The sequence below is a fragment of the Cupressus sempervirens genome, chromosome 9 (genome assembly GCF_028749045.1).
Source record: "Cupressus sempervirens isolate cs-2001-9-10 chromosome 9, ASM2874904v1, whole genome shotgun sequence".
In the NCBI taxonomy this organism is placed as follows: domain Eukaryota; kingdom Viridiplantae; phylum Streptophyta; class Pinopsida; order Cupressales; family Cupressaceae; genus Cupressus; species Cupressus sempervirens.
This window is the reverse complement of record NC_143126.1, coordinates 56,173,849-56,318,027: the sequence shown is the minus strand read 5'-3', so window position 1 is coordinate 56,318,027 and position 144,179 is coordinate 56,173,849. Positions and strand designations below refer to the sequence as shown.

Below are 144,179 nucleotides of genomic sequence, written 5' to 3'. Positions count from 1 at the left end.
ACAATATTCCCTACATCGAGATATCATATATATCCTATCACTTTGTGAATCAGGCATTAGTGTTCATAAAAACCCTCATACTCATGAAATATCCTTCTCGTGTACCTTGCAACCTTGTCAAGATAAGTAAGCAATTACTTGACTCTTTGTTCCAATAGTAAACCTAACAAGACATACAACTTTAAGGGGTTGTAAACGAGTTTAAGTTATTTGTTTCGAAACCAAAAAAAATATTGTAGAAAATAGAGATAGGAGACAAGATTCAGAATGAAACTAAGAAGTTTTTTATTCCTTTTATTCATTTCTTCAAAACAATACATTCAAGATGCATGTAAATAACTAAGAAACATCTCAATAGATCATAAGTTCACATAAAACTCCATTAAATGTTAGGCATGAATGGTGGGATCACAATTAGAGCTCTGCTCAAAAGTTGGGACAAACAACTAACTATCAACCCTTGAGAAAGAAAGATATAGGAGAGGAAAGAAATCCTAGATTTGATTTGGAAGTGACACATGTCCACTTGAATCTCCATCCCCTTTTGTTGTAAAGCTTCTCTCTTTCTCTACAACCAAAATTTGAATGGAATCTCATCATTGAGCTTCAACAAACTCAAAATATCTCCTCCAACTAAAGAGAAACCCTCATTTTGATAAAACATTATGTATGCATCTACAATACTGATAAATCCTTCACTAAATTGGTTTGGAGGTAAATAAACATCACCAACTACATCTCCCCTAACTTTGGCACACACCCAATTCATCATTTCACTAGGAAACAAGTCTAAACTGTCATACCAGAATATAGTTGAAAAATAAGAAACTCAAACAAAACCTTGAATGTCTCAAACATACTACTTCTTGTGCAAAAATAAATGACAAATCTGGAAAGTTCATTTCGAGTGCTTCCGTTGATATATGATAGTCCTATATCCTCTTAACAGAGATGCCTAAGAGACCCATTTGAGAATCAAGTTCAAATATGCATGACATGACTGCATTTGTTTTGTAAGTCTTCATCTTTTCCCTAAGGTCAAAACTTTATATTATAATCATTTTTAATTTAAATGACCTTTCTACATTTTGAATCAAAGAAAATAATAAAAATTTACTTTTCTACAATCTAAGAATTTTCCCTCCAATTCTGCATCTAGGTCAAACCTAGTCAACCCTCCTGTGATACATGTTGCCATTTGATTCGTCTGTCTCTACACTGTTACTACCACATGGTCACCATGTGGTACACTCTTATTAGTCTACAAACTACCACCTATCATTTGACGCATCGCCATGTAGCAACGTCCCATTAGGTCTCTTATGTATCATCACCTTGCCACTCTATCATCTTACTCGGTGCCTCACTACGTCATTGCCACATGGCATCACCTAATTTGTCAAAACTGTCACACCACCACCGAGGCTCATTGTCATGTATCAACATGTCATTGTGTCACTTTCATTAACTTTCCTGCATCTTCCTTTTGTGACATAGTGACAACCATCGATTTCACGACATGTTGCAATCCTGTGCATCTGATCTTGAAACTTAAACCTCAACCTGCTTGCCACATGGTGGCATGTCACTTTTTTGCTATCCTAGTTAACAATTGCCATGTCACTAGCGACATAATAATGTCATGACACATGTCCCATGCTGCCACATCATCACCTTGGGAAGCATGTGATGCCTAGAAGCATTTGCCACATGTCACTACAACTCATTGCCTAGTTGCCAGATGTCATTTTCTGGTTGGTCCACCTATTTTCCATGTCACCTTTTCAATTTGCATATCAGTTCAAAATTTCCTTAGCTTTCCTCCAACTCGGCCGTCTGGGCCCACTTGTGAGCTTACCTTTTGTGCATAAAGCATGTCTCTTAAGACAATTACATATAAGGCGTTAATGTATTTGAAAAGCTAAAAACAAGTCTACAGGAAGAATGTGGGACAAATGAAACATCACTTCTTCTTTTTTCTTTTGGTGACTAGATGTTCCCAAATAGACTCCAAAAACATGTTGGTCTCAAGAGAAAAACTCCCCTTGCAAAGGAGAAAATGAATCCTTCACTGGTTACAAGTCATATTTGATGAGTGCAGCTAATCTCAAAGGGAAAAAATCATGGTGTTGATTGCTCCCAAAGGTTTTTTATGGTTTGACATGCTCTGAAAATTCCATCCATGGAATTCTCTTCCTGTTGATTTGGAACAAGCCCTATGATTTAGACTTTCAAAAGGCTTGTCTACTCGATGAATGATTCAATTTTTATTTACATGGCAAATAGACTCCTTTCGTTTTCAATCTAGTGTTTGGCAAGAAGAACTAGAAATAGACATGATAGTGAGGGCTTTATCATCTAGTTAGCATCGTAAGGTACCCCCAATCTTATCCCATCTGGTATTGTCATTCCATCTCCAAGGTAACCTTTACTTCATGCAGCTTGACTGGGCCATTCCAAATAACACTTACTCCTCTGCTATATTGCGTCGTGCATTCCTATTGTTGTTGTTATCTATGTAGTAGGCAACAAGACCCATTTCAAGTTGATAGTAGGTTTCGTCCACTTTGAATGCTAGTCTCCTCTGACTTGGGCAATCTCTGTTACAAGTTGAGTCGCCTTATCTGCTTGGAGTAAGGGAATTCAAACAAATATAGTAATGCCTACGGGCAATGGAGTAATTCATTAAATTAGCCTGATCACTCTCCTCCATGTGATCCCCTAGAATCCAATCCCTTTTCTTTCTAATCACTCCTCAAATTGTCCTTCTGCATGTGCATCTTGGGGAGAAAGTATCTGCAAAGATGGACACATCCAATAACCACTTCATACTTGTATTGATTGCCCCTTCATTGTGTAGGTATTTCATGAGGGTGAATTCATTTCTACACATCTCACAACTTGGGCAAGGTATTCAACATCTTATCATAATCAAGCAAATTAACTCCAACACCACACAATCCTTATACCATACCCTGCAAAAATGTGAAGATTCTTCCTACCTGCTTCATTTGGCACCATAGGGGCTTCTTACAAGAGATGTTGATGACATGTGGAGCTACAATGCAGGATCTCCCCAATCAGATATAGTGCCATTTCCTTTTCCATGTATGCATGAACACTAGTAGGAGAGAGGATGATCTTATTCTTAAAATTTCTTGAGTACTTGTTCCTTGAGCACATCCATGGAGCTTTGTGGTTAGAAGTATAACAACCATCAAATGGGAAGATTAATTGGTTGGCCACTAAGAGAAATCCAATAAGACACTTCTTTGACTATTTCATACAGTGTAGGGGCATCCAATTCCAACATAAACATATCAAACTCCTGTAGCTGCCTAATGCACATAAGTCAAATTTAATAGAGGTGTCTTGGCAATACAATGAACTAACCTTGAAAATTTCCATTTTATTTGATTATGGTGACATATCCTCTTTATTTCATCCAATGGCATTATCTTATCAACATCCATACCTCATAGTATTATATTGATCAAAATAATCATAACCCTTGTGAGACTCTCAATTTTCGTGGTATCTTGCCATTTTGACGAAGATAGTCGAGCCCCAAAGTAGGTATGGCTAAACAAAAATTCAAATTGAAACACCTGACCCTTTAGACTGATTATTTAATCACCTGACATTGATTAAATTCAAATTCAACCACAGTTGCATCATTTAAAAACTCATTTTATCCTTTCTTGTAAATTGTGATTTTCTAACTACGAGGCCCGAAAGTCAGCTTTAAAAATTGTCATAATCACTTGACTGAGCCTTGAAACCTTTGCATACTTACTCTTTGTTCTACATTCCAATACCTTGTCAAATTTCATGTTATGATGACATCTAGGTCAAAAGAGATTGATTGTCAAAATTGCCTTCATGAAACTGCCTACAACCAAACATACAAAAAACAATAAAGTGTGTTCAGTTTTGGATGTGGAAACAAGTCAAATGGACACTTGAGGGCTCAAAAACTGGGGCACTAGTTTATTATCATGAGGAGAGTATGAAACTATGATTTGGTCTCATGGCTCATGACACATAACTGGGCACATGTGGCAAACATGCAAAGTGTGGTACTTAGAATTGCAGAAATAGGAACACTAGCAGAACAATGATTTTCACAAACGGAATGGGCCTAGGAAAGTATGCAAACAGATTCATCAAGACTTGAAAATTGACATACTTAAAAGTATTTTTAGAGTAGAACATAGTGGTATAATCCACTTGGTCTCATCTATTATGAATTTAGAGTTATAACATCCCAAACATGGCTATTGATTAATCTTCACCTTTAGACACTAGTAAAACTTTATAAATTCATTTGCAATCACGTTTGAAAACTAGTCAAATAGATTCTTCATAGGCTCAAATCTAAAACATATCAAGTGTCTAACCTCTAGAATACAATGCAAAATAAATTTTCTCATTTCAGTCAACTGGATCTAAGTTATAACTAGTCAAATAGGACTTCCCAAAATTCTGAGAAATATGCATTAGCATGACAACAGTAAAAAACCAACTTTGAGGGATTCAAGGCCTTGTTAAAAAATATTGAAATAACTTGAAAACTAAAACATGGGTTCTTTGATATGCATGCTAAATACTCCCAAATTGGTCAGTCATGAAACATAACCAGGTGCAAGATATTCAATTGTAAACTAAGCTTCCTATCATTGTTTGACACTTAGCAAAATGCAGATCTGAAGAATGCCTAAAATGATGGTTGACAAAATGATTTAGAATAAAAAATTATCATTATAGAATGGATGCACATATTGAATGCAAGGTGTTAGAAACATAAAATACTTCATAGGCCTCAAAATGACAGTCAGGTACACATGCACAAAAAGTGCTTATAGGGGCTCAATTTTACTCAAAATTTAGAATGGTACTCAAAATTAGGGCTTCAATTTTGAGTCCCAACCCATAGATAACTCCAAAAAACCAAGGAAGTAAGAACTAATAGGATAACCACCCTAATGTAGAAAAGGATGAGGTGACAGGAAACTGAAAAAGTGGACCAATAAGAACTACATGTCAAGGAACCATGATCAAGATGCATAGAAAAATACATAATAGTGTGATGGGGTGATCAATCTCAAACATGTCATGAGGCTAATGTCATGGAAGGAATAATCACTAACAAAGGTAGATGGATCACAAAGGTAAACATCAGCCTTCCCATAATACTTAATCATAGTAGTGCATGTATAATAATGCACAACATATGTTAGATCCCAGGAATAGAGTAATTTGTACGAGTGTCCTCTAATGACATTGCTTGAATCATAAAGTAAAACAAGACAAACAAATAAAGAAAAAATATAGATGAAAAAATGGCACTTTATCTCATTGTGTTTTCATAAACATGCTACAAATGATGTCAACAAAGATAGAAAAACTACATAAGGCTGCTACCATAGAAAGCATAGCCCAAGACAACCCATTGCATAGAACAAAAATGATCCTCAATTCTGATACCATGTTAAGGAAAGCTCAATCCACAGATCCTAAGAATCACTTACATTCAAACACCTATCACTGGAAGAGAGAATCATAGACATGGAGAGTTGAATTCAAATATTTATCGATGAGACTTTGTTTCATGTCTTACCAACTAAATTACAATTGTCACTAAACTATATTGTTTGGCCAATATCACTTGAAAGAGTGGGAAGGAAAAAGTCTCCACTCCCAAGCTCTCTATATATTGAGTCTCAATCAAGAAAGAATAGGAAGATTTGGATGAGAAGGTGATTGATTTATAACAAGGCGGGCCAAAACTTCATCATTTTTCTCTGTATCTTGTTCAAGCAATGGATCCCTTGAACTAGGTTGGCAAAAATATCTTAGGATGGAACCGGGGGGTACAAGGAAAGAAAATAAAAAACATAAAAGATCCTAGAGATTTAGAAATCTAATCTACCTATAGTCTACTTATACACTATTATTATCAACAATACATGCTCGAATGGTAGAATATCGTAGATAGCTGCTTGATCGATCAATCTAAGATATACAAGTATAACAAATGAAACTAGTACCAATGTAAACAAAACCATTTTATTTTATCCAAGCCAAGGAAGATAATAGAAATATCTCACTATTTTCAAAGGTAGATGAATCCCATAGCAAGCACTCCAAGATTCTTCTACTCAAAACACAACTTATAAATACTAGCATGCAATGGGTGAAATAAAGAGAACTTCCAGGAATCCATATTGTATTAATTCTCTCAAAATAGTGCTACAATCGGTATGGTTTTTAGTCAAATCATTGGTTTTGCCTTCTAGTCTTCATTGTTGCATTTCTTTGGCAACCATACACATTGTAGTACCATTTTGAGAGATTTAATACAAGTCCGGTGATAATATTGGCCAAACATTCTAGTCCAACAAAAATTATTACTCTATTGGTAGGATGCAAAACAGAGTCCCATCAAGTGATAAACTACACTATAAGGAGGGATTTTAAACCTTCAAATAGTTTTTTGATGCCTAGAGGTGAGTTCTACTGTTGTATATCCCTGCACAGTGTAAAAACTAGGGTGAGAAGGTTCACATTCACTAGCACAACCACATCTTTTGTTCCAAAAATTGGGACCCTAGTTAGTATGTACCTTGATGGGGTTACAGTGATTATCTTAGTATCATACTCTATGTTGACTAGGCTCCAGTCATATGATGCACTCTTCGAGGTCACCCTTGTTTGTTGAATCGAAAAAGTCTATTTTGAAATTATGGTAAAATGGTCCTAGCCTTCTAGTTCTAACCTACAACTATCATTCAAGAGAATCACCTACTTTATCAGATCATAAAGATCTCTAGGGATGATACCTACAATCTCAGTTTGCTAATTGGAGATCCTATCCCATTACCCATCAACATATAGTTTCTTAAACACTACATTGAATAAGGAGATGGGATAAGAGTGTCCATTTCCCTTTCGTTGTACCATATGTACAATTTCTTGTCAATATTGCTTTGGTGCACCTCTAGTTTCACCATGTAAATTCCTCTTTTGTTTCCTTGTTGACCCTTGTAAATAGTTTTGTTAGGTCTTTGTTTCCCATTTTGGTCTTGGTTTTGGGTCTTTTTTTTACTTGACACTTTTTAACTTAATGGGATTTCTCTCCAGTTATTCAAGTAATCCTTTTCCCATCTTGTGAATCCCCTTTCAACTTGTTATTGTAAGTTAAAAACTACAAGTATGAACTTAGGAAATGACCAACCTTCATGAAATTTGAAAGCTCTACTCTAGTCTTAGGCTAACTCAATGACTAACTAAGTTGGTTAAAAAAAGGGAAGAGAAGAATCAAAACAAGAACGAAATGAATAGATTGACCCTACGCAAATTTGATGGGATTAAAGACTAAGTGGAATCTCGAGAAGTGGGTGTCTTTTTCCTTCAAAAATTAAAAAATGTGCAAGGATGGGATGGTGAAATAAGTACCCCTGCATGAACAAATTAAATTTTTTGTTCAGGAAAAGAGGTACTGCCTCCCATGCCTTGAAAATGCAATAAAGAATAATGAAGGAGATCCCTGATTCCCAAATAATGTACAATAGTTGATAAAAAGCCAAAAATGAAAGTCTTGAATGAGCTTGGTCTCTCTATTCTCTTTGGGAACTAAATGATATATCCCCTTTTCAAATAACACACTTCACTGTTGGACATTGGCAAAGTTCATGGATTATGGTGAGTTAGGATGTTTGGGCCCATAGTTTTCGCTTAAAGGGATTTGCTTTGCAATAATAAGGCACTAGTGATTTAAACAACTAAGTCATGGAGTTCTCAATTGTAAGAAAGCTACCTAGTCAAGATTCCATTTTTTATTTCTTGCATACCCATCCCTACTTTTTGTTGAGAAAATTTTTGGGTCCTCTCTTTTTGCCTTTTTGGTTACCTCTTTTGAGGCCCCTTTTGCTTGTCTTTGGGTTTTGGTTTTTAGGGTTCCTCTTCCCTTGTCTGGGAAGTGATCCCCTCTTGTGTTGTTTCTAGTGAAGAAGTTTGTCTCAGCTACTCGTGCGAAGGATAAATTAAAAGATAAATTAAAGAAGGTTGGACTTAGGAATCTGCAATTTTCTCTTTCCTCATGTTTCTCAACATGGTGGTAGGAATTTCTAGGGTTCCTTAAGAGGGAATGTGCCAAAACCTCACCCAAAAAGGTAAAGAGTAATTAATACACCATAAATGCAATAATTATTGGGATTTTAATATGGTAAAACAACTCAGTTTACTTTTACCTTGCGATTAATTGTGTTATGCAAGCAACTCTCAATGTATTTCATGTTCTCAGGATATTCTGATATCTTTGTTCGTCTGGTTCATTTTCTTTGGTTGAGAAAGCATTGTGGGTGGTGTTAGTGTTCTCACTACATGCTGATAATTGATGTTTCTTTCTTTCAGGTTGGTGGTCTTTTCCACTCTTTTTTGGTCTTTTCCATTTTCTGTCTGTGCACCTTTCATCTATTGCATTTGTGTTGGTTTGCGTCTCTTGGGTGTCATTTGTTTGTCATCTTGTTAAAGCTTGGATTTCCTTTTTTCCTTACATTTTTTTTGTAGGAAGGTGGGTAAAATTACCCCTTTTTAGACATTTATTGGGTGCTACTTTAAGGCTCTTTTCAACGTAAATCATGATCGTGGTTACATGTTTGTAACAATTAATTTCTCTTACCTCGTGCATTGTTTCTTTTTGCTCTATCACGGGGTGGCTTGCGCCAAGCTTTGGCTTGTTCCATTTTTCTTTGATGTAGGTGTGTTTTCATACACCCCTATTGGTCTATTGGTTTTTTTGGCTCTCCTTTGGACAAAGTGTAAGAAACTAAGTCTTTTACCCCTTATATGATGCTTGAAATTGTAAGCATGATCACTATGTATCTTTTGGGTATGGTTTTATCGCCTTAAGAGTTACATTATGTTAGAATTGGGAAATTATTTTGAATTCCCTTTATGTGGGCCTCATCTCTAGTGGAGAAGTAATGGTCTAGCGGTCTTGCATCGGCGACATCTCCTAAATGAATTTTATGGTATTGACAATGAGTGGAGTTTCTTTTTCCATTCTAGTAGTTGTAGAAATTGCTCTATCTCTGGCGGAGTATCTCATGACAACACTTTGAAGATGTTTCTCATTTGAATTTAAGTGTTTTCACATCATGTCTTTTTGATGAGCTCACACATATTGTGTCATAGTCTTACATGTAACACATGCATGCATTAAATGCTTATATTTATGTGTTGATTGTACATAATGAAATTATGATTTGTACCATTGGGTTTTCTTTTCTGGCTGTTTGTGGTTGGGATTATGATTAAAGGAAGGTTTAAAAAAGGGTAGGATTCATCTTCTAATGGTTTATTAAAATGTTAGAGGCTCTCAAATTTGTGCAAACTACTTCTTTTTCCCATTCACAAGAGGTAATTTTCATATAAAGTATAACTTTCTGGATCCCATATCTTACTAGATTTTGTAAGCACTATTTTGGATCTTGGGTTCAATACCTTCCTTATAATTATCAATGAATAAATGGGAAAGGCTAGCCCTGGAACTCAGAGAAAGGAAAATCATGATTAATTTAGTTAATTTTTATATTTATTGGGTTACTTTTAAATGAGTTATGAAGTCATGTCTATTGTTTGCAAGGAAAATAATGCTTCCATCATCCACTGAGTCTATGGGTATTTAGGAGACAAGTTTTTCCTCTTCCAAAAGGACCAAGGGAGACCAAGAATTTGAAAAGCTAATGGTTGTTCTCAATTATCGAGATGACATGAGTTTGCATCTCACCAAGGTAGACACTTCTCTAAAATATATCATAGATGAAAATGTCGAGAAGTATAAATATTTCCAGATGCTCCATGATGACCTACTAGATAAGAAGAGATGGGGAGAACCACTAGCCATTATGATTATTGCTACCAGTTTTGTATAGGTCAGGTTCTTCCCTTATGTGGTCCAATGCCCATAAATGATGATAGTGTATGCACAATGATATGATCAATGAAGGAACATGGTTACGTAGGTCTTGGGTGCCTTTCATAGTAGTTGATAAGGTAGCAATGATCTACTGCTTCCAATGTGTAGATCACCCCAACACCCAAACCCCCAATAATGATGAACCAATGAAGTAGTTCATGACTCTTGAGAGCAAGGTCTGAGCACTGATTAATGGGAGTTTGCTAAAGAAGCTCAAGAAGGAAAGTAGACAGATGTCCCTCTCCCTCCTTCGACTAATTTTATTTAGCCAATATAGTTGTGCATTTGTTACCTATGCAGGATTATGCCCCTGACTTTATCTCTTAGATGATTTCATTTCTTGCATTACTACTAATGTCATTTAGTTCAACTGCACTAAACTTATTTTGCGCACCATCAGGGGCAATCTTAGGACATTGCATGAATATTTGGCTCATCCTGAAGATCAACAGAAAGGGGAGAAAATGTTCATGACACCCTCTTACTTGCTATGGTACCACTCGATAGACACCAGAGGTTCTGGGTTTGATCAAGGATGGAATGATGATAATAACTCTATGATAATAACTCTAAGTGTGGATACTCAATCTCTATGTGGGTGTAATCTATAATTACCTTTTGATGAATGATTTAAGCATTATTCCTAGATAAATGATTGTTTCATTGTGAACAAGACCCTCTTACTATCAGAGGATGTCAGATGCTACATCTAAGATGTTTTTGAGATATGAGTAGAGGAATGAGGCACCTATTTTACTTAGTACTAAAAATTCATGTATATCTGAGTGTCACAGTTTAGTGGGCAAACATTTATGCTTCCCTGAGTTTGTACTAACTAGGTAATTTTGTTAGAGTTCCACAATGCCTGTGTATTGAAGAAAGCAATGGATATCTCTTTTCTTGTATGATGTGGTAAGTATTCTTGCACCTTAGCCCAAACTAGGGGGGCCGAGAAAGAATTGGTGACCTATGGTTCTAGAAAAATTTCCTCGCGGAGGTAGGATGTTAATTCCTCTGGCTAGGCAGGACATTTGAATGTGGGTAAGAAGTTTCACAGGGCACATCTAGAGGACTAATGGGAAAACCTCTTGACTAGTTTTGATGTGTGAATGAACAAATATAGTTGGATGATTGCCAAGCAGATGGACAATTATAGGCTCCACACATTTTCCATAAATTTTAAAGATCCTAGGGATCCATTTGAGATATACAAACAATTGGGAGTGGACTTTATTTCCCTCCCACTCATGGTATAGGATGTGGATGATCCTATATCATTGGAAGAAATAATGTTGGATGGGATTGATAAGAGTCACAAGCATTTTGGCAGGGCATGTCCTTAAAGTGTCACTCTTATTTAAGAGTGTGAGGAATTGCAGTCCCTATCCCCTCATCCGCAAGGCTAGGACAAAGGAAAAAAAAAGGTTGATGAGCCTCAAGTTCAACTGGAGATGCATCACATATCCATCACCAAGAGTTCCAAACAAGTAAAGAAAATATTGGAGGAATCTAGAAGATTGGGGGTGGTTGTACAAGTAGGGGTAGTAATAATTTTTTTTCTCAGTAGCACTCTTGCACTTGCCCATGAGACCCCAAGGATGAAGCTCATTCGAGAAGATCTTAATGAAGAGCCAATGAAAGATGAGGGACCTCATTTGATCACTAGAAGGAAGAAGCATAAGATTAAGGGCTTGAAGGGTAGTGTTGCTACTCTTTCAACAGAGGATAGTTCCAAATAGTTGGTGGAGATTGAAGTAGATTCTCCTACCACAAGACATCTTGACATCATAGACTTGGAGGACTGGTCACAAACAAACATCTAAGATGTGTTCATGGAGAAAACGTCCAACCCTTTCAAAGAGGCTAACCCTATATAAGGAATTGATAAAGCAAACTAAGGGCCTACAGTAGCACAAACTCCCTTGGAAGAAGAAAAGAAAAGGGAGGCTGACATGCATCTCGAGGATGAAGAAAACACAAGGGAAGTTGAATTGTGCCTCTAGAAGAGAAAAAAAAGAATAGAGGAAGAGAAAGAGATGTTGAGTTATGCCTCCAAAGGCAAAGGGAGTAGGAGAAGGAATACCTATTACAATACTTGGAAGGAGAACATCATTGTATGGAGGAACAACTTAGGCAGGTAGGAGAAGAATACCATGAGGCCCAGTTGAACGTTGCAGAAGAGGCTAGCCTATTGGTCACAAAGGAAAGTAAGACATAGGTTGAAGAGGTGTTCATAGTCCCAAAAGACCCAAAAATGAAAGAGGTGCTCTTGGGAAGTTATTGCAATAGAGAGCAATCAACCTGAAGAAACAAGGGAAACTATCATAAAAGAAGCCCCACCTAAGGCAGTAACAAGTAAAAGGGAGACTTTTCAAGAAGCACCTGTGACCCAGGGAGAATCAAGTGCTAAGAAACCACTAGCTAGTGCACTAAGAATTTCCAGGCCATAACCTCCAGATTGGCCAGTGGAAGAGCGACTTAGTAAGAAACAAGCAAGCCCATCACCCATTGTATCATTAAAAATGTGGTGGATGCAATGTACATCAAGGAGAGTAAACCAAAGAAGAAGGCTTGGAATTTGTACAAAATAAAGGATGAGCCCAAAGAGGAGGTGTCGACTATCTAGGTTGTCTGACGAGAGAGTTGTAACAAAGAAGATGTCCTAGCTGAGAAATATAGACTGGCAAGTATACCCTTGGGACACCAGACCCCGACTACTGAGTTATTTGATCTTAAGTGCATCAAAGTCAATTTATAGGATAGCTACAATAAATTTGGCAAAAAAGAAGAAGATATGAAGATGGAGATTGAAAGTTCCAAAGGATTGTTGGTTAAGTTAGCTTTGCTAATTGCAATCGCACCTCCAACTTCCTCTTCTTCACAAACCCATGTTCTAATTCCACCTAAGGAGCTTGTATATTTAATGATAGTTAAGGAGAAAGCCTTGGTGGTATACATTTGGATCTCTATGCAAATGAAAGGAATAAGTGAAGCTCTGGCTTCCTCCTTAGCAACATTTTTCAAGGGAGTAGAGTTGGGTTAAAGGACAAGTGATACCCTAGTCAATTAGGGAAGAGAAAAAAAACAACTAAAACTATTGAGGGATGCCCTTGGTGATTATTATGAGTAGGGGATGATGTCATATAGTAACTAGATATATTGGGTGAGTAGGACCATTAGTTTTTCCATTTTTATTACCAATTAATCAGGAACCAAATCAACACAATAATGCCCCAGTCGATCATTTTGAGACCCAAGAACGCAGAGCTCTAGAACTAGATGGAGGGTTATTAAAAAAATTTAAAAGTAATGATAGGATTTGATCCATGGGATGAGAGGGGATGTGCCCCTCCGGACTCCATGCTCATTGGGTTCAATGAGCATGTAGAAGAGATAATTTTGGGGTCTGAGAATTTTAGTACCAAATCTATGAATGCTTTACCTAAGATAGTGCTTAGATCTCGTAATACTCAAGAAAAAGTAGGGTGCCTAGTTGTCAAGGATGTAAAGTTTCAGTTAGAGTAGTTTGAAATCCAACTTTGTTGTGTAAACAACTTCGATCAGGATTCAATCTCTAAATTTATTGAGGCATTCCAGAGGGCCCCTAAAAGGGTTGGGTGATGGGATTCCTTTTCCCATCATCCCAAATGTGATAATAGGACCTTGGGTAGTCGATAATTCCACAACTTTGGGGCAAAGATAAAGTGATCTCTTTTTGTTGTTTCTTTTTTTGTCAATAAGAGCATGTGGGGAATTCCTTTTTGAGGCTAATAATTTTTGTCACCATTTGGCATTATCAGAAGTGTGAACAACCACTCAACTTAAATATGAGTACCACAAAATCTCATATGAGAGCATCTATAGATGGTACCAAGATAACAAGGAAAAAGCAAATAATATTTTTCAAAAAAATTACCTAATTACTCGAACCCATCACAACAATCCCAACAGAGTTGATAGAGTAAAGGGGTATATGATAGTTGATATTGAGTGTCACATCATACTTTTGAGTTGAGTGATGGGTCTCATTGCTGCTAACCATCTTAAAACTTGGATGGTGCACTGCATTGAGAAGATTAGAACAAGTTCCAACATGATTGATGTAAGCATCATCATTAGTAACTCCATGGATGAGTAGTTGACCTTGGTCAAAACAAACCCAAGATTCAACATGACATCTTATGTAGTGTACTTACTTGTGGCTAGGACTCAATATCTAGAACTCGCCAGGAAAGGGAACCCATAAGACAATAATGCATTACCATAGCTGGTACAAATGGTATTGTGGGAGGGAAGCCTTTAGTACATAATTGTTAATGATGTCTTCATCTTTGCAGTGACAAGACTTATTGAAGGTGATTACAAAAAGAGGATGTTTGTCAAGACAACTACAAAGGTGACCTAATTTGGGGCATATTGCATACAATTTAACACTTTCACTTATATCTGAGTGGCTGGAACAACTTTATGCCCAAAGAAATTGCCTTAGTATCCCTCAGACAAGTTAATTTTTTTAGAGATAAGTAGGCAACTAAGCTCCACATATGTTATAATCTGAGGGAAGCACAAGAAAACTTTGGAATGATCCATCTACATAGGACCCTATGAGGTCAAGGAGAAGAAATATATTAGTTATTTTGAGGTTGAGTGGGAAAAATACCCTTTGGAGGATTTTCTTGTGGTCTGCTCATATTTTGACCCCATTGGGATATTTAGACATGTTTCAAAGCAAGAGTTTATTCTATATTCCTTCATCAAGGATCACTAGATGAATTGTGTAGGCAACTATGATATCTATGTAAGGGACTATTCCTGGATGGATCTGGCCCTAGCATAAAAGGTGTTAGGATTGTGCATATCCAATAGGGTGTGGAATAATGATACTCCCAAAATCCTAGACCCCTTGTACAACATGTAATTAATATGAGAAAGGATTGGGTTCATAAACCCTTCCCATTGGTCCCCATACCAAAGGTACTATCTCTAAAAGTGCCAACACAACCCAAAAGGGGCAAAGGAGTCAAAGTTGTTACTCCAACTTGGAAATCAACATCCTTTATAAGGACAAAGATAGTATATTGGTATGATCAAGATGTGGCTTACTTCCAAAGGGAAGAGAAGGGAAAAAGACAAAGAAAATGGAGGCAATGTTTGAAGAAGAACATTGAACCTCTGAGTGTTGGGTGCAAGAGGAAGAGGTCACCCTGGAATAATTAGTTCCAAAAAAAAGGAGAAGAACTATAGTGTTGACCAGACAAAAAGGGGGAAGATCGGAGAAAAAGAGAATGAGCAACATCGATTCACTCTCTATCCTTGAAACCATCCTAGAAGATCCAGAAGAAGAGGAAGAGGATTTGATGGATAATAGCCTCCTCAATAGAAGAACCTAATCTGTGATGATAACATAAGAAGAAAAGAGGAGGAAAAGTCAAGCTCAAAATCATCCCACTACTTAGGAACAACCAATCTACATTGAGGAGTCCACTGACTAGTAGAAGGAAGTTTGGACGAAGACCATAACAAGGTATGACTCTGATATGTTTGATTTATTAAGTTTTGACTTCATGCTTGTGGGGACACATCTGGAGGAAGGGGAGATAAGGGATATCTCACATGAGGTGTTGAAAGTTGTTGACTCAATTAACACACTTTTATTCCCACAATTAAGAAATGATGTACCTCCACTTCCTCCTAGAAAGCTAGAGTCACCACCTCTGTCTCTTCCAAAAAGAATACATAGTGGTCATGCCCCCTCCTATTTCAGAATATAAAACTTAGGAGACAAAAGGGGAGGCATGCACTAATAAATGAGTGCCAATAAGGCAATAGGTATAGGATCTCACCCAAAAGAAAAATCCTCCAATAGTGGTACAATCTCCACCTTCTCCTAAACCAATAGAAATCATATAGGTTGCAGAGTAGTGATCAGTTGAGAAGAGTCTCACACACCAAGTATATAAAGGAAAAGGGACAAAATCTACAACCAATATTTCACCCCAATAACAAAAATCTTTAGAAGGTTTAGTCCCAAAATGGTTGTCTCGGGAGATGTAGTATTGGAAGAGAACTTATACCAGTGAGGGGTGTATAGATGAAACATTCATAGGTAGAGATTTCAGAGCTCCAATTCCACCAAATGCACTTGATAAACTAGCATTCATCACCAAGGATCAACAAGATAACTTGGTGACACAAATTGCCATTCCCCTAGTATGAGGAGATGTCAAAATGATTTATAATAACTAAGAGGAGAGGGGTGAATCAGTTATCCTCATATCCAGATGTACCAATTGAAATTTTAATCACTTCAAGTACTTCAGCTCTAAACATTTCCTAGCTCGATCTCTATAGCAAATAATCAGTAACCTAAACTTGCATTCCACTGTGTCCTAATAGTAACAAACTTGCTAAATGTAAAACATTAACAATTAAACATCTCAGATAACATCTACACAAGTATGACACTAGGATTTAATATGGAAACCCATTTTGGAAAAAAAACCACCGGTAACATGTCACCAATATTTCACTCTTTTGAAGTGAGATCTATTAGGAGCCAACCCTATTAAACATTACAATACACACAACTAAATGTGACATTATTAAAGGATTTAATCACCTTTTTAGGAGTGACCTTTTTAGAGGGCTTAAGAACATTCCAAAAGAATGTCACCTTGATTAAAGGATTTACATATGACTACTAGGTCAACCTTGAAAAAAGGATTGCAATACTGATACAATGGTTAGAAAGTAACAACAAGTTAATCTAATAAATAAAACTTACTTTGAAAATATAGATCAAAATTCAGTTCATATGTTGATCCACTGACTGGCCTCCATTTTCATCTATGTCTTTGATCTACTTGACAACCCTTTAAGCAATCATGCTTCACCTCTTTATAGCTCTTCTCAACCTCCTTCTCAGCATCAATAACTACTCCAACCTTGTTAAGGTCTTCACCATCTATGCTAACCTCTTCAAGTTTAGCCCTTGTACCTCCTTAAATAAGTATTTTTGATATTTTGTCACTTAATAATCACCGCAGATGTTAGGGTTTGGATATATTCATTGAATCCTTCCATCATTTTGTCTCCTCTTTTCTCATCTAGAAGCTTCTCCAAACTTCTCCTTGAATTCTTGCATAGAGACACTTAAACACGGTTTCCCTTGAATTAAATGCTTCAGGTCATCCATCCTTATCTTCAACATGCTTTACATATTCCAATAAATCAACTGTATTGGCTGGAAATCATGATTTTGTCATAATTTATCAAATGCTGTCCCTTAGCCAACACTGTATTCTGATACTCAGTCGTCACTTAATTACTTGGTCGCTACTATCTGTTCTATTTGACACATATATTGACACTTGGTCAATATTGATGCTTGGTCGACACTATGTTTTGCTCGACTTATATTGTCACTTGGTCAACTCTAGCATCACTCAACATAAAATTCAAGCTCCTTAATCTTATCCGCTTTTCCTCGGCCAAGCCTACATATTTGGTCATTCTTTGATCACATATTCTAGGCTTCAGTACAACTATCTCCTCCTCTTGAATTATGATTAAATAGTCACATTATCTTGTCAAAGTCTAACTAATCAAGTGCCCATTGTAGTTCTTCATAACTCAACCTTTCCTCTAGGTCCTTTTGTTATGTCCTCAAATCCTCTTCATAAATCATCTTGATATGGCACTCTACTTAGATAGAATTGTCTTACTAATAAGGTTTGACATCAATGACAACATAAGAATTGTCTCAATTGTAGTTTCCAACAAGAGACTCCAGAGCTCTTCCACTTTCTATGAAGGTTGAGATTGTATTTTTAGAAGACTCTAGAGCTCTAGTTTCTTGTCAAAAACGTCTCCCCTCTTATCTTCTTCTTCTATTTATAGTTTTCAATCATGTAAAGGTCACTTTAAAAAAGAATCAACAACCAATCAACCAAAGGCTTGGAAACTAGGAGGAACTCGCTCGCATAGCTACACCAAAGGTGAAGGTCAGCTAGGTTGTGTTCTCTTAAGCCTGTAAGGTTGACTAATAACTGCCCAAGATCTAAATGCATGTATTGTTCTTGCAAGTTGCCCATGTAATGCAACTAAAATCAGAACATTGGTATTGTTACTTTTAGTTAATTTTATTTAACTTTGTGCATGAGATTTAGTTTAGTTATTCAGGTTAATTTTGAGAACAACAGGGATAGCTTGTTTCATACATAGTGAATGGATTTGATTAGGGTTCTAATAGTGGAAATTAAAGATCATATGTATTCATATTCCAATTTCTTTAGGGGATCAGTTGACACTTGATTCAACTTCAAGCAAATGAAGGTAATGATAGTAAATTTACACAATCCATTCTAATATAGCTAGAACGTTTCTGGATATTACCATGTGTGGTATATCTGTAGTAGACAATGAAGTCAATCAAGAGCTGAATGAAATGTGGTTTGTAAAGATATACCCCGATATTAAATGATTTAGTTTTGATTTGGTTAAAACTATAGGATTATAACAATAATCACCATAAATGAAGAACTACAAATTTGATAGAACAATATGGACTACAAATATGGAAAAGAGAATCAAAGAGCCTATCACTGAAATTTGGTCTCGAAATGACATGACTAATTTTCTAAGTGCCATCATCCTAGTAGACCTTTAAATTACACTGTTCATGGAATCAAGTCTAGAAGGTAATTATGATGCATCATTTGAAAAATCGTTAAAAAGGTGTTAAATAAATCTATACCTATAAATTATGTGGGAAATATGAAAATATTCCAATCCTTGTTTCAAAATTCGAGCCTTTGTATCTGACACTTTCTTTAGATGTGCTATATACTTCACCTTTGGATATGAAAACATGAATAGGCAAGATGAAGGATGGTGTTTATGTTGTATAAGGGCATGTTGTAGTCATGCCCTAAGAGAATCCAACATTCCCAATGATGATGATGGAGAGGGTATTAAGAGACAAACTTTAACAAACTAAAATTTCTACCTTTTTTTATCATACTGTACATTTAAAATTTTGTAATGCAGTAAGTAATAATAAGGAAGATCCCATCCTTATGAGATTTGCTAACATGAAACAATTGGAATAGGGAAATATGCCATTTTAGACTATATATATATATATATATATATATAGAGATACACTATGTAAATTATAAGAGCCAAATAGTAAGAAATACATAGATTTGGGCTTTAGGTGAAAGTAAACGTGATTAGACTATAATCGTGTGAAATGGGGCAAACATTATCAACTGAATAAACAAAAATCCAAAGCCTATACACATGAATTAATAACATTTAATACCAATGAGTCCTTTCAAAGTAAAAGTAAATATTCTTCAAACTAAACTTATTTAACGCTTTTGGCCTCCTTTATGCCAACTCAAAGTCTAAGAAAGAATAATATAACATGTTGAAAAACTCTCAACATTTATAACTTTCATTTAACTAAATAACCATTTTAAACAAGGGGCGCAAGTGCCAAAGTTCCTACCTTCAATTTGGTAGTTTTTGTTGTAATATTTAAGTAAAAGCTTTATGATGTACTTAAAAATATGCCTTTTGGTAAACAAGTCAAGTATGTTTTCACTATCATAGAATGAGTGTTCCTGGTGTTGAATTAACTATAATAGCACAAGATGAATAAATTTTATTCCAATATAGCATTTTACAACATTATGAGGAAGCCAAATAGCAATAGAAGCATAATTGCATTATATGTGCACTAGATATACTTATTATGACTGACCACATTTTATAACTTGTGGATTGGTTGTGTGTAGAAAATAGGTAGTAATATTCCTTGATAGAGCACTCACCTGTAATGTATGAAAGAGTGATAAATCATCTTCACTCTATTTAGTAAACATTTAGCAACAACTCCTAGTTATAGTTCTTAGTCCTAACTCTAGGTCTAATTGTCTTTTTATGCAAGAACTCCTAATAGTGTGCTAATTGTCCATTTGTTTTAGGAATTCAATTCATTTATTTTTCTACAAGAAAAGATCCAAACTGGAATGCTAATTTGATAGAAAGTTAAGCTAATTCAGTCTCAACTGGGTATTAATTAATTACATACATAATGCAAAAGCAACCAAAACTATTGTGGTACTAGAAATTTGGAAGCAATATAGTTCTACGGATGAAATAATTCATTTAAGCTATTGAAAAAAATTTGCAACCCACTAAAAAGAAAAATTAGAATAACATGAGAAATTTAGTAACAAAAATTGCTTTGAGGAATTTGAACAAGATTCTAAAGAATAGACCAAAGTTGTGAGAAGGTTTGATACAAAATCTTTAAGACTTAAGGCATCTAGATAACGAGACTCACATTGTTGACTTATAATAAGATGCAAAAAATGTAAGCTAGTCTTTTTACTCTCCATTATTCCAAGAAAATGTTCCAAGCACACAAATTCATAAATAAAATGTGAGGCTCTTATCCGAGAGGTCTTGTGTTTAACTCTTCATAGACTTAATAAATAATAATAATTAATCACGTCACATATAATAATGAATCTTGGCTTCAACCTCTTACTAATCTTTAAAAAAAAGTTTGAACAACGAGATACTTTATTTTATTGTAGTATGATTACAACTAAAACGTTGGTGCTATTGATTATAATCTTCCTATAAAAACATCCTTATTTTTTGTAGTTATCATTGGTTGCCATGATTCACATTTGAATCACTTATTCTCTTAACTAAAATTTTAGCCAAATTAATAAATCAACCTATCGACATATAACTTATTGTACTTCCTAATTCTCTGACATCTAAACCTATCTTACTTTGACCATCAACAAAAATCAATTTGTCTTCATTTTTATTAAAAAAAAGAAATAAAAAATATATTCAAAGCTCTTTGTTCTTGCATAACATAAACAGGAATATAAATAATTATCATAGGTTTAAAAATTCATCACCTTGACCTTACCAATGCCAATATTGAGAGAATGTTATTATTCTTAATGAAATTTGATTTTGAAGCACCATTTATAATAATAATAATGAGCATAATAGAAAATAATATGTAGGATGATCTTTTTTTTTTTGCGTCACATCAAAAAGTAAGCTAATTGTGCCACTTGTTTGTAAGACTTCGAAGCACAATACTTGGCATGTTTGACATGATTAAACTGGATTCTATGTCTAGAAGCCTCGATATGTTCTCTAGGATGAAACCATTTTACAAGTTTAGTGCCGAGTGATAAGAAATGAAAGAGAAACATTCGATGGATGGGTACTATGTATATTGAAATTATCTAGATCAAGAGGGTATGCTTGTAGAATGGGTGAAACTCCTATTTCTCCAAAAGATGAAGATAATGTACATTTTATTGGCTATAGAAATTTAGCTAAGCGAGGTCGATGAATGTATGATTTATCCAATTTTCTTTGAAGCGTGGACACCATAATCATTATGTGTCATAATCGTATGTAGGAGATAAGCAAATATAAAAGGTACATTATTGCAAATTGAAAGGGTTTATTGAGGTTGCAAAAATAATTACAAAATTGATGTGAGATATCAGCTCAGAGACATTGTTCTTGGTTTGTTGACAACTAGGAAGAAGATTGTGAAGGAGGCTTACATTCTATATCAGAATGACATTTTTTTAAACTACCTGCAATTTTACTACATTTTGTTCTTTCGGGGACTTTTGGAGGATAGAATTTGAATTATCAAACAAAGTTGTTTTAAATTTACACAATAATCATGATAAGCTCTACCTGTTTTAAAATCTAACTTACATATACCAAATGGTGCGTATTCTTGTTTGAATTTCCAAATTTTAAGGTTGCCAATATAAAGCATTATTTATTGTCTTTACATGTAGCTTCCTGTTGCCATATTATTGTTAATAGTAAACAAATCCTTATTTGAATACTAAAAATCTTGGATTTTTAGCTTGGTAGATTTTGGGAATTTACGATACGAGGAAAGTCTACTGAAACAAAGGTTAAAAGAAAATACTCCAAAAGCAACCAAGACTTTGTTATGTGTATACTACTTCTCCTCTACCATAATTGAGTCTCATTCTACAAACACAACATCCTAATCAAAATTTCACTCACATGAAACCATAAATTTACCAAAAATGTTGGTTATCATAGATTTGGAAGAGGAGAACATGGGAACAAAAATTCTGTAATAAAGATATGGCATGGAGGTGGACAAAATTTCAATAAAGGAAAAACTAGACAATAATCCAGGTCATTGTCACACTAAATGCAAAAACTATCACTCCATTGATTTCACATCTAATGCAAAAGCTATTGCTACATTGATTTTAAAAAAAATTTCTCTATAATTTTCACTTCAAATTTGGATTTCTATCATTCCCTGTTTTAGTGTGAACCAATAGAAATTTAAATAAATAACTTTTTTCAATTTAAAAAAAAAATTTAAATAGTAAACTATGTAAAAACTTTAGAGAGAGTTTAATTCAAAAATCTTATTTATAACCAGAACAAAGTGTCTAGTTCCTGCCGATAGAAGAAATTAGTAGGAATTTTATGGAATAGTAAAATGTATGTAATCTCTAAAATAATTTGAAAAAAATATGAATTTTATGCAATAGTAACTTTACTTTTTTTGCATTTTGTGTATAAAAAATTAAAAGCCGTACAAAACAACAATTAGTAACGATAGAAGTAAATAGTATGAATTTTATGCAATAGTAACTCTAAAATAATTTGTTACATTTTGTGTATAAAAAATTAAAAGCCCTACAAAACAACTATCAATAAAAAATATATGTTTATGAATTATTTCGAATATAATATAGATGAAAACTTTATAATTGCAAAAAGTAATTGAATAATAAATTATTTTGATTGGACAAAAGAAAAAAGTTGCATTCTATGTAACACAAAACAACCATTCAAATTGTCAATAAATATCTTATGTTGAATTATTTTAAATACAATAAATATGAGAACTTTATAGTTCAAAAAGTAATTGAATAATAAAATGTTCTAATTAGACAAACAAATTAAAAAGTAAAAGTGCATTGAATGCTATAGTTTTGTACACCCCCGAAAACTAAAAATTAATAAGTCTCTCAACTTAGAATATTAACATGGCGTACATCTCTTTTTCCAAGGATTCTTCTTAATAGAAGATTTGATTCATTGTCCTCACTAATGTTTTGTTCCTTCCTTTAAACCCCTCATTGGGGCCCTCCATTACCTTCACATTGGTCACTAACCTAACGATAATAACCATGCAGATTTGACAAAGGATGACCACAAGTTAGGTATCTTGGCTCCTTGAACAGTAAGAATATTTTTACTAGCTGGAGGGCACATGGAGGCACCATGGGACCTAGAGGCTAGGAAAGGGCGCAATTTGTGAGGCTTCCAAAAACAAAAAACCAAAAAACTAGCTAAAGCAAAAATATTTCCTGCTGCTCTTCTTTCTTCTTCGTTATTTTTGTGCCATCTTGCATCTCTGGTGGGTGGGACAAAAGCAGATGATTGAAGTCATGATTGGGCGAAGCAGATACGCATCCTAGGAAATTGGACGGCTACAGTAATTAAAGTTGCAGGATCTTTAACACCCGCTGCTCCTTGCGTTCCCCGGATATAGAAGAACGAGGAAATCAACAGCCACCCTTATATCCCTGCATCTTCCTGTTTAATGTATGGCCAGGATTAAACGACCCAGGTAAACGGATCCGATTCGTCTCCTTAACAACTCCTGATTTTTATGTCTGACAACCACCATGGATAGCAATATTTTTTTTAGAAGGAAATTCAAAGGGGTTATTTTAATAAAGTCATTGAAATTATCTGCCGCCGGTCAGGAGTTCGAATCCCATTTTGTTTGGCCGGACAGAACCTCGTTTTAAGGCGTTTTTGCAGTCATCATATGAGCATTTGTTGGTTTTTATGATCGTAAATGGTATCTTATTCATTTTGACGCGAGGATAAGGTTTTCCTTTGTGGCAAGGGTTTTGTAAATTTAGAGATCGGTGATGGATGGCATTGTGCTGCATATGCCCTAGGGCCGCTGTTTTGTTGTAAATAATATTTTAACGGAACTTTTCTCTTATTAGTTATTGTAATTCAAAATGCTAATGTTCATTAGCAGTAACCGATTTTCTTAAAAACTGTATACTGTATCCTCATGTCTTATTATTTGTGATTAAGAGAAAAATATGCAACTTCGAATGAAAAAATAATTGATCCAGTATATTCGATTTGTGTTAGGGTTAGGAGCTGACAAATTGTTGACGCCTTCCTATTTGGAGGAGAAGTGGAAGATTTTTATATGAGAGTACTTAAATTTATTTCGTTGAAGGGGCCATGTACTCGTCTTCTACTAATTAAATTGAGGATATGAAGTGCGAATTAGGCCTTCTAGTTGCTGTCTGACAGATCAAAAGCAGCTTTTCTGCTGGTATTTGATTTCAGCTACAAAATTCATTGGTTCTGTGTGAAGGGATTTGATAGAGACTGAATTGAAGTTATGTGAGGAAGATGTCCGATACGGACCATCTAGACGCTGAAACACAAGGAATTCACAATCATCATGGCTATTATACTCACAGGCAACCCCATATGCATGGTGCTTCCCAGGGACACGTAGGTGGCCACCATGTGAATATGCATGATATCCACATTCAGGGCCAAATTGAAGGGCCTGTACATGGACACCCTGAGGCCCAGGTTCCAGGCACAGATCCAGGCCACCTTCATATGCAATATATGCATGAGCATGCACATTCGCTTCACCATAGTGATGACAATGGTATGGGAGAAGAGCAAGATGAAGGCGGTGGTGACAATGATGGCATGGAGGCTGATATTCCCTCGGCAGGAGGTAATCTGGGAGATTCTCAGGTGATTGTACCTGTCCGGCCACAGGCCACCAATCAACTCACTCTTTCTTACCAAGGAGAAGTATATGTATTTGATAGCGTGCCACCCGAGAAGGTAACTCTGTTTTCTCTAGCTTTATAGTTGTTTTCTATCTCTACTTAACATTAGAGAGGAAATAACTTGAATTGGTTTCATGTTAAAGATGTTAACAAGCTGCATTACTATCATCATAGTGCAGTACTGTTTCATGTGCAATTTCTGTTATATTGATTGGACTTTGAACTCTATCTGGATTTTTTATTCCCGCACTATGTATTTCAATGTTAAACTGACCTATTATATCTTTTGAACCATCACACATTTTAAAATTTTTTTTGACAATTGCTTTGTTTTGTTTGCTTATACAATAATATTCTGGACTCTTATAAGCATAATTATCAATTTTTGCTTTAGGTCGGCAACTTAGTGCGTTCTTTTCTTCAAGCGGAAGTTAAATCTGTTTTTCTGTTTTGCATGTAGTTGTATCAGATACTATCTTCCATAATGAGTGCGGTGAAGGTTATATTTTATACGTGTACTGCTGCCCTTTTGAGAACTTGTGTGAGCAAATGGTATTGAAAGAAAATCAAACAAAGGGGCAACTCTATAACTCTAACCTTGAGATGATGATTTTCCTTCCTCGGTGGGAAATAAAGGACAAATAAGGACACTTGAATGACTAAAACGTCTTAAAGAAGCAGTCATTCTCTTACAAGATTTCCCCTATTGTGTGCTTGTTTAGTCGAAATGCTTGTTCACCTCTTCATGGATACCTTTCCATGGATCAACTGAAATTGTTTCACCTTTCCATGGTGGAAACTTTTTGTGCAACACAAGCAATAAAAATGAAAGAAACACAAAGTAGACTGCTCCAAACTATGTGAGATTTCACTCTCAAATTCTCTTAATAAAGAATCAAGATAAACTGTACCTTTTCTGAGTTTCTACTCGACAAGGATTAATACCATTGGCATCTATTTGGGACCGGTCCTTTGGCACGTATTAAACAGAATATAATTTTCAGCAGATTATTATCTTTCTATTTCTTTGTTGTAAACATGTCATTGGTTCATTTTTGCGTTAAATGCATTTGAAATAAAGTTCTAATTCTGTAGACTGCTAGCACAAAGCAGGTCATTAGATTAGTTAGTGTTGTACTGAGGTAACATATGTTGTACTGAGGCAACATATGTCATGAATTTATCATCTTTGGTCGCAACTATTTGTGCATGCTTGATTAAAGATCTCTCTCTTGCTAAGAGGGAGTGTTGAAGATTGTAGCTGCGATAGAGATCTCTATCTTTGATTTTATGAGAGAGAAATTTGTTTGTTATGACTGTTATGGTCATCTTCAGCTGAAAGAGATATTTGTAAATTAACATTATGTAAAAAGACATGTGTCACACGTCATGCGAAGAGGCATGCGTTTGGAATGTGAAGTGTTGTATATGTGGAAATATGAAGGGTCTCATTTTTGTGATTCAAAAGACCTTCATGTGTAAGATGTAAGAGTTTTATGCAATCTATTTATATGATTGCTCTGTATATTGTAAATGTATCGAGTGGAAAGCCTTGTACTCAAACATTTTTATCTTCAATAAAATAGATATTTTTCTGGTGTGGTTGGCCTTGTACTCAAACATTTTTATTTTCAATAAAATAGATATTTTGTTGGTGTGTTTGGGTTTTTCCCTTCAAGTGGAAGGGTTTTCCCAGGATAAATATTTTGTTTTCTTTGTGCATTTTATTTACTTTTCTTATGTTGTTTATCAAATTTCTGGGCATAAAACCTCAACATGTTATTAGAGCCAATTGATAACAGTAATAAATTATAACTTCAATATGTATTCATTCTGGGTGCTTTGTGTACAGTTTTTTTTAGCTATTTGATATAATCATTTTAGAATCATTCTTATGTTTGCTTCTTGCTTTAGTCGAGTCATTGTATGGAGTCCATCTTGAGACAGAGCATGAAGTCCTGTGCAATTTTGATGTTTGCATTAGGGCTCTTTAAACAGAGTCTACTATGACTTTTTGTGGAGATTCAAGCAATGTGTTGAAGAAGGATGCCAAGAAGATCATTACACGAGGAAGGAATATGGTCGTTGCCAATCTATAGGCAAGATCATGTTAGTGGACAAGAGGGAACAACTTTGTATCTCTGATTGCTATTTGGTAGAAGTTTTGAAATTATTATTTTTTATTGGAGAGCCGTGAATGTGCATCTGGGAATCTTTCGCTATTACCTTGGATCAAGATATGACCTTGTTTTTATCAAAGAAGCTCGTCTTCATCAGTTACTTCATTTAACAAAGCTAAAAGATTGATGGCCACAGTTTGTCATTTCTTCTCACGGGTAGAATTTGTGGACGATGCTTCCACCATTTCTCCTGCAAATGAAAATGGCAAGGTGGCTATGGAGTTAGCTCGATGAGAATTTCTCATTTATGAGTATCAGTTCTTTGTATCTATTGTCACTGTGGTGTCTTTTCTCTCGCTCTTTTATATCCTCGGGGTCTCTCTTTAATTTCGTGTGATTATTCTTGTACCCATGATTGATCGAGTATTGGTTCTGTGACAATAGCTATGCATTCTTTGTCATCGGGTAATATAGGATGGTGTAGAATCTGTTGTATCCTTTGTTAATGAGAATCACTCAAAATTGCATATTGTCAATTTATATCCGAGTTTTGTGGATTGTGTTTATCATATGAAGAGTGGATGATGTTTCAACTTTGTAAACTTTCTTTTTGCCGTAACGTCAATCTTTTGCTTTTAGTGATATTATTTCTCCTTGTTTGTGGCATAAGTAGCTTCTTTCCTTGGTAATGATAGTCATCTTGGGAGGTAAAGAGTCAACATGCTCTTTAAGTCACCATAGAAAGCGAAAAGTCTTCGAGTCATTTAGTTCCAGAGGTATGATCGTGACTTCCATTTGTGCAAATTGATCTGACTGCAAGGAGGAGTGAATGAATTGCAGATAAGCTATTATTGATCAAAGCGGCTTGCTGGGAGGTGATGGAGCCAAAAATTTCTAGTCTCCATTTTTTGACATTTTTCCATCCTTTACACCATTTACGTCATGTTTATTAATCATTTACTTTTCTATAGTTTTAGGGGTCCCAAAGTATCACAAGCAACTGAATCTGTGCAAGCAAGAACATGTTGATAGTAGGTTCAAATGATGTTGTTAACAAGCCAGATTAAGTGAGTCAACATGAAAATGTCAATGCTCTCAAATTAATCCATCTAACTGCCATTCCAATGACTTCACTCCTAGAACTCACCCTCACCTATAAATGAGTAATATCTGCAAGTATCGAAAGTTTTCATTTAACAGACCAAAAGAAAGATAGTTCAAACTTGTCATAACTGGAAAGAGAAGTCATCAAGAATGTGTAGAATCAATACAACTCGATAAAATATAAATGAAGGAATGAATGATTCCAGATGATGATGATAACACTACAAATGATTAAGTTCATAACATGAATTGAAGTCATTGCAATTCAGGAATTCACAAATGAAATTTGGAGGTGTGCGTACCCAGTTTTATTTTCCTTAACTATCAACTCTGCTTGTCATCAGACCATATGTAGGGCAAATCAAATTGCTCTAGATGTACGGGTGCTAAGAATCTTCAAATACAATCCAAAATGATGAAAATACGCAGTATAGGGTTGTACATCAACAATAGTAAAGACAAGCGCAACAACTAGACACAATGCCAGGAGGAAGGAGTGGACATCAAGGAGGCAGTGATCAGTGTCCAATGTTGAATCAATATCGAGAATAGCACCATCAAATATTATCTCATCATTTTGTACCTACAATTTGATTATGATATTACACAGTGCTAGTTTCATGATATCTATGTGCATTTGCTAGAAAGGATACAAGCATGTCGAGTGGATGATTAATCTTTAACGGGAGAGCAAATCATCATGACTTAAGGCATATTCAAAAGCCCAAAAGACTTACGACAATCATAAATGTTAAAGTAATCTTCATTAGAAATGAAGTAACGTGACTAGGATGAATATAATTATCACTTAATGAAATATTCTATAAAATGTTGTAGAGTTTGTGGCGATATTATTGATTAATTAAAAGGTGTAATATAATATATGACTTGTCATTGGGAAGGTCACAACTTAGAATTAAAAGGGATTTAAATAGAAGATGATGAAAGTTCTTTTGAAAGACATATTCGACATCTTTTATAAGAACAAAAACATTTATTGTATGGAGGAATAAGGAGCAACATTATGACTTTGTAATATAAATTACATTATTTTATTTTTATAATAAAATAAAATGTCTTTTGTTTATTTTTAAATGGCACGGAGATTTAAACTGCACATGAATCATCCTTTATAATTATTTTTTGGAATTCTGTATACAATATAAATGTTGGATAAGTGGACATGGTCATTTAGAATTTTAAATTTGATCATCGCAAATATCGTGAAATATTAAATCATTTCCGTATTTGTGTCCAGTTTGCCTCCTTCCCAGAGGAGTTAAAGCTCAATTTGGACTAATTTAAGATTGCGCAATATTTGTTCTATTTCATATTGATTGTTAAATTGTTGGCAGTTCAAGTGTATAAGAATTTTATGAAGTACGTGAAAATTCACTAAAGTTGATTCTATTGCTTGGATGAGCAGAGGCATTTGTCTTTCTATGATTGAAGTTAGAAAATCTATATATTCCTTCCTACAAGCATCAAATTCATTATTAACAAAACCTTATACCAAACATCCAACCATTTAAAACATTCAACATTCAATTTCAGTTTCATCGAGTTCAAGGACCTTGCTAGTGGATAACTCCAAAGCTTAAATTCGCTTTAGAAAAGCTCTGAACCAAGTGATTAGGTTTGAGGAGAAGGTCTACCTGCCTAGGTGTGGTGGAGCCTGAAGTGCAGGGGAATCAAGGTGATTCTCGTTCGTTGGGCAGAATTGATTGCGGAATCCTATTGGAGAAGTGACAGGCTCTTGGATTTCCAATCTATGGTTTTGGGAACCAACAGGAGGAAAGGATTAAGGGTGGAAGTCAAAACTATGAACGAGGTGTAGCAGTCTGTGCCAAAAGGTTATCGCTCTAATAGTGTCTGTGAGATCAGATTACAATATGAGGAAAGTTTTCATTTCCCATTTCTTCTTATTATATCTGTTGGATTATTTTTAAAGGGATAAATGTTGTGAATCGTAATGTTCACGTGTATGCATGACCATTAGGAGTTCTTGCTTCTTCTTCTAGTGTTGAATGAAGTTTTCATTCCTGCAACATCATTTTTTTTTAGATAGTGGCAGTTTCTGCAAAGTCAAGTAGCCATTAATTAAATTCTTAGTAATTTCATGTTGGAGAAGTCTTAGGTTCTAGCATTGCAAAATGTGACAGTTGGTATCTGTTGAGTCATTTATCAGTTTGTTTAATGTTTGTGATTATTATCAAGGTGCGTAGTGTGATATAATTGATTTCCTCTTCCTAATCTTTTATGGTCTTGGGCATGAGCCAAAGTTATATAATACCTGTTGTGAAGTTAGGTATTTTTTTTAGAGTCATTTCTGTCTCCAATCAAAGGTCGCTTCCTTGCTTTGATCTTTTGTTATTGAAAAGGTAGCATTCATGTATGCCTGTATCATATCTGTGCCAAAAGCAAAGGTTTAAACTTCAATGCTATGCACCATATATTTAAGAAAGGAAGAGGATTTAGCCTTGATTCAAAGATGCCTTGCAAGGAAGGAGCAAGCTTTGGTAAATTCTTTTTCACTTCAAGTTTGTCAGGTTCTACTATGTGATTAAAGTTTTCAAATCAAGGAAGGGCAAAGCTTCTATGAATTGCAAATGTTTTGAAAGGCATAAATTTGCATTCATCTTCTAAGAGATGAGTATTCTATGATTTTTGTATATAGCTGGAAATAGAGGACATCTTTGCATTGATCTTTATGACAAGCAAATCTTATGAGTTGTGATAAATCTCTCATGGTTGTAGGATGCAATGGGATGGTAAGAGATTATGCAATGTTGTTTGCAATCTTGATACTAACCGATGGCACATTATTTTAGAGAGGGAGAGACTATTCAGCTTCAGAGGGAGCTTACGTGACAGAGGGAGATGTCCAACTCTTTCCAAGTTTTATGTAATAGACAACCATCTTTTTGTGGTGATTAAAGTTGTCCATGCTGAGAGGGAGTCTCTGTTAAGAGAAAATCTTAGTTATTAATGCATTCTTCTCTAGGAGAAGTTTGAGGTGAAAGCTCTTGTTCCACCCTCTACAAGTAGGTACAGTAGACCACCCTCTGTGAATAGGCATGGTGGAAAAGTATTCTTCTTTGGGAGAAGTTTGAGGTGAAAGCTCTCGTTCCACCCTCTACAAGTAGGTACAGTGGACCACCCTCTGTGAGTAGGCATGGTGGAAATGTATCCTTCTTTGGGAGAAGTTTTGAGATAAAAGTCTTTGTGTACCCTCTACAAGAAGGCATGGTGAAAGTCATGTGTGTGACTCCATTCTATGTGTCTATGATGTAACTATGGTGGATCATGTTATGCCGAGGTAACACATGTTGTATTGAGGTAACATATGTTTTGAACTTATCATCTTTGGTCGCAACTATTTGTGCATGCTTGATTAAAGATCTCTCTCTTGCTAAGAGGGAGTGTTGAAGATTGTAGCTGCGATAGAGATCTCTATCTTTGATTTTATGAGAGAGAAATTTGTTTGTTATGACCGTTATGGTCATCTTCAGCTGAAAGAGATATTTGTAAATTAACATTATGTAAAAAGAAATGTGTCACACGTCATGCGAAGAGGCATGTGTTTGGAATGTGAAGTGTTGTATATGTGGAAATATGAGGGGTCTCATTTTTGTGATTCAAAAGACCTTCATGTGTAAGATGTAAGAGTTTTATGCAATCTATTTATATGATTGCTCTGTATAGTGTAAATGTATCAAGTGGAAAGCCTTATATTCAAACATTTTTATCTTCAATAAAATAGATATTTTGTTGGTGTGGCTGGGTTTTCCCAGGATAAATCTTTTGCATTTTCTGTGCATCGTATTTACTTTTTTTATGCTGTTTATCAAATTTCTAGGCATAAAACCTCAACAGTTGGTTATTTTTCTGCAAGTATTAATGAGTTTAAACAGAGTTTCTGTCATGTGTGATAGACAATACTTTATCTAATATGTTGAATTCTTAAACAATTAAGGCTGGAGTAGTTGTCACACAGTTTTTTTTATGAATTCTTAAACAATCAAAGTTGGAGTAGACGTAGTTATCACAGGTTTTTGTGTGGCACAAGGAAGATTTAGCTGATTAAGAGTGAGGCCTTCTTCAGAATCTCATTAATTTTGTATGGTGCATTCTAAAACAAATTAATGGTGGGCTAGTTTTTACTTAGTTTTTTGTGGAGGAATATTTGTCTGATAAATAGGTCTTCTTTAGCATCTCATGAGTTTTTAGCACATATGCATGAAAGGAATATGTTAATTTTCATCTCCTAGTAGTCAATACTTTATAACAACTCAGAAAGAATATGTAGGGGTTCCTTTGGTGACTTCTTGGAATGAATTACAGTGAATTACAATAATAGTATAACTCAAAATTTAAAGAATGCAAGGCCTTTTGATCATCGCTAGATTCATATGGAAATCTATATCATCAACTTTATATGGAGAAGGGAGACGAAAACAGATTATTGCTGTAATTACTTTTATAAGTGAACTAGAACTTCTTTAAAAAATTGTCTCGATCCTTAATGCTAGATCAGTTACAAAAACAAAATAAAGTAATTGATATTAATTTTCTTGGTTCTAAATGCCCTGAACCACGGTGTTAGAGATTTCAGATTACTGCAATACTAAAATATTTCTATTATAGCGAAACAAAATTGTGCCTTTACTTTTGCTTAATAATACATAACAGTAACCATAAGAGAATTCTTATAACTGCTCCTTTGCATAGATGCATTGCTCTAGCAACTTATAATACAACACCCTTGAACACTGAAACAACAAATATTACAACTTTATATTATCCTAAGCACGATATTTGAATGTTCATTCTGGCAAACCTATCATATGGGATTCTTGACTAGATTTGGACAAATAGCTAATGATGTAATACTCCTAACACACCCTCCTGATTACATCATTCTGGACCAATGGATGTCACATGTAAGTGATAGTCCATCCAATTGCATTTTTTTAATTTAATTAATTTGTATTATTATATTATTAATTAGTATTTCTTAAACAGTGTTGTTTGAAAAAAAAAATACTTGAATTACGACTTCGATCTAAATGAAGACGAAATCAATCCTTCTTTAAAAATAAATTAGTCAATATTAAAGTCAGGGAATTCACTTGCATTGAATATGGCATGATAACTAGGCCAATGTTCTCCCTATAAAATGGTTGAGCCACCTTTGTTGTTGGTGTATTCACCAAAATACAACATTTATAGAGGAAAGTTTCCATGCACCCGACCACCCTTGTATAGATATTGTATGCTGCTCGATATTGCAATCATTGAAATTGATTAACGCGATCAGATCGGAGGTAGTACAGACATCAAACTTTAAGGAACTTGTATCTCATATTTGCATTGAAATTATACATATTGTGGAGCGCATCAGGTCCTTCATTTACAGAGTTTGTACTTGAAATAAAAACATACATTCTTCAGCACTGTCAGAGAAATCTGTAATAAACTTTACAGTCTTGAACAGATTATGGTCACACCCGTTTGATTAGTCATAACACAACTAATGATTTCAAGACTTAACTAAGTCCAATGCAATCGATACTGATCAGAATAAATACGTCCATTACTGAGATCATTCTCAGATATAAAGACAATAATTATATGCACGGTCGGTTCTGAAAGCTGTGATCACCATGAATAATGCAGATTATATTCATGCATATATATATTGATATTCAAATCATATCAACATGTATATATACATGAGTATATTCTCATACAATCAGAGCTATTGTCTGAACCAAAGCTACATGTTTCAACACTCCCTCTTAGCTAGGGAAGACTATGTGCATATGAATTCTTCTCATTATAAGAAGTAATATCCTCCAGATATTTTAAGAAAATTAAATCATGATATTCTTTCAGATATCAAGTCTCATGATATCTTCCATGGCATATCCATAGATATTAAGTTACATAATATCCACCATGAGTTTAAACATATTGATCTTCAATAGATATCAAGTCACATGATATCCATCAATATGCTCTTTTAACTATATGATTTCAAGAATTTCAAGTCACATGATATTCATCATAGTAGTAACCTAATAATTTGAAGTCGTCACCTTATATTATCAAAGTCAACATTTCAATATAAAAGATTGTCTCCTTTTAATACTGAACATGGTGTAGGCCCATTCGTCATAGAGTCACACATATGACAAAAGAATTTACACTTTAAACATCTTTATTAAATAAAACAAATTTACAAGGTTTGAGACTCAATCTCATTAACTTACGCTTTAACCAAGCCAAGTTTCTTTCAGAGATGATCAACCTTGACTTTAGGAAGTGCCTTGATAACAATGTCAGCTGCTTGATCACCTGTATTGATATATTCTAACTGAATAGCCCTTCTTTTTACCATGTCTCTTACATAGTGGTAAGGAATTTCTATATGCTTGGATCTATCATGAAATACTAGATTCATGAGTAACTTGATTCAATTTTGGTTATCATAGTGAATAGTGGCAGGTTTCAGAGGCTCACCAAACAAGTTAGAAAGCTACTTTTGAAGCCACACTGCTTCTCTAGCTCCCATTGCTGCTGCAGTATACTCTAACTTAGTAGAACTTTGAGCAACTGAAGCTTGCTTTCTGTAGATTCAAGAAATCATAGCTGATCCTAAGCTGAAACAACATTTTGATGTGCTTTTCCAGTCTTTCACACTTTTGGCCCAATCAGAATCAGTATATCTATGTAACTCCAAGCTAATATTCTCATACTTAAGTTCATAGCTAATGCTACCTCGGAGATACCTTAATACATTCTTCAAAGTAACAAGATGAATCTCACGAGGTTCACTCATGAATTGACTCAATGCACTCATAGCATAGTAGATGTCATGTCGAGTATTTACAAGATACATTAGGGACTCAATTATTTGTTTGTATAAAGTAGGATCAACTAGTTTGGATTCAACACTTGATTCTTTTAGCTTGTGTAAGTTGATTTCCATAGGTGTAGACATAGGTCGACAGTCCTACATTCCAAATCTTTTCAAAATATCAACAATATACTTCTTTTGTTGTAGAAAGATATTCCTGAACTTCTGACGAACTTCCAATCCAAGAAAGTAAAAAAGAATTCCTAAGTCCATTTCAAATTCAGAAGCTAAATCTTTCTTACACTGATTAATGAGATGTTCTTCCCCTGAAATCAAGAGGTCATCAACATAAAGAATTAGCATTAGCATATTACCTTTAGTTAACTTGAAGCAAAGATTTGGATCAGCCACATTCTTGGTGAATCCAAGACTTAAAAGGTATTTGTCAATCCTTTCATACTAGGCTCGGGGAGCCCGTTTGAGTCCATATAGAGCCTTTTTCAATTTACATATATAAGAGGCAACATCATGTGTCACAAACCTTTTCGGTTGTTCCAGGTATACTTCTTCCTCGATTTTCCCATTAAGAAAAGCAGATTTTACATCCATTTGATGGATTTCCCAATTTTTGGTTGCTGCGATGGCTATTAGAGCTCTAACAAAGGTGTACCTAGCAATTGGCACAAAAGTTTCTTCAAAGTCGATTCCTTCCTTTTGAGAAAAACCTCTAGCCACAAAACAAGCTTTATGTTTGTCAATGTTGTCATCTGAAACATACTTAACTTTGAAGAGCCATTTTGAAGACATAACAGATTTTCCCTTAGGTCTAGGAACTATGTCCCAAACATCATTTTTTAGTATAGATTGATATTCTTCCCCCATGGCATCTTTCCAAGCTTGATGTTTAAGTGCTTCAGAAGTATTTGAAGGTTCAGGGTTTCAACTCATACACATGAAAGCATTGTATGCCAATTTTCTAGGTCTCTTGCTTTCTCGGAAAGTCCTTGAAGGTTCTGCAAATCCATCTCCTTCATGTATAATTTTTCTTGCCAAAGTGGTTTTTTAGAATGATCCAAACTCTCTTTTTGAGTCTTAGAATGGATCTCAGTTTCATTTGAAGTCTCTTTAGGGCACTCCCTCTAAGTCTCAGGAGCAAGAGCCTCTTCTTGAGACACATCAAATATCTCTAGTTCATCAGAAGTTTTGCTTCTTCTAAAAGCAATGTCTTCCTCAAAGATGACATCTCTGCTTAGTTCTATTTGTGTCTGTCCAGGTATGAAGACTTTGTATCCTTTTACTGTTTCACTAAAACCAATCAGGATATCCTTTCTTCTGGAAGGTTCTAACTTTGTCCTCTTCTCCTTAGGTACATGAACATACAAAGGACATCCAAATATCCTTAAGTGACGGATGTCAGGTTTTTTCAGGAAGGTCTTATTGTCCAAATATGAGTGAGGACATCTATTTTGAATATAGACAGCCGTGTTAGATGCTTTAGCCCAGAAAGACATACTTAAGTTTTGATAAAAAATCAGAGCCCTAGCAGCTTCTACAATAGTTATGTTCTTCCTTTTAGCAACTCCATTTTGTTGAGCATTGTAGATGACTATGAACTCTTTAATCCCAACAAGTTTGCATAACTCTTTAAATATTTCAGAAGTATACGTTTTCCCATTATTTGTTCTCAGAACTTTAATGTTCTTACCAGAGAAGTTCTCAGTGATTGTTTTGAATTCTTTAAACTTAGAGAGAATCTCTTCAGATTCTTTGCACTCAAGGAAGTATATCCATGTCTTCCTTGAAAAATCATCAATAAATATCACATAGTACAAGAATCCTCCTATAGATGGTATAGACATGGGTCTACATAGATCAAAATGTACTAGTTCCAACACATCTTTAATTTTGCTCAAACTATGAGGAAATGACTTTTTAGTGTTTTTCCCTAAGGCACAACCTTTACACGATTCATTGTGAATATGGCTTAATTTGGGCATTCCGATTACTAACTTCTCCATTGATGTTAGGGCACAAAAGTTGATATGTCCTAATCTTCTATGCCATATTTCATTTGAATCTGAGGTCTCATGTACAAGTGTAAGGTTTGTCTTAGTGCATAGCTCATATAAAAGTACTTGTCGTACTCCTATTGTTAGAGCCTTCTTTATGGTTGAATTCTTAGGCCATGCTAGTACTTCACCTCCCATGAATGCAATTCTATAACCATCATCTTCAAGTGCAGATATAGATATTAAATTCCTCTTAATACCTGGTACATAAAGAACTCCATAAGGTTGAATAAAACTTCCAGATTTCAATTTTATGGTGCAGGTCTCAATTCCTTTTACAAAATGTGCAGAATCATCACCAATTGTAACTTCTTCATTTATTTCTATTTGCATGCTTTCTAGGTTATCCGGATATCCATTGATGTGTCTTGAAGATCTGCTGTCAACTTTCCATGTATTAGATTTGGTTGAGACCTGGCTGGACAATGCTGAATTGAAGGCATATTTCTCAGTTTCATGTCCTTCATTTGATTTATTGGATTTTGCAAAAGATGCTTGAGGTTGAGATTGATCGAGGCAATTTATTGCATAATGGCCAAATAGATCACATCTAAAACATTGAATTTTGGACAAGTCTTTTTCTGTTTAGATTGTCCTTTTCCTTGAAAGCTTCTTTTCCTTTTGTTGTTATTATTCTTTTCCTTCTTATGAGAGTTTGTATTAAGAACTTAAACGTGTTCATTTGAGGTTTTGTGTTTTCCCTTAATCATTAATCTTTATTCTTCTTGAAGACAATCCGATCTTAAGTGATCTAGTTTTTGGATTTTAGACCTAGCACTTATACCTTGTACGAAAGATTCCCAGGAGTTTGGAAGTCCTCCTAATGCTATTAAGGATAATTCTTGATTGTCAATCTCATAACCAAGTGCAGATAATTAATCTCTCAAATCTGTGATTCTCATAAAGAAAGCATTTATGGGTTCTCCTTTATTCATGCTAACATTATTCATTTGCCATTTAAGAGCAAGTTTTCTGCCTGTATTATTGATTATGAATGCATTTTTAAGAGCTCGAAACATACGATATGTTGTTGTATGTTTTGCCACAATAGGTACTATATGGTTTCGAACTACATCCACAATTATCTTCATGGCCTTTTCATTTTTCTCGATCCATTCTGATTTCTCAGGATCATCTTTTGGTTCCTCTTTGTCTTTTCTTACAAAAGATTCCAATTTGTTTTCTTTTAGCAACATCATTATGCAAAGTTTTTAGGATTCGAAGTTATCAACACTTGCAAAGTGATGTTCGAATCTCAATACGTTTGTCATCTTTGTAGAGAGAATAGGCTGTTATTTTAAAGTGAAGTTTGATCCTTATAAACTTTATGCGATCTTTCCTTAGCCTTGCTTTGATACCATGTAAAGTTTATTACAGATTTCTTTGACAATGCCGAAGAATGTATGCTTTTATTTCAGGTACTATCTCTGTAAATAAAGGCTCTGATGTGCTCCATAATATGTATAATTTCAATGCAAATATGAGATGCAAGTTCCTTCAAGTTCGATGTCTGTACTACCTCCGATCTGCTTGCATTAATCAATTTCGATGCTTGCAATATCGGGCAGCATACAATATCTATACAAGGGTGGTCGAGTGTATGAGTGAATAGGCATGTCTCCAAATGGAGACATGACCATTCACCGATAGACCCGATCGGTGGTATGGTCACCCATTTGATTAGTCATAACACAACAACTGATTTCAAGACTTAACTAAGTCCAATGCAATTGATAATGATCAGAATAAATACGATCATTAATGAGATCATTCTCAAATATAAACACAATAATTATATGCACAGTCAGTTCTAAAAGCTGTGATCACCATGCATAATGCAGATTATATTCATGCACATATACATATTGATATTCAAATCATATCGACATGTATATATGTATATTCTCATACGATCAGAGCTATTGTTTGAACCGAAGCTACATGTTTCAACAGAGACTATACCCTTTATAGCTACATTACATAAGGTTACAATCTTGGTTAATAATAGCTTGCTTTGTAGGATTTCTGATTTACAACTACTTCATGAGATAAAAGTTCGTTGAACATGAACTTATTGAACAAAACTTGATAGCTTTAATAAGTAAAGCACATCATTCAACACCTTGATTCCATGTAGATCACGTGTAGGGTCCACATAAGACATGCATTGAGCAAACGAATGTCTACTTTGTGATTTATCCACCCCAATTGTTCTTCCCGTATAGTTAATCCTAACCTTTAAAAAAGTGCACCCCATGCCAAAGTAGTCTTTAGTTATTTTACTTCACAATCACGCCCATGTTTATGTTTATATAGAGGGGTTAATTTCACAAAGTTCTTTTGATTTTTGATCATGCATTGTGAATTTTTCCTAAATTGGGTTGCAATAAAGTAGAGGTCACTCCAAATACGCTTTTGGTTGAGATAATTTTATTAATGTAATGCCCCCTAATTGGGTTTAGTCTCAATTAACACAAATTTGATATTTATGTCCTAAGCGATAAGCGACATAAGGCATTTGAAGTTAAAAGAACTATTCATTTATTTAATTAGATTAAGTTATCTGTATATTTGCTAACACTCATGTCCAACCTTATTACTATTTCAACTCAAAGACAGAAGGAGTAGGTGTTATCCAAGTGCCTACATACCAACTTGCAATGGATTTACTCAAAGTTTATATTAGAAGATTATAACGTTTCTTTAATGGTCGTCTTAGTTAGTCTTTGGTTTGTTATGTAGTTTCTATTTCTATCTTTAGCTCACAATTGTTTCTTTTAGAAACATTGTCTTTGTAAATCTATATAAGGAGCTTTCATCTACTTTGTTTAATACAACTACAACAACATCGATTTACCATAACATGGTATCAGAGTAGGTCGATGGGATTTTATAAAATTTGGCAAATTTTTTAAGTAAACTCGAGCCTCTTTTGATCTGGAATTTATCCAAAAATTTACTTTTCAATTTTTAGAAATAAAAATTGTTGGAGGCATTTTATGAAACTTTTGTGGTTTGTCTCAAAGGGTTTTTGTTCGAAATTGCAAGCCTGGTTAAGGGTTTTGATCCCATGATTTTTTGGTTGTAGCAAAAGTCTCTGATTTTTTTAGGGTTGCATGTACTTGCATGTGCTGGTTTACCATGCAAAGTCTCGTGTTTTGTTGCCCTTAAAAATTTCTAATGGGTTTTCATAATTTTTTCCTCAAAAATTATCTGGTGTGTTTTACCGTTTTTCCGAAAAGAATGAAGCTTTTTATTGTTTGGTTTTGATTGATTTTTCACGTCAAAAATCGTGTTCGGGTTTTTTGATTCCTTTTTGTAGTCTATTTTTGGGCATCATGCTCATCTGCAAAGTTTGGAGGGTTTATCAATTTTTCTTCTAAATCATGCTAGCTGTTATGAGTGTTAGTCTCTGTCTCTAGGGAATAGCAGCTCCGTTATCCAACATCAAGTTGGATATTTTATGATGATTTATCGTCAGATGTTTTGCTGATTTTGGGAGGGTTAGTGGCAGACCTATCTCAATGGAAGAGTCAGTGGCAGACTTATCTCAATGGCAGAGATAGTGGCAGGCTCTTGTCTTGTTTTGCTGAGCATTCAAGAAGGGGGCCACCTTCTCTGATCTTTTATTTACGAATTTTGGTTTCCTTGGTCATTAACATTTTGCAGATCCAAGGAGGGTTTCAGCAGCAGCAAAATGTTTTGAAGAATTTGTGACCAAAAGACAATAGTTAGACAATGACCATTAAGGGAGGGTATTAGAATATTTTAATGTTTCTTTAATGGTCATCGTAGTCAGTCTTTGGTTTATTAGGTAGTTTCTATTTCCGTCTCTAGTTCACGATTGTTTCTTTTAGAAACATTGTCGTTGTACCTCTATATAAGAAGCTTTCATCTCTTTTGTTTAATACAACTACAACAACATCGATTTACCATAACAATTATCCATGCACGTGTTTATGACTAATCATAGACTTAGTTAATCATATGCATTAGATGTTGGCAGTGATACCATTTCATGCTTTTGATTATACATGTCAGATATAATGATCACAAGTATTACTGCTAAATCTACATCAAGTATTCCTTGGCCATAGATTCTTTAGATGTATTTTATCTTTGTTTCCATAGGTCCTTCTATCTTATGGATAATGTCGAATGATGGTAGTAGGATCCACTAGTGTTCATTATCAATAATTATAATACTCACGTCATTTGCAAATATGCTCTGCTCACTGGGAGAATTTCCTTGTCACCATTTCATTGAGATTAGAGCTTGGTTACTGAATTGTCTGGCCTTAGTGAGTTGTTCTCCATTGATTGGAAGTGCTGGATGATAATAATAATAGTTGTTATTCGTATTGATGGTCTTTCATCAATTCAGACATAATCTCTGTTAAGTAAACACCGCTCTTCTTCTGATGATATTAATGAGTTTATTCATCATTAAAGATGCAGATCGATATTGATGTCAAAAGTTTGTACTATTTATAGTTGGAAAAATCCATTATAATCTCTAGCAGTATCATTAATATTTATCAGCAATAAATAATAATAATAAAACCTATTATAATGAATATTTATAATTATTTATTTGATATTTAATTTTATTATAATCTAATTATAATCTAATTTTAAAATTACTTTTGGAAGGGGATGTCACAATTAATAACAATGAAGCAAAGGTATAGGATATGACAGCCCCTTCCCTTGGTACATATATTGCTGTACTTGGTATGGGCATGGAACTGAAATGACACTAGTGTGGCTTGGAAGTCGTATTCACATGTTTCTGTAAAATGACTTTTTTTTACTTGCTCCAGATTTGCAAGGTTCCAAATCTGAAAAAAACAAATGATTGGAATCTTCATTTTAGAGTGATAATGTCTGATGTCCTTGATTATAAATAAACTCTAATTATAAAGAATTGTAAAATAGTGTCCTAGATTTTTATTTTGTACAATTTTTGATTTTTTTTTTCTCTCGTGGGATTTTCTTTCCAACCTGGTGAATATCCTTTGGTGTTTTTGGGCATGCATTTTCAGATTATATTGGGCTTGGAGACACTATGTTTTTTTAAAATGACACAATTGTTTTACGATAAATTTGTATTTGGCATTGGAGTACATAGTGAATTGAAATATATGGACATTTATTAATTGAATAAAACAAATTTGTCAATTTTTTATATTGCATGTAAATAAGCCTTTATTAAAGTTAATAGTGGGTGTATTTTTAATTTTAATTTAAAAAATAAGATATTAATAATTAATTGTGAAAAAATATTCCTTAAAGTTCATATTATTATTATTTTGATTGGTAAAGTGCAAGGATTTTTAGCTTGACCCTTGCTCCAAGTGAGACCACACACGAGGGACTTCATTATCAATATTGACACTTGACCATCCTACTTCCGTTAATATGTGTTCATCTTACTCCTCATGTATGTCTTTTTCTACCGCCTCCCACAAGATCTCCTTCATTACCTTCATGTCTTCCTCCTTTTTCCTCTCCCCGATCTCCTTTTTGTCCACCTTCTTCTCCTCCTCTTCTTCCTTTTCTTCTCTCTATGCACTGTGGGGTTCAAACCTTCGTGGCACCACTAAGAATGCCACTTTTTCACGTTACAGCGCGGGGTCAACCCCATTAAAAGTAAAAATTAATTACTCTCATTTTAAAAACTTAATGTTTTTAATATAATTGTAGTTAATATTTTGAAATTTTAAAATTGTTAATATGATAAGTTTTACATCTTATTCAAGTATTCTTGGTCACATGTGTGGAATTCTATAAAATTGTGTTTATAGGGAGCATTTAACTTGTTGAAGAAGTTGATTATTTCTCTTTACAATTTGGACTATGCAGTAGACATGTATATCTTTGAATTGTTGGAATTTCACCTTTACCTTATTGACATAATATAGTCTTGTGCAATTCACTGCTTTTAAATTGATAGGATTACAATATTGCTGCGGAATCTCCAGATAGTCATTTCTGGTGTTGATGATCCTTCCTGCGCTTTCTTCAGTTTCTTATTTTTTCAGGTCATCTGATTCTGTTTCCTTTAGGAAGCTATTCATAAGGCTTTCATTGGCTTATATTTTTTACTGGAATACTAGGTTCAATCGGTGCTTTTGCTCTTGGGAGGCCGTGAAATACCTCCTGGCATATCAAGCATGCCTATTCACACCCATCATCAAAAGGTACAACTTTACTAGCCTCTTTGTTGTTAATCATTCATTAGTGCTTGTTTATTGTTTGTTTCACATGAATATTGCACTATATGCAGTATAGAATGACTCTTTGAATTTTCTTTCTCAGGTTCTGGCTGATATTCCACAGCGTTTGAACCAGCCACAAAGAATTGCATCACTCACTAGATTTAGAGAAAAGCGCAAGGAGCGTTGTTTTGATAAGAAGATTCGTTACACTGTACGAAAAGAAGTTGCTCTTAGGTATTGACTATTTTCGTTTGCATATTATTTTTTCTCAAACATATTTGAATGAATTTTTGAGGCATGTTATTTGATTTACAGCATCAAAGAAATTGACAAATTGAGTGAATATTGATATCTATCATTTCTTTTTCATCTTGAATTAAAGTTTCTGTTGCTTGATTATCTTTGTAGGTCCTGTGAATGTACACTAATGTGCAATTGTAAAATATGTTCTTGTTGGCAAAATTTCTATAGATTCAGTAGGGGCATTTGCCCTCAAAGATTGCTCGAGTCTTGCACTTGACTCCTTCCTTTTGAATTTGAAAAGTCTTCAGACAATAATAATCACTAGTCTACCCAGTGAAATTTTTGAAACCACTGTCTATAAGTTGAGCTCAACTTGTTTCCCTACTGACTGAATTCAGTTAGTGCTCTCTACCCTTTTTCATTTGCAATTTTTAAACCATCTTTTGATTAATGTCATCCCAAGACATGAATCTATCCTGTAATTTCAATAGGTCTGTAAACAAGTTGTCATGTTGTAAGCACTGCTTTTCTTCTATGTTCCAGGGTGTTTCTGGGAGTAAAACAGCAGGAAACATGGGACATATTTCTGGGACTTCAGGTTCAGGAGTGCTTTTCTTGGGAAGACAATTAAAAAATAAGCAATATTTATAAATTCAAAAAATGGAGGAAATTTAATTATTCATATGAGAATACATTCACCATTTTTATTAAATGTTGAAATAAAAAAAATATAGTGTATTTAAAACCTATGTGTTTTTGAGATGAGGATGGCAGGGGATGGGGGGACACGTTTCTGGAATAGATCTTTGGGTGGGCTCTTTTAGGGGATGGCTATTAAAGAAAGGGATAGTTGAAAGTGTTGAGTATCAGACTGTAATTAAATAATATTCTGAATTGTTTCAATATAATAATGATATATTATGTTGAGATGATATCAAAGAATGCAGAGAGAATATTATAATATTGAATATGCTGACAAAGGCACTGAAGACATAAATTTCTGTGTTACGTTGTCCTTGAGTCAGCGGAGTTTAAAGTATATATATAAACATGGGAGGGTAGACAGTGAGTCACGACCAATAGGTGTGACTCATGCTGGAGTCACATCTATCGGGTGTGACTCAATGTCACCCCCGATATCCTTAGTAATACCAGTGACAAGTAATACCGCCGTTTTCTTTAGTTAATGCAGACAATTAGAGATAAGTTGACAAGGTTGTCGATTATAACTTTATTGAAAAATGTTTGCAAGATAAAATTGGTACATACATACATACATACATACGTACATACATACATACACACACACACACACACACACACACACACATATATATATATATATCTCTAATCACATATAACAATAACAATAACATAAATAATCACAAAATTCATTATTAAATCTTTGTAATTTATGTTTAACTAATCTATACATTAACACTATCTCTTAAATTAGTAAGAGAAAAAATACACAAAAGAAGTCTTTGATCAGAAGACTTCTTAATGTTAGATAAGAGTTGATTCATCAATGAAATGATATGTATCAACTTATATTTGACATTATATATCATGAGAGTTGGCCTATTAGAATATCTACAAAAAAATATTCACCAAGCTCTCGAGAGTAATAGCCTATCTGAAACATCAATTGAATGATGATCTCCAAGTACTCAATGTGGTATTGGCCTATCAGAATATCAGGGCAAGATATTCACCAAGTACTGAAAATATATCTATACAAGCAACTTGTAGATAATCAAATTAATGATATCAAACGCCTAGTTGTTGATTTATAAGATAAAGCCTTTACATGAAACAATTTCAAAAAAATGAATCATGCTACAAGTTATTGTAAGGACGCCACTTTACAACAACTTCTCCTGATACAAGTGAAATCATTTTGAAGTCATCACTTCTTAATGATTAACATAGGTTTTATAAATTTATAATATATAAAATGTATAATAATCAATTTCTTCGAGACATTTCCTCAGATTTTACAATCATATCGAGTTCTTTACGAAAATGCTCCACTTTTGTTTTAGCAAGTGGTTTGGTAAGAGTGTCTGTAATTTGATCCTCTGCACTAATATATTCTAACTTGATTACATCCTTCTCAACCATATCTCGAACATCGTGCTATGGTATCTCAATGTGTTTTGCTCTGTTATGAAACACTGGATTAAAAGATAGCTTCATACAGCTCTGGTTATCACAATAAATAGTAGTAGGTGGAAGTGGCTTCCCAAAAAATCCAAATAGAAGTTTCCTCAACCATACAACTTCCATAGATGCAACTATGTAGTTGGCTTCTATAGCATTCTGTGCTACTGAAGATTGCTTCCGACTAAACCAAGATATCATTGTTGAAGCCAAGGTAAAACAACATCCTGAAGTGCTCTTATGATTTTCTGAATTTCTTGCCCAATCAGAATTTGTATATCCTCTTAGATTTAGTTCAGTTTTAGTGTGTTTGAGACTATATCCAATTGTACCACTGAGATACCTGAGAATGTGTTTTGCTGCTACTAAATGAGTTTGTTTAGGTTTGCACATGAATTGACTGAGAACATTTACATCGTAACAGATGTTAGGTCTTGTGTTTACCAAATACATTAAAGAACCAATTATTTGTCGATATAGAGTAGGGTGAACACTTTCAAAATCTTCACTTGCTTCTTTTAGTTTTTGAAGGTTTGTTTCCATAGGAGTTTTCATTGCCTTGCAGTCCAACATGCCAAATCTATTGAGTAGGTCCAGACTCCAGAGTATACTTCCTTTGATTTAAGAAGATTGCTTTTGAATGATACCATACTTCTAGTCCCAAGAAGTACTGTAGTATTCGTAGGTCTTTCATTTCAAATTTAGATATGAGATCTTGTTTACATTTTTCAGTTAGATGATCTTCTCCTGTAATTAAAAGATCATCAACATATAAAACCATGATTAACATGTCCCCCTGTATTACCTTGTAATATAAATTTGGATCTGCAATGTTTTTAGAGAAATCAAGTTTAGTTAGATGCTGATTTATCCGTTCATACCAAGCTCGGGGAGCTTGTTTCAATCCATATAAGGCCTTTTTTAATTTGCATACATAAGTTTGTTTGTTGTGTACTTCAAATCCTTCCGGTTATTCAAGATAAACTTCCTCTTCTATAACACCATTAAAAAATGCAGTCTTTACATCCATTTGATGAATTTTCCATCCCTTGGATGCAGCAATGGCTAAAACAGTTCTAACTAAAGTATATCTAGCTATTGGAGCAAAAGTTTCCTAATAGTCTATTCCTTCCTTTTGAGAAAATCCTATTGCTACAAACCTTGCTTTGTACTTGTCAATACTTCCGTCTACAACATGTTTAATTTTAAATAGCCATTTTGAGGAGACTACTGATATTTTTGGGTCTAGGAACAATATCCCAAACATCATTTTTAAGTATGGAGTTATATTCTTCTGTCATGTTTAATTTTAAATAGCCATTTTGAGGAGACAACTGATTTATTTTTGGGTCTAGGAACAATATCCCAAACATCATTTTTAAGTATGGAGTTATATTCTTCTGTCATGGCATCTTTCCAATGTTGATGTTTTATTGCTTCTTTTACATCAGATGGTTTAAATTTGGAGATTTCACTCACTAATGCAATGTAACTTGAGTATATTTTAGGGCGTTTTCTTTCCCTAATGAAATCTGAGGGAATGGAATTGTTTTCTTCAATTAGCTTTCTGGCCCATAGTGGTCTTTTCTTTTCCTAAGAGGTGTGAGTAATGTCCATGGGTTCAATTGATTTATCTTCCTCCATTAGAGACTCCCTCTCATTATTAGATTTTTGTTCTTCTAGAGTTTCTTCTAGGGTTTCTTCTAAATTTTGATTCATTTTCATCTTTAGATCTTTTGTAGGCCAAATCTTCATCAATATTACATCTCGACTTAGTTCTATATTTCTTTGTCCAGGGATATAGATACGATAAGCTTTGGAAGTTTCACTATAACCTACAAAGATTCCTTTCTTTCTTGAGGGCTCTAGTTTGGTTCTTTTCTCTTTAGGAATATGTACATAGACATGGCAACCAAAAATTCTCAAGTATTTAAGATCAGGTTTCTTCATGGTAAATGCCTCTTCACGAGTCTTGAATTCAGGATGAGAGTGAGGACATCTATTTTGAAGGAAAACAATAGTATTTGAAGCTTCTCCCCAAGGAAAAGTTTCAAAATTTTGATCATGAAGCATTGCTTTAGTAGAATGAACTATTGATCTATTCTTTCCCTCAGCTATTCCATTCTATTGAGGATTATAAGGAACAAAACACTCCCTCTTGATCCCAATAGTTTTACAATAATTTATAAAGGTATCAGAAATGTACTCTTTACCATTGTCTACTCTTAAGACTTTTATTTTCTTTCCAGAAAGGTTTTCTACAAGGCCTTTAAACTCTTTAAATTTTGTTAGGATTTCTTCAGATTCTTTACTTTTAAGAAAATAGATCCAAGTCTTCCTAGAGAAATCATCCACAAATATGATATAGTATAGAGAACCTCCTAGAGAAGGAGCTGACATATGACCACATAAGTCTGAGTGAATAAGTTCTAGAACTTCTTTGGATTTGGTTTGACTATTTTGGAATGTAGTTTTAATATTCTTCCCCAGAGCACAACCTTTACAGGTTCCTTCATGGTATGGATTAAGTTTAGGTATACCTGTTACCATTTTTTTCTAGAGTAGGTAATCCTCGAAAATGAAGATGACCTAGTCTCCTGAGCCAAATTTCATTTTCTTTGAAAGAATCATGAATTAGAGTTGAATGAGTGAGAGAGTTAATTTGATAAAGACATCCATGTCTAGAGCCAATTTTGTATGCATTTTTTATGTTAGAATTGTTAGGCCAAGGTAAGACGTTTCCTTCCATAAATGTAACTCTGAATCCTTTATCTTCAAGAGCAGAGATAGAAAGTAAGTTTCTTTTTATACCAGGTACATATAGCACCTTAGTAAGTTCAATTGTTTTCCCTGATTTTAGATGAATAGTACATGTTCCCATTCCCATTGTGGGATAGGTTGTATCATCTCCAATGGTTACTTCATCAAAATAGGCTTCTTTGATAGAGTCTAACTGTCCTTTAAAACCTGCAATAGGTCGAGAGGCTCCACTATCAATTACCCAAGTGCTTGATTTGGTTGATGCTTTATTGGAGAGTGCTGAATAGAAAGCATTGTGTTCAGAATTTCCATTTGAGTTTTGAGTGGTTGCAAAAGAAGCTTGTGGCTTAATTCTATCAGGACATCTAGATGTCGGATGTCCAATTTTATCACATCTAAAACATTGCATTTTGGAGAAGTTAGGTGGCTTCCTTTTTCCTTTGAATTTTCTTTTCTTCTTATTTAATTGAGTGGAGAGAACTTGTAAATCTTCTTTTGAGGAGGAAACATTTTGGCCTCGAGCTAATTGCATACATTCTTCTTGTATACAGTCCGCTTTAAGTCTTTCAAATTTAGGTAATTTTGACCGAGAGCATACCCCTTGTCTGAAGGTATCCCATGATGATGGAAGGCCTTTTAGAGCCATTATTATTAACTCCTTTCCATCACAGATGTGTCCTATGGAAGAGAGTTGATTTCGAAGTTCAGTTATTCTCATAAAGTAAGAGGAAATTTTCTCTCCTTTATTATTAGAGCTATCAGATTTCCACAATCCATAAGTATAATATTAAGCTTCTGGATTTGATTGTGTGAATATTTTTTATCATCAACATTTCGGATCACACTATGTGATCCATCATCAGGATAAACATGCAAATGAAGAGAGGAGAAAAATGGTAGATTGCAGACCAAGAATCCCATAAAAGGAGGATGAGGAGAGGCAGCACAAAAAATGAGCACACCTACCCAAAAGGACAGAAAGAAGTCTAAGAATTCAAAAGAGGAACATAAAACCAAGAGAAATAAAATAAACACTGAATTATACAAGACCACATAACTAATTAAATGTAAAACACCGAGAAGCGAATGCTAATCTAACAACAATTAGGCATATAAATTAATAAAAATTAATTAAAATATAAAAATTAATTAAAATTATAAAAATTAAAAATTAACATAAATAAAAGTAAGGAAAGTGCAAATCTAACAGTGTAGTTAGTATATATATACAGCGTACATAGATACATACATACATACATATATTTGCACTTTCCTTACTTTTATTTATGCTAATTTTTAATTTTTATATATGTATGTATGTATGTATGTTGTATATATATACTAACTACGCTGTTAGATTTGCACTTTCCTTACTTTTATTTATGTTTATTTTTAATTTTTAATTTTTATAATTTTAATTAATTTTTATTAATTTATATGCCTAATTGTGGTTAGATTAGCATTTGCTTCTCGGTGTTTTACATTTAATTAGTTATGTGGTCTTGTATAATTCAGTGTTTATTTTATTTCTCTTGGTTTTATGTTCCTCTTTTGAATTCTTAGACTTCTTTTTGTCCCTTATTTTAGCTCTTTCCTCTCTTGGAGTCTTCTTGTTGTCTTTCTGTCCTTTTGGGCAGGTGTGCTCATTTTTTGTGCTGCCTCTCCTCATCCTCCTTTTATGGGATTCTTGGTCTGCAATCTACCATTTTTCTCCTCTCTTCATTTGCATGTTTATCCTGATGATGGATCACGTAGTGTGATCCGAAACGTTGATGATAAAAAATATTCACACAATCAAATCCAGAAGCTTAATATTATCCTTTATTCATTTTAATATTTGACATTCTATCCTTTAATGTGATGATCCGAACAGCATTATATATCTCAAACATATTTCCAAGAGTATTGTACATCTCATGTGCAGTGTCCAGTTCTGAGATTACAGGTAGAAGATGAGTTTTAACACCGTCCACAATAAGTTTCATAGCTTTATTGTTGTCACTCCCATTTTTCTAGTTCATCAATTCCTTTAGGTGGTGGGTCAGAATTTTGAATAAACTTATTTAGACCATGTTCTTTCAGTATAGGTTTCAGTCGTAATTTCCAGCCTGAAAATTCTGAATCACCTTCTAATTTGTCTTCCAGCCTCATACCGTTCACCATTTTTATTTTTAAGTATTATTTAATTAAAGTCTAATTTCAGGATCACTTCTTTAAACCTGCTCTGATACCATGTTAGAGTATCAGACTGTAATTAAATAATATTCTGAATTGTTTCAATATAATAATGATATATTATGTTGAGATGATATCAAAGAATGTAGAGAGAATATTATAATATTGAATACGCTGACAAAGGCACTGAAGACATATATTTTTGTGTTTGTTGTGCTCGAGTCAGCAGAGTTTAAAGTATATATATAAACATGGGAGGGTAGACATTGAGTCATGACTGATAGGCATGACTCACGCTGGAGTCACGACTATCGGGCTTGACTCAATGTCACCCTCGATATCCTTAGTAATACCAGTGACAAGTAATGTCGCCGTTTACTTTAGTTAATGCAGACGATTAGAGATAAGTCGACAAGGTTGTCGATTATAACTTTATTGAAATACGTTTGCAAGATAAAATCTGTACACACACACACACACACACACACACACACACACACATATGTATATATCTAAACACATATAACAATAATGTAAATAATCACAACATTCATTATTAAATCTTTATAATTTATGTTTAACTAATCTATACATTAACAAAAAGTATAGCAAATTTCAAATAATCATATATAATATATATACATAATAGAACATTATAACATAACATTAAAAACTGAATTGAGATTTCACACAGTGACCGACACACGAGTCAACCAATGTTAAAATATTATTTTTTTGCATTGTCAATGTATGTAAACAGCAGATTGGAGAATCATTGAGTACATAACAAAAAAAATTCATTGTGAATTTTTATCAAAACATTCTTGTACCCTGGGGTGTTGCCCAAAGACCCTCATTTGGGGTGTTGCTTCAGACCCATGTGAGGGGTTTTATTACTTAACCTCATTGGAGGTGTTGCATCCATACCTTGGTGAAGGATATTGTTCATCAACCTCATTTCAGATGCTACCCCCAGACAACCCCAAATTAAGTGTTTTTTAAGGTGTTAAGCTCTGTAAAAGTTTTGTCAAGTCATTTTTTATGGTCTGCCGAGCATATTTCATTAAATTTACAGCAAAGATTTTAAAGGATATGGTTATATATGTATGTATAAAAAATATTGGTCTTCAATCTAGTGCAGCACAAAATGAATTCTATTTCCCAGACTAAAGCTAAAGCCTTTGAAATCTCACGGTCCTTCAAGATGCCTGCCATATTTCATTAGTTTATAGCTTCCATAGTTTGGAATATATTGCATGGAGTGTGGTAAACCTTCTTTTGAATTTCTCTATCAATTTAATTCCACAAGAAGGGGATTTTACATGTGTTGACTTGGTGAGGAGGAGACATTATTGAACATGTCACATGAAGTTCAATAGCATGGTGATAAATTTTTTTTCAACTGCAACAACTACCTCTTCTCATGATTATAAGTTAAACATCTGTGCAACTATGCATGGCCTATCACTAGCCATTCACTTTCCTTTAGTAGAATTCAGTCCCCTTTGAGTCTCAACAGCCATGGCTGACGTAGGAGGTTGTATTGATTTTATTAGCATATGCTCACCCCTTCTCTCCCTCAATAAACAAACTAGAAACCTTGTCCTCGTAAAATTTTGAACCAGCAAACATAGGAATGCAATATACTGAAACTTAAAACACAAAAGAACGGAGGACACAATAACTTATCCTAGGAAAGCCCTTCGCTTGAGGGTGAAAAATGGAGCTTCACAAAATATAGGTCCTTAATGAAAGCTCAAAACTCTGAATACAATATTCACAAGCTGATTAAAATGTAGAATAACCAATAACTGTTAACACTTAACAATCAAGTATCTGTAATGGTCCAGCTCAAAGCAAGACAATTTGTTGTCCTTTCCTTGGATTACCCAAGAGGAAGAGGATGTAGAACACCATTGGGTAAGAGATGAAGTCCTTGGCTTGTTCTAAATTCTAAGTTTAAGTTGAGTGCGTGTCTTTTGATGCAACTTAAGTGAACTTAAGCTATTTTTAAGTGAACTTCAGTTATTTTAAGTTAGGCATGTCTTTTTAGGCAGCTTATGTGAGGCCTAGCCAAGGGACTTAAGTTATCCCCTCTTTTATGTACTAAAGTGACTTAATAAAAACATATGACAAATGGTCAAGGTGGGTCCTCAGTTTCAAAAAGTTTCGTTGGGGCAACTTTTTTTATTTTGGAGCGTTGGATTAAAAGGTAGAATATCAAGGGTGGAGATTGATTCATGTTTTTAGAAGGTGCTATAAAACACCCTAAGGGCTCATTTAGAGTTCATTAGGTGACAAAGATTTCTGTTTATTGCTGCTGCAACTTGGCTTGAGGATTGAAACCCTTAAGTATGCTTGATTTCGGTGAGACATAAGGGCTCTTAGTCAGAAGAGTGTATTTTGGTGGAAGAATTTTGGTTTGTGAAACCCTAGCACATTGTTAGTTCTGGGCTGCAACCATTGATCAGTTTTGGAGGCCAAATTGAGGACAATATCAGTGTTGGAGACTCGGATCTAGGGACATTTATGGCTGCAGATCATCCATTTCTGAATTTTTTAAGACTGCTGCAATGAGCAACTAGAACAGACTGTTTGGCTTCATTTTGGGAGTCTAGTGCGTGCCATTTTTGACAGCTTCGGTTTAATCAAGTGCAGAAATAGATCTGATGTATCTTTGTGCGTAAATCTGTCTACTATTATGAATATATCTCAGAAAAAACAGGGACAATCAGACATGCCTTTCTGAACATTCTGGGTTATTTTGTAATCATTTCTGATCATAATAACAATCAGAAATTTCTATTTATGGCTTCTATATTTGATCTGAAATTTGAGATGTAATGAAAATAATTTGATGCAAAGTGCATTTCCAAATTTATGCCCTAGTTGTAAAAGTTTTTGTCAAAAGACTTGTGCCCTAGTTTGCAAGTTTTATTTTCTTTTTAGTATTCCATTTGGGGATATTACAATATCATGCATAATAACAGTTTGGTCAACACTCATTTGACAACTACAATATATACTTTAGATCAAGTATCTGCCAGATACTCAGAACAAGACAATGATAAATACATAGAAATAATCAGACTTTTGATCATGCACTGGATTGAATCTGAGACACATACGATGCTCACTGAAGAATAAATCATTGCACTGGAAAAACTCATTCTCTTCACCCATTGCCAAGAACAACCCAACAGTTTGAATATACCAAACAATCACAGTAGACACATACTGTAATTTTCAGAATCATCACCACATTTGCTGAATGACAATATCCTGATGCATGCCGCATCAAAAATCTGTAACCTAGGCACTCAACAGGTAGCACATTTTCATTGAGATGATGACAGTTATGCTGCTATGCTGCTTCATATCCTCACAAAATGTAAAGTCACTTGCACTTCTGCACAAGAATCACGATACCATAAGCTCACCTTCACAGATGTTTTTTTATCCAGACAATATATAACTTGATAGAATAACCTTTCTCCTAGAATACAAGAAGACACACAAAGTTGCATAATAAACTGTTATCAATGTTAGGATGCCACACAGATTATTAGCATGACTCATTTTGACCAAGGAGAAAACCATGATGCCATGTTATCCACGCGGATTAACGACTCCAGCCGAGCACACTGATGATTGAGGTAGGAAGCCGGTTCACCACATAATTGATCTTTAAGGTCACATGATGATCATTGAAAGAATATGCAAACACGATAGGTTAGAATTGAAGTCATCGCCGATAGCAATATTTGATCAATCAGCCATCACAAAATAAGAACTCAAACTTCACAGGTAATTAATTTCTCCTACAGCGTATTAAAAACACTAACCTTACCTTTTCATAAGGGAGATATGGTTTGCAGATTTCATGTCATGGAGTCTCTCAACATGTCAAATGCAATGGCTTCACCCATATGTGTCAACAACAAAACTTTATAATAGATTCTCTCAATGTGATATCATCATCACAACATATTGTTCACCATGGCCACTTCTTGAGGGGTTAATAACACAAGAGCTAAGTCATGGAGTCAAGGATAACTTCAGTCGCGAATATTCACCAATTGGCGAATTTCATTCGTTGGAGACCCAAAATTTGGCAAAAATATCTGCACCTTCGAGTGGCCATGTCACCCACACTTTATAAAAATTAGGTCTATTGCATAGGCCAATCACCAATAGTGATACAAAATTATTTGTGTTTTGGTGATGACATTAAATATTTTCGCCTACAATTTCCAAAACTCCTCGTAATCGATGGTCATATTGACCAATATGTGGTAAAAATTAATGTTAGGTTAGAGGTTAAGTACAAAGATTTGACATGTGTCTCTATTCTGGTGAAATTCCATGGAAGCTTTTATCCTTTTAAACTTTGACCCAAAATAGATATGATTGTGGACACGTCTCTATTTTGGAGACTTTTTCTAAAACTTGGCATCCTTCAAAAGTTTTCTCGGAAATAGGATTTATGCCATCGATTTAACAATTATTAAAAAAAAGGTTATTATATTTAGATGTGTTGGACTAACTAATAATGTGTTCCCCTTTGAGATTTGCAACTCCACCTCCTGTGTTCTATAAGTCGTGAGGTTGTATCAGATGTTAATAGGTTGATCTTTTTGCACAGCGACAAATACAATGGCTAACAAGTGGTATTAGAGCTTACTCACATGTTTGAATCTCTTTAGGTAACGCTGAGGGGGATTGTTGGACTAACCACCAATGTTTGCCTTCGAGATGCACAACGTGGCTTAACCGCCTTATGCGTTCTATAAGCCATGTGATTGTATCAAGTGTTAACAGGTTGATCATTTGACGCAACAACAAATACAATGGCTAACAAGATGATATAAAATTAACTTAGGGCATCTTACTAAAATATTAAGAGTCCTTGGAGTGCAGCCTCCAAACCCCCATTCAATAATTTGGAGGGAAATTGCAGCGATAAAAGTGAGCAAAATCAATGGCCGTGATTATCTTTAATAATGAAAGATCCACTACGATTTTCTAGAATTTTCATACGATTCAAAAAAATTGCTAGAACATATGATACTTTTTTCCTTTGAAATTAAAAACTTCGCTAGTTCGAATTAATTTTTTCCACCCAAAATAATGTAGGATTCACCATGATTTCACCCTTTTTCTAGGGAAGGGGTTTCTTAAAGTTTTCCCTACATGAAGTCTCTCACATGACATCTACCATTGCTACTCCTAAATGGTGGATTCACCATGGCTACTCCTAGAGGGTGCTACTCCCAGAGGGTGGAACAAGGGCTTTCACCTCAAACTTCTCTTACATAGAGAAGAATGCATTAACATGGGCTTGCACCTCAAACTTTTCTCATAGAGAAGAATGCATTAATAAGGGATTGAACCTCAAACTTCTCTCATAGAGAAGAATGCAGTAATAAGGGCTTTTACCACAAATTTCTCCATCTCATAGAAAAATGGATAACAATCATAATAATAACAACTGAATGCTGAGACTCCCTCTCAATAAAGATTCCTCAATAGGGGCAATATTCTCTGAACTTGATTATTACAAGAAATCACAAATGACTTTGATGTTTGACCAAAGAAGGATCTTTTGTTGTCACATTGCTGCACAAGCTTGCTGGTCCTCTGCAGAGGACTTGGCACACTCCATCTATTACTCAATCCCCCTCTGAATCTTCAAAGACTTGGATCAACCTTTTGACCTCCTTATTCAAAAATTTACTGTAGTGTTTGCCTTGGGAGAAGGATTTTCAACACACACCTCCGAATTTACTGACATACCAAAGTTCAGGATTGTCCTCCTCAACCTCATCCCAAATCATCCTCTACTTAAGGTTTGTGAAGCTATCAATATCAAATCCAAATAGTCTGTGCAATTTTGTTATCTACAACCGACACAGGCAAAGGAGAATAACTAGGGCCAAAGGCTCACCCAGCTATCCAAACCACCTTGCAAGAGTTAACACAATGGAAGCAAACACAAAGAACAACAACCAAAGGAGGAAGAATGAAATACTTTTATTGATTCATCAAAATATCTTCATACATGCCCAGCTGTAAGGCCTTCTGGGTTACGGTCAAATATCAATACAACTTCCAAATCCACGATCCAGTTTTAAATTCGTGTTTCCAGACACATATCCTCTTCTTTCCATCTTCTCTAAAATCTGCCTAACTCTAAGCCTAAACATCCTATTTATACTTTCCAAAATGGCTTACAGAACATTCTAGAACATAGAGAAGCCACAAATCGACTCTCAGCAAACATAACTACCTATACGAAAGTTAAATGTGAGCAGAGTCTGCCCAAGCTGGAACCAGACACAGACAACTCGGCGAACACAGGGGAACTCGGTAGCAATTGGAACTCAACTCAGCGAACACAGGGGAACTCGTTAGCAACTGGAACTCAACTCGGCGAACACAGGGGAACTCGGTAGCAACTGGCAGAAAGATCAAAAGTGTAGGATTACAAGGAAACCAAAGGATGCTCCTGCATTAGACAACTAGGTTTGGAGAAAAAAAAAAAATGATTCTCCAGAGTCATGCAAGTGTCACGACCTGAGCTGAATCCAACTCAAATTGAGAAATCTATGTAGCATCTTCAATAGGTCTATTCTTCCACTTCACCAAATACTCAGTAATCTTTTCCTCTTGTACTCTTACCAATTCTCTGATCCAAAATCTGTTCAACTTATTCAATCTGCTTCTTAGGATAATCATCATGTACAACAACTTCATCATCTGACTCATGATATTTGTATAAATCAACAACATTGAATATAGGAGATATATCCCTGTCATCAGTTAACTCAACTTCATAAGCATTACCATTGTCAAACTTCTTCAAGATCTTACAAGGTCCAAATTTCTTCATCTTCAGCTTACTGTATATTCCAACTGGGAATCTTCCTTTCTTTAGATGAACCATCGCCTCATCACCAACTTGAAAATCATGGTGTCTTCTAGATTGATCAGCATTCTCCTTATACTTTTGATTACTTTGTTCCAACCTCAAGTTCACTTCCTTATGCAAAGACTTCATAAAATCAGCAAATTCTTCTCCTGCAGCACTTTTCTTTTCTTCATCAGCAACATCTCTCAAATCTGATATGCCTCTAGGATGCATTCCAGTAACAATCTCAAAATGTGTCTTCCTTGTACTCCTATTCACAGAATTATTATATGCAAATTCAACTTGTGCCAATACCATCTCCCAATTACTTGGCTTATTCCCAACTAAGCATCTCAACAAATTACCCAAGCTTCTATTCACAACCTCTGTCTATCCATCTGGCTGTGGATGGAATGTAGAACTAAACTTCAATTCAGTATCCATCTTCTTCCACAAAGTCTTCCAAAAATAACCAACAAACTTATTGTGTCTGTTTGAAATAATACTTCTTGGTAATCCATGCAATCTCACAATCTCTTTAAAGAAAAGTTCAGCAACATGCTCAGTATCTAATGTCTTCTTACATGGTATGAAATGAGCCATCTTAGAAAATTTGTCCACTACAACAAATATGGAATCATACCCCTTTACTGTCTTAGGCAATCCAAGAACAAAATCCATACTAATATCAGTCCAAGGTTTCTCAGGATCAATAATAGGTGTATACAAACTAGTATTTTGACTCACTCCCTTTGCAACTTGACAAACTCCGTAACTCTTTGCAAATTTTTGAACATCCCTATACATTTGTGGCCAATAATACTTCTCTTTCAGCAAACACAATGTCTTATCAATTCTAAAATGTCCAGCTAATCCACCACTATGCTTTTCCTTAATCAGATTCAACCTCATAGGAGTTCTAGGAATACACAACTGAATGCCTTTGAACAACATACCTTCTTGAATGAAATACTCATCATACTTACTTATGTGATCTGTCAGATTTGGCGTTCTGCACTCTCTCCATGCCTTAGAAAAATCAGGATCAGCATCATATAACTCTTTCATCTGATCAAAACCAAGAACTTCAACCTTCATTTTTGTCAACAAAAAGCGTCTTCTACTCAATGCATCAACAACTCTATTAGTAACTCCACTCTTATGCTTAATGACAAATGTAAAACTCTGCAAGTATTCAACCCATTTCATATATCTTTGATTCAATTTATGTTGACTTCCCAAGTATTGTAAAGCGTTATTAGTATACAACACAAACTCTTTAGGAATCAAATAATGTCTCCACTTCTTCAAGGCTTGAACAATAGCGTAAAACTCTTGATCATACACAGAATATTTCTTTTAAGCATCATTCAACTTTTCACTAAAGAAAGCAACAAGCTTACCTTCTTGACTTAATACAGCTCCTATTGCATTACCACTTGCATCACATTCAACTTGAAATACTTTGTTGAAATTAGGCAGAGCCAATACAGGTAATTCAGCAACCTTTTGTTTCAGAGTCTCAAAACTCTTATCAGCTCCATGTGTCCACTTGAATTCCTTTTTATCTCCCCTTATTGTTTTAGTCATAGCATTACAAACAACACTGGAATTCTTTATAAACTTTTTGTAAAAACTAGCCAAACCATGAAATGATCTTACCTCACCCACCTTCTCAGGTGTAGGCCATTCCAAAATTGATTTAACCTTTTCAGGATCCATCTTCAATCCATCAGCTGAAATCACAAATCCCAAATACACAATCTCCTCTTGCATAAAAGAACACTTTTTCAGATTAATCAGTAACTTTTCCTCTTTCAACCTTTGCAATACTTGTCTAATATGCTCAAAATGCTCTTCTTTAGTCTTGCTGAATATCATAGTATCATCCAAATAAACAATCACAAACTTACCCAAGAATCTTTTCAGAACTTCATTCATCAACCTCATGAAAGTACTAGGTGCATTAGTCAAACCAAAAGGCATAACCAACCATTCATACAAACCATCTTTTGTCTTGAAAGCAGTCTTCCATTCATCACCTTCTCTGATTTTGATCTGATGATAGCCACTCTTCAAGTCAATCCTGGTAAAATACTTTGTTCCACTCAAACAATCCATTATGTCATCCATCCTTGGCATAGAAAACCTATATTTCACTGTGATTTTGTTAATAGCTCTGGAATCAGTACACATTGTCCATTCTCCATTCTTTTTAGGTGCTAATACAGCAGGTATAGCACATGGACTCAAGCTTTTTCTGATCAAACCTTTCTGCAACAACTCATGCACTTGTCTGATAAGTTCATCATTCTCTACAGGTGTCAATCTATAGGGTGCTTTGTTTGACAAACTAGCTCCAAGAATTAGATCCATACAATGATTTATACTTCTTACTGGAGGTAAACCATTAGGAATATCATCAGCAATAATTTCTTTATACTCATTTGACAATTCAGTAATTTCTACTGGCACTCGGCTATCACTATTTGCTGTCGCTCGGTCACCATTGACTGGTACTCGGTTAACACTATTTGCTGGCACACAACTCGGTCCTCTAAGAATTATAGCAAAACAAACTTGGTTTCTTTTCATTTCCTTTTCAAATTGTTTCCCATTAGCCATACAAACTTTTATTGCAGTACAACTGACCTCATCTGGACTTTCAATCAAAGGCAGCAATATTTGTTTCTTTCCATTTACCCAAAGAGTATATTGATTCAATCTTCCATCATGTACAATATATCTATCATATTGCCAAGGTCTACCCAACAAAATATGACAACAATCCATGGGCATAATATCACACAAAACTTCATCAAAGTAATGTCCAATTTTGAACTTCACCAGGCATTGTTCACTTACCAATATCTTATGCTTATCTTTGATCCATGAAACATGATAAGGTTTGGGATGTTTCAGCCTCTACAAATGAAACTTGGTAACCAGCTCTTCTGATGCCAGATTTGTAGAACTTCCACTGTCAGTGATCACTTTGCAGCATATTCCGGCCATCTTACATTTGGTCTTGAACAAACTTCTCCTTAAAACAGGTTCCTCATCACTTCCTTTATTACATAAGGTTCTTCTCACCATTAGATTTTCTCCAGCCTTAGGTCCACTTGGTGAAGTCTCAATGTCTTCTTGAATCACAACATTTCTATTACTTTGTCCACTTTCAGAGGATCTACATTCAAAAGATCTATGCCCTTCTTTGCCACATCTAAAACAATTACCATGAAATCCACCTCTAGAATAAGAATTACCTCTTCCTCGGTAAGAATTAGTGCCTCCTCGATAAGAATTACCATTTTTCCATTTGGTCTTGCCTTTGTCATCATTCTTCCATTCAGATTTGTCTTCATCCTGCATAGAACTGTCAGATCTACCACTTTCTCCATAAGATCTACCTCTGCCTCTCTGGAATCTACCACCTCTACCTCTTTGTCTTGTTTCATGCTTCTTTGTCAAGATCTCCTCAGCTTTCAAGGCATATTGATATGCTTTTTCTACACTTTTCAGCTTCACAAAACTTATTTCATTTTGAATTCTAGATCTCAATCCATTAATGTACCTTGCAATTTTCTCAACATCATCAGTGACATGTCCAGATCTGATGTCCAATCTATAGAATTCCTCGGTGTATTCTTTTACAGTCATGTCCTTTTGTTTCAAATTTTGCATCTTTCTTAACAAGCTAACTTGGTAATCAGCAAGAAGGAATTTGTTCTTTACCTTGTTCACTATCTTTGGCCAAGTTCCGATCTTCTCCTTTCCTCTCCTTTGTCTGTCAATTTGCAAGTGCTCCCACCATAGTGATGCATGACCTTTCAGCCTAGTGATTGCAATCTTCACCTTTCTGTTATCAAGAGTGTTTTCATACTTAAAGAACTTCTCAATATCAGAGATCCAATCCAACACAACATTGGTATCCAATTTTCCATCATAAGGAACGACTTCTACAATAGGCTTTGAATTTGCCCTAGACAAAACTCTCAATAATCTTTCCTCGTCTTGATCCTCTTCAAGTTTTGGATTATGGTTTGGTGCTGCTGCTTCATAATCACTTACATCATCAAGATGTGCTCCTCTCCTTTGGGCTGTCTCCATAGCATCTAATCTGGCTGCAATTTGTCTCAACTGATCCAATATAGCATTATTAACATTATTTTCTCTGCCACGAACCATCTTTACAAATCAGGATCCTGCAAGATCGTAACCCTCTGCAAGTTATAGGTCAAATCCACAGATCTGCCACCCTACAACCAAATCCAAATCAGGGTTCTACACGATCCAATCTCCACGAGGATGAACCGCAGCTGTGATACCAATTGATGCAGGCAAAGGAGAATAGCTAGGACCAAAGGCTCACCTAGCTGTCCAAACCACCCTGCAAGAGTTAACACAACGGAAGAAAACACAAAGAACAAAAACCAAAGGAGGAAGAATGAAATACTTTTATTGATTCATCAAAATATCTTCATACATGCCCAACAATAAGGCCTTCTGGGTTATAGCCAGATACAAAATACAACTTCCAGATCCACAATCCAGTTTTAAATTTGCGTTTCCAGATACATATCCTCTTCTTTCTATCTTCTCTAAAATCTACCTAACTCACAGCCTAAACATCCTAAACATCCTATTTATATTTGCCAAAATGGCTTACAGAACATTCTAGAACATAGAGAAGCCACAAGTCGGCTCTCAGCAAACATAACTACCTATATGAAAATTAAATGTGAGCAGAGTTGGCCCAAGCTGGAACCAGACAGACAACTCAGCAAACACAGGGTAACTTGGTAGCAACTGGAACTCAACTCGGCAAACATAGGGGAACACGGTAGCAACTGGCACTCGGTAGCCACTGGAACTCGGTAGCAACTGGAAATTGGAACTCGGTAGCAATTGGCAGAAAGATCAAAAGTGTAGGATTACAAGGAAAACCCAGGATGCTCTTGCATCAACAACACAACAACCCATTTAGCTGACATTTACTTCTTTATAGAACTTCCTCTGAATGTATGTTCTCCTCTTTGAAGTAGCTGATCACAATGATAGGGACTCCATTGTTCAGTGTCTTCATCTTTCTCAATTTCCTTGCTGAAGAAAACTCTTCATCCAAGGGTGACTAAACCTTGTTATGAGACATCAATGTAGACTCATGACCGCAAGCTAAGTCTTCATGAATGATTATATCTCCAGTTGTCATGATTTCCACATTGGGTACTTAATTTCTTCCTCATGCGATTTTAGATAATTAATCCATCATCCTTTTGCTCCTTGATCCATCGTGCTACCACAAGAGATTAATAATAATTCATAGAATCAAACTATCGTAAAGAGAGATGCTAGGATGTCTAGTTCACCTAAGGACCCTTAGAATAGCCACGATATGAACTGGGTTGTGGTTATGGTCTGGTTTGCTTGTGGGTCCGGCCTATAGGGGTGGTTTGAACCAGACCACACCCAGTTCAGACTCAGGTGGACCAAATAGGAAAATATCAAACTACCAACAAACTTGGTCTCGTGGACAATCAAAGTCAACGTCCATCTTTTTGCAAAGTTAATTATTTTTTGACATCCGTTGTTAGGGTTAGAATATGTCAGCGAATAGAAAAATAACTCATGGTGCCTTTGTACAATAATATAAGTCGTTTTTGGCTTCATGAGACAATGCCCCTCGATCGCGAGCATGCAAGGAGTGCTGCCCCGTGATCCCATCTTGTGGGTGCTGCTCCCAAACCCCCATTGAAAAATCTAGGGGAAACTCCACTAATAATAGGAGGGAAAAATTAACCTCCAAGTCTGTTTTCGCTCCATATAATAACATCCACAACTCTCAAAAGTGGATTCTAAAGGCTTATGTTGGCTTCCACTTCTCAGCTTGCACTTGATGAATTTGAAGATTTTGATAGCAATAATGTTATTGGTGCAGCTGATCCCATTGGCCTTAGGTTTGTTTGTGACTCAATTGATGCCAATGCCAATGTAGAACAAGAAGATACTTCAACTTGATGTTATGATTTATCACTTGACATTTTAATGTTTTGAATCTTTGATGTTTAATTCGAGCATATGTCAATATAATGCTAAGATGGTATGATCATGATTCATGATGCTATGATTACAAGTTTATGGCATTTACATGTTTGTATGATACTATGTGATATTCTAATTTTAACTCATGCTTCTAGTCTTCATAAATATGTATATATGTATATATCATTTATGATTTTTGCATGATTATGTACCAACGAACCCGAACACCTTTTCAAAATTTTTCCATATTGGTGAACTGGTTCTTTGAACCTGAACCCAAACCGGCATCCTAGGAGAAATATACAAACCTATTCTAAAAGAATATATGAATAACCATTCTAAACAAAGAACTATGTAAAAGATTTCTAAAGATTATTCAAGGATATGAAATACTAATCTCTTTATAGGTAGTAGTTTCCCCTTGGAACAAAAAGTAAGAAACTCAAGCTATTACAAATTTAAGACTTTTCCGACACCTCCAATGAAACAAATAGATCTGAAACAAAATTCACAAAACAGCTGTACCAGACTGTGCACAAGTAGGACAACCGGGTCTCTGAGCTTCACACAATGCCCTCAAAATTTGAAGGTTGAATAAGAATTTAAAGTTCACAACAAAATGGGACAAAGTTTCTTAAAGAAGTCTTTGTATTGAGCCCATCCACATACTCTTTCTCCAGTCATGCAACTCAACCTCAGTTATAAAACCATATCTTTAGTATAGAATTTAAACAAATGGCATAAAATCCAAATAAGTGATTTGGATTTGAAAAATCCATATAGGAAGAATCCTTCTAAAAATCTATAAACAATATCTGGCAAAGTGACCATACTTGTCAAATCTGAAACATTGAATTCTGGATAGATCCTTCTTCTTTTTCTTCGGTTCAGGAGCATCCTTATCTTTTATATCTCCTGAAATTTCCTTGTCTCCATTCACTTCCTTTTATTTTAGATGCATGAGCAGCAAGAAATAATCTTCTTCATGGTGAGATTTCCGTCCATTTCCTTCTCGCCTTCCGATCTGCATTCGTCTTGAATACAATCAGCTCTAAAGCAATCAAATTTGTTAGTTTATCTCTTCCAGTAATCCCTTGAATGAAAGATTCCCAAAAGTGAGGAAGGCCGTGCATGGCCAATATAACCAAGTCTTTGTCCTCAATTGATTCTCCAATAGCAGTAAGCTGACCCTTCAATTCTGTTATCTTCATAAAGAAAGATACAACATGATCTCCTTTAGACATCTTATTATGTAGAAGTTGATGTCTCGAAGCTAGAGCTCTGCTAATGTTGAATTCATACAAGTTCTTCAGAGTCTCAAACATTTCTTTTGCTGAATTCAACTTTGATATGATAGGTACTGGATGATCCTTAACAGAATTAATCAATATCTTTCTTGCCATGATGTTTTATATTCCTCCATTGAACTTTCTCTGTTTTATCTGTTGGCCCAGCTACATTAGTAGCCACATAGTTGAGAAGATCATTTTCTTGAAGATCAATGAGGACCCTGAATTTCCGTGAAGTAAAGTTGGATGTACCATCCAGCCTGTGTTCACCCTTGAGTCTGTTCACCATTGTTGGAAGCTGAAAGCAAGCAAACGGAAAGAAGAGCAAAGAATAATTCAAAGCTTTAGAATTCTTGTTCTGAATCATTTCCTTAGATCCACTCTAATGCAATGTTAAATTTCGAACCAGAAAACATAGGAATGCAATATATTGAAACTCAAAACAAAAAAGAATAGAGGATGCAATAACTTATCCTGGGAAAACCCTCCACTTGAGGGTGAAAAACCTAGCTGCACAAAATATAGATCCTTTATTGAAAGCTCAAAACTCTGAATACAATGTTCACAAGTTGATAAGAATATAGAAGGTCCAGTAATTGTTAACACATAACAATCAAGTATCATGCCTAATAAAAGTTTAATTAACACTCATTTGACAACTACAAAATATACTTAAGTATCTCACAGATACTCATAACAATACAATGATAATTTCACAGAAATAATTAGACTCAGATTATGCACTGGATTGAATCTGAGAGACACATGATGCTCACTGATGAATAAATCAATGCACTGGAACAACTCATTCTCTTCATTGTTGCCAAGAATAACGCAACACTCTGAGTATACCAAACAATTACGGTAGACACACTATTTTTCAGAATCTTCAAACACCTGCTGAATGAGAATATCCTGATACATGGCACTTAAATATTTGTAACTCGACACTCAACAGGTAGCACTAGTTACACCAAAACGATGGCAGTTATGCTGCTATGCCGCTTTGTGTCCTCACAATGCGCAAAAGTCACCTGCACTTCTTCCCGAGAATTACGATACCATAATCTCACATATGTGAGCAGTTTTTTGTTCAGACAATAGTCAACCTGAAAGAATAGCCTATTTCATAGGATACAATAAGAAACACAGTTACATAATAAACCGCCAGCAGCTTTAGGATGCCATGCGGATTATTAACATCAGTCATTTTGAACAAGAAGGAAACCATGATGCCATGCCATCCACATGAATTAACAATTCCAGCCAAGCACACTAATTTACGACACTTGCACATAAGCCTCGGTGGTGACGATTGAGTTAGGATACCGTTTCACCACATAATTGATCTTTACGGTCACATGATGATCATTGAAGGAATATGCAAGCACGATAGATAGAATTGAAGGCGCTGCTGATAACAATATTTGAACAATCAACCATCACAGAATAAGAAGACAACCATTGCAGGTAAATGATTTCTACTGAGTGTATTAAAAACATCAACAGTCCCACGATGCTGTTTTTTTGCAAATTCTAACCCTGTGTCTAGGCATGCACAAAAAATGAGTGGAAACCCTTGTGTAGCTCCTTCCGAAATTCATCTTGTGTACATGGCAAGAAATGTGTAATTCCTCCATGGTTGTTTTTCTGTTTTTTTCTAAAAATATTACAAATTGCAACAAGAGTTTGGAGGCAATGTGGCATTGAATGAACCTTTTGCATAAGGTTTTGGTATAGCCAAAGGGTATCCAAAAGGATTATGTTCTACTTCACTGACAACATTTACGTACTGTGAGATTCGCTGTGCCTTTCCACTTACACACTGTGAGATGCCCCCTTGACAGACACTTTTTTTGTGCCTTTCCACTTCACTGTAATTTCGTCAAACAGTTTGCTTGCATGCTAATCACTGAGCTTTTTGATTTGGTCCTAGTTGGCAATGATAGATGTTTGTTTGTTGTTATTTGCTAATCGACTTTCAGATTGCATTCTCTATAGAAAACCATACAAAACTAACAATTGCAATATTATATAGCATCCAATGCATACATAAATCAGCATTTAATTTACAGTCATGGGTACAGCTTTCGATCACATTATCAGCAATCTTTAGGTTTCCCAAACCTTAGCCGCAGCTCCTCCATATATTGTCTGAACTTGTACAGCTTCCTAGTGCTGGGATGGCTCTTTAATAGAGGTTGCAACAATGTCAAAAGAATAATAGATATCTCAATGCTCAGATTTTGACCCTGAAACTCAATCAAATCTCTTGACCATGTCTTTCAACAGCAAAGAGATTGTTATTTATTAGGGATTTCGTCCTCATAAACCCTTGACGAAGATTTCTCCAATATTTCATCAATTTCATACATTTTTAGCCTGCTTGAAAGAGAGGACTTCAATCTCTTTTATAATGCTGTCAGAAGAGCCCATTCGGTTACCTTACCAATGTAGGATAAATAAAATCACTTTTTGTCTTCTATTTTTTTGGGATATTGCTTTTTCTCCCATTTTTCTCGCGATTGCTTTTTGCTTGTATTTATCGCGATTCCATTTTTTAGCGATGCTTTTTCCCTTTAATCTTAAGTTTCCGGACATTTTATATCTTTAATGTTTTATTAAATAAAGAGATTTTTAAATATTATTCTCTTAAATATAGCTCCGATTTATGAAATTTAAATAGTTATATTTAACTTTGTATACTAACTTTATCAATGCATAAAAATCATATCAATAATATTAAATTCTGTCAGTCAAGATTAACCATTTATCATTACCATGTCATCATGTCTAAAGGTCCTGACCATGCCCAAATGACTTGCTATAAATAGTAGGTGTGCCAAAACTCTATCCAGATGCTTCAGATTGACCTGCAATAAAAATTGCCTAGATCAAATGACCTCAAATTCCCTTAATGTCTTGGTTAGCCTATGGGACCATGGAGAAGTAGGCTAAGGACAAACTCATACCATTTGTGCTAGAAAAGGGTCATTACACATACCTTGAAGGACCTAGGCTTGATTTTTCACTTTGTAACTTAAATATTACAGATTAGATATCAGATACTTAGTTCTGGGTTATTAGCTTTGCAAATCAAATGAACGGCCAAAAGTACTGAAATCTCAGAGCATGAAAATAATATTGGAAATGTTGTCATTGATGTCAAGGGTTGATTGAATGTTGTCACTTGTCATTGATGAATGTCACATTGATTTGATGTATGTCAATGATAAGCCAGATGCTACATACAGTGAAGGTGTTATAATCTGATCTACAAGGAATTAATGTGTGAGAACTTAAGGGATGCAATGATTAATAAATACAGAGGAGAGAAAACATTGTTGACCTGGTATTGCTAGTTGCAGAGACCAGCATTTGAGAACTCTCTATCACATTTTATGGTATCATTTTGAGAAATAGATGTAACCAGTTGGTATCAAGTTGTGAACTAGTTATAAATAAATATGTTATTGGCCATTATGTTGCTGCAGCAAATAAGGGTGTGATTATGTATTTCAGTTGTAGGGCATCCTCACGAGACCATGGCAACATGATAAAGATATTATTATTATTTAGCGAGTTACAATAGGCAAACACTTGAGGAAGTCAATTTGATTGAAAGGAGCAATTTACATAAGACAAGGTTTAACACTCGACTCGCCAGTTTATTGCTGTTGTATATGATCTACTTTGTCCTTCTTATTGAACCCCTTGTTATCAGACAACCGGCCTGCAGTTTTCCCAAAGTATGATGAAGCGGCTGCCACATTATTGATGGAACATCCATTTACAAATTCTGCCCTCAAATACAAGGTCGCCCATTCTGAAATTGCACAGTTTGATTTGGTGCTAACTGTAATTTATCCCTGTGGATTAGGTGTGTGCTAACAGTTTGATTTGGTCCTCAGAACTATAGGTGGAGGAGCTCATGGACTTAGAAAGAAGGCTCAAGTCTATAGAAGCGAGGAATAAAGAAGAAGGGCACAAAGTATATGAAGCAATAGAGGACACAAGTAAGATATAGCGGGAAAACAAAACTTTAAAAGAGCAGATTTCAAGCATGCAGGTAGTGATAGAGGACACAAGTAAGATATTACCTGGATTAGCATTTTCTGTCCTAACCTCCTTGTGTGTCCAACATGGGTTTTGTCGTGAAGTAAGACACCAAGAAGAATTGTTGGAAACTATGATGCCCTGGAAAAGTGCTCACATGTTGGGAGATGACACAATTCCCAACAACTCTTTGGCTTGTTCGTTAATCTGTCTCTTTACTGCAATAACCTTCGGTACTGTTCATTTTGTTTTTTAGAGAAAAAGAGCATCTGCCAACTAAAAGAACCCAAAAAAGCTTATGAAGAGTTTGAAACTTCGAAGGGAAGAGGAACGATTTGAAGAAAACGAACAAGTGTTGATGCTTGCCTCTCTTTTTCTCTCTCCGCTCTTCTTTTCTCCTCTCTTCTCCTTATTTTTTCATAAAATTGCAAAATGATTTAGTTTTGACATTTCCAGCAACCTCCTGGCTGCTTACAGGGTGGCCCTGGTCCACAGAGGGGCTCAAGGATTGCCCCTGGGACATCTTTCCATGTACTCTTTTTGCAGTATAATTGTTAATGTGGCAATGGAATAATCTCGAAGGTTGGTCTTATCTTCTAAGAAGCAAGTGAGAATAGGAAGTTGATCAGAGCCATTTGTTTATGTCAACTGCTAAGAACCTATTAATATGGTTAAAGTATTGAGGTTCCACCTTTGCTTATTAGTCGACCTATAGAAATGTACAGATTGATGTCTGTGTTAACCCTGCATCTTAGCCAACGTGACAATGTTGAGATTACTTCTGAGCTCCAATAATCCATTTGTTTGTGGGTAAATAAAAAAGCTTAATTTTGTTCCATGATAATTTGGGAGTGTACACTGTATACAATGCTCTAGATGAATCAAACAACAGGATCTCAACTTCCATCTTAAAGACTTAAACACTTGCTGTGAACAACATACTAATTCCACATAAAAGCTACTCTTTTTTGAGGATTGTTTGGGACTGACTGGTATAAATCATTATATGATGTAATGCTTAAAGAACCATGATAGCAACAGTAAAGCTTTAAGTTTTGTGATTTATTTATTTTACTTAGGAGGCTGATTCTCTGTTCTGCATTCAATTGTGTTTTATGTTTGGTGATGTTACTGTTAAGAAAGACATATTCCATTTGAAACCGGTCCATCTACAGCCACACTAGCAATGGTGCAATTCTTAGTTTGGTGATATTTATTATTTCACCTAGCAGGCTGATTCTCTGTTTCAAATCCGATTTGAAATCTCTGTGCGGTGAATGTTACTGTGAAGGAAAGTATATTTGATTCGAACCTGTTTTATCTAGTTTATCTTTTTTCATTTGACCATGTATTGTGCAGGATGCAGCGCAACAAAGGTCAGTTCACATCAACAAGGTCTACTTCTGATGACATGGGATCATCTTTGGTAAAGTGGGATGCTTCCCAAGGTTGGCCTCCAGATAGTAATGGAACGCAACAAGAAGTTGTGTAAGTTTGAAACTCAACTTTCTATCTTTTTTTTATGTTTAGGAAATCACTGTTCCATTTTTACCCTTCCAAAGGGATAGCAAATGACATTTTGATTCCTATCTTTAATGACAAATTAGGATCTTCAACAAGATGCTTGAGATCTTAGTACCTGAACAATGACTTAACATATTTTATGTTGTTATCTTTCATCATGGGCAAATAAATAAATAATTGTATGCTTTTGTTTAGATGGTCAAATTGAATAACCAAATTGTGAGATGAAATTTGGAAGTTTGTGTACTTAGAATAATATATTAAAAAAATACTAAATAGTGTAAACTGTTGAATTTCTGGTAGTTGCGTGATAGATCATGCTTCTCTCTGGGGTTCTCTGTTGCTGTGATATGGTGTCTCTGCATCTTTTACTTGTCTGTCATCACCATTTTGCATTATGGTGTTGTGGTTGTATGTTTTTTGATTGGAGTTGTCTGCAATAATTTCTCTTCTGCCCGTGTTGTGCATCCTTGGCATCATGGGCACAAGTAAATGTTCGTTGACAGCTCTCATACTCTCTACCCTTCTTACTACTGCTTGTACGCTTCCTATATGGCCAAGCATATGTTCCTTATTGTCATCGTCACTTATGATCACACCTGGAGTCCATGAATATGGTGACATGGTACCTCTGCTGCCAGCGTGTCCTGTTGGGTTCATATTGCTGGGAGTTTCTATTTTGCCTAAGCGGTGATTTTTAATGGTTGTGCACCTCCTTCGGTGGTTCTCTTGGACAGACTTTTAATTAATAGAAGACCATTTATATTGTAACGGCAGACCATGTTGTTTTTATTGCTTCCATTTCGTTCATTCGAGTATGATGAGAATGCTATATTAGAATAGTTAATTTTTTGTTTTTATCTGGCTGTTGTTTTTGGAGAAGATATTCTCTTTTTGCTGAAAAAGAAGTGATATCTGCTCAATATTGATGTATTGGTATTTGTATTGGTATTTGTTCTAATTCTGAGAACAAGCATAAGGATGTGCTTTTTGAGATGCATGAGCGCATGGTAGTTTCTTCTGTTGATTTTGTATATCCAGTATCTAGGTAAATAGATCAGATCTAGATTACTTCTAGATTTATTTAATGAAATAAATCAGCGCAAAACTTAGAAAAGCAAAACACATTCGTACACAGTTATATGCTCTTCAATCAGTTCATCATTCAAAATAATTTCAGAACTTACAAGAGCTCCTAATACATGGAAAAATGGCTCTGAAACAAGTTACAAACAAAACAGAAAACCTGGAGTATTGCTACCTTCTCCTTTGCTGTTAACTGTTGTAAACTTTTCTTCTTTCTGCCCTGCTGAAAATCAAAGGTCTCTTCTCTGATTCTGTCACTCAATGTCCTTGAGAAAGATAATTGAATTCTATTTTAACTCTTAGCTTCCTTTTATAGCGGTAGTTGGGAAAAGTAGAGTCCTACTCGAAGCATACTTCTATAAATTAGAGTCCTACTTGAAGTCTACTTCCATAAAGTAGAGTCCTACTTGAACTCTTCTTCTTCGGTGACTAAATAGCTAGGTGGATAGAGTAGAGTTCTACTTGAACTCTACTTCCTCAAAGTAGAGTCCTACTTGAACTCTGCTTCTAACTTACCTTTACGAGCTACAATTATCAACACTCCTTATTAGCGAGGAAATTATTCACCACCACTCCAAGCTTGTCTCGAAAGAAAACTAATTTCCCTTTTACCAAGGGTTTGGTGAGTATGTCTGCAACTTGTTTATTTGTTGAAATATACTGAAGCTAAATAGCTCCCTTCAAGACCTTGTCTCTGATGAAATAATGTCTGATCTCAATGTGTTTTGACCTATCATGAAACACTGAATTCTTTGGGAGTTTTATGCAACTCTGATTGTCACAGTTAATCACAGTAGGCTCCAAATCCTGATGAAATAAACTTGAAAGTAACTTACGAAGCCAAATTGCTTTACAACTTGCCAAACTGGCCGCCATGTGCTTAGCTTTAGCTGAACTGAGTGCTACTGAGGTTTTCTTCCTGCTGAACTAGAAAATCATGGCTGGCCCTAGATTGAAACAATACCCAGAAGTACTCTTCCGATCTATATCACTCCCTGCCCAATCTGAAACAGAATACCCTTTCAACTTTACCCCATCTCCATAGAGGTATTGCAAACCATACTCCACTATGTCCTGCAAATATTTTAGCACATGCTTTGTAGCAATCCAATGAACTTGCCTTGGCTCTATGATATATTGGCTCAAGGTGTTTACAACAAAACAAATGTATGGTCGAGTGTTGATGAGATACATCAATGAGCCAATTAATCGCCTATATTGTCTGGAATCTACCAATTCAGACTTTGAACAATCAACCTTCTTCAAGTTGGTTACCACTGGAGTAGCTATTGATCTACTGTTCTCCATCATGAATCTCTTAAGGATCTGCAGTGTATACTTCGCTTGTCCAAGAAAGATCTCTCTCAATCTCTGCCAAACCTCAAGTCCCAAAAAGTAATGCATCAATTCAATGTCCATCTCAAATTCGGCTACCAAATCTGCCTTGCACTCAATGATCAACGTCTTTGCCCCTGTAAGAACTAAGTCATCCACATAGAGCACCAAGATGAGGGTCTCAGATCCAACTAGTATGAAGTATAGGTTGGAATCTGCCTTACTCTTGGTGAAGCCCATGCTCTACAAAATACCTGTTGATCCTGGAGTACCATGCCCTCGAAGCTTGTTTGAGTCCATACAAGGCTTTCTTAAGTCTGAATACATGTGACTTTATGTCATGTATCTCAAACCCCTGTGGCTGCTCTATATATACCTCAATGATTCCATTGAGGAACCCTGTCTTCACATCCGTTTGGTAAATTCTCCACCCTAACTTTGAAGCAATGGATATAATAGCTTGGATAGAAGAATATCTATCAACAAGAGAAAAGGTCTCCTCGTAGTCTACTCCCTCTTTCTAAGAGAATCCTTTGGCCACAAATCTTGCTTTATACTTCTCCACACTACTATCTATTGCATATTTGATTTTGAACAACCATCTAGAAGTCACTACTGACTTCCCCATTGGTCTTTGCACACATTCCCAACCATCATTCTTCATGATGGAGTTATGCTCCATGATGGCATTTGTCCACACTTGTTGGCTAGCTGCTTTCTCAAAGCTGGAAGACTTCGAGTCTATGATTTTGGTCATCAAGGCCATATATGTTGGAAACTTCTGTGGAGGCCCATTCTCCCTGAATGTAGTTGTGGGAGCCTCAACATGTTCCCAAGCATCACTCAAGGTCTGCTCAAACCATCGCGGCCTCCTAACTAATTTAGAAGGGTTTAATTGTCCCTCTCTTGAAGTTTGACCATTTGTGCTAGAAGTTTGTGAACTCTTTTCATCTTTTGAATCCTCCTGCAAAATATCCTCTGCAATTGTAGGTGGATCATGAGATTTCTCTGAGGCTAAGTTTTCTTCAAACTGACGTCCCCGCTCACAATTGTCCTCCGTTGTATTGGTATAAAGACCTTCTAGGCTTTTGACTCTTCATTGTATCCCACAAGAATGCCCTTCTTACTAGAGGGCTCCATCTTTGTCCTTTTCTCCACAGGCATGTAATGTCCCCTTTTTGGGACATTAGAAATATTGAAGGCATATTATATATAACCTTAGAATTGGCTTGGAGAGTTTGAACTCAAAATACAAAAGGTCAATTTTATATTACAAAGTGGACAAAAAGACAAGGAGAGATAAGACGAAATGCCAAGAGGGAAGTCGAAGAATCACAACTATGGGGTTAAAAGGAGAAGAGACTCTTTCATTTGGATATGCTTGGATTTATTATTTTAGATTTCAATTTCTCTCGGCGAGAGTATTTGGAAAGCTTTAGCTTTCAGCTAGTATGAGGACATAGCCCTTCGTGTCGGCAGATAGTGGACGCAAACCCATTGTCCGGGGAGACATCAATTCAGGTGTTTCATATGCCCTTACAGGTTCTTATTCTAAGTATTCCAATCTAATTGTTAAACTATATTTAAGATTGGATTTGTTAGTGCTGGTTATTGTATTGCTGTTTTATAATGCAATAACATATTTCAAGGAGTTATAAGAGTTTGATGGTTTTATATAACTGGTTTGTAACGCATGGTTATATGCTCGAATCTTGAATGTTATTTAGGAAAGAAGGGGTTATTATATTGTGGAGAATCTTCTGGTTTTATGGTTGTATCATTACATTTGCCTATGTTTGAGTTTGAATATTATAATCAAGAAGCAACTTGTTCAACATCTGTTGGGATTTCTACTGGTTTCGATTGAGTTTGTAATACATCTGCATGTGTTTAGTTCCAAATATATTTTGAAGGGGAAAAACGAGTAAATATCCGGTTAGGGATATTCCAGTGGTATTAGAGACATGAACTTGCCATCCTGTGGGGTATAGTTAGGTTTCATTAGAAATGAAGTTACAGATTTTTAAAGGAATTAATATGTAATTAGAATTCTCAGGAATGTATCAAAAAACAAAGATGTAATATTGGACGACTAGAGTATGGGCATATTATTTGTTTTCAAAACATTATTTCACTGTGAACATACAGGGGTAGCTGTGCCGCACAGGTGGACAAGCTTTCATTAATAGTTTCAAGAAGAGTGGTCTTCATAACAAAGTATCTGTGCAAAGAAATTGAAGAAGATTTAGAGTTTATACAAATACTTGTGTCGTTGAAAGCTACTTGGCCATAAATTGAGATTCAATTCACTGTCGTGATTAATATATGATTGGAAGTTGCATGCAACTCAGGAAAGTTCACTGGTTGAACATGTACTTGCAGGATATTTGGTGGAAACGAATCCATTTGGATGCAACTGAGAGTGTGAAGTTTGCAAGGAAAACGATTGCAAAGGATATGTTGTCGAGAAGAATATCATGAACAACTTCGCACCAATTTCGGAAAGAAGCCTTATTTAGCATATGTAGACGACAACTTAGACTCCATCCACAGCGGATACCATATGCAAATATCTTACTGCAGTCACTGACGGGTAGGAGGTGATAATAGGAACCATACATGGGAGTTAAGGGTGTTTGCCGGGACGTTACGGAAAAGAACAGTGGACCATAGTGTAACTACACGAGCCTCCATTCTTCCAAATTAAGGTTACCTGCAACTGTGTGGGAGCTGAAATAGTGTGCCTCTAGGTCGATATCGTCACACCAATCAATTATGTTGAGATGTGTTCAGTAGCTATTAGAGCATACAAGAAGGATTGGGTGTGATAGCTGTAGATGGAGACCAGTAAGGAGCATGCAGAGAATGGACAATAGGATCTATTGAAGGCTACAACTATACAGTGTGAACAAAAAGGTATTGCTTCGAGCATATTATAAACAATATGTTTGAATAGCTGGAAACCTTTATTGCTGAGAGTGACATATTTCTCAATGAATCCAAGCGTCGAAGGCCTAATGTGTTGCCGGTAAAACAGAGACTTGCATCCGCTGATGTTGAATTAGCATGGTGGCTCTTTATGTTGATGCGAGGATTTTATCCTTTAGAGTTTTACACGCATTGCCATTGAAAGTGAATAAGCTGTTGATCTTCTTGCCGAATGTTAATATATGAGAAGGGGATTGGTGGCATGGAAGTTATCGGGCCGATCAAGCACGTTAATTTTGTTTAAGGTTGAAAACGGTGGTGTGAAAGGAGAATTGGTTCAACATTTGTTGTTTTCCCTCTAAGACTCGCATGCAAAGAGAGTCAGATAGTTCATATGTGTGAATGATTGCAAGGATTTCAAATACCCATTTAAGGTTTCAAATACCCATTTAATATCTCTTGGCATTTCTTTGGAAATACGTAACTCATTTGTCCTCATTTGTGTCTCCTATCAGATTTGTAACGATAGTCGTGAGTATAGGTATCAAAGTGCATAAGTGAAGGAGGAGCCTCTTTGTCCTGGTATCAATGAGGATGCAAATAGTATTGACTGAATGAGTGAGTGGAAAAGGCGGGAGGGGGAACAAGGACGCCACCAACTCAACAACAACTAACATCATTGCATCCTATGGCAGACGGGGGTATATATATATAACTCGCAAAGTTGAGATTTTGGGTGCCAAGGCTGGTATAGAACAGAATAAGGTAGCTACTGAGATAGCTAGACTATTTGCGATCACTCAAGAGAGTTTATTTTGCATGCTATGAGTAGAGATTATCATGTATATAACGACACTTTCCAGAATCAACATCGTTGGTTCTCACACTAAATTTTTTACACATACTTGAACGGTTGCTTGAGAAGAACTGACATGTGTAACGGCAATATTCTATTTACGGGTAGCATTTGGTCGATACCTTGACACGCATGAGCTTTACAATGAATATTTTAATTCCAAGTTTGGACCATTGATTGATTATTCTGCATTTCTTGAAGAGTTTCCGGAAATTTTATCTAGAAGTTTGTGACTCACAAATCTGTGATTATCTGGCATTGTGTGGTATTGTCTATCTGTTGTAAGAGTCCGGAGGTGGCCAAGAACACCAAGACATGTTGTAAGCGAGAGCTTCATTCCTATTATAATCTTCTAAAACGACGCTTGAATCTTTACAGAGATTTGAAAATCATTTGGCATGTTATGATCAGAACTAGTAAAGATGGAGGTTGTAACTTATGCCAACCTTGCGCTATTAAAATGTATGGTCGACAGTGAGATTTTATAATTTTGGGAGCAATCACAGTTTATATTTTAAATTTTTGCATTTGCTATTAATACTAAATTTTCAGAGAACGCAAGAAGGCTGAGCCATTACATTGACAGTGATTAAAGGATAGCTCTCATTGCTGGAAAAGGGGGGAGAAGAGAAAGAAATTATTCAGTGATAGTTGTTGCATCTCGGGTATCCAACCTCTTCATTTTGATTGAGTTGTTAATGAATCTGAGAAGGCCAGCGCATATTAGGGACTGCAATCATCCAGAGCAGGCAGCAGATTTTATCATTGTCAGATGTTTTCAGACTTAAAGAATCTAGTCTTATATTTAAGTGTACAAGGACAGGACGTTATGATTCAAATCAATCTTCCTATGGAGCCTAGATTCATCCAAAGGGGTAGGAGCTGTTGATTAACGTCAGTAACCTAGACTACTGAGTTACAGTTACAGTGACAAAGACCACACACCATACTTTACTGAAAGTTCAAGCATTACAATGTCCAGTCAATTTCCAACAAGAGCCAAATTCGTGGAACAATGTATAACACCTCAGAATGTGTTTTCTTCTACATTAGCACTTGGTACTGAATGAGTTGCAATGAATTCCCTTCAATCATCGTTTGATTCCCAAATTATGAGCCCTTATCCTCAATTCCAAAATGATTGTATTGGACAAATTCATAACGAGTATGTGCACCAATATGTTGATGATAACTCTGAATTAAGAGCAGAAATACTCAACATTTACAAGGAGTATCAAAAACTTCCTACCCGAGTTCAGAATGTTTTACCATTCAATGAGTACATGGATTTTCATCTGGAGCAGCAAAATAAAACTGATGTGGCAAAAAGAAAGTACTTGGATGTGGTTCGGGATCTCCTTGCAAAAGACCAGTGCAAAGTTGTTTATGAAGAACAAAAGTATTGAATAAAGGATCTTGAAAAAGAAGATCAGCCAACTACCATTGATTTGTAGTCATCCCGTGATCACGTAGAAGATGTTACATAGGGTGAAAGTTTCTACATTGGCGATTTGGAGGTTAGCTTTGACAAGCAGGTTGATGAGGTTAGTTGCACACGAGGTAGTAGCAGATTGGAATCTTTGTATGATGAACCATATATTTCTGATGCCCATGACATGAATTCAATGGAACAATCTGAGATGATACTACAAAATGATGAATCACCTCAACATGACAATAATGAAATGCTTACCTTAAGAAATCAGCCGAAGGTTAGTAATGACATGGTTGTGGCATTGTTGATATGTTATGACAGCACTCATAAGATGGTTGAGGATCTCTACAGAAAGGCACAAAGGGAAGAGAAAGGAGATTGGCTTGTTGCTGATCTACAGGTGGTCAAGACAGCTCTTGAATGTATGACATCATATTATTTATATTTGCTTTCTAATAGGGATAACATTTTTAAGGTTGCTTAAATACATGTTGATGAGCTGAATAAAAAAGAGAATGAGATTATGGAGCTTAATAGAGAGCTTAAGGATACTCATGAGGCATTAGATGATGCTCGAATTTCCCTTCAGGAAGCAGAAAAATCAGATCAGGGTTACGAATCACTCTTGGGAACATGAGGGTTATGAATCACTCTCGAGAACATAAGGGTAAGGCGAGGCAAGAATTTTTCAAAAAAGTCATTGTTGAGATTGATAGCATTCAACAAACTTATGACTTGTACAGTTGTCCTAAAAGACCAAGTACCAAAGTTTCAGATCACATTCAGCTTATCGATAACCTCGTGTTTGAAGTAGATGCTGATTGGATTTCCGTTAATCCCTTTTTTTAGATAAACGAGGCCTCTCCTTTTGATTATCATGAAGAAGATGATTCTGATTTCAGGATATGGAATCCTGGTACAATTCCTAGCAATAAATATGGGTCATAGGATGGAAGTGGTGAATTGACTACGGTTGTTCGACATTGAATCAATCCTAGTAGGGTTCCCGATTTCTCCCCATACAAGAGTTGGTTGGATTACATACATTAGCCTTTGGATACATTTTGCTGTAGTATTGATGAGAGTTATGTTTCAATCTCAAGGAACAGGTTTTCAGCTTCATTCTTATTCATAAGACCTAAGTAGTCCGAGGTTCTCCAGATTGATGTTGATAGTATGGTATTTGATGCGCTTGAGGTGTTACTTTCAGTTTTTGAGCGGCTTGTTTTTATGTCATCTATTTAGGTCGGGTTGTCACCATCTACTGGGCTATGCATAGTTCATTGATACATTTCTACCTTATCTTATCGGTTGGTTATGACAACAGGGTTTGGGATCCGGGTGTTGACAGTATACATTTATGGCTTATTGAGGAGTTGGTTATAATTCTGCTAAGTTTGAGATTGGATGCGAGGATAGTCAGAGTTGTACAGTCTAAAGTTGCAGTGATATTTCATAGTTTTATATGGGACCTAGGTATTAGGTTGATGGATGGGTTACAGAGTGACACCTTGCTTTGCAGTATTTCTAGATTTGCTTTCAGTTTGGGCTACATGTCTACATGCACATACATATGGGATCTTGGTACTGATTGCTTGAGGACAAGCAATTTTAAGGAGGGGAGCTATTGAAGGCATATTATATATAACTTTAGATTTGACTTGGAGAGTTTGAACTCAAAATTTAAAGGGTCAATTTAATATTACAAAGTGGACAAAAGGACAAGGAGAGATAAGACGAAATGCCAGGAGGGATGTTAAAGAGTCATAGTTGTGGGGTTAAAAGGAGAAGAGACTCTTTCATTTGGATATGCTTGGATTTATTAAATTTTTAGATTTCAGTTTCTCTCGGCAAGAGTATTTGGAAAGCTTAAGCTTTCAGCTAGTATGAGGAGATAGCCCCTCGTGCCGGCAAATAGTGGACGCAAACCCATTGTCGGGGAGACATCAATTCAGGTGTTTCATATGCGCTTATAGGTTCTTATTCTAAGTATTCCAATCTAATTGTTAAACTATATTTAAGATTGGATTTGTTAGTGCTGGTTATTGTATTGCTGTTGTATAATGCAATAACATATTTTAAGGAGTTATAAGAGTTTGATGGTTTTATATAACTAATTTGTAACGCATGGTTATATGCTCGAATCTTGAATGTTATTTTGGAAAGAAGGGGTTATTATATTGTGGAAAATCTTCTGGTTTTATGGTTGTATCATTTACATTTGCCTACATTTGAGTTTGAATATTATAATCAACAAGAAGTTGGTGAAACATCTGTTGGGATTTCTACTTGTTTCGATTGAGTTCTTAATACATTTGCATGTGTTTAGTTCTGAAAATATTTTAAAAGTGAAAAACGAGTAAATATCCAGTTAGGGATATTTCAAGGCACATGAATACAAATTGGACAACCAAATATCCTAAGATGTCCTATCTCAGGTTTGATCCTTGTGAATGCCTCCTTTGGGATCTTGTAGACTAAAACTTTGTGAGGGCTCTTGTTTTGTAAATATACGATTGTATTGCATGCTTTTGCCCATAGAAACAATGATCGAACTTTGATCATGGATCATGGCCCATGGCCTTCAAAAAAGTGATGATAGATCTGTTCTTCCTCTTTGCAACCCTATCTTGTTGCAGATTATAGGCAACAATCTTCTCTCCCTTGTTTCTTGCATTCTTGCAGAAATCTCTGAACTCATTTGAGGTATACTCACCCCCATTGTTTGATCTCAACACCATGATCTTCTTCCCCACCAGATTTCAACTTGAGCTTTGAACTCCTTGAATAGACTGAAGGCCTCATCTTTGGTCTTCATGAAGTAGATCCAAGTCTTCTTGGAGAAATCATCAATGAAGATGACATAATAGTATGCACCATTCATTGATGCCACTGACATAGGCCCACAAACATCGGAATGTATTAAATCCAAAATTTCTTTGGATCGAGTTTGATTGTTGGGAAATGAAGCTTTGACATTTTTGCCAAGAGCACAATCTTTACATAGCCCTTGTTGCTCCAGACTAAATTTTGGAAGTCCAGTGATTATCCCTCTCAACATAGGTGTTTACCGCATAAGTTAATTAATAAATGCACAGATAATGAACACAAACAGCAGTACTCTTTTATTCACATATGCCAACAGATTACATAACTGGTGATGAGATGATTTACAATGATCCCAGACGGGGCATAAATACTTTCTGCATACTAATCTACTTCTCGCGAAACCTTCTCGAAGCAGTCTGTCGGCTACAAAATCTTTACCGACGACATGAAGCCGTCAACTACACAACAATTACTGACGACACCATCCTGTCCGCTACACAGTTTCCACCGACAACATCATCCCCCCCAAAAGAAAAAGTCGTCTCCGGACGACAATTACAAAATATCTGAGATAGAATAACAAAACAAAATACAATTACTAACTAATTACAACAAGATAGATCACTTCCACATTCATCCCGTGCCTGCACCAAGCTGGTCTCCAACCCATGTTGCATCTGCAGCCTCTGCTAACACAATACTGTCTCCTTAATCAAGCTGACTTGGATAGCTACCCGTGTTGCTTTCTCTGCTTCCAACTCCTAGGTACACTGAGCCAAGTGTTGCCGTACTGCCTTCAACTGGATGATCAACGCCTCCCGAGCTCTCCATGCATCCACCAAGATAGCTTCATGCCCAACACCTACTCCAAGTGCCTCTGGTGCACAAACACTCAATGCTTGCAGCAGCTTCAAGTCTCATCCACTGGTCACACTTCCAAGACTGATAATCACAATGACTGGGGGTCTAGGGGGGGGCAAACGCCCCCAGCGGGGTCGAGGGGCTCGCAATATAGGGCGGGGTCGAGGGGTAGCGCCCCTCTCCGCCAAGACCAAATTAGCACTTTGAAGCCCACATAAAAATGCATGAAACACACTATTTCTGTCATTTGATTTTGATCCCACACTCTTTCGGGCAATCGTTGATGTTTTCCCTTCCCTTTGGCATCATCTGTTACTCATTTTGAATAATTTGAATCTGTCATCGTCTTTTTTTTTTTGGTTCCTCCTTGTGTTCGTCCACTGCTGTGCCTCTTACCTATCGTGCCAGTTACTCCCTCCGCTATAACATGCAACTGCGTTGAACAATCTTCATGTTCTGTATATAAAATCAAAGGCAGCAATGTTTACCCTAATGCAAACTAAACCTGAACCTAATTCCTCCAAATAGAGAGAAAATTATAGTCTAAAATCTCAAGGCAGCCATGAAATTGAAGTGGAATTTCAATTGTTTCGCTTCTGCCAGGGTAAACGAGTCTGTAAAATCATCTTTGTCGGAAAATCGTTCGAAATGCGACAGAGAATCAGTGCCTTCCCAAGTAAAGATTGATTCAGATCACGCAGAAGAATGGAAAATCTGAGGAGGAGAATAGAAAAATGTATGGAAGAGAAGTCCGCGGAAGAACATAGAAAGCCCGTAGGAGAAAAGTTGCCGAAAGCCAAAAAGAACCACGTGGAAAAGGAAGAAATCGCAGAAAAGAAGTCCGCGGAAAATGGACTCCACGCATGCGGGAAGAAGATGGTCCGCAGACATATCCGCGGGAAGCCTCGTTCTGCGGGGGCCTGAGCCCGCGGGAAGAGGATACCTGCGGAGCAGCAGTTCGCAGGCACACTCATTTTCTCAACTTTTCTTTCTTTTCTTTTCTTTTTTGCCTACTCTTTTTTTTTTTGAATAAAAAAAATACAACTCAATTTTCCCTCCACACTTCGCCATTCCACGACGACGAGGGAGTCGAAAGATACATAACAACGCCACCCGCTGAACTAGGGAGCCATTTGTGGATAGGTAGGTAAGTTTGCAAGAAATAAAGGAAACAACGGAAGAAAGAACACCACCGGGGGTGGAAGAAGGTGACATCGAGGAAGAATGAAGGCCACTCGCAATCACAATGTACCCTACAGAAGAATCCGCAGAAGACAGGAAAAAGCCGCACTACGCCATAGTTAAAAAAATGAAGCCACCAATGAACAAGATGAGCCCACGAATGCCAAGATGCAATCCGTGGAAAATAGAAAGCCATCCACACCACAAAAGTCCGCTGGAGGTAAAGGTAGGCCATAGGGAACGAAAGACTTCTTGCGGAGACATAGCCTGCGAAAAAGGTGTCCCCGGAACAGTCCGTGGGACCCCTGTCTGTGCAGACTCCACTCACTCTTTGATCATCCTCTGGTTTCTTCTCTACTTTTCCATCAACCTTCGTTGTCTTAAGTTGTCCTTCTCTCTGTGTGATTTTCTTTACTTCTCCCTCTTCCTCTGTGATTTTCTTCGTATGTCCTTCCACTGTGGTTTTCTTCTTTACTTCTAGTGGTATTTTCTTCCCTTCTCCATCTTCCTCTCTGTTTTTCTTCACTTCTCCTTTTACTTTGTTCGTCTTTTCTTACTCTTTTTACGCTTGCCTTTGGTTTCTTCATTCTCTACCATTTCATTGATTTCAATTTTTTTCGAGAGCTCTTGCTTTGTCACTGTTTTCATAGTAATCTCGATCTCCTTCTCTGATTCATTCTGCGGCAGCTCCACTTTTTTCGAACTTGACTCATCGGCCTCATCTCCCAAACTCATGGTTTGTAGTGTGGCTTCATTATACTTGATTGTTTCCCCCTCACTGAATGTATGGGTAGGTGTGACATCCAACGGGGCATCCCCCTCCTTTATCTCGGTAAATTCTCTTGGAAATTCATCTTCCCTTGGACCTTCCTCAATTGTCAGTATGTTCCAGCTTTGGAACAGTTCGTAGTCCTCTATTTGCCAGTGGTAGAGACCATTGACCGAATCCAAATCGTCATTTGTTGATCCCCCTTCCAACCGTAGGACTCCCTCTTGATTCGGTTCCATATGCTGCCTCCCTTCATCTTCCTCTTCGGAATTTGATGACAAAGCTTCTTCTCCCACCATCTGAGTGTGCAAATCAATGACAAATCGCCAGCCTTTACTTTCTAGTGACAAGGTGTTCTTCTTCCAGTCGTGTTTGACTCTGGCTTGAAGAAGCCATCCGCAGCCAAGGATGGCATCGTATCCTTTTCTCTTCAGCGGGATCACGACAAAGTCAAGCAAGAATGATTGTGTGCCAATCATCACCGGTTGTGCCATCAGAATGCTGAGAGGTTTAATGCCCTGTTGGTCCGCTGTCAACAATTGGAATGTAGGTGGCCACAGTGTCGGTTCTCCCAGCTTCCTCTAGGTGTCCTCGGGTAAGACATTTATGCCGGTAAGACCTTTACGCCAGACCCTCTGTCAACTATTGTGTCTGTGAGAACATGTCCGAGGATCCCCATCTCGAGACCGACAGATGCCGTCCGGATGTGAGGGCTAGCAACATTGGGTCTTCTCCGCCTGCAGCAATTTCCTTCCCTCTTCCTGGTTCTCCCAGTACCTTAGGAATTGCCACAATATTTGTGAGAGCGGATCGGAGTTGAGGCATCGTAAGAAGCAAATCATTTATCTTAACCGGTACCTCCGTTTGTAAAATTTGTCGTACGATGTTTTGTTCTGCGGCATTCCTCACCGAAGTGCTGGTGGTGTCCTTCAACTGGGATGTTTCTACCTGTGATGCCTTTTCAATCTCTGCTCGCGCTTCGCTAAATTTCCTCTTTTCTTCCGCCGGGTCCGGTTACTCTTTTGCTTGCCTCCGCATAATTGCCAAAACCTCTTCTTTATCTGTCTTGAAAGTGAAAAAGTTTACTCCAAATTTTGGACACTTGGCATCATCATGGTCACCGGGTCCACACCATCTGCATAATAGTTTCGGTGTATTAGCCGTTGTACAATCCCGTGCAAAATGACCCCAAAAATTACATGCTCGGCATTGAACGATCGGTCGTCTGTTTGCATCATACTGGATTCAACTTCGGTTGCCATTGTTATTGTTATTGTTCGCATTGTTATTATTGTTTTTCCCTCTGCTATTATTCTTGTATCCTCCCGACGTGGCACCTGCATTATTGGTGTTCCCGCTACTGCCCGACGGGGAAGCCTCCTGTGTAAGAGGCACTTGCGAAGATCCTTTCGTTTTCATGTTAAAGGGGCATTCCTTTGTCGAATGGCCCATGATCTGACAAATGTCACAAAATTGGTTCTTTGGAAAGGATCCTTTAGTATGACCGTCGGTCTTACACTCTGTGCACCACAACTCATTGCCCTTTGTTTCCTTCTGCATATTTTTAAACTCCATCATGCGGATCATGTCCTTCTGTAGGGCATGAACCTTCTTTCTACCTCCTTCATCGTCGCTGTTATCTTCTCTGAAAGGCTCGTTGTTATTAGAATCAGATGAGCTAGTCTTCTTCTTCTTTGTCTTCTGCTCGCTTTCCAAGTTCAGTGCTTTGTTATAAGCTTCTGTGTATGACTATGGCGGCACGATTTTCATTTTCTTCCGCAACTTTGGGCGTAAGCCTTCCACAAAACATCTTTTCTAAAGTCCGTCCGCTGGCTTATTTTCCATTTTGTTTATCAAATCTTTTAATTTCCTAGCATAGACGCGGATAGTTTCATTCTTCCCCTGCTTGGTATTGAAGATCTCGCCAACAATTTCATTATCATCTCGCAACAGTTGAAATTTTGTGAGAAACTCCTTGTTAATGTTATTCCAATTGTCTAGCTCCTGCGGATCTGTACTAGTAAACCTGTCAATTGCCACTCCCCGTAGGGTGGTCGAAAATTGCCTCATCTAGTCGTCTTCATCAGTTATGCCATTCGTCCTCTAGATCGTTTCACATGTTTTGCAGTGTTGAATGGGATCGACCGTACCATCGCCATCGAACTTTGGTAGTTTTTCTTTTGGTCCCGCCATCACAATTGGTTTTTGTAAACAGGGGTTGCTCAGTCCTGCAATATTGGCGCTGTTCACTCCCACAACGTGGCTTTGCAATCCCACATTGGCGGACTGTTTTCCCACACAAGCGGACTGTACTCCCACACCGGCGGACTATTCTCCCTCATCGGCGGTTTGCACTCCCACATCGGCGGACTGTTCTCCCACACCAGCGATTTGCACTCTCACACCGACGGACTGTACTCCCACACCGGTGGACTGTACTCCCACACCGGTGGACTGTTCTCCCACATCGGCGGTCTCAACAGCTGTGAACCTTGGTGAAGAAGGATATTTTGAAGTTGTCCCCTGCGAAAGTGTATCTCGGACGAAGAGTTCACTCCATGCTCGTGCTCCCTCGACACTCTGAGCCGTGCAAGTCGATGCTCTTCCCTCTGAATTCTCTTCCCTAAATTCAAAAACTCCTCCTGTGCTTTTTCCACCAATTCCACCCGCTGCCGAGTCTCCTCCAACAATTCCTCCGTGGTCCTGTTTCCGTCGGCAATCTTCTGGAATCTCCTTTGGTGCTCTGCCTGTTGTGCCAGAATTAAATTTTCTTGCACATTGCGTATGCCATCTTTCCCCTTTATCTTATTTTGATCCTTGTTAAGCTGATTTGGCATTAAGCTTCATTCCTCCCTCCTTCCAGGTTCATAGGGCAACGACGCCAAGTGTTTACCGCATAAGTTAATTAATAAATGCACACAGATAATGAACATGAACAACAGTACTCTTTTATTCGCATATGCCAACAAATTACATAACTGGTCATGAGATGATTTACAATGATCCCAGACGGGGCATAAATACTTTCCGCATACTAATCTACTTCTCGCAGAACCTTCCTGAAGGAGTCCATCGTCTACACAATCTTTACCGACGACATGAACCCATTGGCTACACAACAATTTTTGACGATACCATCCCGTCGGCTACACAGTTTCCACTGATGACAATAGGTAGTGCTTTGTGATGCAAGTGCCCCATCCTCTTATGCCACAACTCACAACCTGAATGGAGTTACCTTGTAGCCTATATAAGTTGCTTTCCCTGAGTTTAATCCTCACACCTGTGTCTAGACTGGATCCCTTTGGGCATATAAACACTTGCCCTTTCTAGAAGGTAATTGTGTAACCTTTTTCATCCATAATTGAGATGGACAACAAGTTCTTTAATCTATGTACATACAACACTTTGTGAGCATCAATTGATCCTTTTGACTCAAGTTGAAACTGTATGATTCCTTGTCCCTTAATTGCATACAAGGCATCATTGCCAAGCACTACGGGGATCCCTGATTCATACTCAGAAAGTTGACTGAACAGCTCTCGTGCTTTAGTCATGTGATCGGAGTCACCATTGTCTAACCTATGTTCCCTCGAGTTTCCGGCACGGGGACGATGGGACAACATTTATTTTGGCAATTTTGGGGATGTGGGGATGACAAATAGGGACGGCTATATCTATAGGGAAATTTTAAAACATACATTGAAATTTGCAAATATACATGTCATTCATATGAAACTAAGCACAAAGCATGTCATTTAAACATTATAGAACCATAACATACAACATTTGATGTCATCTAGGAAATAATATCCGATTACATTACTCAATTTTTAGAATACGTATCAATATTAGTGAACAATATCATAATGATAAACATGATAAATCTGAAAATCAAAATCAAAATATACCCAAAGCTATACATCCAAATAAAAAGCAAATCATAAATAACAAGTTAAAATCAACAACCATTACACTCTCCTTCGCTGTTTTGTAGTTTGTCTGCAATCTATTCGGTCTACAACAAATTTTACTCAAATCTTGCAACTTTTGTCAAAACCACCTTTACCACTATTTGAAGGAATGAATCCCCTACTTCTAAATGTCCTTTGTCCTTATTTACCGACACAAAAACCCATTCAAAACTGATTTAGGACAAAACTAGGTAAAACTATCAGAAACTGACTTAGTGAAATTGGTTTTCTCTCTCTCTAACCATGTATTTTGCAAATTCTTACTCAGACCCATTCTATATTTGTTTGTTACCTTTCCAAAAGGGTATAATAGTTGGGGTCTTGTTTAAAAAAAAGGTATAATAGTTGGGGTCTTGTTTAAAACTTAATATGTTCAAATCCGATTTGACCATAATTACATCGTTATGGAATAATAAATAATTCAACCTTCATAATCAATATTTATAATTATCTCGAAACCCTAGCAGCGTTGGGGAGGGAAATGGAGAGGATGGAGATGATCCGGGAGGGGCTGAGAAGGATTTGGAGGAGGTTTGGTGGTCAGTCCCCTCTAGATCGTAGTGGGTGATTGCGCAATAGATTCTGGCCTCTGGTGAGTTTTTTGAAGTGAGGTTTTTCTCAGCTCTTGGCGTTTCGTTTGCTAATAGTATGGTGTGCTCTAGGCTACATGTTCCTTGCTTGTATGAGTGGTCCTTTGTCTCTAAACGTATCTCCTCTTGATTTGTGGGTCTTTCCCTATTGAGGACCTGTGTGGAGAGATTGTTTTAGGATAGGGATTCATGTTTGGGGGGATTGCTCCAACCATTTTTACTTTCAACAACAAACATTTTATGGTTATTGAGGATGCATTCGTGTTTGGCTTCTCTGTTTGTTGTTTGCAGCAGGAGTTTGATGGGGTGTTTGAATGTATGCATTTTGTAGGGCTTTGGTCTGTGAATGGCAGGGGTTCTCATATTTTTTGTATGGCTTGTCAAGTGAAGCCTTTACTCTACCCTTCTCCCCTTGTGTGCTTTCCCTGGCACCATTTGGGCTTTTCCGGGTACATGCCCTTTTTCTGGAATGGCAGTTGTATCTTTTAGGCTATTGTTTGGTTGATCTCTATGTGGAGAGTTGTGTGTCGTCTTTTTAGTTCATCCAACAATTGTTGGGCATCCCTTTCTTGGCCTGCTCTAATTCTCATGTTTTTTGCATGCTTGTGTTTGCAGAGAAAGGGTTTTTTAAAGAGATGGGCCCCTTTGGTTTTTGCCTCCATTGTTGGTGGTTGGAGGTGGGCGATGGTTCAGTTTGCTGTTCTCATTACAATGGTTTTTCTGAGGCTAGTTGGCTATGTCCCTGGACTTTATGGGGGAGGATCTCTTCCCTGCTGCTCTTATTGAGGTGAGATTTCAGCCTATTGAGGAGGAGGGAAGTTATAGTAGTATGGTTGAGGAACTCCTTGTGAGGTTTACCGAGTGCTACAAGGTGGTCGATCTGGTAAGATGGGGTGGGGGGATTTACCCCCATGGTGTTGCTGTAGCTTCTTTTCTTGAGGGTTGTTGAGATGAGGGGGTGTCACCCTTTGATGATGCAGGGATTTGCTTTTGCTCTGTTTTTCTTGGTGTTGCTTGGCTTGAGGTTGTTTGTTTTTGGTGGATTCTCTGCTGGTGTCACTTTAGTTAAAGTGGCTTTGATTATGACAATTTTGAAGTGGAAGGACGAGGGATTCAATATGTCTAGTGTTGGAAGTTGTGGCATCTCCTTGGTTTTTGAAGTTGCCCCTCAGTTGCGCTTCTTTTCTTTGTTTTCGTTTTGCTTAGAAGGAGGCTGCAAATTCATAAGGGCCCTTTTGGTTGCTGGTGTTTTTGATAGTGAATATGGGTGGTAAGTGAGCTTTGTTGCTCTTTTGGTCAGTGAGCTATTTTTGAGCTATTAGTGACTCTATCACTAGTTTGTTCCATTGGGCTAGTCACCCATTTTTGACTGCTTTTAGTATGGAAAAACCTTTAATGTTATAAACTTCACAATTTATCGACCTAATCAATAATGACTAATGCAATGTATTAGGACATTACTCATGATTTGAAACACATAATAACCATATCAACTTGGTCTTGTGATATGAGTATTAATGTTATATTCTTATATACTAGCATTTAAAATTGTATCGTGTACCAAATCTGACTGAGATACCTGACATATATGCCTTATTGACATCAATGACAAATAAGCAATGATCGAATACCAAGGGTTCAACATAGGTAAATCAATAGCCTCTTCCAAATGGTTTTTTAAGATTAAACATGTTGCTGATGGTAGTATAGAGAAAAATAAAGCCAGATTTGTTGCTAGAGGTTTCCTGCAAAAGGAAGGGATAGACTATGAAGATACTTTTGCTAGAGGTTTCCCTACACTTCTATTAGATCTATCATTGCTATTGCAACATAAAAGGGCTGGAAACTTCATAAAATGGATGTACAAACAACTTTTCTAGATGAAGTGATTGAAGAGGAAGTTTGCATTGAGCAGCCAAAAGGTTTTGTAATTCATGACAGCGAGTCTGACATTTGCAAGCTGAAAAAGGCTTTATATGGTCTTAAGCAAGATCCTTGTGCTTGGTATGAGAGTATTGATCACTATCTTCTAAGCTTGGGTTTCAATAAGAATGATGCTGATCCAAATCTTTACTTCAATGTAAGTGATAACAAGGTGCCGATTCTTGTTCTTTATGTTGATGATTTGTGTCTTACAGACAACGATGATTGTTGGCCAATTTTTGCCCCCATTCAGCCCATCACAGATTACCGAGCCGAGAAAATTTCAATGGGCTGAAATCTGTCTCAGGGGTTAACACGACAAATCTGCGACCTAACCATCGTGTTATGCCTCTTACGCCATTTTGTAGGGTTCCCTTTTTGCCCCTTGCGAAATGGCAAAACCTTTAGGCTCTGCCACGTGTTTCCATTCTATTCAGTGGTGCTAATGTAGCATTTTCCCAGGTTTAAAGGCCCGTGCATCTTTATTCTTCATCTACGGTCGTGGTTTGCCCTCGCCATCCTATGATCAATTTCAGGGAGTTGCATGGCAGATTTCGGGATAACGAGATTGTGCCATGTGGCAGGGTCAAATTTTTGAGTTATCCCTTCCTGTGTTTTCTTTTGCTATTTATTATAGGAAACTATGTCAACCATCATATTAAAAGTTATTTCTTAATCAACTGTTGTGTCTTAATCTTTCATTTGGGGACTTTGCATCACATTTAAGTCTTTTCAAAAATAAAAATCTTCATTGGTGGTTCATCTTTTTACTGCGAACCTCGACCTTTTCCATGCATGGCAGTGGTACTTATAGGTATGTGCATGTGGGTTAAAACTTTGTGTTATCCCATCCTGATATTTTTGACATCACAATTTGAATAATTGCGGGCATGACTTGTTGCAATAACTATTTATTTAATGCAGAATGACTTCTTCAGCCTTGTAATCATGATGGCAGCACACTCCATGCTTGTTTATTGACTTGTAGGGATAAGATCAGTTAGATTTTATCTTTCCATCTGCTAGGTGCATTCATTTGGCTTTTCCTGTCACTTCCAAGAGCAAGTTTCATACAAAGATCAGATTTTATTCTGATATTTCTTTTTGCTTTTCTGTAACTTCAACTCCACTGTGGTTGGAGTTTGAACTTCAAGTTTAGATCTGAGTTATGCCTGAACTTGATAAAGACAAGGTTTGTAAATATTTTCTCAGTTCTTGTTTGTTTCGCTTGTACTAGCTTTATGCCTTGCAACTGTGTTTACTTTTCTGCCTTTCAAGAATAGAAATCCCTATTTTTAACCTTATCTTGTTATTCTAATATATTGTGCATTTTCTTGCCTTGTATGGATTATTTACTTTATATTTTTCCAAGTTCGTATGTCTTGTTTAACCTCCTACTGAATGTTGCATTGTGAACATGTTTCCTTGCGACATCTCATTAGTTTTTACCTTCATGTGAGTTTTGGAAGAGTAGATTGGAGTCAAGATCTGTGTATTTGGGTGCTTTATTCATTTTTTGTGCATCCATAGGTAGAGATAGCAGCCCTATGCCAATTTGGTGCATCATTGCTTTCCCTTTCAGCATTTGGTTTCATGCAATTTTTATCCCTTTTCTTTAAAAGTTGTAGCTAGGTGCGTCTTGATTGTAAGGAAGTCAACCTTCTCCGGAGATTCAATCTCAAAGTGCATATCCCAAAGTTGGAGGTTGTTCCCATGTTACATGAGGTTGCCCGGGATAACACATAGGGCATGGGTGTAGACTTTTGTGTCAAGAATGATCTCATTGCTAAGTGGGAGAGAGAACTTACTTTAGAATTTGAAATGAAAGATCTTGGGTTGTTGCATTATTTCCTTGAAATTGCATTATTTCCTTGAAATGAAATCATACTGGGTCAAGGTAAATATGCAATAGATATTTTAAAGATATTCGAAATGCTAGACTGTAAATCCATGGTTACTCATATGGAAGCAAATCTGAAATAATTGCACAAAGATGCAATTGTATCAAATTTAGTCGATCCTATCATGTATAGATAACTTATTGGTTGCTTAATGTACTTGGTTAACACAAGACCTGATATATGTTATGCAGTTAATGCATTGAGTCAATTCACGTGTGAACCAAGGCAAATTCATCTTGTGGCAGCCAACCATACATTGAGATATGTTCATGGTTAGTAGGATGTGGACTAAAATACTCCTCAGGTATTGAGCTGAACTTAGAAGGATTCTCTGATTCAAATTGGGCAGGGTGGGTACCTAACGGGTAGACTACTTCAGGATATTGTTTCAGCGTAGGTTGAGCCATGATTTCTTGGTGCAATAGGAAGCAATGTTGTGTGGCCTAGAGTACAACTGAAGCAGAGTATGTTGCAACATGTATAACTGTGAAAGAAACAGTGTGGCTTCACAAACTACTTGCAGATCTTTTTGGACAGCCTTTCAAACCTTCTGTCTTGTTTGACAACAAAAGTTGTGTAAAAATTCAATTAATCCGATATTCCATGACAAGTCAAAACATGTGGAGATTAAATACCATTATTTAAATGATAGGGTTGAAAGGAAAGCTATCAAGCTTAATACATTTCTATGAAGGAACAGATTACATATATACATAGCAAGCCTTTTTTGAGAGTGAAGTTATGCTACTTCCGGGATAAGCTTGGCTTAGTGGAAAATGATTCTCTTGCTGAGAGAGAATCCCATTTTCAATGACTCTATGCATATTGTTAATGAGATCTTCTTTGAGAGAAGCTCAAAGTGCAATCCCTTTTTAATGAGTTCTCTAAGAGAGAAGTTCAAGGTGCAATCCCTTGTTATTGAGATCTTCTCCAAGAGAGATGTTCGAGGTGAAATCCCTTGTTAATGAGAACTTCTTTGAGTGCAAAGTTCGATATGCAATCCCTTGTTAGTGAGCTCTTCCATGAGAGAAGTTCGAGGGGCAATCCCTTGTTAATGAATTCTTCTTTAAGAGAGAAGTTTGAGGTGAAATCATTGACCAGACTTTGTAAGCAAGCATGGTGGATGTCATCAATGTTATTACATAAATGTTTTATTCTTTATAACTCAGCCGCTAAGATTAGCTGTGGTGAACATTATTATAATGAGATAACATCTATGATTAGATGTGTATTATTGATATCATTTTTCCAAGGACATCATGAATATTGTTATGCAAAACTCATTTGTAAAATTTCCAAGGACACTGTGAATGTTGTGATTGTTACAATATTTCATTATTTGCAACAAGTAATTACAAATGGAGACATAGTCTCCTTATATAGAGAATAACAAAGAATGAAATAGAAACTTTATAAAAAGCTAACAAGAAATTTTCTATAGTACCTAAAAACTAACTAATGATTAAATATGCCTAAATGATCCTTAATATAATATTAATTACTTTACTACCCTCCCTTTTTGGTCATTTTACAAAACTACCCCTCAGAAGACACAATGTCTTTTGATTGCAAATACAAAGAAGACTGCCCCCTTCTCGTCAGAGCGTTTTGCTGTTGCTGAGACCCTCCTTGCATGTTAATGACCAAGAATCTTTCCAACCTGATTCTGGGGAACAAAGCCCTCTTTGAGATCAGCTGCTGAAAATGGAAACCATAATTTTGTGGAAAATTTGGCAAACCCTTGTGTACAGGCTGTTGCCTTGGCAACTTTAGATATGGTCCAGACTAGCTGCAATAAACCACAATTTTGGTGGAAAAATTTGGGAAACCTTGAAACTGAAGTCTACAAAACATTCCTTTTATTTGAAAACCAGGGTAAAAGCCATCCAAAAATGCTTTTTTAGGATAATATTGTAAAGACTAAATAGGATTATAATTGATCAAAGGCCAACACAAAATACAAGACACAAATTAGAGTGCAAAACTTAGCCTTTTTGAGGCAAAAAATCACACAAAACCCACAATAAATTTTATGGACAAAAATTATAAAACCAACCTAGAATTTTTTGAGGAAAAAATCATGACCAACCCAATTTTTATCAGGAGAAACTTATTAAAAACCCAAGCACTAATTTGTTTAAGGAGGAACTTATTAAAAACTGAGCACTAGTTTTATTAAGACAAAAATTAGAAAACCATGTTAGCATGAATGCTGATGATATTCCTATGGGGGAGTATGTTAGCATTTTTGGACACATGATTGAGTGCATATATGTTACATTCATGATAGTGTTTGTGATTGATGTCAACATATACATTTATTTTGTGAAGATTGTCAGAGTTGTAGAGGAAGATGCGTTTGGCGCGGTCAACAGCCAAGGAGTTAGGTATGCGCGATTGGGAATATATTTAGTGATGTGTACAAATGATTCAGTTATGAGTTTAGAAAGAGATGTGAAGTCATGACAGAGTTATGAGATGTTTTCTAAAGGTAGCTTTCAAGAGAGTTTTTGGAAAGCAGGTACTGGTAAAATAGTTGTATCTTGAGGTAGAGTTTGGTTAAGTGAGTTTAGAGGATGGTCAGAGACATGTCCAAGATAGCGAAATCAGATATGCAGTTTGGGCCGACTTATGAAGTCATTTAATGTGTTGATTCTTGTGAGTAGACTATTGATAAAATCATTATGGAAGTGTTAATTGTAATGTAACATGTAATTGTAATGGCTTAATGATGTCCTATATTACTCATTGTAAATTGAGAAAGCCTAAAGGCTGACTCAGTACTTGTTTTAGGACTTAGTATAAAGGAAAGGTTGTTCCCGTGGTTGGAAGTGTGACAAGTGTATCAATGAGATCATTTTGTTAGTTATGCAAGCTTGAATGCGAATTTGGTTAATGTTAGAGCAGAGATTGATGTTGAGGATGTGTCGTGAGCTTCAAAAGAACTGTATTGATAAAGAAGTTGCTGTCTAGTTAGTTTATAACTTGGATAAGATTATCTTGAAGATATTTTGGTGAAGATAGTATGAGGCTATTTGAAAAGTGGGTTGGCACAAGAACTAACAGGGTTGGAATCTTTTAACAAGGATTCAAAGTCTTGTAACAGGGACTCATATGTACTGATTGTATTTCATTAGCTCCTATCAGAGTCTATCCTTTCACAGGGAACTTTTATATTAGTACACCATCTTTTGTCGCTCCTTTGTACTGATTGTACTTCATTAGCTCCTATTAGTACATTGTACATCATCTGTTAGGAACTTTTATAATAATACAGAGGCCAGTTGGACAGTGAGTTTGGTGGTTTGTCCCTTGAAGCTGTTTGGACAGTGGGTCCATCTGCCTTCTACAAATCCTACCAGGGTTGGACCTCATTAGAAGGATTCAAAGTTTCCTAGCAGGGATTGATATGTACTGAATGTATCTCGTTGGTTCCTAACAGAGCCAATCCTCTTACAAGGAATATATTAGTACATAATTTTGTGGGTACCATCCCCACTGGGGTTTTCCCTCTAATCAAGGGTTTCCCTAGTTAACATATTTAGTGTTATTGTGCATGGTTATCTTCTATGGTTGTTGCATTTATTATTTACATGTTTTAGAATTAATAAAGATAGTGAGAGTTGTTTTAAATGCATAGCTGGGTTGGTATAGCTCCTAATAGGGTTGGAATCTTCCAACAAGGATTCAAAGCCTCTTAATAGGGACTCATATGTACTAGTTGTTTACATTGGCTCCTAACAGAGTCTATCCTTTCACAAGGAACTTTCATATTAGTACATCATCTTGTGGACATCATTCCCATCGGGGTCTTCCCTCTGATCAAGGGTTTCTCTTGTTAACATATCTTGTGTTATTGTGCATGGTTATCTTTCTATGGTTGTTGCATCTATTGTTTACATGTTTCAAAATAAAAAAAGATATTGAGAGTTGTTTTAAGTGCATTACTAATTCATTCCCCCTGCTACCCCCACCTTTTAGTTCTCTTGGTTGACTTTACTTTCTAACAAACTAATCACAGAAACCTTTACGCATCAAAACACTAGATTTCACATGGTAAAATACCCAAGAAAATGGTCAAACTTCATCACATGGTACAACATGAAAACAATTTGCATGGAAAGCAACACATGCAAGTAACACACAAAAAGCACATGCAAGCAACAAAATTTGTAGAATTTTACTCTACGAGGAAATCACGTAGCTAAAATCCTCCACTGGGCTCTTGACTTTCAGCAAAAAAATCTAAAATTTGCCAATGAATTTGCAAAGTCGTTTTTAAATTTAAAATGATACAAAAATATACGAAATAAATTCCAGGACAAAAAGTTCTACGAATTTTTCTTTTCGGAAATTCACCAAATCTTATAGAAGCTCACTGAACTGCTTTGATACCATGTTACAATATTTAATTATTCATAAACGAGTAATTACAAATAGTCTCCTTATATAGAGAATAGCCAAGGCTGCATGGATACTCATACCCATACCCCTAGTACTCGTACCCGCATACCCAAGTACCGGGTACTCGGTGGAGAGCACCATTACTAAGGACCTTGATTAAGATTTCTGATACTTTCTTTCAGTTTTTTTCTTTGTGTATCAGCTTCTTGTTTATCAAACTTAATTCAATACCTAATCAGTTTGAAACTTTCATACAATATTGATTAACAATAAACTTTATCACTGTTCAAGCCAGAAGTTTATCTTTTGCAATATGTCATTGTCATATGATTTATGATCTTGTTTATGTTTAAAGTCTGCCTTCTGTGTTATGTATCTAAACATTTATCATATATTATTATTACAAACATATAGCAAATCTGAAACTGAAAACAATACATTATATTTGCAAACTTCATCAGTGTTCTTGTTTTGAAAAACCATTGTCAAGACTCATAAATTCAAATTTTCTATAAATATAAAAGTATAATTAAAAATAAAGTTCTGAAATACCCAAGTACCCCCATCTCAAAATAGTCGTACCCATACTCGTATCCTAAGTACCCCACGTACCCACGTCCCAATGTAACCTTGACTGAATAGCTGAGATCAAAATATTAACTTTCTAAAACGCTATTAAGAAGATTTCATGTTATCTAAAAACTAACTAATAATCTATATATGCCTAATTGACCATTCATATAATATTAATTACCTTCTCAGTGACCCACCAATTCTTTCAATTTTCAATTCATTGGTTGCATCAAGTACAATAAGTTTCTAGATCAAACGAGTTACCACAAGAAGCTTAGGTGTATTGGCCAAGCCTTGTTTATTATTAACTTTGAATTAGCCAAGGAACAAACATGATCAAGCATATATAAAATTAATCCACCAATGCTTGGCATTCCCCGAGCACTTACTTGACTAAAATAAGCATGGCTGAAAGGATCACAACCAATAGATTAGGTGCAAATGAATCATACCTAAGACAGGTTTTGCATTGTTATCCATAATTTTTCTAGTACCTCTTCTTGAAATTTGTGCCCAAGCTTTGTTAATAGTGCACTCTTATGGAGCTTGAAAAGTTGTTTTTCAACTTTTATCAAGATTTAGGACAAAGCCTAGCTTTGGCAAACTCTGCATCCTTTTATTCAACATGAGCAACCATCCCTAGTTTATGCCTTAGCATTTTGCATACACAATGATCAAGGCAGTTGCAACTACAACATTTGTCAAAATTCTTCTAACTTTTTCACTTTTAATGGATATTTATGACTTGCTCGATAATGACCATTTATGCATAGGTAGGACGATATTGAGATGACTACATGAATTGACTTTTTGACTAATCCTTTTAATGCATATTATACAATCATTGCATTCTATAGCGCCTTTTCTTGAAATTTGTGCTCAAGATTTGTCAATGGTGCACCCTTATGGAGCTTGCTAAGTTGTTTTTCAACCTTAATCAAGATTCAAGACAAAACTTAGCTTTGGCAAGCTCTGCATTGTTTTATTCATCATGAGCAACTATCCCTAGTTTATGCCTTCACATTTTGGATACATGATGATCAAGGTAGTTGCAACTACAACATTTGACAGAATTCTTCTAACCTTTTCACTTTTAATGGATATCCGTAACCTACTCAATAATGTCAATTTATGCATAGGTAGGAGGATGCTGAGAAGGCTACACAAATTTAACTTTTCGACATATTTTTTTAATGCATATTATGCAATCATTGCATTCTATGAAGTTTTCATTTCTTTCCTTAAATTGGTCACATGTTGTCAATGATTAAATATTGTGCAGTATGAAACTAACACTTTAATATTTCCAATTATAATATATGACAGATTTTCTCTCCAAACATTGATGGATTTGTAAATCTATTAGAAAGGTTCGATTGACAATCTATGAGTAAGATGCTGGCAAAGGCTTTTTAAACTAGGCATTATGTTTACCAAGTGCATTGGCTTGAATGTTTAAGTTAGTATAGACAATAGTATCAATAAATACATTTGGTGTATATTTTTTAATTATTGCATTTATTGAAGCACAAATTTCTTTGAGGTTGCACTACAAAATGACTTAAGCTATAATATTTGATAAAGCCTTTCTATCCTAAATGCTTCTAATGAATCCCTATAATAGTTGACATTCTAATAGTACTTAAAAACCTTTCAACTACTAATGGGTATCTTACTCACAACTGACAAAGAAAATGAGGTTACCTTTTATTCTAATGTCTTTTCGACAAATTCATTTTGGTGTTGAATATTTTAATGTTTCTCATAACTAGCTTTGTACATTATAATAATGCTTTTCATAACAAGTTGAAACATCAAATGGTTTGAGGTATCTGGAAAGTATCAAAAGATTAACTTAGAGATTTCAAAAACTGAGTGCTTGTCGGAGACCAGATTGGTTTCTGCAGCCTCATCAACTTCCAACATGGTTACGAGTCTTATGACAAGCATGTTGGGGGCCAATAGAAGTAACAAAACTTAGCTCTTTTTTAGCCTTGTTGACTAAATTATCTTGAAACTTTCTAAAGTCTTCTGTTTTTATAAATTGAGATGTACAATAGAGACGAAAGACTTTATTTATAAGAGACCACAAGATGATGTTCCTAAATGGATCACTCATTATCAAAATACAGAAAGGAAACTTAATTAACCAACTAAGATGACCATTCCGGATGCATTATGATAATACTTTAATACCCTCCCTTGATGCTTATCATTCTAACTACCCTACAAAAGACATAATTTGTAGTTCTTTTGGTGACAATTTTATATAAGACTGCTTCCTTCTCTTCATAAGGGTAGTGGAAAGAGCTTGCCCCTCCTTGATTCTACAAAATTTCTGGATATGCCCAAGATATAACAAATTTTTCCCTTGTAGCTGGAGACACCTTTTGTGAGGTTTTCACACCATCTCCCAGTTAAATGGAGACCCCCTCTTTTCGCTTGTAATTTTAGGTTGGTTAGTTTTTGGCATTTTTTTGGTGGTTAAGAGCTTAAAAGATAGAGGGGTGATTGAGAAATTGAGATGTCAACTTATGATTTTAAAGTGGAAGTACTAAAATTAAAGTTCTTCGAGGTCAAGTTTTAGTGTGTTGAGCCAAATTCATAAGTGTATTTAAATTTTGGCCAGTCAAATAGTCCAAAAGGCATATTTTATGCATAAGGGTCTTAAAATCCTTATAGAAATGGATTTTTTGTACCTAAAATTGTTAGAATCCTAAGGAAAATCAAATTTTCTTTATAAAAATACACAAAATATGGAGTTACTACGAATTTCCCCACTTAAATTGATAAATTCCGGACATGGCATGAATTCCCCTGGTCGGATAAGGAGAAGTGTGTATATCCTCCTATGAAAGTGTGGATTCCTCCTTTGAAGTGATAAAAGGAGACCTGGTCAAATTTTTATTAGTCCACACATGGATCAATTTTCCCCTTACTGTTGTTTTAATAAATAAATTAAATAAAGGGGAAATATTTGATAATGTTGTACAAGCTCTTAGGAGTTAAAATGTTTTATCCCACATTTCTTGTGTGGGTGAAAAACAAAGCCAAAATTACTTTAAAAGAAGAAGCCACATCCGTAAAGGGATAAAGGATTTGCTAAGAGAGGCCAAGAAGCTCGATTTTGACAAGTTATTTTGAAAATTTTTCAAGTGTCCAAGTTTGTCCATGAACCATTGTGAAGCATCAGAGGAGAGAATTCTGTGTTTTGTGATTGATTTGAGGACATAAGAGGGGCTGCAAGTAATGCATTCTTAGTCCAAAATTGGAAAACCTCCATGAATGGGGTTGGTTATGGCAATAATAGGAAATTTTATGGTCACCAAACCATACAAGGGATGATTGCAGATTAAGGAGTGATTTCTGAAGGTTTCAATACCATTCTGCGGTTGGGAAAGGGCTGGGAATAAGCTATTTTCTGACCAAGTCTGAAATTTTCCCCATATGGTGTGATTTTTTGCAATGTTTTAAAAAATAAAATCAAAGGCAAACAAATTCGTCAAAGGATCATTGCAGGTTGGTTTGGGGATCAATGTACTGATTCTAGGACAGGTTCAGAGGCATCAAAGGACAAGTTGGTAAGTTTCTTCCATGAAACGCCAACTACTGCAGCTTTGGTTATGGAATGACTACAAGGATAAAACACACATTTTTTTTATTAGATTGGAAGCAATGAAGGGGCTGGAAACAAGAATTTTCAGGCTATGTCTGAAGACACCCCCACAAGAATCGTTTTCCCTTAGAAATTTTCAGAGTTTTAAAGGGATCTTAAATAGTAATCTGCATGTATGGGAGACCTTAAGGATCTGTTCTAAGGCTATGATTAATTGTGGTATTGTGGAGTTATTAAAATGTTCTTTTGGCCTAAATCACAGAGTTTGCAGCCTAAATTCATCTAAAAAGGGGCAGTTGCAGCATATCTTCAGACAATTTAAGTCGGCCTTAATGGTAAAGTTGGATTTTGGGCATGATTGATTCATAATTTTAAGTCATGGACATTTAAATTCATGGACATAATGTGTGGTGAGCTGAGTGAGTTGTTCGAACGAATCCTTGAGTAATTTTCAGACTTATCATGTGTGTCCTCAGAAAATCATAATTCAATGAAAGTCTGATTTTTTAATTTTGTGGCTAAATGTTGATCATTTTTATTGTTATGATTCTAATACAAATTCTTATCTTAGCTATTTTTATCAAGGGATAGAATTACTAAACTTTGGCATTGAATTCATCATGGATTTAGAAGTCTGAAATTTATTATTTTGTTTTAGTCCCTTAAGACTGTACTGACATCAAGCTTTGTACCAGGAATCATGTTTGGATCAAAGGCAGGGATATTTGAAAGGAAGTGAACAAAGGAAGGTGGAAGACAAGTGCAAGCTTGAGGCCATGATATAAATGAAAGAGGACTAACCTAAATCGGTCAAGATCAAAGGAAGACATTAATTCAAGATAGTGCACTTCAGAGCCAAAGGAAAGAAAAATCATGGATCAAGTAGAAGGAATTACCCCAAGACCAAACCTTCATCAAGCAAGAACATGGGATGAGTTCGGATTTAAAGGAGTCCATAGACAAGTTCAAGGTTTCAATTTATGAGCATTCATGTGTCGCTATGCAAGTCATTGTTCACTTGAATAAATCCTTGAAGAATATAGACTATCTTGCGAGGAGATCAAGTTGTCCCTATTTGCATCAATTTTCCATAACAATCAAGCAAGTACAAAAACGAATGTTCGATGGTTGTTCTAACACCAAAGTTAGCATAGGAAAATGGATAAGGACATAAGACCAAGTCTGAGGTTGAGAGCAAGAACGAATTTAAGGACAAGATTCCCATCAAGGGAGTGATCTTGATGATGATTGAGTCATACAAGGAATTGGGTGAGGAAGATGTTAATGTGCTCAAGGGATTGCTGAGATGATCAGGTGCCAATATGAAAAATGAAAAGGAGAATTCCAAATGATGAGGGTAGAAATACAAAGGGTTCCAAGTATTATAGAGTCAGGACATCCAAGGGAAATAGTTCCAAGAATGATGAAGAATCCCTAAGGTAAATAAAGTTGAATTAGGATAAAGATTGCAAGAGATAAGAGGCACACATGATCATAATGATGAGTTGTACGATGACTAGGTTGTTTCCTTGCTTCCTATTGGCCGTCAGGCCTTTGAATTTTCTCATTGGCTAATTTTGTGGTGCTTCATTTCTGTTGGCTATTTTCAGTTGCCCTGATTAGGGTTTGCAATGGATTAATTTGGGTCATTGATTTTAAATCAATCTTGGCATTTCATTGTAATTGAGGCTCCTATATAAATCCAACCCATCTCATTTATTAAGAGTATTTGTTGAAGTTTTTGCTATGATATTGCCCAATTGTTCTTAATTCATGGAAGTATTGTCTTTGATGTCAAAGGCATATTAATGAGATTAAATTATAAAGGCATTCATAGACAGGTCAGGAAAGAGAATTGAAACATAACTAAGATTAGGCAACAGTTTTTGATCAAGGGACTTTAAGAATTCATGTCAAAGCATACAATGATATATCAAAGAAGTTGATTTGTTTGAAGGAGTTGAAATTGTCCATGTCGTCAAGAGTTTTCAACAAATGAACAAAATGAATACCAATCGACCTTGGTAAGAAATATGTGGCAAGTTATTATAAGACGACAATCTTTAAAGTTTTGATGAAGGGAAGAGATGACATCATAGCAGGATATACAGGTTTAGCAATATGTATCATTAACTTTGTAATGTTATAGTTGGTGAGTAAAGGTCTGTACTGATTTGTTCGACTAAAATATTTGAGCAACCTCATAAAAGGGAGTTATACAAGCAACTGTCAATCTAAATACAACTCGACATAGCTCGATAAAATAAGGAGACAATGAAGTATGGAAGACCAAGCGACACCAATATCATCAGTGGCATAGTCTTTTGAAACATCAACAAAGAAGTGATTGGTGGAAAACATGAAGCGGAGAGGCATGGCTTAATTACCCAATGACGAAACTATTCAACAAATTTAGGCATTGATAATATAGAACAAGACAAATGAAAGTCATGATGGAGAGCGGTTGGAAGACATGTATTTACTATGTGCAGTGACAATCTCATCACAAAGGCAGCGTTGAAATATATAGGAAGATGACAAGGTGTTTAAGCATATCATACACCAATAACAGAAAGCAATGATCACGTTAGATAGAGATTTTAAAACTGATGGAAGGTGTATGATGGGCAGCGATTGCGATTAAGAGGGACAGCATTTATAAAGATAGATATTAAAATGATCATCGATAACACAATTGCAATGTGGAGGGCAATTTTTATATGTATATATATCATCAGACAAGATTCATAATTGGACAAGATTCTTATATATATTAATATGGTGATTTATATATATAGATATAACTATGTATCACTATGATACCTCCCAGCTTATAGATCTTTTACCAAGTGAGTGATTTCATTATCGGATGTTATCGATTACAAGTAAGAGTGAAGTCATCAGCTATGAGTCAGCCATGTAGGTTTAGTCAAAGCGTAAAAAGCTGTTAAAGATACCACCGATTGAAATGTTTACATAGTGATAAAATAAGAAAGACAAACAATTAGTTAAAGTTTACTTCGACTAATTAATGAAGATGGTTGTGTCAAAGAATCCAAAGAATTATGAATTCTATAAGTTAAAGATGAGAAGTGTGATTATAAAAAAGACTCCTAAATATACAATGTGTTAGAATAGTAATTGATCAGAATAAATCTATGATTAATAAAAGATAAAAGCTTGCAGCTATTAGTAAATACTGAAAAGGTGTGTGAACAAATACAAAGGATGTAACCATTTGAAGAGATGTCTATTCATAGAAATACAAAGGATAAATATTATTTGAACATGATGGTGAAAGAAGTAATGAAAAAAACGGATTATGAGAGCAGAATGGTGGGAAAACTATATGAAGAAATCTATGTGACAGAGTACAACTCTTAAGATATGTATACAGATCTATTAATCTGATATATATTGATTTTTATGAATGAAATAAAAGAAATGTAAGTACATATAACATTATGCAGATTGGGCAGATAAGAAATATTTATGCATATGTAAATCTATAGTTGAGTAAGCAAGATTATCAAGGTGGAATGACAATTTGTGTGGAGTGGGTTGGTGCTCATGAAGACAAGTAGTGAGAGTTGGTGCTTCGAGTAGATTGGTATATGTGAAGTGTGGGAGTTGGTGCTTCCATTGAGTCGGTGCTCATAAACATAAGGGTTGGAGCCTTTAGTAGGTTGGTGCATACAAAACATTGTAAAACAAGTTTATATATAAAACAATTATTTTGTTATAGTTTTCTCCTACATTGGGTTTCTACGTAAATATTGTGTCATTGTGTACACGTGCATGATTGTTTATTTTAGTAATTGATTCTACCACAGTGATTAAAGTTTTAATTGGAAAAAGTTGTTATTCTACTGATTCAACCCCCTTAATTGTGCACTCTTCAATATATAAACCCCACCCACCTCATTTGTAAAGAGGATTTATTGAAATTGTTGCTATGTTACTACCCAATTTTTGTTACTTCATTGTTTGTCTTCATGGTGAATTGTTCGTATCACTTTGGAGTATTGCATGGTTTCCTCATTTTCTCATTTATCTTGGGATTTCATTTCATGAGCAGAAGTAGTTTGGTTGAATGGAAGTATTAGTGAATCAATCTTTGTGGAACTCGCCTAGTCCATACCACTAGCTGCTTGCTGATTGTAAGTTAGCTTTGCATGGTCAAATAAAAGTTTAATGAGCTTTACTTCAATTATAGTTGCATATTTATATGCATCGATGAATGGTGTTAATGGAATTGTAATAGTTTGAACATCTTACATCTACCGTAGCAGATTGGACCAACTTGGTTGATGTCAATGGCTAAACTAAGTCTAGTAGAGTCACAAACATTCACAAGTTCTTGCATTCTGTGAGTAGAATAGTTTTCTGAACCCTTCATCCCTTAGCAGTTTTTTGTTGGAAGAAACTGAGGTAGTCAATATCCATTGAACACATAATATAAGCCCCTTTGTGATAACCAACATATCAAATCATAATGATAAAACTGAGTAAAAGACTATATTTAAGGAGCAATGAGGCTGTCTCATTTGATCACATGATCCAGATACATATAACATTATGCAGACTTGGGCAGAGATAAAAGAAATGTAAGTACATATAACATTATGTTTATTGGGACAGATATAAAAGAAATATTTATGCAGATGTAAATAATCAAGAAAGAAAGAATTTGCAGACTTAAAGAAGAAGTATAAACAGGTTGATTAAATTTTCCATCAATAGTTGAGTAAGAAAGATTATCTAGGTGGAAGAACAATTTGTGTGTAGTGAGTTGGTGCTCACGAAAACAAGCAGTGGGAGTTGGTGCTTCCAGTAGGTTGGCATGTGCAAAGCATGGGAGTTGGTGCTTCCAGTAGGTTGGTGCATGCGAAGTGTGGGAGTTGGTGTTTCTAGTAGGTTGGTGCCTGTGATGTGTGGGTGCTGGTGCTTCCATTGAGTTGGTGCTAATAAACATAGGGGTTGGTGCCTAAAAAACATTGTAAAACAAGTTTATATATAAAGTAATTATTTTGCCATAGTTTTCTCTCACATTGGGTTTCCATGTAAATATTGTCATTGTGTTCATGTGCTTAATTGTTTAAACCAAAGAAACGTGAATCGGAATCGGATCTGAATCGGCAAGGCCGAATTGAATCGTGAATCGGCAATGAATCGGCGATGAATCGGCAAATTTGAAAAAACCCTTTAAATTTAAAGATTTTAACAATTTAAAACTTATTTCATGCACCCTTTATTGAATATAACTTAAGCACACTATAACATCATCAAATAGAAGTTAAAACTTAACATACATAAACATGGAACATAAAATCCATCACATACGTAACTATGTTATCTAAAATTTAAATTGTAGGCTAGCTGAAGTAAATAGAAATCAAATGATCATAATGATTTAAATCATAGAATGTATGTAAGATGATCCATAAGACATCAAATCATAAATGTATGTAAGAATCTAAGATGAAGATCCATGAAAGTTTGAAACATATGTCTATCAATGATTCAGTATCAATATCTGTAAACAAAATATAAAAACAAGGCTCCAGCTCAAGCCTTAGGCTCATAGTCATCATCATCCTCAACATCATCCTCAAGCTCGGCTACAGCCTCAGCCTCAGTCTCATAGAGTATCCAGTTTGCCTAGTAGCAAGGCGTCTAATGTAGGTCCTAGAGGACTGTCGAGCCATATCTCCCGCATATAAGATGGGCTCACGAATGTCGCTAGGGCCTGTGTCTGTGCGTGCACGTGTGCGTCTACCAATGCCTGAAGAACGTGCTCTAGCTGCCTTAGCCTCTATATCCACCTGGTCAATCCACGCACGGTCTTCCTCAGTGAAGACTGGATCTACAACCTTTGTGAGCCACTCTGATTCTGGATCAATCTCCTCCAGAATGATCGGAGAGGAGTCAGTGCCCAAAATTTGTCTGATCCTAAGACGGAGGTTGTAATGAACGAAGACAAGATCATTCAACCTCTGCACTGTCAACCTGTTTCTCCTCTTCGAGTGGATGTGCTCGAACATGGACCAACTGCGCTCACATCCAGAAGCGCTGCTTAGCTGACTCAGAATACGAATGGCAATTTTTTGAAGTTTTGGGGTTGTGGCCCCAAACATTTGCCACCATCTATCTGAAATAAGGGAAAATAAAAATAATTAGTCTCATTTACAAATTACAAATTACAAGTTAACTCTAAAATTACATAATCAACTTTAAGTTTAGAATCTAGATTCATGAACATTGAATATATTATTTAATTTTTACCTGGCTGTATTGTTTCCCGAGCATCTATGGCTACCCTGCTAGAGAAAAGTGGCCCTTCTTTATTATTGAACTTATCAAGCTCAATAATTGCAGCACTGCTATCCTCATCAGTACTCAACCTCTGGATCACTGTATATAATCCGGTGAGAACCTCCTCATCCGCCTTGAAGTCAGGACGGAAACGAAATGCTGAATTCAAAAAGTAAGCTGCTGCATGGATGGGTCTGTGGAGCTGATTCTGTCATCTCCTATCAATGATGTCCCAAATAGGAGCATACTTCTCTTGCACTCCTGCATACTGAGCTCTAATGGCCTCCTTGGCCCTATCTATGCCCTCATATATGTAGCCCATAGAGGGCTTCTCCCTATCAGCAGTTCGTAGGAGAGATACAAGGGGCTCAGTGGCCTACATATAAAGTAAAACAAAAAATTTGAGTCAAAACTTAAACATAGAATAATTCAATAATATAACTTAAGTTAAAACTAAATCATTAAACAATTAGCATAGTAAACTGTAAAATATTAAATGTTAAATTGCAATAAAATTACCTTAAGGATTTCTCTAGCAGGTTTCCAAAAACCATCATCATCAAATATGCAATCCACCACATCTATCCCTGCAGTGGTTGTAGCATAGGAAGATGAAATCCACTCCCGCCCAACAAACATGCTCTTCAAATCATCCCTTGATGTCAACAAGGATTGCAAGGTGATGAAATTCGAGGCAAACCTTGTGATCCCTGGACGAGCTAACTCTTTGTCTCCTGTGTACTTCTTCATTGTGCTAAGGACAAATGAATGATTATAAATAAACTTGCATATGTTTTTTGCCCTTTCCATACATGACTTGACCCACTCAAGTTTGCCAATTTCCTTCAACATGAGGTCAAGGCAGTGTGCTGCACAAGGGGACCAAAATATGGTGGGGTGCCTCTCCATCAAAAGTTTGCCTACAACAATTTTAAGATAATTAGAAATTCAAATTTCAAACATGTTAGAACTTAGGAAACTTAGAAATTCTAAGTTAGAATTAGAAAAAGTTCAAAGTTCAAATAAATTTATTTTCAACACTTAAAAAGTTAAAAGTTTACCTGTAGCAACATAACTTGCTGCATTATCCGTCACCACTTGCACCACATGTTGTTCCCCCACCTTTGCTATAACTTCCTCAATAACCTCACATAAGTATGTGGCGTTTTTTACATGAGCAGAAGCATCAATGGATTTGAGGAACATGGTATATCCTACAAGTAACAAAACAACGAATTATAATTACTATTAGCAATCAACAAATCAAAATTTGAAATAGTCAATCACGATTCAAAATTATGTATGTAGGAAAGTAGAATGATCAATCACCTCCACAGGATACAAGAAAATTGAGGAGTGTTCTTCCCCTCCTATTTGTCCAACCATCAGTCATGATGGTGCAACCCTTTTCGATCCACTCCTTTCGGTTGTCCTCAAGCTCATGCTTCATATCCTCAACCATTTCCTCCAGGAGGTATCCACTCAACTTAGCCTCAGTTGGGGCTTTAAACCCCGGACCACAAATGGTAACTGCATCTATCATGTTCTGCCAATAAGGAGTCCTGTCACAAATAGATAATGATATTGATTAGAAATTTAGATGTCAAAAACTAAAATCATAAAACAAGTAGATATAATTAAAGTTTTACTTTTACTTTTAACTTTAACTTTGAAGATAACAAAGAAAAAAGAATCAATTACCTGGCTGCAATAAATGAAATGTTGCAAAAGTACCAGAATTTGCAAATCTCTTTTCTGGCAGCATCATGAATCTCCTTGTTCAAACCCATGCCCTCAAGCGTGGGTTGGGAGCCAGGAGTAGTGCGGGGCACAAAGTAACTATCCATTCTGTTTTTCCGCACTCTAGGCCGCAATAGGTTGGTGTTGGACTCTGTCTCAGTATGAGACCGACTACCACTAACACTCACATGAGCACTAGCACTAGGATGAAAAGGAGGCCTAGAAGAACCCTCTCCAACACAACCTACGGATGCGGAAGCTGATGCAGATGCAGATGTAGATGCGGTTGCGGATGTGGGAGCACAGGAGCCAATACCTCTTAACCCTTCAAGTTGCATTTTCTTAGTCAACTTGTCTTGTTCAATTTTTTCTAATGCCACTAAACAAGTACGTTTTGCCTCAGCGGTTTGATGAGTGCAAACTGTGACATCATGGCTAGGTATGCTAGCAATGTGGTATTTCAATATATAGATACCTCCCGAATTTATTTTTTCTTTGCAAAAGATACATTTTGTTTGATATTTGGTTCTCCCAGGAAACTCTTCATTATATTTCCAGCATTCCTCTTTTTTACCCATTGTGGAAATTGGAAAATGAAAGCAAAGGGCTGCTGCAATAAAAAATTTCATGTAAAAAATCAAAGTTTGCAACTAATAAACAAAAACTAAAAAACAACAAACCCTAGTTTGCAATTTAGTAAAAATAAAAAACATTCAAGATTTGCAAATGAACACTAAAAAAATTTAACAAAAAATGCATACTACACTAACATGCCAAAAAAAAACCAACACTTACCTCTTGCAAATGAGTTGAGGAGTGTTGATATTGACTCCTTAATGCTCGCAATGCAATTTATGGCCTCCCCAGATGGACTTCTGATCTCTTTGGTGCTCTTCCTTCTTGCCGGTTGGAAACCTATGGATTCTCTTTTCTCTTCTTCTTCTCTCTCACTCTTCCTCTCTTCTACTCATACTAAGCAAATAGAAGGCTCTTTAGGGTTATAACAAAGAGGAAAGTCAACTTAGAAAGCAAATAAAACATGTGTTTTTTTTTTAAATTGAACTTTCTATCCTTGCTGCCGCAGCCGATTTCTGGAGATTCACGATGGCGATTTTGGCGATTTTTGCCATGAATCGCCGATTTTGGCGATTCAGGCGATTCACAGGAAAAAATTGCCACCAGTGATTTCCGATTCCAAAAAAATTGGGAGCCATGAATCTTATCGCGATTTCATGGCGATTTTTGGAACTATGGTTTAAACTGGCAAAAGTTTTATCTCATTTTTGTAAACAAGATTTGTTGAAATTGTTGCTATGATACTGCTCAATTGTTCTTAATTCATTGTTTGTCTTCACTTATCTTAGGATTTCATTTCATGTTGAGTAGAAGTAGTTTGGTTGAATGGAAGTAGTTGTGAATCATATTAAAATAACCTTCATGTTTCCTTTTAATGCTCACTATTGTATCTTATTATATCTCTGTAAATATTAGAATGTTTCTAATATTTAGTATAGTCTAGAATAGAATGTTTCTATTTTATTCGACTCTCCTCTTTGTATATATAGATCAGTTTGATCTCTGATTAATTCATTCAAATTTTCTGCCATTTACATTTGTAACATGGTATCAGAGCTATTGCTTCAAATGGTTTTGAATAGTTTATAATTTCTTTCGAAATTATCTGCTCTAAATTTTGAAATTATTTCTGCCATTTTCTCTACAACCCGTCTAGGGTTTCTGTTCTGAGAAATCTGAAATTCATTCTGCAAATCCCGAGTTCACGTTTTTTAAATCGCAAGTTTCTTTGGCTCACGTCTGATCTTCGACAAATCGCGGGTTTCTACCTTTGTTTTTCTGCAACTTGCCGTTTTTTTGCAACTCGGCATTTTGTGTGAGTGAAAACGTGTTCAATCCGCCCTTATCTGCCTGGATCCGTCTATCTCAAATCCGCTTGTTCCAAAATCTGCCTATATCTGCCATTTTTCTTGCAAATCTGACCTTCGAAGCTGCCGACTAGGTTTTTGCTCGAAACCCTAGTGTTTTGACCTCCAAAATTTTTTTGATCACATATTCTTGGTGGGTTTTTTGAAATCTCAAATGGGTCTTCATCAGATTTTTGTGGGTGCCTCGTTTTTTGTGCCTCAATTTTCGAGCCAGCGGATCCGAATTTCGACAACACTTTATTTTTGGGTTTTTCAAGCTCTTTTTTGGGTACTCCAATTTTTCTGGGTCTTTCATTTTCTCACCTCGAAGTTTGTGCCATTTGAAATATTCACATATTATAAGCATCTGTATCAGCAGCATCAGAAGTCAGACTCAATTAAACAGTACGCCAATGCTACCCAACACTCAGAGCAGAAAGAATCTATCTACCATGCCTTTATGGCCAGCATACCTGCAAATCATGTGAAATCTTCTGCCTGGTACATCGATTTTGGTGCCTCCCGACATTTCACTCATAGGCGTGATTGGTTTGTTGAATTCACTCCCTATTCTGACTCAGTAATCTTTGGAGGCGGTGAAGAATACAATATTGTCGGCAAGGGCAATGTTCAGATTCAGACTGGAGGAAGAAAACTCATGTTTCTCAATGTATGTTATGTTCCTGGCATGAAACATAATCTTCTGTCTGTTAGTCAGATTATAAAGCACTCCCCTCAGTTGGATGTTGTTTTCAGTGGAAATAAGTGTTCGATTATTGATCGTGCTTCTCGCACTACCCTTGCTTCCGGTCTTGAGGATCATGGTATTTATAGGCTTGTAGATTCAGGCGATTCCCTTAAGCATGCCTTCATCGCCGAATCATCCGCTCTCAGCAGTCTCTGGCATCAGCGATACGGTCATCTGAACATTCAATACCTAGCACAACTTGCTCGAGATAATTTAGTCCATGGCCTACCTAATATTCAGACCCAGAACCATCGCGTTTGCGGAGCTTGCCAAGCAGGGAAGCAACATAGGACACCATTTAAGAATGGTGAAACATGGCGGGCATACAAAGTACTCCAGCTAGTCCATGCTGATGTATGTGGTCCTATGAATACTCCTCCTATTACTGGGAACAGGTATTTTTTACTCTTTGTGGATGATTTCAGTCGCAAAATGTGGGTATATTTTCTTAAGCAAAAATCAGATGCCTTTCTTGTATTCCAGCAGTTTAAAGCTCTAGTAGAAAAAGAGTCTGGTTCCTCGATCCGTACTCTTAGGACTGATAATGGGGGGGAATTCTGTTCTTCTGCTTTCTTTGCCTTCTGTACTACTCATGGCATTAGACGTCGTTTCACCACACCTCACACCCCTCAGCAAAATGGTGTTGTAGAGCGTCGAAACCGTACCATGACAGAAATGGCTAGGGCTATGCTAGAACATAGAAATGTTCCCAGAAAATATTGGGCAGAAGCAGTATCCACAGCTGTCTACCTTCTTAACCGGTCACCCATACTTGCAGTTAATCATAAGACTCCTGAGGAAGCCTGGTCTGGTCACAAACCTAGGATCAACCATTTGAAATTTTTTGGCTCTCTGGCATATGTATGGATTTCTGATGCCAAACGCACTAAGTTGGATTCCAAAAGCCAGAAACTTATGTTTACAGGAACAGTCACACACATAAGGCCTACAGACTGATTGATGTAAATACTGATCGTTTAATCTTCAGTCGTGATGTTGTGTTTGATGAGGAATTTGGACCATTTCCGCTCTCTGACTCCCCACCACATTCCGAGATTCAGTCTTCAGCAATCTCTGACTTAGGTTCTTCTATTTTATATGAGTCATCTGATGCTACTAATACACCACCTCAGTCTCTTCCAGATAATACAACTCCTGCTCCTGCTTCTCCTCTAGCTATTCCGACAGCATCTGATATTAGCTCCTCGAATCTTCGGCCAAAATGGTGGGCTCAAACGCTTAGTGATCTTCGTCCTGATGAACTCATTGAGGGTAGAACCTCCAGAAATAAGAGCCTTCAGCACAACACAGTTAATATAGCTCTTATGGCCAACATCCACAGTATCCCTGAGCCCCAGATATATGCAGAGGCCAAAGGAATTCCAGAATGGGAACAAGCAATGGATTCTGAGCTTCAGGGTCTTCAAAAGAACCACACTTGGGTTCTTTCAGATCTCCCTCCTGGGAAGAAACCCATTAGCTGTAAATGGGTCTATAAGGTCAAGTACCATGCAGATGGTACCTTGGACAAATACAAAGCTAGACTTGTTGCTCGAGGATTCACCCAGCGCGAAGGCATTGATTATGAGGAGAGATTTGCACCGACAGCCAAAATGAGCACTATTCGCATTCTTCTTGCAATTGCAGCTCAGTATGGTTGGAAAGTTCATCAGATGGATGTGAAGAGCGCCTTTCTCAATGGTGAATTACAGGAAGAAGTCTACATGATGCAGCCCCCAGGTTTTAAGGTTGCCGGTTCAAAACACAAAGTATGTAGACTCCAGAAGGCCCTCTATGGTCTTAAACAAGCCCCTAGGGCTTGGTACATAAAAATTGATCATTTCTTGGTTACTCAAGGATTTCAGCGTAGTCCGTCAGACCGTAATCTGTATATTAAACATTCTGGTAATGATATTCTTTTTCTTGTTGTCTATGTGGATGATTTGATCATTACTGGAAATTCATAACATTTGATTTCAGAAATCAAACAGGATCTATGCAGAACTTTTGATATGATAGATCTCGGATTGCTTCATTATTGTTTAAGTATTGAGGTTTGGCAGACTGACAACAGCATTTTTTTGTCTCAGTCCAAGTATGCCAGAAGTTTGCTTGATAGGTTTCGAATGCAGGATTGCAAATCTGCCTCCACTCCTATGGAGACTGGTTTGAAATTGTCTGCAGAATCTGTTTCTCCTCCTGTAGATGAAACACTCTTCAGGCAGCTAGTAGGTAGTCTCATCTACCTTACTACTACTAGACCTGATCTCAGTTTTGCAGTCAGCTACATCTCACGGTTCATGACAAACCCTAAGACTGATCATTGGATTGCAGCGAAACGTGTGTTACGCTATGTACATGGTACTTCAGATTATGGTCTTCTTTACACAAGGAGTACTACTCCTCAGCTCAGTGGATTCACTGATTTCGATTGGGCCGGCTCAGTTGATGATAGGAAATCTACTTCTGGCTATGTGTTTAGTATCGGATCTGCAACAGTTACTTGGACCAGTAAGAAGCAACAGGCACATGCACTCTCCTCTACAGAAGCAGAATATAGAGGAGCTGTCAAGGTAGCTTGTGAAGCAGTTTGGCTCCGGCAGATGCTTGCAGATATGCATATTCCTCAAGTAGGTCCGACTTCTTTGTTTTCAGACAATCAGGGCGTACTCAAACTTGCCAAGAACCCAGTGTTTCATGAACGAACCAAGCACATCGAGCTTCGTTGCCATTACATCCGACAATTAGTAGAAGATGGATCTATTCAATTACGCTATGTTCCTACCTCAGAGCAATCAGCAGATATTTTCACTAAACCCCTTGGTCCTGACAAGTTTGTTAAATTCAGGGGATCTATTGGTGTAGTAAATAGATTGAGCATTAAGGGGGGGTATTAAAATAACCTTCATGTTTCCTTTTAATGCTCACTATTGTATCTTATTATATCTCTGTAAATATTAGAATGTTTCTAATATTTAGTATAGTCTAGAATAGAATGTTTCTATTCTATTCGACTCTCCTCTTTGTATATATAGATCAGTTTGATCTCTGATTAATTCATTCAAATTTTCCGCCATTTACATTTGTAACAAATCAATCTTCATGGAACTCGCCTAATCCATACCATTAGCTGCTTGCTGATTGCAAGTTAGCCTTGCATAGTCAAATGAATGTTTAATTAGCTTTACTTTAATTATTGTTGCACATTGATATGCATCAATGGATGGTGTTAATGGAATGGTAATAGTTTGGACAAATTACATCTACCTTATGTCGATGGCTAAACTAAGTCTAGTAGAGTCACAAAGACATTCACAAGCTCCTACATTCTAGGAGTAGAATAGTTCTTTGAACCCTTCATCCCTTAGTAGTTTTTTGTTGGAAGAAGTTGAGGTAGATACTATAAGCCCTTTGTGATAACCAACATATCAAATCATAATAATAAAATTGAGTGAAAATCCACATTTAAGGAGCCACGAGGCTGTCTCATTTGATCACATGATCCAGAGACATTGTTTAGCATATGATCATCCTTATTCAAGAGAGAGTTGGAGATTTGGTGTTTCATCTCAAAATGTTGGAGATCTAGTGTTTCATCTCAAAATGCCAAGTGTTTGATTGTGCATGTTGTAGTGGAACAAAACTCACATCAACAACACCAATACCAATTTCTCAAATTGAAACCACAAATTCGAAGGGAAAATCATCAAACCTTCCACTGTTTCAAGAACAAAAGCCATGATTTTGTTTAAAAAATTGTCAAAAGCTTTTGTAGATAAACATGGTAAGACTTAGGAACTCTAATTGTGACCCAAAACAATTTCGAAAAACCAAGATTTTTGTGGAAAAAATTGTCAAATGCTTGATGTGATTCTGAGATCACCCATGATTTTGCGGAAAAATTGACAACCCCTTTGTTAGTGAAAAAACGGTAAAGCTGACGACAATGATATTTAGGAAAATTATAAAAAAATCTTCCAGGACTTTTTAGGAAAAATCAGAAAAACTTGGACATGAATTTTTTGGGAAAAATTCAGATAAAGACCAACATGATTTTTTGGGAAAAAGATCAATAAATTTAGACATGATTTTTTCGTGGAGAAAAAATAGAAATACATGACATTGTTGATGTTCGGTAGCTTCAGTTGGATAAACTATGAGACTAAAGTGCATATATATATATATAAAATAATCAATTATTATGTGAGATATTATATAGTTAAATAATAATTTTTATTATATTAATTACATTATAATGAACAGACATGTCCCTACCTCTTCTTGGCTCATATTTTAATATAAATACAAGAGGTTGCTACCTTTGGAAAACACATACCAATCTGACAGTGCTTAGTACAATTGCAGTGATCCTGGAAAGTGTTTAAAGACATCCAATAAAAAGATTTATTTCAGTAATAGCTGAATAAAGAAAGTGGTGGAGAAGAAACCAAATATATTTTATAAGGTTGTGCAGCGATAGTTGGATGTGTTGTTTGAAAAGAGACTGCACAAACTAGCCAAAGAGACAGCTGTCCTCAGAGTCATAATAAGCCCACCTTGAGGGATTCCTCTTCGTATGGTTTAAAACTAGGGACTGTTCTTGTTCACATAAAAATTCCCACTTTATATCAAAACTTAAATAAAATAGCCTTTAGTTTAATTCTTACTGTGTGTTTTTTAGTTATACAATCGCAGTGGTGCAAGGTGTAACATGACATAATCAGACTGAATACTTCTTCAATGTGTTTATCCACAGAGTATTTTAATCACACTTTTGTGTGGAAATGACAGAAGTTAGAGAATATGTAAACAAAAAGAATCTTAACTGTTGGATCATTCGAATGCTGCAGTATCATCAAGGTTGTGGGAAAATTCTTTGTATGGCTCTGTGGGTTTGGACTGCTGGATTATCTGGAAAAACAGATAATGCTACTAAGTGCTATGAAATGTAACACAAGACATATGGGGTGTATTCCACGATGTGAGCAGACATTCAGGTCGACCCAGTGAGGAAAGTATAAGTTGACATATATTATTAAAAGGAGATACATACATGCATCAACCGTAGTAAATTGTACTTGATGTAGGGCCCAAAGTACACGAATATTGATTTGTTAAATAACATGGAACAAGGAAAGCAATAATGCACGGGTATCGGGCAAGACACGGGCCCCATCACGGTAGAGTGTGTAGGTATATTTTATTATTCTCACTCATCTAAATGCTGTTATTGTTGTTCATTTAAATGTTATTATTTTTATATATTAATTTACAATAATTCAATAAGAATGACATTATGTTCACATATAGAAATGATTGATATAATAAATTAACATAATTTGTTATTGAATAAAATGAAATAAGAAATCAAAATAGTAATGAATAAGGAAGTCATGTGGAGGGCATTATCTTTTGCCTACATGAGATAAGTATTTTTGAGTAAAATTTCCAAGTATTGAATTTATAATATAGTAAATCTCTCTTTTCTGTATTTCTATATGTACTATAAGCGTTATGTTCCTTGATCTTTTTTTTCAATAATCTTTAGAAAAGGGAAATTGATTTCAGATTTAGAGGGAGTTTGACACGTCATTAGGAGCAACATTGAATAAGGAGCTCAAAAGATTGACGTTCATAGGGAGTCTGACACATTTGTCTGAAGGAAGGAATAGAGGACATGTTTCAGTTGATCTTTGAAGATCTTGATTGTTATCAAAATCAGAGGGAGTTTTGACTTCATGTGAACTTTTGGTATCATGCGTTTGACTGCATGATTTAATGGGCCTACCCCCTGTGTACATCATGAGGAAGTGACAACTTCCAAATGATCATCACTTGTATATGTAGAAGTTATTGGAAGGTTACGATCTTATAATAACTTAAGTCATGATATACATTTTATGTAAATGTTGAAACAAATCATGACGTATTATATCTTGAAAATTAACAACTAAGTGTTAGATGTCATTCACTTGACGGTCTATGAGTTGTTTGTATAGATATATACTAGGTATTTGGTGAATATCATGTGTTGATATTCCGCAGGCCATTACCTTATTGAGTAATTGGTGAATATCATATGTTGATGTTCAGTAGATGATTACTCTGAGTATTTGGTGAATATCATATGTTGATATTTTGGAGGCCAATACTTATAAGATCAAATGTGATATCAAAATGTCACTTAAGAGTATTCGGTAAATATCATATGTTGATATTCTGGAGGCCAATACTCATGTGATATCAAAATGCTGGATATCTTCTAATGAAAGATATCCTTAAGATTTGCCATTCCTAACATTACCAATGGTGTAATATTATCATGTGTTTATCCTTTCTATAGCTAAGAGGGAATGATGATGTTTGGGTAGCTTTCGTTGGATAAACTATAAGATATATATATATATATATATATATATATATATATATATATATATATATATATATATATATATACACGTGTTTGTGTGTGATATATATATATATATATATATATATATATATATATATATATATATATATATATATATATATATATATATATATATATATATAAATAAAATAATCAATTATTATGTGAGATATTATATAGTTAAATGATAATTGTTATTTAAGGACATTATATAGTTAAATAATAATTGTTATTTAGGGAAATGTCTCTTCATGGTTCATATTTTAATATAAATACAAGAGGTCGTTGATCATGATACATTTTGTTATCATGATTACCAACAAATTCCAGGACAACAACTTAATGAAGTCTATCATGATAACATGGTCAAGCTATTGTTAAGATCGTCACATTACAATAGCAACCTCACGCATATATCAAATGAAAGATTGTCACCTTTCATGACATAAATCACAACAACATCATGTAGTAACTCACATGATATCCACTATGAACCAACTTAGGGAGTGGACTACCATAACTGCTCCTAGAGGGTGGAACAAGGGTTTTCACCTCAAACTTCTCTCTTTCGAGGAACTGAACTTCAACCTTTTCTTTTGTAGAGAACTCATTAACAAGGAATTACACCTTTAATTCTCCCTTTGAACAAAAGATCCTGGGAAATCAGGTCCTCTAGTTACTTCCTCAGAAGTTCTTTTCACCCAAGGATGCCTGTTGGACTTCCTCTGAATCTGATATCAATCTTCTGACTTTTTGGTGATAAATCATTATTTTTTGATGATGTACATAGTGGTAGGCCCATCAACGTTAGACACATGTATCTTGAGTATCAATCTTTTGAGCTCTACGTTGCCTTTGAAAACTAAAAATGTCGGACTCCCTCTTAATATAGAAGGATACTCTTAATCTCAATCATCAAGGATATTTTCTTCAAGAGCTTTACTTTATCCATCTCGACCATTAGCTTCTTTGGAGGTACTGTCATAAGATTGAGTTTGCAAAATTTTGGTGGCATGTGTACCAACCTTCTTTTTTTGCAAAAACATCTTTAAACATAAAGGAAAAGGTCAAGGCAAATAACTCTTCTAGTATGTATAGAATTACAAATATGAGAGACTAAAATATGAGTAGATAAATGTAACACTCAAAGATAAGGGTACTTATCTGCACATCAACATCCTTAATGCAAGTTGCTCTAATGAAGGTCCATATGCATGAAATTAGAAAAATGCCTCCAATGGGAATGAAACATTGGGTAATTATTCACACCCCCCTCGCTCCCCCCCCCGCCAAATGTAAATTCCCACATACTTCATTTTTAAGAGTTTTCAATTAATATCAAGTATAATGAGAGACAATCATCCATAAATGATATCAACCTCTATAACTTCTTCTTTGTTCTTTCTAAGTATTAATCTTCTTAAACAGGAATGAATCTATTACTTATACTCAGAGCTTTGTTCATCAAGAGGATAACCATAGGTGGTTCAAATGCTTTGGCAACCATAACTGTACAATTTGGATAGTTTGTCTATGTTATCCATCATATAACAAATTTATGATATTGGAGCTTTGGTTGACGTTGATGTAGGCTTCTTATCCTTGATCCTTACATCCTTGATAATGATCATAAACTCTTATTTAGTTGTTCCGAAAATGAATACTATAATGAAACAAGGGAAGTGATTCTTGATTCTTTCATGCCTCAATGTTTCTAAAACTTTAGGTCATCTTTTAAGAAATTTCTTCAGAGTTTCAAAGCGTGTTCAATAATTTAATTGTATGCCTATCCTTAAACTGATGCACAATATAGATGTCATCAATACTGGCTCCTCCTTGCATATGATGACGTGGCTAGAGAAAATCAATGCCTCTTAAGGCATGTATCTCATCTCACCTCTTGAGGATATTAATATTACTTTTTTATTAATAATAGCCTTGCAATAAGAAAATTTGTTCCTTATGAATCAAGGCTAATAATATGTTGCCACCTTTGCATCTTATGTGGCTACTCATTAAATGAATTATTGATGCTTTCTCTTTGATGACATATATTCTTCTTCATCATTACCTTTTTTTTCATTTATAGTAGAAAATATTCCAATTCTCCTTCCCACATCACAATACTATTTCTCCTCGTAACCAGGTATGGGCTTAATCATTCAATTAGACTGTCCATTAATTTCCACATACCTCCTATCCATTTTGTCGTGTGTGAAATGTTCTTTGCAAACCAACAATAAGAGTGTTTGGGTGATTTGTTTGTCTCATTTCTTTGCCAAGACGTGTGCAAGCATGATAGCTTGACCAATACAACGGGTTCTAAGGACATTTCTTTCCCATTTACAATGTAATGATCCCTTCTTATGAACATATGTAATTTACTCTAGGACTCTTCTCTTGATTCAACTTCATAGCGTATAATATACTTGTCTCTTAAGGCTGATCTTCAGCTATATATGTACTTCTATGTAGTCCAACTCTTGAACAGATATCAGATCTTTATTCCATATTCCTAAAGGGATGTCATATGTGTGCTGGGATGGTATGATTAAAGCGCACCTTGCATCACCATATTTCATTATTTGTTGTTTGCAATTCTAGTTCAGAATCAAGTCTCTTGGTTCACACCTGACCGGATTAGTATTTTCCCTTGTTTGTTCTGTTTGCTCAAATTTGCAAATCTGGCATCTTATATCTACAGAATTATTATAGAAATATTGCAAGTGATATAAGATATATTTATTTCCTTTGAACAAGTCAAATTATATTGTGGGGTTCCATTATACCACTTAGAACAAGTACAAATAACTTTGTTTTGACAGTTACCCATAGATAACGCCTTCCGAGAGTTGCACATAATGGGAGCTATCTATATGCTAGGTCAATTCAAGCTGAGACTTAGCATAATATTGTGATCGCTCATAATTCATTCAGTTCAGGCCACTTGTACAAGAAAATACCACTTCATTTGGACATAGGTATCGCTAAATATACTTGTCAGTGTTGCGTTAACAATCCCATTAAATAAGGCTAGTGATATGACCTCTGTTTTCTATCAATATTGTGTTCACACTATTCTTCCTCCAACAAACTTAATATAGGGGAGTTGTATTGGTTGCTTCCTTGTTATATTCGTATCCCACTCGTACTATTATTGCACAACTCACTAGAATTCTCTGTGGTAATTCCCTTTCTCTCCTAACGATGGTCAGATTTGATGCTGAATATGCCCTCCCTGTTGTTGCAGATTCTTCTATGGTTAATTCCATATGACTTGTTGTGATGAGAAGTCGACGAGCTGAAGTCTTAGACGATATTTTGTCCATGTTACCATACTAATCCATGGTTTCTTCTCTCCATTGTTCTTTCTGAGTAATGGACACTATATGATGTATAGGTGATATTCCAGAAGACTGACTGACTCCTGTGATAGATCTAGACTGTGCTTGGATTGGTGGCATGCCGTGGTGGTGTGATTAAAAACTACAAATATGTGTAATGTGTTTGAGATCTGCTGAATGTCGATATCAATCTGGTCCCAGCCAATGAAAGGGAGTCTCTTGCGTTATGTAATGGTGCTTGAAGAGAATTCTGCTACCAACATGCGTAGAAAGAAGGCGGATTGCTCATGCAGCTGCTCTAAAATAGAGCCAAACAAATGAAGCCACTAAATCCTTCCTTGGGCTTGCAGGATATCAACTGAGGGATATTGCCCTGAGGTCAGACTGATAACCGTGGGGCCTTCTTCCACGTGTGCTTGAATGAACACTGTAAACAATGCCACGATGAGTATGCAACAGATTTGTGTGAAGACGTGACCGATTGTGGCTCAACTCTTGTGTTGGAAATTGGGGCAACAATATCCTTGGTGATAAGCTATTCTCGGGCTCTCTATTCTGTGCTCCATTTGTTTGACCATCCGTTCACATATTATTGGCAATAATCAATCCTGTGGCCTTATCCTGGCAGAATGCAGGTTCCCTTAATTCACACCCACCACTTGAAGGGTCTTCTATGTCAAGTCGCTAATAATCTCAAAAACACACCTTACAATTGCAGATTTGGCTCTGATACCAAGTTGAGTAACTTAGATTGTTTTCTGCAAATATAATAACACTGTTGTCATATTGGTGTGTTCCAAATGCAGAATTGAATGACCTATAAATACGAGAGGATGAAGAGACATTTCTATGTGCTTAATCATCATTAGATAATATATTAACAATAACACACACACACACACACACACACACATAGTAGCATTTGTCTAAATGATGACTGACCACTAACCATAAAAGAATTGTCTCTAGGTCAATTCAATTCAACTGAAGTTACAACCTTAACAAAAAGTAATTTCTCACTCAACCAAATATGGGAGGATGAAGAGACATGTCTCTGTGGTTAATCATCATTAGATAATAAATTAACAATGACATATATAACCATATCTATCGATCTATCTAAATGGTAACATTTCTCTAAATGATGATTGACCACTAACCATAAAAGAATTGTCTCTTGGGGAAGTTGTTTTGGCATTATAGTATACTTCAATTAAGGAGATTATTGATTTTTTATCTTTTTGTTCATCAATAATCTTGAATTAATGGCTGTTCTGGCAGTTTGATTTTTATGTCAGAAGAAATCATACACTTTAAATCAAATATTTAAGTAAATGCTAGCATACAATATGTACTAAATAATGAAAGTTTAAAACAAAGGTTAAAAAGCATTATAACAAATAGTAAAATTTGTTTCTTTTTTCCTTGAAAAAAGAAGAAGAAAAGTTTGAAAACATTCATCAAAAACTCAAAATATTTCTTAATAAGACTCAAGAATAGGGTAAAATGCTTACCAAAGATGATTATCTCCTTTGTGTAAGCTATCTTTGCTCCTTTGGCACTCCCATTGAGCACCTTACGAAAAACCAACTGTCGTCGATAGAAATTGTGTATCAGCCGACGGGTCCCTTCGGAAAGGTTTTTTGTTATGTAGCGACATGTTGTATGTGGCCGACGGACTCCTTCGGGAAAGTTCTTCGGAAAGTATTTATAACCCCTTTGGGAAGCATTGTATGGAGGAGATGATATGATTCAAGCATAATGTAATGTTTTGGCATATGCGAATAATAATAAGAAGAGTTCTGCTGTTTGCTGTTCGTATTCATTGTTTGTGTGCGTTTCTTAATTAATCTATGCGGTAAACATTTGGCGCCGTTGCCGTTGCCCGATGGACTTGGTACGCAGGCAGGCGGATATGAATTAAATGCCGAATCAGTTGAACAAAGATAAGAATAAGCTGAAAGAAAAAGATGACATACGTGTTGCACAGGAAAATTTAATTCTGGCTCAGCAGACAGAGCGTTGAAGGAGATTTCAAAAAATTGCCGACGGAAACAAGAGCGCGGAAGGATTGTTGAAGGAGACTCGACAACGGCTTGAGTTGGTGGAAGAAGCGAGGGAGGAGTTTCTGAACCTGCATACGCCACGGGAAGAGAATCCTGACGGAAGGAGATCGACTCGCACGATTCGGAGTGTTGACGGAGCACAAGCGTGGAGTAACCTCTTCGTCCGAGATATACTTTCGGAACAAACAGCTTCGGTTGACGAACCCTCTTCTTCACCAAACAGCGCGGGTGTTGAAAACAACGCGGAAGTAGAAAACAACGCGGGTGTGCAGAACAGCGCAGGTGTCCAGAACAGTGCAGGTGTGTAGAACAACGCGGGTGTTCAAAACAGCGCGGGAGCTCAAAACAGCGCAGGTGCTCAAAACAGCGCGGGAGTGCAAAACAACGTAGGTACACAACAAAACCCTCGACATATAGTGATAATGGCAGGTCCGAAGGAAAAATTGCCTAAATTTGATGGTGATGAAGCAGCTGATCCCATTCGACATTGTAAAACATGTGAAACGATCTAGAGGGCAAATGGCATAACAGATACAAACGAATGGATCTGACAATTTCCTGCTACCCTACGGGGTGTTGCCATTGATTGGTTTACTGATGTCGATCCATAGAAATTAAATAGTTGGGATAACATTAAGGAGTTCATCGCAAAATTTCAACTTTTGCGTGATGATAATGAAATTGTAGCCGAGATATTCAATACCAAGCAAAAGAAAAATGAAACAGTACGGGTCTTTGCTAGGAGATTGAAGGACTTAATCAGTAAAATGGAGAATAAGCCGGCAAATGGGCTCCAGAAAAGATGGTTCATTGAAGGCCTTCACCCGAAGTTGCGGAAAAAGATGAAGATCGTGCCACCATCAACATACAATGAAGCGTACAATTGGGCAATGAACCTTGAAAGTGACCAGAAGACAAAGAAGAAGAAAAATAGCTCGTTTGATTCAAAAGACGATGCATCTTCAGGAGCAGATAGCAGCGATGACGAAAAAAGCAATAAGAAGGTACGGGCCCTCTAGAAGGACATGATGCAGATGATGAAGGAATTCAAAAACATGAACAAGGAGACTAAGGGTAATGACCTATGGTGCACGGAGTGTAAGAAAGAAGGCCATATGAAGGGATCCTACCCGAAAGATCAATTTTGTGAAATCTGCCAAATCCTCGGACACTTGGTAAAGGAATGCCCTTTTAATTTAAAAACAAGGACACCGCAGCAAGTGTTCCTGTCACAGGAGGCATCCCCGTCAGGAGGGAACGGGAACACCAGTACGGAAGGTGCCACATCAGGTGGATACAGAAACAATTGGCGCGGTCCAAACAACAACAACAATAACAACAATGGTGGCAACAACAACAATACAGGTGGAAGGAGTCGAATTCAGTATGATGCGAATGGTCGACCGATTGTTCAATGCCGCGCATGCAATCTATGGGGTCACTTCGCTTGAGAGTGTACAACGGTGAACACACCGAAGTTGTTATGTAGATGGTGTGGACTTGGTGATCATGAAGATGCCAGGTGTCCGAAGTTGGGAGTAAACTTGATCACCGTCAAGACGGACGAAGAAGAGGTTTTGGCCATCACACGGAAGCAAGCGAAAGTGTACCCCGACCCGGCGGAAGAAAAGAAGAGACTGGAGGAAGCACGGGTAGAGATCCATAAAACAACACAGGCAGAAATGACAAACCTGAAGGACACGCTGAGTACTTCCGTACGGAACTACGCAGAACAGAACATTGTACGGCAAATTTTGCAAGCCGAGATACCTGTCAGGATAAGTGATCTATTGCTCACTATGCCTCAGCTCCGATCGACACTCACAAACATCGTTCCCGCTGCTCAACTACCAGGAGAACATGGAAGGAAGCAAGAAAGTGGAGCAAGTACAGTGGACAAAAAGGAGAAGGAAAGTGGCGCAAGTGCAAAAGATCTGATGTTGTTAGCCCTCTCATCCAGACGCCATCCTGCAGTCGTCGAAATGGGAATTCTCGGGACTGTATTGACGGAAACAATTGTGGACGGAGGGTCCGGTGTCACTGTGTTGCTTGAAGACACTTGGAAAAAGTTGGGACAGCGGACATTATGGCCGCCTACATTCCAGCTGCTAACGGCCAATCAACATGGAATCAAGCCATTGGGAGTACTCTCAGCGCAACCAGTGACGATTGGAACACAACTGTTCCTGTTGGACTTTGTCGTTATCCCACTGAAGCGGAGAGGATATGATGCCATTTTGGGCCGCAGGTGGTTGATACAAGCCAAGGCAAAGCACGATTGGAAGAAAAATACTTTATCACTCGAAAGCAAAGGCCGAAAGTATGTCATCGATCTACACACTCAGATGGTTGGAGAAGAAGCTCTATCGTCGGATTCCGAAGGAGAAGATGATGAGAGGAGGCAGAGTATGGGACCCGATCAGGAGGGAGTCCTACGGTTGGAAGGAGATGACGATCTGGATTCAGTAAATGGTCTTTACCACTGGCAGATAGAGGATTATGAGATCTTTCCAAGTTGTAATATGCTAAGGATCGACGAAGGTAAGAAAGAAGGAAATGAATGTTTGAAGGAACACAGAGAAGCCGATGGAGGAAATGAATGTTTGAAGGAACATGGAGAAGCCGAAGGAGGAAATGAATGTCCGAAGGAACATAGAGAAGCCGATGGAGGAAATGAATGCCTGAAGGAACATGGAGAAGCCGAAGGAGGAAATGAATGTTCGAAGCAATACAAAGAAGCCGAAGAAGGAAATGCGGGTATGACTGAAGCTGAAGGACAGAACATACATTACGAACCCAAAAGAAGGAAAGATTCTACTGTACGACTGCGCAGGAAGAAAGTATTACGTCGAACCACAGATATAGCAGAAAGGTACCGACAACAAGGAAGGCACATGATACGGTCTGCACAGGCAACAAAGAGGAAGGGTTCAATAAAAGTTGTAGCAGTACAAAGTGAATGTGTTATAGACGGACAAAAGAGGCAACTGACGGAGTCCATGGTAGTGAACTTCGGGAACAAACTGGGCGATATGGAGATGACACAGAATAGGCGTAGCAGGTTTCAACTCGGACAGTGGAATGAGATCAAACCAGGCAAGTTCAAAGTTAAGTGTGTTGGGCCGTATCAGATCCGAGAAGTAGGGGACAATGGAGCAATAGAATTATGGACTTTGGATGGACAGGAAGTGCCTCAGGCGGTGAATGGCTTGGAGCTGAAGGTATACCACGGCCGAAAGACTTATGCGTCAGAGAATGGCCTTCGGGTGACCCCTTCGTCGTTGCAGACCGACGATGCCGACGGTCCGAGGGAAAACTGACTTTGCTATTGAAAAAAAAGAAAAAAAAAGAAAAAAAAGAAAAAAAGTACCCTATGGATTTTGTCTGCTCACCGTACGACTTTCACTTGGCCTTTGAGTTGTACGGTTTTTAAGTTGGGAGCTACTGTACAGATTTTGGAAACAAAGCACTGTACGGATTCTTAATTGTTCACCGTACGATTTTGGAGGAAGTACGGCTTTCTATTGTACGGATTTTCAGCAAGTGTACGGTTTCCTTTTTGGTGTATGGTTTTCATATTTGAAAAAAAAGTACCGTACGGATTTCATATTTGAAGGGAAGAGGTACTGTATGGTTTCATATTTAAAGAGATTCATAGCTGAAGGGAAGTGCTGTACGGATTTCACAGTGAAGGAAGGAGTACTGTACGGCTTCCATAAGCACCGTATGGATTTCTTAGTGAATGGAAGAATACCGTAAGGTGTACCGCACAATTTTCAGGGAAAGGAGTGCCGTACGGTTTTCAGGAAAAGTACCGTACGGCTTCATACTTGAAGGAGAGTACCGTACGGTTTTTCACATTTGAAGGATGATGTACGGTTTTTTAGATAATTTAATATGTGCAGTACGGTTTCCAAATTTGAAGTACGGTTTTCAAATTTGAAGTACGGTTTTGTAGACAAGATACGGTTTTCATAACTGAAGGGTTGGTGTACGGTTTTGTCGCATTGTACTTTTTTTAAAGAATTTCATATTATAACATTGGGACCACCATACGGATTTTAATAGAGAAGGTTAGCGTACGAAATTTGGAAGTAAAGATAGCGTACGGAAATTACAATTTGGAATGCGAGGTAATTGTACGGATTTTTCAAGCATATCATGTGTACGGATTTGGATTGCAAGATTACAAATTCTGAAGAGTGGGGTTTTTGTGTACGGCTTCTACTTGCTACTTGGTAGCACAGAAGGGTGATAGGAGATTTTCTAAAAAAAAAAAAAATGTCGACAAATCAAGAATGCTCAGAATGAGTATCAGATGATGCCACAGGGTAGAGGAAGAACCAACGATTTCTAGAAAGAGTGTAGAATCGACAGAAAATAACAGAAATGGTGTGTTCCGTGTAGTTTTGTGTGGGTTTCAGAGTGCTAAATTGGTCTTGGTGGCGAGGGGCTGGGGCGTTGCCCCCTGGACCCCCAGTCGTTGTAGATATCAGTCGTGAGAGTCTGACCAATTGAGAAGACTTGGAGCTACTGCAGGCATGGAGTGTTTGTGTACCAGAGGCACTGGGAGTAGGTGTTGGCCGTGAGGCTGTCTTGGTGGATGCGTAGAGAGCTTGGGAGGAGCTGATCATCCAGTTGGAGGCAGTGCAGCGACACTTGGCTCAGGGTACCGAGGAGTTGGAAGCAGAGAAAGCAGCATAGGTGGCTATCAAGGCCAGCTTGAGGAGTCAGTATTGTGTTAGCAAAGATGCAACGGGATGAATGTGAAAGTGATGTGGCAGATCAATATTGTTGTATTTGTTGTTTGAGTTTTGTTCTGTTGTCGTCAGGAGATGACTTTTCTTTTTGGGGGGGGGATGATGTCGTCGGTAGAAATTGTGTATCAACCGACGGGTCCCTTCGGAAAGGTTTTTTGTTATGTAGCGACATGTATGTGGCCGACGGACTCCTTCGGGAAAGTTCTTCGGAAAGTATTTATAACCCCTTTGGGAAGCATTGTATGGAGGAGATGATATGATTCAAGCATAATGTAATGTTCTGGCATATGCGTATAATAATAAGAAGAGTTCTGCTGTTTGCTGTTCGTATTCATTGTCTGTGTGCGTTTGTTAATTAATCTATTCGGTAAACACCAACCACTCTTCCAAATGCCAAAATGAGAAGGAAAACAAAATAGTGAAGATTGCTAAGTGATGCTTTTTGGAGGCAAATATGATGCTTTAAGTGCAAAAATGTGTTCTGGGCACTTTTTGATGGCAATGCTCTTTCGGTATGCAGGGATGCACCTTCGACGCAACAGGTTGCTTGTCAGTGCATTGATGCGTACCCACAAGGAACCCAAGGTATCCGGTTTGTACTTGGCAAGCCCACACTGGGATGCTCCTAAAACAGATATGGGACCAGTTGATGAAATTACTTGAATACATTGGCTTGGGTACATGTGACAGATATATCAACTTCAGTAACAGTGAAAGGATTTGAGCCATGCTCATATAGGAGTGAGCAACAAAGGTGTATTTTCTTTAATTTATACAAACCTATTACTGAGGATCCGATAAAGGTAATATTAGCCATGGAACAACAATATCTTAATATAATGCTTGGAAAAGATTTGTCATAATGGATATATTTAGAGGGACATGACCTAATATCAGCATAACACAGGAGCTTGTCCCTCACTACTGTTCCTCCCCCCGCTATCTCCACCCGCATGCCCATCAATTTTTTCTCCCCTGTGCCTCCAATTTTTTGGGAAAGTACCATGGCAGGGGATGTCCCATGAGTGACCCTTTCCAATGGGGAAATTGGGGAGTCATTCATGGGAACCTAACTCTGAAACAGTTGGAATATCGCTCCATTGTCATGGGGATGGTCAGAGATATCCATTGTAAAAAGAGCAAGTGATGATTTCATAGAGATGTAGAAAGAAAGTGTAGAATTCTGAATTTTGAATGACTTAATACTGCTGTAAAATGAGAGCGTACAAGTGTTGAGTGACTGCTGTAAATTGAAATCACGCATTGCCAAACGACAATGAACAGTCGTAGCCTTTGGGCAGTTTGTTGTAAAAACGTTGAACAACGATCCAATGTTTTCTTTTTCTTTTTGCTGCTATAGTTGAATTGACAAACATGTCACATTGAATATTGAATTTGATACAATATATCAATGATTATACTTGAATGAATATCATAAATAGCCAGACTTGTAAAACATTGAGTTTCCATATATATATATATAGTCCCCAAAAAGTGCCACGTGCTTGCTGGCTCTGTTTCTTCCCCAGTTATAAAGTACTGTAGAATTTAGCTTAATGCTTGAATGCCATATTCCTTTGAAATATGCTTTTATTTATCAGAATGAGTTTAGCTTTAAGAAGCAAACTAATATTAACTTCAAATAGCTGGTTGACTTTACTATAGAGTGAATGAGATAAAAGTTGGAAACTAATTATTTTGTTTTAATTGGAAATCTTATGTCTTGCAGATGTCTTCACTGTGGCATTGGGGAAAGATCTACACCTATGATGCGTCGTGGACCAGCAGGACCAAGATCCCTTTGCAATGCTTGTGGTCTAATGTGGGCCAACAAGGTAGTGTCCCAGTTGTTGATAACTGCTTGTATTATTCTGGAAGACTACTATCACTTTTAAATTTCTAAAACAGTCCTCTGCAAATTCATGCTCTGGTGGAATTTAAAGAGAGGGTTTGATGTCCATCAGCTATTTGATCAATAGGATTGCAATCAGATTTCTAAGTGCCGTGTAGCATGCATAACAGCTGGGGGGATTTTAGAACAGACTCTACATACACATTCAAAATTAAAAAAATGTTGATTTTCTGCAATTCTTTCTCATCTGTTTGTTTTGTATATGGAACATGAAAGTTCAAACTTTTTTTTTGAAGGGTGTTCTGAGGGATCTTTCAAAAAACCCTTCATCCATGGGAAGTCAGCTTCAACCTCTGAGTTCACATGAGCAGGTATTTTGTGTTTTCTTTCATTTCTACCAAATTGTTTTTGAAGCTATATTTTAAATGCAATTTGTGGCAAGCAAAATAAATTATTGCAAAAAAATGGTTAATATTAAAATGAAAAAAATCTTTATTCCCATAGTGGAGAATTATGAGGTAGATTTTAGTTTATCTGCAACAAGTAGATCTTGCTTTACCCAATATTCTGTCTAATGTAAATGTCAAATTTGATAGTTCATCTGTTTACCTTGAATACATCCTTTGTGGTACAGAATCAGATTGATGGAAGGGAAGAGAGCCATGAGACGCAGATGGGAGATGAAAATCAGGTTGCTTCACTTGCAGCCAATGGGGACATTTCCTCATGATATCAGTGGTGGAAATGTTAGTTTATGTACACTGAGACTAGTTTCTATTTGTGTATTTAACTTTACAAGGAGTTGATTATGTGGTACTTTAGGCTTAAGAGCTTCCGAATCTCAAATAGATTTGGAAACACTGTATGAGATTGACCATTGTTTAATTTCTAAAATAGAGTTTCCTTTATATTCAGTATGTCACTGTAGGAAGTAACCATAGATAAATGTTGCAAACACAAAGTATGGAAGAGTAGTTAATTTTATGATCTTTCTTTCTAAGCCGGTAATGGCAAATCAATTTAAGAGCAGTGTCAGATTATTCTAAATCTAACTGTTCTAATATACACAATTTCATTCATTAAATATGTAAACAACATTGAAATTGCAATATTAAAACTTAGTCTGCTTTACTTTAAATTGGCTACCAATGAAAAAAACATTCTGATTCCTTCTTGAAGGTTATGTAATGTTTTATATATAAATATGCTATTTTTTTTTTCCGAGATTTGTGTATGATTGAATTTGATTTTTGCATTTGAAAACAAGTTTATGCCCTCTTTTATCTTCCAATTCCCTGTTATACATTAATTACTGGATTTTTCTTAACTACAGAGTTTGGGGTCTATCTGATTTTCAGACCTAGACATAATGAATTAGAAAATTAGGCTATGTTAACGATAAAAAATATACTAATGGAACAACAGAAAACTAACTTTGAGTAGAGAAAAGGGATCAGTACTGCTGTTTCGGATGTCAAATTTAGAGACCATGTTCACTGGGCAGAATTGCCATTCTTAGTTTTTCTTTATTCATGCAAGTTCTTGCACTTGTATGCTGTTTTCTTTTGACATTTACTTAAAATTGTCTTCTACCTTTTCAGCTTCTTAATTTTTACTTTATTGATAGCTTACAAGTGGTAACTGCTGGTATTCATGGAGTTGTCACGTGGAAAGCATTGAAGCTTGACTAGCTGCAACACTATTCTAATCACTATACCAGCCATGGCATATAATAGTGCTACAAAGCTTCAGAGATCAATCTTAGGTTGGATTTTAATTACATTATAACCTCTAGGTCTAGTCTCTATTTTACCAATGATGGAAATGGTTATTAATCTCATTTAAATCTTCATCCTAGACATTATTAAGTCCTCCGCTGTTCATAAGGAAGTATTACACGTTGCCTACTAGTTTTTCTTCCCTACTAATGAAGAACTTGATGAAGATTTCTACTTCCTGGCATGTTGAAGGGTAAATTATTGATGAATCTGGAAATAGGACAGATACGGGTGCGGATGCATTCTGATGCTCGGATGCATCAGGATGCGTCGTGGATGCTGCCGGAAATCTTGTTTCTCTCCTATGGATGTGCACGGGATGCTTGGGTGAGCATCAAGATAGAATCAGTTGAGCATCTGGGTGCATCCCGTGAGCATCCAGCCATTTTGAGCGCCCAGTCACTTAAGTGACTTATTAAAACACGTGTTTAATAGGTTTTTTAAAAATATTTTTTCTCCTATTTGCCTCAACCCTAAAACGGCCCTAAAAGAGGCTATTCATTGCCATTCATTTTCCTATTACTGTTATTTCAATTTGATTATGCTAATTAATACATAATGGTTTATCTTTGTATATTTCTTATATATTTTTGCACATGCGCGCCCACACACACACACACACACACACACACACACACATTTAATTTTTTTTAATGTATGGGCGCACCTAGAAGAGGAAAAATCTGCGCATCAGCACCTTACAATGCATCAACATCAGAACCAACATCAGCAACTTAGTTTGAGAGAGAGACACTGATTTTTCTGATTCTGTTGTAATAAACAGCTGGGCTGAGGTTTCTACATGCTTGCATGTTGAAGGGGAAATATTCTGTGAATGAAGTAATTAGAGCTCTAGTTGATGACGGGCTTGCCATTGCTGATATATCCCTTTCAACCTCTTGTATCTAGACACCAGTTGCGAGGATTTGAAATTACTACTTTTCTTTATGATGTCAAATTCTGAGTTTTTGTCTTTAGTTGGTGTTGGACTTGTTCAACTGTTGCTTCTAACGTTAGGCAGGTATATTTCATGAAAACATTAGACATATTTGAGAGAGATTTGTAAAGTTCCTGCAAATTCTATGACTGAATCAGAGATTAGATTCAATCTTCTTTCTCTCCTTTCTCTTTTGCTGTAAATAACTTCAAAGTATTTTCTTGAATTAAAATAGAACTATAAATCTGAAACAGTCTTTTCTTCTTCAAGATTTATTTGGGCAGTATTGACTCAGGAGCAGACTTATTGTTTTCTTTTGTGTGCTCTTAGACTTCAACCATACCCATTATAAATAGAGAGACCTAGGGACATGTCCTTAAGGGATATGTCCCTTCCAAAACATTCTTCAACTCATCCTAGAAGTCAGTGACCTTTCCATGAAACAACAAGTTTAATTATAACTTTAACACAAAAGTGTTTTAGTTAAATCCAAACTAGTTCTAAGGATAGACGCCGATATCCCTAAGATGATAATATAAAGAGAGACCTAGGGACATGTCCTTAAGGGATATGTCCCTTCCAAAACATTCTTCAACTCATCCTAGAAGTCGGCAGCCTTTCCATGAAACAACAAGTTTAATTATAACTTTAACACAAAAGTGTTTTAGTTAAATCCAAACTAGTTCTAAGGATAGATGCTGATATCCCTAAGAGGATAATATAAAGACTTTGGATCAATCTATGTCATGTAAGAACAAATCAGACTGATCTAATATCAGAGTAGTAGGATTACAAGTTATAGAGTTAACACTTCCTCTTAACTTGATAATCATACTGAGAGATATCATATCCAGCAACATGAATAAGGATGAACAAGCAAGACTTAACACTCTATATCTATCTGAATCTTCTTAGCATGTAGTATCATAGAACACATGATAAAATGTCATATGACAAAACCTGTGATATGACAAATCACTGCTACTAGTGATAACAATATTGCAAGGAGTACACTATATATAGGATAAATTTGAAGAATAACTTAAGTTCTTCATTTATCCAAGTTGTGACTCATAGATACTAGTATTCTTATATCACGACATGATCCTGAGGTAAGATCTACCAGAACACAGGATAAACTCCAAAAGAAATAAATTTCTTCCTTTATCCAATTTGTGATATATAGACATAGCAATGTCTACATCACAATGTGATCTTGAACACATCTAGATCCTACAGTAGAACTCTTCTATTTAACACATTATCTAAGAGATTGTCATCTCTCATAATGTCTTTTATACAAGATCGTCACCTCTTAAATAATGAATACAAATGGTGGAGCTCATAACAGTCAATAGCCCGGCAATAAAATTATTTTATTAATAATTTAAAGAATACAAATGGATTACAATTCAACCATACCAAGTCTTCTCGTCAAGTGGTCTATCTTCACTCTAGATAAAGGTTTGGTATGTTTGCTGTTTGATTTGTAGTACAAATGCATTCTAATTTTATAGTATTTTTGTCTACCATATCTCTTACATAATGGTAAATAATTTCAATATGCTTGGACTTGTCATGAAAAATTGGATTTATTGAAAGCTTGATGGAACTCTGCTCATCACAATGAATAATCGTAGGATTCATGGCTTGCCCAAATAATCCCACAAGTAACTTCTTTAGCCAAACTGTTTCTCAAGAGGCCATCACTACTGCAATGTATTTGGCTTCTGTGGAGCTTTGAGTTACTGAAAACTGCTTTCTGCCTATCCAAGATATCATAGTTGATTTTAAACTGAAACATCGTGAAGCACTTTTTCTGTCTTTAACACTTCCACCCTAATCTGCATCGGTGAATCCATGTAAATCTAAATCAACTTTCTCATATTTGAGCTCAAAATTATGAGTGCCTTGTAAGTATCTTATAATGTGTTTAACTGCAACTAGGTGAATCTCCTTTGGCTCACACATAAATTGACTTAAGGCATTAACAACATAGCAAATATCAGGTTTTGTGTTTAACAAGTACATAAGGGACCCAATCATCTGTCTGTAGAGTAGAATATATAGAAGGTGATTGTAGTGCTATTTTTTCAAGTTTATGTAGATTAGTCTCTATTGGAGAAGCCATAGACATACAATTCCACATTCCAAATCTGTTCAAAATATCTGATGTATACTTCCCTTGATTAAGTATAATGCTATCAGAATTCTATTGTGCTTCTAGTCTTAGGAAGCAATGAAAGAGTCCCAAGTCTTTCATCTTGAAATCTCTAATTAGATTTTTCTTGCATTGATCTATGAGATGATCATCACCTATTATTAGTAAATCATCAACATACTATATCTGAATTATTATATCATCTTTATCTTTTTTATAATATAAATTTGGATTGGCTTCATTTTTGGAGAATCGTAAGCTGGTGAAATACTTATCAATTCTTTCATACCAAGCCCTTGGAGCCTGCTTAAGTCCATAGAGATCTTTCTTGAGCTTGCAGACAAAAACGTTAGGATCATGAGTTTCAAATCTTTCAAGTTGTTCCAAATATACTACTTTTGTGATCTTTCCATTTAGGAATGCTGTTTTTACATCCATTTGATGTACTTTTTTTACATCCATCTGATGTACTTTCCATCCCTTTAATGTTGCAATTGCTAGGACTGCTCTTAAAGAGGTATATCTGACAACAGGAGCAAAAGTTTTTTCATAATCAATCCCTTCTTTCTAAGAGAATCCACTGGCTACAAATCTAGCTTTATATTTCTCAATGCTACCGTCAGCAGCATGCTTTATTTTAAATATCCACTTGGAAGAAACAACTGTTTTTCATTTAGGTCTTGGAACAATTTCTCAAACATCATTCTTTATAATAGATTGGTATTCTTTTGCCATAGCTTCTTTCCAAGCTGTATGTTTAATAGCATCTGAAGGATTGGTTGGTTCTATTTTGGACAAATCGTTCATGTTTGCTGTATAACTAGAAAATCTTTTGAGTCTTTTGTTTTTTCTGACTCTTCTAGAAGGTGCAACAAAGTCTTGTGCTTCCTCGACTGTTTTAATGACCCAAAGTGGTCTTTTCTTAGAGTTTTGAGTTTCTCCAAGATTTTGATTTTGAATTTCATCTTCAATTTCTTATATGTTCTCCCTCTGAGACTCAAGACTTAGTATTTCTTTCAGAACTAGGTAAAGGAGAAGGTTCTTTAGAATTTAGGGCTCTTTTGAATGCTAAATCTTCTTCAAAAATTACATCCCCACTAAGTTCAATACTTTTATGTCCAGGTATGAAAATTCTATATGTTTTAGATGTTTCACTATACCGTACAAAAATACTTTTCCTCTCGGAGGGTTCTAACTTAGTTCTCTTTTCTTTTGGAACATGGATATATACAGGGCACCCAAAAATCCTAAGATGACTTATATTAGTTTAATCTTAGTAAAAACTTTTTCAGGAGTTTTATCTTTAAGGTAGGAGTGAGCGCTTCTATTTTGAATATAGACAATAGTGCAAGAGACTTTTGCCCAAAGATAATATTCTAGGTTTTGATCAAATATCATAGCGCTAGCAACTTCTATAATTGTTCTATTCTTTTTTTCTGCTACCCCATTTTGTTCTGGATTATAAGGAATGATGTACTCCCTCTTAATTCCTATTTCTTTACAAAACCTTTTAAACAAATTTGAGGTGTATTCCCCTCCATTATTAGTTCTAAGAGTTTTAATTTTCTGTTTTGATAAGTTTTCAGTTAATGTTTTGAATTCTTTAAATCTCTGTAGGATTTCTTCTGATTCTTTGCATTTTAAAAAGTAAATCCATGTTTCCTAGACAAGTCATCTATGAACAAAATATAGTACCAAAATCCTCCAAGAGAAGGAACAAACATAGGTCCACATAAATATGAATGAATTAATTCGTAAACATTATTTGTTTTTCTAGTGCTATCATGAAATGGACTTTTGGCGTTCTTACCTAGAGTGCACTCTTTGCATATGCTTGAGTGGTCTTTATTTAGTTTAGGTAAATGAGTAACCATCTTCTCCATAGTTGATAAAGTTTTGAAATTTAGATACCCTAATCTTCTGTCATATTTCATTTATGTCTGTAGCTTCATGAATTAATGTTTGAATAGGTTGACTAGATTATGAATTTAATTCATACAAATATCCTTTTCTCTGACCAATCAACTTTGCTTTCTTAATTGAGGAGTTCTTTGCCCAATTTATTACTTTATTATCCATGAATGCAACATTATGCCCATCATCTTCAAGTGATGTAATCGAGATTAAATTTCTTTTTAGTTCTAGTACGTAGAGTACTCTTTTGAGGAGAAAAGAATTTTCTGATTTTAGTTTTAAGGTGTATTTTCTAATTTCTTCAACGGAATGTGCTAAATTATCACCAATGGTAACTTCACCATTAACCTCTTTTGATATAGAGTCTAATGCTTCTCTGTATCTTGTTATATGTCTAGAAGATCCACTATCAATTACTCATGCTTTACTTGAGATTTCATTTGATAGTGATGAATACAATACACGATTCCTAGGATCATAGTTATCTTCTTCCCTAGTAACATTTGTACAGTTCGCTTGTTTAGAATTCTCAGGACAATTAGATCTGTAGTGTCCAAACTTTTCACATTTGAAACACTTTATTTTGGATAGATCTTTTTGGGTTTCCCATTCTTTTGATTTCCCCTTTTCTTCTTGAAATGCTTTTGCTTGCCTTTATAGGAGTTTGTATTAAAACATGAAGTTCTTCATCTTTTGTTTTCGATTTTCCTCCTTTCTTTAATTTTTTGAATTTTTTTTGAAGACAATCCCCCTTAAGTCTGTTGAAGTCAGGAAGTTTATCTCTACCACTTATTCCTTGTTTAAAAGTTTCCCATAAATCTGGTAATCCATCTATAGCCATTAGTGTTAGTTCCGTATCACTAATGATGATTCCTATACTTGAAAGTTCATCTCTTATGCTGGCAACCCTTAGGAAGTAAGAATCCATTGATTCTCCTTTCTTTATTTGTATGCGATTTAGTTGCCTTTTCAGTGCAAGAAGTCTAGTTGCATTGTTGACCTCATATGCATTTAGTAGTGCATTCATCATAGCAAATGCTGTTTGATGTTTTGTAAGCATGGGTATGATATCATTTTTCACTCCATCTAATATGATTTGAATGACTTTTCTATTTCCTTTGATCCAGAAGGATTTATGATGTTCAACTGTAGGTTTTTTGGATGCTTATTCAACAAATTGTTTTCCATCATTTTGTTAAGAATCATCATGATTTTGAATTTCCAGGCATTGAAATGTTCTTTCCCATCAAACCTGTCCCTGGGTTTGATTGTGTATGCCATTGAAGATAGTAGATACATGTTATATATATAAAGTCCGATTACTGAATTTTGCAAAGCCTAGTTTCGACTACCAGAGCTTTGAGCCCATTGTAGCTAGACTCCAGTTGCAAGAATCTAAAATTACTATTGTTCTTTATGGTGTCAAATTCTGAGAGTTACTCTGTAGGTTGTTGTGGACTTGTTGAACTGTCGCTTCTGATATTAGGTAGGTATATCTCATGAAAAATGCTAGACATATTCAAGAGAGGAATCATAAACCTAGTATTGTATACTCTAGGTAAATGTGGGCATCCCTCAAGTCATATTTAGAATTTGTATTGTTAAATTGGAAAACTGATAGCCAGTGAAATTTTTGATGTAGATCGAAGTGTAGTTTCTTTTTCATGGACCAAAAGAGTGGCTATAAATATTAAGTCAGTCATCAAGATCTGATGATTTGTGATGGGCTTGAAACACTTAGTTACATCATTTTTGAAGGATTCATAGAGTGGCTGAATCCAAGATATTGATTGTCTCTATCACTATTTTGTGGTTTCCAATAATCCTCTTAGAACCTTGCAAGTAATCTTCCATCCCCCGAAGGCAAGATATATGAAATTCATTTTATGCCCAAATTTATTGATGAGCCACGAGTTTTCAATACATTTGTCTTCCACTAACCACTTTTTTGGTTCTGTTCTGTTTTGCCAACAACTTGTGCCTTGAACATGTCCCACTGACTAAGGGCTGAAGTTGGTAGCCGAACAAAGTATAATGATCTATGTTTCACTTACACTTCCCACGTTAGTAGTGTCAAAGGTTTAACATCTTTCCACAATTAAAATGGAAGACTCTATGGTTATGTTACCTAGTCGGTAACCAAACAGAACAAAATCATCTATGAATTAGCTACCTTGTCACTGAAAGGATCAAATGACATGAAAGGGATGCAGGCCCACAAAAATGACAAAATTACAGGCATTAACAAACACTTTTTGTTGGTAAACTGGCCATGCGATATCTTGGAGTTTCAAAAGACATATACTCAGTGTTTATTGTACTATTTTGTTTTCCTTTCATTTAGTACCTCTCTCCCCCATCCTTCAAAATGGTTTCAAATCTTATCATTTTAACAATTAATATTGGTGTTGTTGATTCCAAGTGCACAAAAATGGATACCCGTCAAGATGACCTAACAAGTTTGTCTCGTATGTTGTGCACAAGGTATAGGTCTTTTGGCAATCCACCTCCTATAGTATTTGTCCAATTTAAAATACAACAATGCCTATAGATATCTTAAAATTTTGACTTCAATTGATCATTTTGTTTGGGGAATTCCCTCTACATACTTGCACTAAGAATTTGCTAACAAAACTTGGGTCCCTTAGAGCCCAACTTGAAAATATCCAAAACCTCACTAAGGGGTTTTTCCTTTTCTGGGTTATGGAAGGAAGCCGTGTTGATGCTATTTTGAAACACAACCCTTGTTATGTGTAGAGTTCTAAAAGTTTTTTCCTTATTTTTTTGTGAGATTTAGTTGTCTTTGAGCAAGCTTACTAGGCCTTGGTTTGAATTGACTTTCTTAGTTTCACCCTACTTTATTGTCTTTTTTTGAATTCTGTTCTTGCCTCTTTAGGCAAAGTCCTTTGTGTTCAACTGTATGATTTTTAACGTATATCTACAAAAGTATATTTCTGTGAATTTGATCTCAAAATATCTAAAAGATTTATTAGTATATAAATTGGCTGGATATGCCCTACTCAGAGTGAATTATCTCAATTTACTGGTTGCATACTACGTAAGCCAACTCTTTGGTCATGAAATCTTAGACTGTCCCCTAAGTTTCAAAATACCCGAAGGAGGATGGACTAGTGGGGAGCAACAAGATTACTTATTACCAATGAGCTAGAAATCCATCCTCCAATAGTGGGTTGCACAACTACATTAAAACCTCTTTGGTAGTTTGATTTCAAAGCCTTTAGAATAGGAAAAATAGATCATTGCTCACTAGCATAATGTGGAGTCATCCAAAGAGGTGAGTAAACCTTGATTTATTACAAAGCCACTTTTTGCTAGTGTTTTATTATCTCATAGAAAAATATTGCCTTCCTCTTGATGCCAAGTGAATTTAAGGCTTCCTTACTATACAATAACTGAAAATTAACACTGACAAGTAATTTAAAGAATAATGACAGAGGACTTTAGATAATGTTACATCAAATGACACTGCTTGTATTTTGCATGTATTATCTTTGATGTTTTCCAAGTCAATGAAATCTTCCATAATACATAGGATAACCAAATGGTATACCCACATAGGGGCATGACTCTACATGGCTTATGCTATATAGGGTTATGACCCTACTTGGATAACAAGTTGAGTTATCTATTTATAATAATTGCTAGTCAACTTGACAATACTTGAACGATAGTATAAGTGTTATATATTGTATGACATGGAGGAATAGGGATATGTAGGTCCCAATCCAATCAATAATCATTACAATGGGCCGAGTATGAGTTATGTGGGCTGTTAAATGCACAAACTTCGCTACAAACTATAGATGACAATCATTGTCAATCACCAAGGAACATGCAATTAGTTTTTCTCTCTAATTTAATACACTTAGATATGTATGTATGTACACACACACACACACACACACGTGTGTGTGTGTGTGTGTGTGTGTGTGTGTGAGCACGTGTATATAATGATCAAACTTCAAGACTCGATTGATGCCATGTTCTTAACACTCCCTCTTAGTGAGGTAGGATTTAAATAACTCAACCATATTTGTGTTTGTTCCTCAAAATATCATTAATCTCATAATCTTCTAATATGAGCATCTGCATCAGTATGCTTATCAACAAGTATATCTTATAAAGGTACGAGATATCTAATTTATGATACATTCCAGGATAATAATTGAATATAGTCTACCAAATAACTATCTTGATCTCGAAAACCACATGATGGTCTCTATCATGAAATGTATCACAATCTATGGCATACTTTGGGGAAACAACTTAATGAAGTCTATCATGATACATTAATTATCATGACCTCCAACACATTCCAAGACAACAATTTAGTGTATATTATCATGATACACAACGTATAGGTCTTTTGAAAATCCACCTCCTATGGTATTTGCCCAATTTAAAATACAACAATGCCTATAGATATCTTAAAATTTTGATTGGGGAATTCCCTCTAAATACTTGCACTAAGAATTCGCTAACAAAACTTGGGTCCCTTAGAGCCCAACTTAAAAATATCCAAAACCTCACTAAGGGGTTTTCCCTTTTTCGGGTTATGGAAGGAAGCTGTGTTGATGCTATTTTGAAACACAACCCCTGGTATGTGCAGAGTTCTAAAAGTCTTTTCCTCATTTTTTCATGAGATTCAGTTGTCTTTGAGCAAGCTCACTAGGCCTTGGTTTGAATTGACTTTCTTAGTTTCACCTTGCTTTATTGTCTTTTTTTGAATTGTGTTCTTGCCTCTTTAGGCAAAGTCCTTTGTGTTCAGTTGTATCATTTTTAATGTATATCTACAAAAGTATGTATCCGTGAATTTGATCTCAAAAAATCTATAAGATTTATTAGTATATAAATTGGTTGGATATACCCTACTCAGAGTAAATTATCTCAATTTATTGGTTGCATACTATGTAAGCCAATTCTTTGGTCACGAAATCTCAGACTGTCCCCGAAGTTTCAAAATACCTGAAGGAGGATGGACTAGTGGGGAGCAACAAGATTACTGATTACCAATGAGCTAGAAATCCATCCTCCAATAGTGGGCTGCACAACTGCATTAAAACCTCTTTGGTAGTTTGATTTCAAAGCCTTTGGAATATGAAAAATAGATCGTTGTTCACTAGCATAATGTGGAGTCATCAAAAGAGGTGAGTAAACCTTGATTTATTACAAAGCCACTTTTTGCTAGTGTTTTATCATCTTATTGAAAAATATTGCCTTCCTCTTGATGCCATGTGAATTCAAGGCTTCCTTACTATACAATAACTAAAAAATAACACTAACAAGTAATCTAAAGAATAATGACAGAGGACTTTAGATAAGAGTACATCAAATGACACTGCTTTTATTTTGCATTTATTATCTTTGATGTTTTCCAATTCAATGAAATCTTCCATAATACATAGGAGAACCAAATGGTATACCCACATAGGGGCATAACTCTACATGGCTTATGCTATATAGGGTTATGACCCTACTTGGATAACGATCCGAATTATCTATTTGTAATAATTATTAATCAACCTGACAATACTTGAATGATAGTATAAGTGTTATATATCATATGACATGGATGAATAGGGATATGTAGATCCCAATCCAATCAATAATCATTACAATGGGGCAAGTATGTGTTATGTGGACTGTTAAATGCACAAACTTCATTGCAAACTATAGATGAGAGTCATTGTCAATCACCAAGCAACATGCAATTCGTTTCTCTCTCTAATTTAATACACTTAGATATGTATGTATGTACACACACACACACACACACACACACACACACACACACACACGTGTGTGTGTGTGTGTGTGTGAGCATGTGTGTATAATGATAAGACTTCAAGACCCGATTGATGCTATGTTCTTAACACTCCCTCTTAGTGAGGTAGGATTTGAATAACTCAACCATATTTGTGTTTGTTTCTCAAAATATTATTAATCTCATAATCTTCTAATATGAGCATCTACATCAATATGCTTATCAACAAGTATATCTTAGAAAGGTACGAGATATCTAATTTATGATACATTCTAGGATAATAATTGAATATAGTTTACCAAATAACTATCTTGATCTCGAAAACCACAAGATGGTCTCTATCATGATAAGTATCACAATTTGTGGCATACTATGGGGAAACAACTTAATGAAGTCTATTGTGATACATTAATTATCATGACCTCCAACACATTCCAAGACAATAATTTAGTGTATTCTATCACGATAACAAATCAAGAACTCGAGCAAAAAATTTAGTTGATCTCTAAGCTTTGTTGCCTATTAGTGTCCAACACTAGTTAGTCATTTTCTAGGAAGCATTGGTCGGTCATCACTGCAATTGAGTCACCTAATGAAGGCCGAGTTACATGGACTTGTTTATATTTTCATTACATGCAAAACAAGTCAAAGGTTGTTGAGCACCCCATTGTAGATTGAGTCACAATATATGCTGAGTAACAAATATGAGAGCTGAGAAAAGAAGAGATGGTTTATATCGAGTGAGTTAGTATTTGCCAAGCCTATAGGAGTGAGTCAATTTTGACATATGTGTTTGTAATGGCACAAACACTTACGTAAATCATTTTGGTTGAATTCTATATGATATTTATGGATTGTAGAGACAACTAAGGAGTTAATTACATGTTTTGTAAGAGGACATCAATCCCTAGGAAGGAAGAGCAACCAATCAAAAAATTAGAAGGACTAAGCAGAAAGAATGAATTTTGGATTGTTGATTATGATCTAGAACCTTCCACAACTATCTATTTAAGAAGGAACCAAGACCTAAATCAGTGTGTGTGCAAAGGATGATCATGTATGGGCATTAAGGATAAGAAAAGAGTGAAGTAAGGCTAAGTTTGATAGAGCAACTTAGCAGTGAAGAAAAAAAACAATTTAGATAAAGAGATCAATTAAAAAAAGGAAAGAGGAGATCCATAATCTGGCATCAAGTGCTAACCATAGGATCAAGTACTGAGACATTATAATAAGTGCATCAGGGAAAATCTCTCAATAAAGTGGTTTTGATAGACCTAGTTAAATCTCCTAACAAAGTGCTCACTTCATTATGAGTTCAAATCCTTTAATCAAGGTACACTTAATAGTCTTGTAAGGATCTTAATAGGGTAGAGCCCTCGTAGGGTATATCATCAATAGTGATCAAAATTGTAGCCATAACAAGAAAAAATTATTGTTGCAGCAGTGAAGATTTGTGGGTGTCATCTCCACCCTAGTTTTACCTTCACCTTGGAGGGTTTGTGGGTAACCAAAATCTTTGTTTTATGTGTTTCATTTTACTTTTCATGTTGATAGATGTGATGCATAGTTAAATCTATTTTATAGTTTCAAATGATTCATGATCTAAGATTGAGATGGATTAGGAGTGAATGCAGTCAATCTATATTTTTTAAAGAGTTAAAAGTTTTATAGATCCTGATTCACCCCCCCTCTCAGCATCTTGCATCCCAATAAGACTTACAAAGACTTCCAATAATAGTATTATTATTTTT

At 36.1% G+C, this 144,179-nt stretch overlaps 3 protein-coding genes across 5 annotated transcripts; 1 reads left to right on the top strand and 2 right to left on the bottom strand.

Moving 5' to 3' along the window:
• Positions 1-23,326: 23,326 nt before the first annotated feature.
• LOC149537615 (GATA transcription factor 28-like) lies at positions 23,327-130,991 on the top strand. Of its 3 annotated transcripts, none has more exons than XM_089798985.1 (8): positions 23,327-23,678; positions 24,224-24,949; positions 43,169-43,252; positions 43,371-43,504; positions 70,268-70,396; positions 129,731-129,836; positions 130,150-130,224; positions 130,488-130,991. In XM_089798985.1, exons 2-8 carry the CDS (start codon positions 24,494-24,496, stop codon positions 130,581-130,583), a joined length of 1,080 nt encoding a protein of 359 aa, XP_089655111.1. In that variant the 5' UTR covers positions 23,327-23,678; positions 24,224-24,493; the 3' UTR covers positions 130,584-130,991. The 3 variants fall into 3 exon arrangements, with proteins under 3 accessions (XP_089655111.1, XP_089655113.1, XP_089655112.1); XM_089798987.1 differs by lacking the exon at positions 23,327-23,678 and adding an exon at positions 23,730-23,915; XM_089798986.1 differs by lacking the exon at positions 23,327-23,678 and adding an exon at positions 23,730-24,033.
• Positions 106,316-107,205, bottom strand: LOC149537617 (uncharacterized). The gene is made up of 2 exons (XM_089800175.1): positions 106,980-107,205; positions 106,316-106,845 (listed from the first exon to the last, which is right to left on the bottom strand). Exon 2 carries the CDS (start codon positions 106,829-106,831, stop codon positions 106,316-106,318), a length of 516 nt encoding a protein of 171 aa, XP_089656301.1. The 5' UTR covers positions 106,832-106,845; positions 106,980-107,205.
• Positions 107,927-108,678, bottom strand: LOC149537616 (uncharacterized). The gene is made up of 2 exons (XM_089798988.1): positions 108,339-108,678; positions 107,927-108,223 (listed from the first exon to the last, which is right to left on the bottom strand). The coding sequence occupies exons 1-2, from the start codon at positions 108,550-108,552 to the stop codon at positions 108,051-108,053; spliced, it is 387 nt and encodes a 128-aa protein (XP_089655114.1). The 5' UTR covers positions 108,553-108,678; the 3' UTR covers positions 107,927-108,050.
• Positions 130,992-144,179: the final 13,188 nt, after the last annotated feature.

What these genes read in the sequence shown, in the direction of transcription:
- LOC149537615 (XM_089798985.1), top strand. Translation starts at nt 24,494, where the DNA reads ATGTCCGATACGGACCATCTAGACGCTGAAACACAAGGAATTCACAAT. An exon ending in ATAGCGTGCCACCCGAGAAG is followed by an intron (nt 24,950 to 43,168) that starts GTAACTCTGTTT and finishes CTGGAATACTAG; the next exon opens with GTTCAATCGGTGCTTTTGCT. An exon ending in GTCTAATGTGGGCCAACAAG is followed by an intron (nt 129,837 to 130,149) that starts GTAGTGTCCCAG and finishes TTTTTTTTGAAG; the next exon opens with GGTGTTCTGAGGGATCTTTC.
- LOC149537617 (XM_089800175.1), bottom strand. Translation starts at nt 106,831, where the DNA reads ATGTTTGGGGCCACAACCCCAAAACTTCAAAAAATTGCCATTCGTATT.
- LOC149537616 (XM_089798988.1), bottom strand. Translation starts at nt 108,552, where the DNA reads ATGATAGATGCAGTTACCATTTGTGGTCCGGGGTTTAAAGCCCCAACT. An exon ending in TTTTCTTGTATCCTGTGGAG is followed by an intron (nt 108,224 to 108,338) that starts GTGATTGATCAT and finishes TGTTACTTGTAG; the next exon opens with GATATACCATGTTCCTCAAA.